The following is a 144,179-nucleotide window of genomic DNA, read 5'->3' on the forward strand; positions in this document are numbered from 1 at the left end:
AAACATGTAAAGCCATTACAGGAATTGTTTTTGGTAGTTATAATTCAGTAACCCTCCATATCCTGTGTAAAAGTCAGAGACCACTCTTTATTTACTGAATTTCCAATCAAAAAGGCCATTAAGGACAAGTTATTCATTATCAGAAGATGCTCAGAGCAGATTAGACATAGGATAATCAACTTGCATAGAGAAGGGGAAAGTCAAAGGGACATAAGTGAAAAAAAAACACAGGAGATTTCAAAATTGTTTAAAGCTACAGAGAAAATGGGGCTCCTAACAGCCACCTGGAAGAGCTGGTAGACACCAAAACACTCCCCCTCAGATAAACAGCACTTAAAGCTTTGATCTCTGAGAGAGAGGAGAAAATCAAGCTGTTTCAGATCTGAAAACATCCACAGGTGTTTCTGTCCATCCTTCCACTGTGAGAAGACCGCTCAGCTCTGTGGGTCTGAAAGGACGTGTAGCTGATCAAGAAGAACCTTTTTCCTTCATGCTGTAAAAATGAATGAATAAACATGTACCTAATGACTTTTTACTGAAAATGAAATATATTAGGGGTGGTCTCTGTCTTTTGCACAGTACTGTGTATGCTTACCATTTTTGCAGAAACAGCAACCTTCTCACCATTTGAACTCCAATATAGTGGAGCCACCTGTGTGTCACTGGCTCTCCTGCTGTGGCAGGAACCTCAACTGTACTCACCACTCGCCCTCCTGAGGAGACTGAAAGCCTCGACTGTTCAGTACCAGACATTAAACACCTGAATCACTCCATATGGAGTTCCTTACCTGTTCATACTAACAGCTCCTCAGGGATTTAACTCTCATTCTCGTACTTTTTAAATAACCTTTCATAGATTTCTAACACTGTTTTTTATTGGTTGATCTAAATCATTATGTCTAATGATTAGGCTCACGTTGTTTTCTTGATTTATATTCAGTATTTATTAGTCATTTGTTCTGTTATTACTCTCATAGCTCTTATTAGTATTGTTTGTTTGCTACCCAGTGACAAATAGAGTAGGATAGGCTACCCTCTTGAGTGTTGGTTCCTCTCTGTGGTTCCTCCTCATTCTATAAGGGGGTTCCTTTTTGGGTCGTGGTTCCTATCAGAGACTGTTCCTCATGCTCTTAGATGGTTTTCCTTTTGGGCCTGGTTTCCTCTCAGTGGTTCTTCCTCATGCTCTTAGAGAGTTTTCCATTTGAGTCTTGGTTCTTGTCAGTGGTGCTTCTTCATTCACTAAGTGGGTTTCCTTTTCTGCTTAGTGCTTTTTCCTCATGCTTATAGGAAGGCCCTCTTTTTATTGTTGGTTCCTCTCACTGGTTCCTCTTCATGCTCTTGAAGTGGTTTCCTTTTGAGTCGTGATTCCTTTCAGTTGTTCCTCCCCATTCAGAAGAATTCCTTTCTTCCTCTCTGTGGTTCTTATTCATGTTCTTAAATGGGTTTTTCTTTTGAGTCCATGTTCGTTCTTCATGCTTTCGGAGAGTTTTTCCAAAATTAATTGTATTTAATTACATTGGAACTGAAACCTAACTTATGGTTCCTACTTTGAACTGTACATTTACAGACTGTAGCACATCTGTTCTTGTGCAACTTATCAGGCCTCCCCCTCAGGACTGCTGTTGTCCAGACGTTATGTGGGTGGTGGCCCACTGGTGCTCTTAGTTTTCAATGGATAGAAACTTCAATAAGTGATCATATGTTGTATGTCTGATCATGTGTTACTGTCTTGTCTAAACAGTAAAATCCAAGTAGAGAAGGACCGAAAGCATCGCAGTGGTGCACCACGCGCTGCTGTTCAACATGTACTGCAATGACAACTCCTCTCTGCTTCATTTGGACTGTTTGAAGTGCGTTCGTTCCCCAGCCAAGCCTCACACCCCTTAAAGTGAGTCGGGAGCACAAAATCTCATTACCGGCCCTGTCAGTTTCCTCAGGTGTGGTGAGTAATAGAGAATCTGCAGCCTGACATTGCAGAACGTGTACACACAGATTAATAAACCGAATTAGAAAGTGATTCGCCAGTCGGAACCTCGCCTCCTTTAATCGAGTTACAGGACGAGGTGTCACTCAACAGCGAGCTGCTTACCTCCAACACAAGCTTCAGAACTAGACGCTGTTAGGACTCCTGGGTAGAATCTGGCCGACGTACAGCGGAGCGTGACGCTGGCCAGAAACCTCATTATGCTTCACTACACCAGCAAAAAAGGTCAAAGATACAAAGAGAAAATTAATTAGTACAGATGAAAATAATAACTAGTACCAGAAACAGCTGTGCTCGGGGTACGCACCACAGGACAAACGTTCTGAAGCTTCAGTAAATTAGATTCCTCTCAAGAGAAAACGGACAGTAATTTGCTTATTGATACAGAACAAGAGTTTGATGTCTGAAAGTCAAGGCTGTAGATGAGGTAGAAGAGACCTTGCAAGCACTGGAATGCAAAGGCCTTAGTAAGCTATACTGATATGTAGGGGGGGGGTGAATTGTCACCCCTCAATAATCAATAATTCACTCTCAACACATCTGCTTTTTAACAGTGTGTTGCGATAGCTTGTGGTTGTTAAATTTGACCAAAACCTATGTTCTTAATTCATATTGCTTTTAAACAGAGGGAATCTGTGATTTAAATGAACCCCTTAAAATCCCAGACTTACCACATACTTATTATTATTCAGTAACTACAGGGACTTCATTGCAAACTGGCTGAGCTATTCATAGGTTATAGAAGTGTGTAATAAAACCCAAGAATGGCTCTGGGTTTTGATTCCCAGGCCGGGCCACCAGAGTCCTTTCTGTGTGGATTTTGCATGTTCTCCCAGAATCTGCGCGGGTTACCTCCCATAGTCCAATATCTATCCATCCATCCTTCCACCTATCCATCCATCCATCCATCCTAAACCTGCTGTCAAGCCAATTGGAGAAACTTAATTGTGATTCTGTCTGCCTTGTGATGGACTGGAGACCTGTGCAGGGTGTTTTCTGCCTTCTGCCCAGTGAGTGCAGGGAGAGGCTTCAGTGACCCAGTAGAATAAATGGTTTTGATGATAATGCTGGTGACATTTTCCATCACATCTGCCCTCATGGGAAATGTAGTCCACATACAGTCCGTATCTTTCTTGTTTCTTTTACAGTAGCAGATCGAGCAGCTCTACTTGTCTAATTGTCTGCTCTAGCATAGTTTGTTAGCAGTAGTTAGCCAGCTAGTTTAAATGGTTCTTTCCTTGGTCAAGTGGTTCTTCAGATTGATGGAGAATGTGTTAGATAGATAGATAGATAGATAGATAGATAGATAGATAGATAGATAGATAGATAGATAGATAGATAGATAGATAGATAGATAGATAGATAGATAGATAGATACTTCATTGATCCCAAAGGAAATTTAGCAGTATATACTATATACATGTATATGGTTCTACATAGCACCACAATGGGGCTCTACTACTGATATGATGTCAAGCTTATCACAATAGACGAACCTTTTTTAGTGATATGTAGAACAATTTTCCGAAAGGCTCTGGATAGATAACTGAATAAATTTGCTCCCACTCAAATAAGTCTGCGCTCCCACCAAAATGTAGCCCAAACTTTCTCATGCCTGCCCCTAGATGTTCTTATTTTGAGATTTTGCTCATGAGACTTCCATTGTGCTGGAATAATAGAATGTTCTGGAAGTCTTTGGTTAATCAATACGCTAAACATGTCTTGACATTTGGCAAAAGAGCTGACTTTTGAAATCTTAAAACCACTTCTTGCTTCCATACATTTGCCATTAGCCTATTCTATCATTTTGGCCTGTAGTCTATGCAGTTTTGGGTATTGGTAAACGAGTGCTTAAAGCAGTCAATGCAGTATTGATTTTGCCATGGGATTTAATGCCCTTAAGGTCAATATGATGCATTTATCAGCTCTCATTACAGATCACTGCACATACTTACTCCTGTGCGCATCATCTAAATGGTAGTTTTAGAAATAAAGCGCTGATTTTCTGGTGATGATGCTTGATCTAGACTACAAAATGACTTGATTTCCCAAGCATTTTGCCAATAGGATTTAATGCACCATTACAGCACTTGAAATTAGTCAGTGAATGTCCAGATAATTAAGACTTTATATGTTTCCTATAAAAGTACACTATAAAACTAAAAGAGGGTGCTCTAGCACTCTAGCACTTTAAAAGACCTCTTGCTCGATGCAGTTCGGTTTTACCTCCTCTGAAGCCAGTAATTTGTTGTGATGGAGATGCATCAGAGCTGGATTAAGAGCTGCAGTAAATGGGTCTAATGGCATTCTCAGCAGTAGCCTCTGAGCTCTGCTACACAAAACAGACTTCAATTAAACAGGCCTTAGATCTGCCGCAGTCCTGCCACACTCTCAATCGCGGCCAATATCATGACCAAGAAAGCAATAAACAAGGAAACCAGAGCTTTCGTGCACTACAAGGCAAAATGTGGATCGGACATCAGCATTCCTCAATTAGACAGATGAATGTCTTGTCTGATTATTGGAAAACGCTTGATGAGAAAGTCAATTTACACAGTTTTCCATCTGTCTCCGAATGCCGTCGATCATCCTCGACACGTCTGGCACTCGCAGCCTACTTCTTTTTTTTTTCACTGTTGCTGTGTGCACTGAAAAAAAGGGGCTTCATCGAGTGTTGAAAAAGTTCAAACCAGTTCAACTGTTGCTGCAGCGGATTCTGAAGTGGAGGCATGTCAACTAATAGAAATGTGTGGATGAAAATCCAAGCTGGAGGACAGTAGCGACACTGTAGTCTTTCCCAGTTTGATATGACTTTTTGCCTTCGTGGCTGTTGTCTGCTTGGCTCTGTACACACACACACACACACACACACATTTTCTAAGCTGCTTCTCCCTCAGGGTCGTGGGCTCTGTAATTTTCTGTAAAATTTTTCTTTCGATGACCCATTTTTCTTTGTTTCTGGTCCAAATGTTTCGTTTCCCACTGATTTCAAACTGTACAAACTCCGCCCCGCTCCAGCCATGTACACACCCTCTAGACGGACAAGATCTGCCTGCGTCTACCACTCGGCCCTTGTGTTGTCTAGTGTGAAGGCACCCTTACTGTTCTTTCAGTAATACTTTAGTTGAAGAGTGTCTACAGAACGCATTCATAACATCTCACATAAACACTTCATACTGTGTCCACTGAATGTTTAAAATCAACATTTATAAAGTATACATGTTTTACATGATATTCATTAGGACCACTATGTCATTGTACTGAGACACATTTTTCAAAATAAAAGCCCCTGTTTTTTTTTTTTATTGTAGAAAAAGTGTACTAATTTTACTAATTTGTACTTTTTAAAATGCCTCATTTCTAGACAGCCAAAATATAAATGACCTCACTTTATCTGTTTGGTCATTAACTGCTTTGACACTGAGGCATATTTCATATATACTTTATATACACATATTTTTAAAATTATCTGTTGTTTAAGCATTTATTGCTTTACATCTCATTTTACTGTATGGACAGTAAATTACATTCAACTAACTCTTAGTGTGGTGGTGGGACTCAATGCATTAAGGAATCTTAGCCCCCCTTTACCCTGTTCTTCAGTGGTCAGGACACCCAGGGTTCCCATAGAGCAGGTAGAATTTGGGTGGTGGATCATTCTCAGCAGTACAGTAACACTGATGTGGTGGTGGCGTGTTAGTATGTGTTGTGCTTTGTGCTGGTGTGAGTGGATCAGACACAGCAGTGCTACTGGAGTTCACTCTGTCCACTCACTGTCCACTCTGTTAGACACTCCTACCTTGTCAGTCCTCCCTGTAGATGTAAAGTCAGAGACGACAGCTCATCTGCTGCTGCACAGTTTGTGTTGGTCATCCTCTAGTCCTTCATCAGTGGTCACAGGACGCTGCCCACAGGACGCTGCGCAGAAACATTCCTTCCTCTTTGTAAACTTTCATGTTGTCCTCCATCACAATTTATTCTTCTGCAAAGGCTCCAGACACCAAACACATCTTGGCTGCTAGAATGTATTTGGATCACTTACTTCATCAGTCTACGCCTAAAAGCCGGAGAACTTTAGGCTGACTTACTGATATTAAATGATAAAGTGTCTCTGCTCCCAAAGGGAGTGTAAGTTCTCAGATGAGACTCTGGGGATTGCGAGGGTTTGAGGTTTTGCTCATTGACTCGGTCAGAGTCAAAGAATCAATAGTGTTGTGTTCAAAAGCGTGTTACTGTTTACAGCTAATACGGCATGCTGGGACTGCATGTTCCAGAGCACAACCAACATAGAATTCTTTGGCCTTCCATCAACAAAATAACAGGCCGTGGAGCCACGGGTGAGGCTGTGGACCAAGGGCTACATCAGGAATGCAATGGGTTGGGTTTCAAATAAAAAAAAAAAGCAATTTAAAAAAAAAAATTCCACTTCACAAGGTGGGGTTTGTTCCCGCTCCTTTCTGCTGGCACAGTTACCCCACTTTGCCTTTTCAGCCCAGGCCATGACCTTTCTGGACTCTCCTTTGAGGCTCGAAGGTCAGGCGCACTGAAGGAAATGTCAGATTTACAAAGGAAATCAGGGCCGATGTTTTCAGGCAGTTCACAGCTAAAAAAGTCTTTTGCTTCATATAAGAGGTTTTGTGTCTTGCAGAAGTTCTGCACTTGCATACACTGCACCTCAAAAGTTTGAGGACACATCATTTAAAATGCTTATTAAAATAAGGATGTTTTCTTTGTTGGTTTGCAGTAGTGTCATATTAAACAGATAGTTGTGTCACCTTTATTTGAAATGTATAACAATAAAAGTTACATCAGTTATTAGTGAAACATCAATGTAAAAAAAACTGTAATGTATGGATGATGTTCTAGCACAGAGGTCACTAATAGGCGGACCGTAGGCCGAATCTGGACTCAGACGCTGTCCCGTGTGGACCTATAACTGATAAACTATGGAGAATTATTTAATTTCGCTGGGGTGGTCCTGTTTTTATCGGCTTAACTTTTCTAGCCTTTGCGGTAGCTTTAGCAGCCTGGCAAACTCAAAGACCAATCACATGGGTTGTAAATATCACATGACGCTACTCAGCTAATCAGATCTGTGCATTATGATGAGCACTGAGTGACTCACACACAGGGGATGGATGAGGCGAGAAACAGCAGTCAGAGAAGAAAGTGAGTCAGAGGGAAGTTATTTCATATCTGCTCTAAAAAGAGAAAACTGACAGTAAATATTGCTGAAATGTTGTTGAGCGTTGTGGTGCGGTGGCGTGGTGGGTAGCGCTGTCGCCTCACAGCGAGGAGGGCCTGGGTTAGATTCCCCGGCCGGGGTCCTCTCTGTGTGGAGTTTGCATGTTCTCCCCGTGTCTGCGTGGGTTTCCTCCGGGTTCTCCGGTTTCCTCCCACAGTCCAAAGACATGCAGTCACACCCCTGGGTGTGAGTGACTGTCTGTGTCTGTCTTTCTGCCCTGTGATGGACTGGCGACCTGTCCAGGGTGTATCCTGCCTTCCGCCCGATGACTGCTGGGATAGGCTCCTGTGACCCTGACAGAGAAGCGGTTTAGAGGATGGATGGATGGACTTTATTTGATTTGTCATTCAGTTGTTGACTATAAGCTGTTTCTATAACTTCAGTTTACAGTGAATCATGAAAATTTTCTCTAACTGGACATTACTGTCACGATTGGCCCCTCCCAGTCTTCCATGTGTGTCTCTTTATCTTCCAGTCCTACATGTGCTTGTGTTTACCTCCTGGTCCTGTTTGTTTTCTGACTCCGCCCCTGATTGCTGCCACCTCTATCCTGTCATTATCCCTGTTTGTATTTAATCCCTGTGTTTGTCTTTGGATGTATTGTTTGTGCTGTTGGAAGTGTTTTGTATGCTAGTGTTTTGTTATTCCAGCCTCCGTTGTGTGTTTCAGTCCATATTTATTTCGTTATGCCTGTCCCTCCATTTCTCTGTGTTGGCTCATTGAACCTGGACTGACCACGACCCTGGAATTGCCCGCGAATAAATCTTGCTTTTCTCTGCGCATGCATCCCCCTCCTCATCGCTCCCCACCGTTACACTTGCTACACCTAAACGTAAGTTCCTGTTATGTGTAGTTTCCAAACACTGCAGTGAAGCAGTATTCCTGGAAGACTTAAGCAGGACCATCTTCCTGCTGAGGTGGGAAACTGACAGAAATAGGAAAATCTGCATGGAGAGAGGGAACTATGCCTCTGGCTCTCTACAAGGATAAAAATTTCATCTGAATTAGCCGTGGATGTGGTCTGTCTAATGCAGTTAGATTGGCTATTCACCCAGTGCCAAAAATCATTTTCTTCTGCCTATACTGCTGGGGTTCATTAGATAGGCGGCTTAGTCAGTCTAAAAATGCATTAGCCCTTCCTCCGTCCCTCCACCCCAGCTTAGAACAGTAGACGAGCCTTGAGAGGGGGATAAAAATGGAACTAATCTGTTTCTGTGACTATTATCAGGGAATTTAGATGTGATTCTTCTTCTTTTCCCAGCTAATGTCAATGAATGAGAGTGGACACTAATACGGACTACTGCGTTCTTCAGCCTAATCTCTATCTGCTGCATGTGTAGCGTATGGCAGCTGGACGCCTCTCCCTGGATTGTATCAGCACTTGCCTTTCAGCTTCCTTCATAAGGCGGATCAGTTCTTCAGCAGCTCTTTCTTCTAAGTGCAAGCAACTTATACGCTCTTAAAAACGATGGTTCTTCAAAGGTTCTTTAGTAAAGAAATGAGTGGTGTATGGTGCATGAACACTCAAACCCTTTGCATGATTATAGGGTTCTATGCATTGTTATAGGGTTCTTCAGAATGACGCAGAACGTGCTGTAGATGCCTCTATATAGAACCATTTTAAAAAGCGTTCTATATAGGACCAATAAGAGTTCTTCTATTGTTGTGATGTCAAGCCTGTAACAATTAAAGACCCTTTTTGGTGCTATACAGAACCTATTTTAAAAAGATTCTTTATGGAACCATGCACAGCACATTCGCCATCAATCTGAAGAACAGTTTCACATGCAAAGAACCATTTTCTTTACTAAAGAACCCATCTTTTTAAGTTTATAGTCTAGTGTAATTGGCTGCACACTACACACGTTTTCAAAGGTTCTTTACCAAAGAAAATGGTTCTATAAAGAACCATGAAAACACTAACAATCCTTTCATGATTAAGGGGTTCCTGGCATCATTGAAGAGTTTTTCACATTGATGGAGAATCTACTGTTCATGGTTCTTTTTGAAAATGGTTCTATACAGGGCCAAAATGTGTTCTTCTGTTATTATGATGTCAGGCCTGTAACAATAGAAGAACCCTTTGTAGTGCTATGTAGAACCCCCTTTTTAAAAAAAGAACACATTCGCCATCAGTCTGAAAAACCCTTTAATGATGCAAAGAACCATTTTCTTTACTAAAGAACCATCTTTTTAAATGTGTAGTCTATTGTAATTGGCTGTACCGCTACACAATCCTTCAAGGGTTCTTCAGCAAATGAAATGGTTCTGTATAAAACCATGAGCAAACAAAGGATCCTTTGCACGATTAAAGGGCACTTTGCATTGTTAAATGGTTCTATGGTACCACAAAGGGCTTCTGTTGTCACAAGTTTGACATAACATATGGCAGAACCCTTTTCGGTGCTAAATAGAACCCTTTTCAAAAAGGTTCCATATGGAGCCAGTCTTCAACACATTCTCTGTTAATCTGAAGAACCGTTTAACGATGCAAAGAACCCTTTAACAATGCAAAGGGTGCTTTGGGTGTTGATGGTTCTTCACTAAAGAACCCTTGAAAAGTCTTCTTTATTAAGAGTTTTCACATAACACAGATTAGATTACTCGCTTAACATTTTCCAGCATATCTGGGTTTTTCTCATCTCTGAACTCCCTATTGGCCATTAAACCAGCAGAACAGAAGTCAACACAACTATTTTTAATTAATACGATCAAATAAAATAGGCATCTCATGTATTTACATTTGGCAGATGCTCTTATCCAGAGCGACTTACAGTTTGATCATTTTACACAGGTAGGCGAAGGTGGTGTTAGGAGTCTTGCCCAAGGACTCTTATTGGTATAGTGTAGGGTGTTTACCCTGGTAGGGGATTGAACCCAAGTCTACAGCGTAGAAGGCAGAGGTGTTACCCACTACACTAACCAACTGTAACTGTGTTATCAGATTAACCTGGCCAACCTGGCTGCGTAGAATGTTGTCAGTTGAGCAGCGAGTGAGCAATGAGGGGCTGTCATCCATCCATCCATCCATCCATCCATCCATCCATCCATCCATCCATCCATCCATTTTCTAAGCCGCTTCTCCGTCAGGGTCGCGGGGGGATGCTGGAGCCTATCCCAGCAGTCTTCGGCCGGAAGGCAGGATACACCCTGGACAGGTCGCCAGTCCATCACAGGGCAGACAGACAGACAGACAGACAGACAGAGACACACACTCACACCCAGGGGTAATTTAGCATGTCCAATTGGCCTGACTGCATGTCTTTGGACTGTGGGAGGAAACCGGAGAACCCAGAGGAAACCCACACAGACACGGGGAGAACATGCAAACTCCACACAGAGAGGACCCTGGTCGCCCGGCCGGGGAATCGAACCCAGGCCCTCCTCACTGTGAGGCGACAGTGCTACCCACCACGCCACCGTGCCGCCAGGGGCTGTCATGCATTCTGCAAAGGAGCTGGACTTCATCTCCCAGAGTGCTAGGGGAGACCACATGATCGATCACGTGCTAGGGGGCTCGGTCTTTGAAAACTCCAACCCCCAGGATTCTCAGACAGGTCACGTGGTTTCCCCATGCACCTATCAGCGCTCTCAGTCGCCTGATTATTGAACTCCTTTCACCTGATGCTCGTCCTCTACTATATTTAAGCAGGGACTCAGGTTGAGAACGTTGCGAAGTATTTAGACGATCACTGAGCGTTCCCTGATTCTGTTATTCTGTGTATTTCGTGTATCGAACCTTGGACGAGTTTTCCCGTGTATGATTTGTGTTTTCGCCCCCTGGATACTGTTGCCCTTTTTTCGGATGGTTTCATGTTTTCGATTACTGGACTGGATCTTACACTGTGAGTTGTGTTTGGTTCTTTGGACTGAGTGGATAATTAAAGTCACCGTATCTTATCTGCGAGCATCTGCAAATCTGTCTGACCGTCACAGGGGCGAAAGGGAAATGGGAAAGCCCCCCTGCAGTGACACAATGGCCAGTGCAACTGCAGCTTTCTTGTTATCAACTGATAGAATGAAAAAATAGTGTTTAAACACAAAAACATACCTATAAATGTTGATTTGCTTGCTCACCTGCATGGATGAAAATCTTTTGTAAATTATATACAGTCCATTTAAAACATGCTCAGAACAAACACAGCAGCCATAACATTCTGACCACCTCCTTGTTTCTACACTCATTGTCCACTTTATCAGCTCCACTTACTGTATAGCTGCTCTTTGTAGTTCTACAGTTACAGACTGTAGTCCATCTGTTTCTCTGATACTCTGTTACACTGTTCTTCAGTGGTCAGGACCCCCATTTACCCTCACAGAGCAGGTACTATTTGGGTGGTGGGTCATTCTCAGCACTGCAGTGACACTGATGTGGTGGTGGTGTGTTAATTTGTGTTGCGCTGGAGTGAGTGGATCAGACACAGCAGTGCTGCTGGAGTTTTTAAACACTGTGTCCACTCACTGTCCACTCTATTAGACACTCCTTCCTTGTCGGTCCACCTTGTAGATGTAAAGTCAGAGACGTGAGCTCATCTGCTGCTGCACAGTTTGTGCTGGTCATCCTCTAGTGCTTCATCAGCGGTCACAGGACGCTGTCGGCTGGATATTTTTGATTGGTGGACTATTTTCAGTCCAGCAGTGACACTGAGGTGTTTAAAGAGAAACATTGATTTTAAGTATATTTATAATAGAAGTCAATGAGCCGGTGACTCAGCATTGCCCTCCAGCCTCTATCATATGTGGGTTTGAATCAACAGTTTTTCTGTGCCTTCATAAGTCCAAGTGATTGTCTGTGGTTACTGTCTGTATGCTACACAGCAGATAGACATAATGTTAGAGAGAAAACAGTATAAAACATTAAACATGTTTTTATGATACAAAAATGTACAATTTTTAATACAAAACACTGAGTGTTAGAAATATAATGAAATATAACAAACAAAATACAACAAAACATGGAATAAAAAATGCAGATAAAACCTACCCTGTGATCCAGGAGGATAAGCGGCTTAGTGTGTGTGTGTGTGTGAGATCGGACCTATCTGAGAACATGAGGGCATGGTTCTAATACACTATATAGACAAAATATTGGGACACACCTGTTAATCATTGAATTCAGGCGTTTCATTCAGTCTCATGGCCACAGGCGAATAAAATCAAGCACCTAGCCGTGCAGCCTGCCTTTACACACATTACTGAAAGAATGGGTCATTCTAAAGAGCTCGCTGAATTCAAGCGTGGTGCTGTAATGCCACTGCTATAACAAGTTAGTTAAATTTCTTCCCTCCTAGATATTACCCCATCAAATGTGATATTATTGAAAAGTGGAAGCATTTAGGAACCACAGTAACTCGGCCACACAGTGTCAGACCAAGTTACAGAGCAGGTCACGGAGTGCTGAGGAGCATAGAAGTTACCAGCGCTCTGCTGATTCAATAACTGCAGTTCCAAACCTCCTCTGGCATCAGCATCAACAGGGGATTCATAGCATGGGTCTCCATGGCCGAGCAGCTGCACACAAGCCTTACATCACTAAGCACAATGCCAAGTATCAGATGGAGCGGTGTAAAGCAGCCGCCACTGGACTCTGGAGCTGTGAGAACATATTCTGCAGAATGATAAATCACACTTCTCTATCTGTCAGTCTGGTCGACGAGTCTGGGTTTTGTGAATGGACGAACGTTACCTGCCTGACTGCACTGTGCCAACTGTAGAGTTTGGTAGAGGAGGGATAATGATATAGGGTTGTTTTTCAGGGATTCACCTATAACTCTTAGTTCCAGTGAAGGGAAATCTTAATGCCTCAGCAGTCCAAGACATTTAGGACTATTCTATGCTTCCATCTTTGTGGAACAGTTTGGGGGAGAACCTTTTCTGTTCCAGCATGACTGAGCCCCAGTGCACAAAGCAGCTCCATAAAGGCCTGGCTGGGGGACCTTGGTGTGGAAGAACTTGACTGGCCCTCACAGAGCCCTGACATTAACACCATCGAACACTTTTGGGACAAACTAGAACAGAGATCGTCAGTCGGGTACTCTTGTACCAACATCAGTGTCTGACCTCACAAATGCTCTTCTGGATGAATGGGCAAAAATTGCCTATGGGTTTAGAATGGGATGTCATGAAAGCTCCTGTAGGTGTAATGTGTAGGTAGGGGTGGGAATCTCTAGGCACCTCACGATTTAATTACGATTCAGAGGCCACGATGTGATTATAAAACAATTATCAATGCATCTTGATGCATCCTTTTCTATACAGTCTGAGGACTTGGTAGATTTAAAGCAAAGTATTTGTAATGATCCATAATGGATTTACTTCCAATATCTTCTATTAATAAATCAAATGGAAGTGATGTGGTTAGTGAACCGGAAGACTCTCATTCACTGCTCTTGTTTGGGGGACATGAGACACCGCTGCCGCACAGTAACGGTGGAATAAGATCCAGTGGATGTCCATGCAGCACATTACAGCCGTCCTGCCTGTTTTCTTTAGTGATTTTATAACTCTGGATTTGGTCTCATTGTATAGGGGGTGGGGGGTTGGGGGGAGGGGGGGTAGTTTGTTGTGTCAGTAAAACATTTTAGAGACTGGATGCTGAATCTCCAAAGTGTGCAGTTGGTTTTCTGGTATGTTAAATCTGCAATTAGAGACTGTCTCTCTCTAATAAGTTGTGGAGATGAAGTCGCTTCTCTTTTGAACTTTCTCGTTCCAGCAGTTACATTCAGTGCCTCATGCAGAATTTAAGGTGGAACGGGAAAATTCGAACGAGAAGCTGGGGAATGAGAAGCGACTTCAGCTTCGTAAATCAGTCGAATGCTGAGAGACATTTTACAAGAAACTGCTCTAGATATGAGGAAACGTTTCCTGATGGAGATGGAAGGAAAGAGGCTATAGCTGAGCTAAAGCTTAAAGCAAGTCTACATTTTCATTTATATTTTTTTAGTGTATACAAGAACATCAGCACATACTGAAGCATACTGGGCATTAAATGTTGTGGCTCCCAAGGTGGTTTGACTTTGTTGAAAGGACAAAATGTCTCTTCTAAACACTTGGGTAGTGACTCCTGATCTAACCCAGCTTTTAATCGGATTTCTCGATCATCCAGTTGTGTTTTCGTTATGTGCTGCCACAGACTGTCCGGGCACTGCACTTACCCACTTCTAACTTTTACGTTCTGTCAACATTGTTACAAATTAAATATTCACATAATCAAATTGACTTTTATTAATCGATTCAGAATCGCTCACGTCCGCATTGTGATGCTCGAGTTTTTCCCGCACTGCTATGTGTGTAACGCCGGAGAGCGAGGAGGCAGATGCATATGCGGAGATAAGCGACTTTTATTCAGGGCAAATCCAGGGTAATAGTCTAGACAGTCCAGGTTTGTTAAGCCAACACGGATTGAACGTGGGGCAGACATGACAGACAAACCAGAATCACACAATAAACAATCAACATGACCAAACATCCAGACAGTTCAGACAAAGACCAGTAACCAGACAGGCAAAAAACACAGGGCTTAAATACATAAGGGTAAACAAGGGACAGGTGGAAACACGGGTGAGGACAATCAGGGGCAGAGTACCCAAAACAAGGGGCCGGACTAGGAAACCAAAACAAACGCACATGGGCTAAACCACACGCAACACGAACACATGGACAGGACTGGGGGGGGCAATCATGACAAAGTGTAGGTGTCCCAACACTTAAATCAATTGAGGAGAGTTTTGGTGAAATACATCAGTCATTTAGTGGGTATTGGAGACTTTTTCACAGGACATACTTTACAACAAGAGCAAGATTAACCTACTTTGTTAGAAAGGAAACACAGATTTAGGTTCCCTGAGGCTTTAAAGAATGCTGGACTACTCCTTTAATAACTTTTGGCACATCTGGGTTTTCCCCTCTCTTTCAAAAATGAAGCCAGCATAGATTACTGGCTTTATTAGTCACCTTCCTGGGAGGCTGTCTGTTACAGGTACTGAATGAGAGAGAGCAAAACCCCCCTGCTGACTGATCAACTCATATTACGAGAAGCCATTTCACAACTAATCTGTATGGCGATAAAATTAATCAGACGGATTCATTAGAGCAGTCTGAACAAAGTAAGTGGAAAACAGACCGTACTATTGGGTTAAATAAAAGCGCTGAGATGTGCAAAGTGCTATTTTGTGCTAAAAGCATGGGAGAGTGGTTTTGAACCCACATACACAGAGTCAGAGCATTAGCGATAGAGCCTGGACGCGCTGCAGCTCAGCTTCAGAGCGGCCGGGTCTCAGAGAGACGTCGGGGCTATGTGTGTGCGTTTGAGGATGAATTACTCGGCCTGTGTTTTCTGACAGGGTCAGAGGAGGAGTGTGGCAACAACGTCGAGCAACACTTCATCATTTATCTTCTACAGTCATGCAGAATATGAATGCATTAGTGGTGTGTGGGGGTGTGTGTGTGTGTGTGGGGGGGGGTGATTGGGGTGGTATATTTCAGAATTATGCAATTCAGCATGAAATCTGCCAAACATTGTGCGTTTTTGTTCCGAACTGTTGTCATTTCCTGAGATAATTACAGTGCATACTAATCCCATTCTGTTGTATTTGTTTTGTGTCTGTGTTTAATGGTGATTTTGAAACTGATTGACATGTTTTGTGATACTTCTGTACTGGAAATAAAGAATTTGGAGTTGGTTAGGTTGCAAAAATCAATCATTTGTCATGCGTGGAGAGTAATGAAGCTGTATGTCAGTGTGAGCAAGCTTTAAGAAACAAAAACAAACCAGAACAAACACTGAGACGGAAGCAAATCACACACACACACACACACACACACACACACACACACACACACACACACACACACATAACCACTACATGTAACAATGTAAATTAAACAAAGGATTGAAACAAAGGGTGAAATATAGTTAGAAACAATAGGGAACACCCGGGAGAGGGAGGAGACAGGAACTACAAACAGGTGGGAATTCCAATAGGGAAGGTGGGGAAAAGTTTGAATCCAAAACAAAAACAAAAGCACATGGCTACAACACAGAGGAAGACACACTCAGAGGGGTAGTGGGGAAAGTGTGAGGTCATTCATCAATAATAAACATCTTATTCAAGCTCATTCATGCAGACTTTCTTTTCCTTTTTTCCTGGTTCCGGATCATGTTTTCTGTGTGTTTAGCAAGGTGGAGATTTAGCAGATGTGGCCGATTTCCACAGTGCTGCCTTGGGCTGGGACAAAAAGGTCTGTTTGCAGTGAACCCCGACGCTCCCATCGTCCTGCACCTTCCAATGTAATTTTTAAAATACATGCAATAATTTTGCTTAACTGCAATTCATGTGTGGTCTCCCAGTGTATACGTCTGTGTGGCTGCCCTGTAATGGACTGGTTTCCTGCTTTCAGGCCAATTGACTGCTGGGATAATAGTAATAATAATAATAATAATAATAATAATAATAATAATTTATATAGCACTTTTCACGCTGGTGGATAGTAACACAAAAAATTCTAAGTTTTAATTTAGCATCATAAGAAAATGACACAAATCAAATTAAACGATAAAAACCAAGAGACGTAGAGATTTAATTAAATGCGAGTTAAAGAGACGCATTTTTCTCTTAAAAGTGAGCTTGACTGAGCTTGACTGCCTAATACGAACTGAACTGAGCTCCGTAGTTTAGAACCCAAATAACTGAACGAGTCTCTCCATGTTTTCCGTAGTTTACTGAAGGTGATTACTGGATCATAAACAGACAGACACTCTGTGATGTAAGCAGAGCTTTAAGGTCATTTAGAGCTTTAAAAACTAGTAGCAGAGCTTTAAATCTATCCTGAGTGATACAGGCAGCCTGTGCAGCTCTTTTAAAGCCAATCTCTCTGTGTTGTTTTTGTCAGGATCTGTGCTGCTGCATTTTGTACGAGCTGTAAAGGATGTATAGTTTTCTTAGGACCTCCAGTAAGGAGACCATTACAGTGATCAACCCTGCTGTAACAAATGCATGAGCAAGTTTCTCCACATCGCTCTTAGATAGAAAATGCTGAATTTTTAGCATTTCTCAAATGATAAAAAGCTACTTTAGTGACTGTGTTTACATGTGGAATAAAACAGAGCTAGAGCACCCAGGAGGATAAGCGGAATAGATCATGTGTATGTGTGTGTGGTCTCCCGCCCCACAAGCCAGGCGAGCGTAACACCTTCCAAATCATCAGTGAAAACACTCTTAATTATTTCACTTCTACTTTATAGAAGTCAGTGTAACTGCATTTCATTTACTTTGTGCAGGAGTCTGAAATCAGTGTAACTGTATGAGATGGAAGCCGATGGAGACGAGAGGGCAGGATGCAAGTGCATGATGAACAGTTTTAGTGTTGTCCATGGAGAGAGTAGCGAAGAAAAAACAGAAACAAAAGAAAAGCAAAATGAAGAAAGTACTAAGGAAATGAAAAGAATCACCAAAAGCAAAGAATCAGCAAAAACACACTACAAACAACGCCAAGCACTGAACAGACCAAACCAAGGGGAATAAATAGTCATAGAACACATGAGAACTTCTGGCACTAATGATTGTGTGAGGCTACAGACAACACACAGGTGGGACAGATGACTGTTAAGGAGATTAAAACAACAGAAGCACATGGCAGACACACAAGTGAAGATAAGTAAAGACAGACAGACATGGGTGAAATGTGAGACTAATGTCATGGGTCAAGCCATGTCAGTCAACTATATAGCAAGTATAAAATCTATGCAAGTGCAAGAGAGCACCCACTGGGTACCGCATCAAACGCACTGATATTTTTTTCCAAGTCCATGGCCTGAAGAATGGCCTGTTCAGCATTCAGCACTGCAATGTCCGACTGTCTCTTCTGACTCCTAGTGTTTCTAATATAAGTTTTCAACAAACACAAGCAAGAAATGTTCTTTTCGCATGATAGTTCCAGCGTTGTTTGCTTTCGATAGAACTTTGCATTGCATGAAAACTCGTCACATCAGAATGAAGGCCGCCTCCTAGTGTCGTGATGATGAGTCTCTGTAGACATGTTTGTTAATATTCCATAATAAAAATGAGTTGAAAAACTCATGCACACTGCCCCAAATGTCCCCCATGCACCCTGCCCCAAATGTCCCCCACGCACCCTGCCCCAAATGTCCCCCATGCACCCTGCCCCAAATGTCCCCGACGCACCCTGCCCCAAATGTCCCCCATGCACACTGCCCCAAATGTCCCCCACTCACCCTGCCCCAAATGTCCCCCACGCACCCTGCCCCAGATGTCCCCGACGCACCCTGCCCCAAATGTCCCCGACGCACCCTGCCCCAAATGTCCCTCACGCACCCTGCCCCAAATGTCCCTCACGCACCCTGCCCCAAATGTCCCTCACGCACCCTGCCCCAAATGTCCCCCACGCACCCTGCCCCAAATGTCCCTCACGCACCCTGCCCCAAATGTCCCCCACGCACCCTGCCCCAAATGTCCCTCACGCACCCTGCCCCAAATGTCCCCCACGCACCCTGCCCCAAATGTCCCCGACGCACCCTGCCCCAAATGTCCCCCACGCACCCTGCCCCAAATGTCCCCCACGCACCCTGCCCCAAATGTCCCTCACGCACCCTGCCCCAAATGTCCCCCATGCACCCTGCCCCAAATGTCCCCCACGCACAAGGAAAGCCAAAGCAGGACAAGACAGGATGTTACAGTAAAAAAACAAGGCCACTTTAACAAGGCAACATTACCAAAACATGCGGGAAAGTATACGATGTTCCCGTCACTTTGTTTGGTTTATCTTCTTTGTCAAAGCGAAACTGCAACATGGTTTCAGAGCAATTTTATTTAAAAGGGGAAATTCTGTTTTTCAAGACGTCTGCAAAATCCATTCGCTGAGATCTAAACAAGGTCATTCAGAGTGGTTTGATGTGAAATGGTGCGTTGTAGAGAAACAAACAGACTCAGATTTCTTTACAGTGGTGCTGATGTCTGCAATGTCTACAAATATTTAGCTTTTTATTTACAGCACAAAACAACCAGAGAGTTATTCTGAGTTTTACAAATACACAATACCACAAATACTTATTTTCACTGGGGACTGTTTTCCCTTGGAACGCTCTGCATGTACCTCTTTGATGTGAATGTATTTAAAACATGTTTCAGGCCAAAACTGTATTTCAAAACTATCATAAAACAGCATCTCAGGCATCAAGCAGCTTAACTCAAGACACTTACCTGTAATAACTTCCTGTGATGGAGCTTTTAGAGGCATTAAAGTCTTCAGACGTCTGGTTCCTATCACCAACACTGTGAACAGTTCTGAGTTTCTCTAGAACGGAGCGTTTCACACCAAACCACTCTGAATGACTTTCTTAACATCTTAACTATTAACTATGCAGAAAGTTTGAAAAACTCTTTAACAAGGCCCACCTGACATCTAAGACAACAGATAACCCCCACCTCAGAAAAGGTGGGGTGGCCTTGATGTTACCACTCTCTGATTTCAGGCAGAAAAAGTATAAATGTAAATATAATTTACATTTTTAATGTACATTATCCTACACATTTATAAAAAGGGCTTCTTTAAGAGTTCTTTAGTGAAGGTAATGGTTTTATAGAGAACTGTGACAACTGAGAGTGATTTGAATGCTTAGATGGTTCTTTGCACAGTTAAATGGTTCTTTAAATGTTTATTTATGTAGCACTTTTTACATCAGATGTTGTCACAAAGCAGCTTCACAGAAACATCCGGGTCCGAGCTTCCATGCAGCGGCGAAAGTGGCAAGGAAAACTCTCTGAGAGCAAGAGGAAGAAACCTTGAGATGAACCAAGACTCAAAAGGGTCCTATCCTCCTCCTTGCTATCCTACCGGATAGCAAACACCAATCCGAGCAAAATGAGCAGAGAAATAAGGTTTTAACATTAGAGTAAAATATTAAAATGCAGAAAAGTGGAAAAGCAAGAGAAGCAATGGCTGACTAAAGAGTTTGACTGTGCAGCAGCAACATCACCAGGAAGGTCAGTTCATGTAGGTGAGGTTTGTACAGCAGGAAGCTCCATGGTGGTCCAACTGGTCCAGAAGGCTGGCAGGCAGTGGGCACCCGATCAAGGCAGATGAAGCAACAGCATCAGACCATTAGTTCTGTTAAGAGAGGCTGATCACAGTATACAGTGTTAACATATTGCAGCAGAAACTCCAGCAGGCCAAGCTATTACAGCCTTACGAACAGGGAGACACAGAAGGTGACAGAGACATGAGGGCTCCCTGAGATGTAAGCACTCCTCCACTCCACTGTCAACAAACCTGAGTGAGTGCGTGAGAGCAGCGGGACAGCAGCACCAGCACTCCCAGTTTACCATAACACACTATGACCATGAACCCCCACATCTGCACCTATTATCTAACAGGGAATATAAATTAGCAAAAGCTTGACTTCTTTTAAAAATTACATTGTAACTATACAATTGTGACTGTAGTTACAATCCATGAAATCTTATCTCCGAGAAGGAATGTCTTGAGCTCATATACTCACTGAATACTGTACATTTCAATGTGCATCTCAAAATAAACACACTAAGGCCCAGCTTCAAAATGTACGAGCTCTTGGAGAAATCTCACGCAGGCCTCATTCAACAGCCCTGACGAGGACTGCACGCAGACTGCTTGAAGTATTTTATTCAGAGGAGTGGACTGAAGAGTCCTGAAAAATACTGTGAAAGAGCAGACAGAGAATTTGTAATGAAGCCATATAAAAAAATCTAAAAGGAACTCCACTCATCTGTTCAAATCGACCCTTTTCTCCTCTCCCGGGTCAAAAAGAGGACATTATAAGAAAGTGCTGACATATTTTAGCCCCTAATGATAAAGTTGGAAAAGGTTTTTTGAGGAAACCACCACTTTTTATTCGTTGACCAGATGAGAAATGGTCAGCTGAAGTGTGAGTCTGCAGCAAGGATTTCTTTGAAGTCTCCAAGTTCATCATGCAGTTGCTGGAGGAAAATCTGTAGGAATACAACGCCTTGCAGACAGAGGCCGCCCTTTATTTACTCCATTTGCAGTCTATAACTTCAAGTTGTTAGCACAGTACAGGTTATTTTCATTGTTTTGCTACTCGACAATTGTTTTATCAGGACAAAAAATAAAGGTTAAGCTTATAGAAAGTAAAAATACCCCAGATACCCAACTTTAGTAGTAATCATTGTCACAATTGGCCCCTCCCAGTCTTCCATGTGCTTGTGTTTACCTTTTGGTCTTGTCCATGTGTTTCTTTGTTTTGATTCTTCCCTGTTCTGCCCCCTTGTTTCTAGACTCCGCCCATGATTCTCACCTGTGTCTTGTAAACCCTCTTGTTAACCACCTGTGTCTTGTTACCTGTTCCTGTATTAAAGCCCTGTGTTTTCCCCAGTTAGGTTGCTGGTCTTTGTATTGTGTTGTTTGGTGTTGTATCTTCTTGCCTCCGTTATATTTCCTAGTCTCTGTTATTGTGTTTGGTCTCTGTTCCTTTTCGTTATGTCTGTCCCTCCATCCTCTGTGTTGGCTCTTTGACCCTGGACTGTCTAGACCCTGATTATGGATTTGTCCCTAATAAATCTCGCTTCTCTCGGCACATGCATCCACCTCATCATCCCTCCCCAGCATTACAGAAATCATTCTTACATTAATCAGAATATGTGAAAGCTAGTCCTGTTTTACAGGAGGAGGATAAAGGGGAAAAGGCCTTTTCACTTCAGCAAAACCTCTTCAAATCACTGATCGCTGCAGCCTAATGAGACGTGATCAATGTAAATCTCATCAAGGCTAATTTTGGAGGTTCATGTCACTGACTGCATTGTTTTATTTCCAAAATCCACTTTTGTCTTCCAGCCTTCTCCAAGGAACATACACTGTCCATTAAAAGGACTGGCCAGTGTCCTAAATGTTTTCAGTACAACTGAGCATGTTTTCTTTGTCAGTTTGCAATCACTTCATATAGTCAATCAAAAGGACTGGTGTAACGCGGAGTGAGGAGGCGGACGCATACGCTGAGATACGCAAGATTTATTAGGGGCAAATCCAGGGTCGTGGTCAAAACAGTCCAGGGTCAATGAGCCAATACATAGAGATCAGGGGTAAGACATGATAAACAAACAAGATTCACACAGGGCAAGGACAACGACCGATACATCAAACAAAGACCGGCAAACACTAAGAGCAAACACAGGGCTTAAATAACAAAGGGTAATGAGGGACAGGTGAACACAATCAGGAGCGGAGTTACCAAACAGGGGGCAGGACTTAAACCAAAACAAACACACATGGACAAACCAAAACAAAAAGGCACATGGAGTGGGAGGAGCCAATCGTGACAACTGGCCAGTGTCCTAAATGTTTTCAGTACAACTGAGCATGGTTTCTTTGTCAGTTTGCAATCACTTAATATAGTCAATCAAAAACTGTTTAGATTCTGACATTTTTCTTGGCAAAAGGAACTACTGCCATGCCTTACAGAGGGAATAATGCCACGTACTTCCAATGTATCTCCTGTCTATTTCACTGTAATATGTAATGACAGCACTCATCAGCACTCACACCTTTCAGGTGTTTAAACCATCGTTGGGCCAAAAGAGTCCCTACATCACTGTTAACAACAGTTTTGAAAAGAAAAGTGTCACTTAATTGTTTCAGCCAGGAACATGCTTGATGGATATGAAGACGGTTCCATCCCCACACTGAAGCTGGTGGCCGACTGGTCATTGGTCAACATCAGTCCGTAGGGTTGGGTATTATCCTCTGCTGCTTTTTAGGAATCAGGGGTCAGATCCTCAAAGCATTTCTCAAAGAGGACGGTCATAACCTGCTATAACCATGGTATCTTTAGAGCCTTGGTCTCGGTCTCAAAACATTTTGGGCACTGTTTTGTCACATCACTGGTCTTAGCTGTGGGTGTGATTGCAGTGACATTTGGAGATACGGGATACAATTAGGACATATTTCTCATCTTTCAAGAGCGTCATGAAGAGCACACTAACAAATCAACTGAAAAGCCATGAAAACGTATATATGGGTCAGCAGCAAATAAGCTTTTCAAGATTACTACTTTTAAAAAGCATATTAAAAAACATGATTCACATTTTTATATTTGCATTTTGATCTAAGTGCATTTACATATTATATATCATTGCTGTCGGAAGAAAACCTAGCATCTCCATTTTTAGAATTTTACAGATTTTGAGATAATTTGAAAGTATCTGTTACTCTTTACATTGTTTGTAAATTTTATGATGCATGGCCTAAAAGAAATTACCCAAATTGACATGGGAAAGATTCTGGTTCCGTTGACTTACAATGAAAGTGAAGTAGGTTTTTTCCTTCTCCTGTAAAGTTACTATTTTGGAGATATAAGGTTTTCTTCTGACAGCAGCGATATACTTAGTGTTATCAAATCTTATATCAAATGATTGAATGAATATCAAATGAATTGCCTATTTCAGTTATTAAACTGTGCTGGTCTGGTTGCATCAAATGACAGACTGCTTGAGCCGCCTGACATTTCAGACTAATTTCAAAGAAAACAGGCGTCTACTTAGACACAAATAAAAGCATTTTGCCTTGAACTTGAGTTTATACTTACATTTTTTTCAAATAACAGTGGTGTGGTGGGTAGCACTGTCGCCTCACAGCGAGGAAGGCCTGGGGTTCGATTCCCCGGCCGGGCGACTGGGGTCCTCTCTGTGTGGAGTTTGCATGTTCTCCCTGTGTCTGCATGGGTTTTCTCCGGGTTCTCTGGTTTCCTCCCACAGTCCAAAGACATGCAGTCAGGCCAATTGGATGTGCTAAATTGCCCCTGGGTGTGAGTGACTGTCTGTGTCTGTCTGTCTGCCCTGCGATGGACTGGCGACCTGTCCAGGGTGTATCCTGCCTTCCGCCCGATGACCGCTGGGATAGGCTCCAGCGACCCTGACGGAGAAGCGGCTTAGAAAATGGATGGATGGATAATAATTACACATTTTCATGGTTCTCGTAAGGCCACACTACCCTATGAGAAACTGAACCATTGAGACCCTGACTCAAAAATCACATTTTATTTTCCATAATTTGTGAAAGGACTTCTGACCTTAGACCTCTGCTCTATGAGGGTCCATGGGGGTCCTGACCACTGAAGAACAGGGGGTAACATTTATAACACACAGACTATATCTAATGTTTTACTTAACAAGGTGATTCAGCAAGAAGAAAATGAAAATTTTTAAATGTTATAACATTTGGATTTAAGAGAAAGGTTATTTATAATTGTTTATGATTTTGTTCATTCAGTAATATTTTAATAGTCCTTTTAAATGTTTAATAGTAATTTAAAAACCCCACCCTAACTCTGTGGCCTGGGGCACTCTTCTATAAACGGCCCCAGCATGCCACTGATTAGTACATGGTTGGGAAACTGAGTTGAGTAAGAGTGTTTGAACATGCAAATCACCAAACAGTGCAGGAATCAGGCTCTTCAGGGCCTGAGTTTCCCACCTCGGGATTAGCATGTAGCTACTGTCTGCTAACAGTCTTTGTGAATACAAAACGGTTAGAAAACCCAAACAGATCAGAAAGCATGAAGAGAAGGCAAGGTGTTGCCAATCGTTTGACAGTCAGTGTACACTGTGTTTGATTAAATGGTCCTGAGACCTCAGGGCATCATAAAGAACTTGCTTAAAGCTTCATAGGGAGGCTTCTTAATTGCCCTCGATGAGCTCTTCAAAACAGAGTAGATCCCAGTAATGGCCTGTCTTACTATGTGTGCCAGGCTTATGTTGGGGCTCGTCTCATACCCAAATCAGTCAGATAAGCCTCTGCATACTTATCAGGAGCTGGAGAGTGTTTCAGACGGATCAAAGCATCTCCAGCAAGAAGACCACAACCTTTCATTTTTGGCCCAATCCCTTAGCCCTCTGTTCATGTCTAGGGTTAGGGTGTCCCAATATTTGTTGTGAAAGAGGGGTAGGGCGAAGTGTTAGGGCTACATGGCCCTCCAAACAGAGGTTTTTCAGAGGCTCCAAACAGAGTGTTATCAGAAAAAAAGAAAAACTGTTAAGATGGCTCAGCAAGAGACCAAAGAAACCCACAAATGTGGGAATTTTATTCTGTTAAAAAATTACAATAACTGTCTTAGTTTAATGTCATTTCAATGTATTTTGGTCATTTTCTTCATAACAAACATGAAAACATAGCTAATAGCATGCTAATGTCTTGGTAGCTAGCTAAATTCCTGTTCCACCTTAAATAGTCCAGCAGTTCTGACGCCTGAAGCACCAGAATGTGACTCCTGCACCTTTTAAGGTGGAAGGGGAATAATTGCCCCCCTCTTTAAAGTCATATGATGCCCTAAATGTATCTAAAGCCCAGCAATGAGGAGCTGAGCTTTCCCCTCCTCTGCTGTCCCTGCAGACGGGCAGGGTCGCCTACAGAGCGGCGCTAGTAGCTGTTAATGAAGTGATGCTCTTTATTTGAGGGTCACATTTCATAGAGGAAGATTTCAACCACTACCCACTGTAACTCACTCAAAAAAGGGTGACACTCAAAAACAAGGGGTAGGGGTAAAAACTGGATTGGGCTTTTATTGATCAGCTGCGGCCTCAATTACTCAGCTCCCAAACCGAAAGCCTGACCCGCTCTGTCTGTCATTCCCAGCGTGTTTTTCCTGATTTTGTGACTTTTGGGGAAATATTTCCAGGTAGTGTGGCTCACGGGTTCTTTCACTCTTGCTCAAAGTGTGAAAGTAAGTTAGAGTGGAGGAGTAACCCACACACGCCTGACTTCACAGCTGTCTGTCTCTCTCTCTCTCTCTCTCTCTCTCTCTCTCTCTCTCACTCACTCTTTTATGGGAAAATGGGAACATTCCTCAAAAAGCAACACCAGCCTGCAGTGAAAGCAAAAGTTCTCACGGCTTCTGGTCATTGAACCGTGAAGATGAAGTCACCCTCCCCGACGCTCATCCTCGCATTCAAGACCATTCTGTCCAAGTCCAGACTGGAATTTTCCACATCAGGGAAAAGGGCAACTGTCAGTGTTGCTTGTACAATGAAGGAAATGTGACGACAGATTCACTGACACTTTCTGAGATGCTGCAATGACAATAGTGGGAAAACCCAGAAGGATAAAGGAGAATCGAAAGCTTCCTGATAAATAGTGACTAATAAATCCTATAAATGAGTATCGGATGACTGGATGACTGTCCTTCCCTGAGAAGAACTAAAGAAAGAACAGGAAATACTTTCACTGGTGATATCACTATGGCTTTCTGTGAAAGTCATTACTTTATGTCTTTCAGCATGTCATGTTAAATGTCAGCTTCCTTTGTGTGGAAAAGCACTTCTTCACGGTTTCAGGACATGCAGTGAAAGCAAACGAGTAGTCAGACACTTTTGGTCTGGTTAGAGAAAATGCCTCCAGTGCATACATGCCCTTTAAATTCACGCGCATGATGACTTTTGACTTTAAACTTATATAATAAAAAAATATGTATGTATTCATAAGCATAAACAAAGATATGTTTGTTTTCAGAAGGTAAGCCACAAGCCATCATCACTTGAAAAGTGAGTTCAGTTGTAGGACTATCTGAAAGCACCAGGAACATCAATTACACAGAGAAGAATAAGCAATGTGCAGCAATTACCTCCCTTCCTAAACCCAAGCAAAACTGCTCTGCTAAAAAAGGATCACATTATACTTTATGCACTCTACAAACAATGGACTCCACTCAGATCAAACAAAAAGAGCTATAATTCAACTAATATTTGGAAAAAGAAGAGTTGCACACATGATCCCAAGAATACCTTGCCTACAGTGAAGCATGGAGGTGGTAGCATCATGACATGGAGCTGCTTCTCTGCAAACTGGACTGGGACATTACACATCTTCAAAGGAAACTATTTTCTTGAGGAAAATTTTATCGGCCAAGAAAGGGAAGAAGATGGATGTTTCAACAAGTCAATGACCCCAAACGTACAGCCAGGATAGCACAAAACTGGCTTTAAAAAAGCAGAAGGTGCTCACCTGGCCTAGCCAATCTTACTCCACTGAAAATGAATGGCATATTTTGAAATCGCAAGTCCAACAGTTGAACCCTTGTAACCCTCAAATTGATGATGAATGGGCCGCAGTTTAACTGCAATGCTGCAAACATCTCAAAGCTATCATTTCTAACCATGACTTTGCAACAAAGTCTTAATCTTATTAGTTTGTGGCGTCCGAAACTTTTATCCCTATCATTTTTCAGTCTTTCTTTGTGCTTATAAAAACATAGATTTTACTCAAAAGTCAATGTGTGTGAATGTAATGTGGATGTACGCAGTGGAAGTTTCTTAAGCCCTTAACATCCCAGGCTTGTTACTCTTATTAAGGCTTATTATTCAGTAACTACAGGGACTTCACTGCAAACTGGCCGGGCTGTTCTTCGGTTAAAGAAGCGTGTAGTGTTGTAGTTGTTTTCACTCACTTGCCAGCATACCATCACTGTTATGTCACTGGATGTATTTAATGCCAATTATAAAAATGCCAGATGGTATTTTAATATCAAGAAAGCTGCAGTTGTCTGTTTTATCTCAGCACTCGGCTGTGTGACAGCAGGGGGTCCTTGCCCCTCACTTTTCACCCCCCATTACTCGCTAGCAGCTCAACAAAAATCATACCTTTTCACACAGAGAGCCACCAATGAGTTGACACGCACTGAATCATCCGAGGACTGCAGAAAATCTGATTTTGTAAGTAATCTGATCAATGCGTTTACATGCACTCGAGTAATCAGATAAAGGGAACCTCTGGGTCCACATGAGTCAGACAGTAATCTGATTTCTGCTTTGCAACCAGCCAATAAACTCACAGAAGAGGACGTGACGTAAACAGAATGTAAAACTCAAACTTCATGTCGTTGTTTTTTAAACACCACACCACTTTACCAGAAAACATCTTATAGGTGATGAAGAAGATTTAAAGGCTTCATTTCATCAAGCATGTATTTGGTGTATTTGGGAACACTGCTCACTTATTTTCTGCTACCGCCTTACTCTGATGCTCCAATCTAAGAAATCAAAGTGTGCTGTTTGCATGACCACTTGAACAAGAACAGAGAACAGCAGAACTCTGACTATGATCGGATTATTGAGTGCATGTAAACACTAATTTTTCTTGTTCATCTGATAAAAAAGTTACAGGGACAGATGCTTCACTTCATTATATTCATTTAAAGCTCCACCAGCACGAGGGCCACTCGGGGACCTGCAGAAGGAGATTACATAATTAATAGAAGCTCTAAATGAGTCTAGTGAATATGAGGTTTTTCAGCATCAGGATGACCCAACATTCATTTGCATCATCTCTCCTTCACTTATAGGAACTGGCCATTCTATGCAGCACTCTTAGCATTGCAAGGATTCCGAAGCATCGTAAGGGACACAAAAGCATTCGATAGTCTCTTTGTGCATTGTGCGAGCACAGACAGCACATTCCCCCAAAACACATGCCATCTCCTAAATGGTGTTTTTGTTTCTCCCCTCCTCAGAGAGCAGTCTCGTTAGCCCGGTCTGCAGGGAGGGCTACATATTGATCGTACTTGAGCAAGGTTTATGCAAATGTATTTTCTTAGGGTCTCCATGGAGAGGCAGCCTGCAGATAATTAACTTTATGAGGGGATAGAAAGGACAAAAAGAAGCTGACTGAAGGCCTAGCATCCCCGTTCTGTTGCAGTGGAAGAAAAGGCCGATGTAACCCAAGGCTTGTTTTGCTCCCATCGCATACAATTTGTTGCTGGTGCAAGAAAATCATGCGTCCAAAATGCAGGAATAAATATTTCTAAATGATTCCTGGCTCAGAGAGTTAAAATCTTTCTCTTTTTAAAGATCCGTCTACTAAACTTTTGTTAACGTACACTCCTGAACCACAGAGAAGGTAAAACATTGACTCTGTATATATGATATTTCGCACTTTGTAGTTCTACAGTTACAGACTGTAGTCCATCTGTTTCTCTGATACTCTGTTACCCCCTTTTATCCTGTTCTTCAGTGCTCAGGACCCCCATGGACCCCCACAGAGCAGGTGGTGGATCATTCTCAGCACTGCAGTAACACTGATGTGGTGGTGGTGTGTTAGTGTGTGTTGTGCTGGTGAGAGTGGATCAGACACAGCAGTGCTGCTGGAGTTTTTAAACACTGTGTCCACTCACTGTCCGCTCTATTAGACACTCCTACCTCGTCAGTCCACCTTGTAGATGTAAAGTCAGAGACGACAGCTCATCTGCTGCTGCACAGTTTGTGTTGGTCGTCCTCTAGTCCTTCATCAGTGGTCACAGGACGCTGCCCACAGGACGCTGCTGGCTGGACACGTTTGGTTGGTGGACTATTCTCAGTCCAGCAGTGACTCTGAGCTGTTTAAAAACTCCAGCAGCACTGCTGTGTCTGATGTCCTTGCCCCTTATAATCTAAAGCTTGCTTGTACATTGTGTTTTGTCAGTAAATAATGGTGATACTTTATTTGGGTGGTCCACTGTAGGTGTTTCATAAACGCTCAGTCTGTCTTTATGTAACATTGAACTAAATATCAAATGAATCTGAACTTCAAGTTCAGTAGGACAGATTTTATTCAATCTATTCCTAACCTTAAACCTAACCCTAACCATAATGTTGTTGATAATTAACTAAGGATCACCAGAAGGTTAGTTAGTGATTTAGGTATCTGTAGAGCATCTATACACTGTTGGAAATAAAAGGTACTTTGCAGGTACATTTTTCATTAATCAAGGTACAAACAATGTAAATGTACCCTTAAAGGCACAACAATGGCTTTAAGGTCCAATTGTGTACCTTATGTAAGTTTCTCCCACTGGAAAAGTACATTTACGCACCTTTTCATAATCAAATGTTTTAAAACAGAACAATAACATAAAAGCCTGGAGGCGAGGCGGGGTGTGTGGAGTCAGTACAGCTTAGAAAATATCATTTCAGCGGATTAAAGTTCAGTTATGATCCCTGACTAAAGATACAGAGATGTACCATTGAGGGAACCACCCCAGAGACAAAAGGGGTCCTGCCCCAGTGACAGTTTCATGCCTTTATTTCTGAGAGTGTAGGGGACCATCCATATAAAGTGTGACCTAAATAATATGTACATTGTCTGCATATTGCTTATATGCCTTGTGTCTTGTGTATTGTCTGCAAATTATAGTAGACTGTCTGTATATTGTATTAAATACTGGAGAGACACAAACAGCTGGAACAAAATTCCTTGTGTGTTGTGTCAACCTACTTGGCCAATAATTCTGATTCTGACTCTAAATAAAATAACAGCAGTAATTATTTTGACATGTGGCTTTTGGATGTTAGTGTAGCTTAAAATAACCTTTTCAAAATGGGTGTTTCCATGAAAAGTTCACGGGATGTAAAGGGACGCTGGCTTCTTCAAATCACACAAAGAAAACTTTTCTCATTATAGTGACGAAATGTTTGCTGGTTTACGATGCTGCGCACAGGACATCTCATTTCTCTTCACCATGAATTTTAGGGGGGCTCACCCAAAAAATAGCTTCTAGCCATTACAGGTGTACTGCAGGCCAGAATGCAAACATAATTTGAATTTACTGCACCCTGCCCATGTCATAAATCACACTGTGCTTCAGAAACGGTGACCTCATGTCTGTATTATGTAACAAGTCTGTAGAGTTTCGCAATATACGATACCGTCTCCCACAACTCTGTACCTTCCTTTGTTTTCTAAAATGCTCAAGGCTCTTACCCAGAAGGCATTACAGGGTTGAAATAAGATCATATTCATCCTCTTTTCATGGTAACTACAGGCACAAAAAGCTGATCCTGGATCAGATCTGATGCCTTAAGAATACTCTTCCCAGGCATTGTGGTCCCACAGGGCTTTCAACGTGTGGGCACCAGTCACATGCTGGTAGTTTTTCCCTTGGAGCACATTCCTTCAAACCATAACCTCAGAATTCATCAATGATTCAGAGTCGTGTTGCAGTCATTAATTATGACTTCAAGCCTTTGTAGTCTGTTTTATGCAAGAGGGATATTCTAAGAGGCCTTCAGGCGTTTTGCTCAAACTCAAACATGGAACCCAAATACATATTAATCAGATGATGTTCACTTCTGGGCTTTACACCACTGCACCTCAGGAGACATTTGTCCAGGGTCTTTGAGACAAAATCATCCCAGATTAGTCAAAAGGAAAAAAGCGCAGTGCCTAATATACAATGTCCCATTTGTCCTATACAAGGCTACTTTTTTCATAGAGGCACTTCACAACTTTAGTTAGACCAATTAATGCTGGGAAATCCAGTGGAAAATCTGCCCACACGAGTAAGAGAACAAAAAAGAGTTGCTGCTTTTAGACTAATGTATTTTGCAAGGTGTTCGGCCCGAGGCTGATGGCTTTGCAGAGGACGAATGAGTGAAAACCCTGATGTGATGCTTCGCTGTCTCGCTCAGTGGAGCTGACTGTCGCTTCAGATGCAATTGCCATTTTCCACAAAGCAGACTGGAGTATTAGGACAGACAGCGCCTAGACGTATTTGAGTTTCACACGGCCCAGACTACTAAATTTGGCCAGGCTCACTCTGTGGGAAATGGTAATCATCCACAGAGTGGCTTTTGACTTAAAGCAATACCTTGGCAAACAGTTTAACTTGTGCAATTTTCCGCTTTCCTCAAATGTAGACCAAGATTTGCAATTTTAGTTTTTCCCTCAAGCTGCGAGGCTAATGTAGAAAACAAGTAATGGTTATGTACACTAATTAGTACTGTGGACAAATGGACAGACAAATTTCTAGTCTTGCCAGGCCAGACGTGATCTTGTAACAAGAATATCTGGAGACTAGAGGAGATTTTGGGCTAAATGTGGGTTAGAATGAAGGCTTTTCAGTTCATACGTGGCCACAACATCTGTGGTAAACTATTTTCTGCAATGTTAATGCATTGATACTTTAATTTTGGAGCAAAAGTTTGGACACTTACTTTTTCAGAAATTGACTTTTTAAGGCTTATTTGATTTATTAATTGACTCTTGCCCTGACTCGTAAGGCAGACTGTAAGGTAATTGTCATTAGAAACTGCTGATAATTCTAGACTGTAATAAATTCTCTGACTCTTCAAACCTTGTGCTGACACACAACAACCATGAGCTCCTCTAAGCAGCTGCCTGAGTGCCTGAAAATGAAGTGGTATTCAAAAGTATGTTTGGAGAAAAGAGGAACAGCATTTGATGATAAAACACCGTGCCAACTGTTAAGCTTGGATGGATCTTTGATGCTTTGAGGTTGTGTGGCAGCCTCTGGCACAGGAGACTTCGCATGAGTAGATGGATGAACGCTTGCACGAAATAGCGAAATATCTAGAAGCAACTCAAGCTGAAGGTTGAAAGGCCCTCACAGTCTCGTGACTTGAACATCGTTGAAAATATGCGGGTAGATCTTAAAGAAGCTATGCATTCAAGAAAACTCAGGAATATCACAGAACTAGAAGCAAGTGAAAGTGAAAAAAGGTGTTAATGAGTACTTATTTATAAATGCCACAATTACTATGTATGTGTTTCTATTGTTTAAGTGAATCTGTCATGATTGGCCCCTCCCAGTCCTGCCCCTTGTTTGGTGACTCCTCTCCTGATTGTTTTCACCTGACCCTCGTTATCCCTGTGTATTTAAGCCCTGTGTTTGCCGGTCTTTGTTTGATGTCTCGGTCTCTGTTTGTTGTTTGATTCTGGTTTATGTCATGTCTGTCCCCCGATCTGTCTGTATTGGCTCTTTGACCCTGGACCGTTTTGACCACGACCCTGGATTTGCCCTTAATAAAAGTCGCTTACCTCCACACATGCGTCCACCTCATCGCGTCGCGTTACAGAATCAAATATATAGTAACTGGGCGTTTTTTTCTGGGTGTTTTTATTTTGAACTGACTGCAGAGATTATGTTCACTCAGCAACACTGTCTGACAGACAACAAGCCTATTATTGGCCCATGAATGTAACTTAAGTTTGCATGGTTCAAATGTTCCCCCAAAAATCTCCCATTAAGCACGTAGATGTGAGTTGCCTGTGCAGCAAACACACTACATGAAGGAAATAATCACCTATTGCCAGAGAAACAGTTTAATTTGCTTGAGTTATCAGTTGTGTTAAAAGTGCCCAGACTAGATTAGGGAACAGGTTTTAGAGGGACGTACCCTTGTATGTAATAGATTTTGTCCAGCATCAAATGTTTTTTTGTACTTTACGTACAACTGACTAAACTGACTAGACATGTATTCTTGCTGCAAGGTCACATTTTGTCCCGGGACATTAATAAAATTAAGCTTTAAGGTGGCTGATTGTAGCCTCGAGGATGAAGTCAGATGTGTGCGGAAAGTAGAACAAGGGAACCTTTAATAAACCAGATGTAATCCTAGCTCAGAGTCGAAACAGACTTGGGTCAAAACCAAAACAATCCAAAGGAGGAGACACAAAATCAAAGTCCAGAAAACAGTCCAAAAGGTCAGGACACAGAGATCTCTCACAGGCAGAAGATCCACAGGGAAATAGCAAAAGAGTAAACGGTAAACAGGCAAACAGGTCATAAACGATAAGGCGTAGAGACATGGGAAACGCTCAGTATGTCACTGAATGAAACAATAAATCGCAATGAACCTGTGTTACTCCCGGGCTTATAAGCTAAAGCTAATAGCTAAACACAGGTGAACCACGTTAGTATTCCAGAGAGTGAGATCTGTGATTGGAGCGTGCAGGCAGGTCAGAGTAGGCAGGAGACTTGTGACTTCCTGGAGGAGTCTGGGTGATGGAGTCCAAGGAATACGTGACACTGATACTGTTTTTAGCTATGTGACGCATGTATTTTTATAGGCAGCGCATCATGCAGTGTCAAAAACCACATTACTTTACAACCTGACATGGCTTGCGACAAGTCTGAGATGAATAATAGTACCACAAATTTCCAAAATTTCACTCCCATTTGTTTTAAATAGGGAGTAGCATGAGTCGTTTTGGGAGAGCAAGTGGCGTGGTGGAAACTGTTCAGCTTGTCCAGACTAGCAGCAGCTGTGTAACAATGACCAGTTGGAAAAAAGGCAACTTTCTATTCTCCATACACATTATAAATGAACCTACTTGATTCCATCTGGATGAAACCTCTTGTATAAAACTATGGAACCCCCCCCCCCCCCCCATGTGGCTTACAGCTGCCACAAGCCTCACCTTTTCATGGATGGACGGTGTGGATAAGGGGTGCCCAATCCTTGAGATCTAGTCTCCTGCTGGTTTTAACTCAAACCGTATTCTAACATGCCTGATCCAGGTAATGAAGACCTTCAGGAGCTTATGAATATTAGAGTCAAGCAGGGTGGCAGATCTCCAGGATCAGCATTGGGCACCCCCACAGCTTATTCAGAGCTTCAAGTCTCCAAATGTATGTATATATGTATACATAATGTAATATATATATATTTTTTTTTTCAATATTTCCATGAAGCATGTTAGACTTCCATAGTTAAAGTACATTTTTAAAGTACATACAAGATTTTTTTTCTTGTAGTTTATATATATATATATATATATATATATATATATAAACTACAAGAAAAAAAATCAAAAACCACAACAAGTGTTGCCTACTTGAATAAGAAGAGAAGAGAATTTATTTCATGATTTTGTAGCTTCTTTCAAGTACTGCATTATGGACAGGCATGGTCTCAGATGGCAAAGCACCGCCAAATGAAGTGGAGGGATTTGCATGCAGTGGTCACGTACTACTAGCAAGCAGTTTGCACAATGGGAATTGCTAATATGCTTATATTACTTGTTATCTACTTTAGCTTCATAGTTAGTGTCTTTGCTGTTGTGTAAATTTGATTTTCACTGAGCTGTTGCTGTCATTATGTCTCAGTGAAAGGATCTCGCTCACAACTATCAAGTATACTTGCAATGATGGGAATAATGACATGGATCTTTTGAGGTTTACGTCTTTTAATCAGAGTAGAAGGCCACTGAACACTTGCTTTCCAGGTCTTGATTAAGCCTACACTTAGTCTTGAAATTATGTATCACCACTAACATTGCAAGTTAGTTCCAGGTTACTCATATCCAGGTAACTGCCTCTGCTTGTTATAACACATAAGTATGTCCTAAACCCTATTCAAGCTGGATTAATTTTGCTTGGGGAGGTGCTCTAATTTGCTTGAGATTCATGATTTCACTCCAGTATTAACGTGTAGTGTTCATAGTTTTACAAGTCTGCTAAGAATTTCAGAGCAAATGACATTTTATAGCCCTATTCATGCTGCATTAGTTTAACAGAGGAGGTCCAGTGATGTAAATTGTGCATAATTTGACTAACAGATACAAATGGGATAAAAGATCTGTGTAATTTAGTAGTCTAGTCATAAACCTGAGGATTAAGGAATTGAGTAGTTTCCCCACTGTGATTGTAACGTGGGGGAGTGATGATGATGCGGACACGTGTTGACAGAAGCAAGATTTATTAGGGGAAAATCCATTCTCAGGGTCTAGACGGTCCAGGGTCAGAGAGCCAACACGGATAGAATGAGGAATGGACATTACAAAAAAGGAAAACAGGCTAAACAAACAACGGAGGCTAGCAGAACAAACACCAAGCGATAGAATACAATACAAAGACCAGCAAACTAACAGGGGAAAACACAGGGCTTAAGTAAAGAAACAACGACGGTAACAAGAAACAGGTGAAAACAATCAAGGGCAGAGTCTAGAAACAAGGGGGCAGAACAGGGAAGAAAAAAAAAATCAAAGAGGCACATGTACAAAACCAGAAGTAAACAGAATCACGTTTACAGTCCCAATTCCATGAAGTTGGGACGTTGTGTAAAACATAAATAAAAACAGAATACGATGATTTGCAAATCCTTTTCAACCTATATTCAATTGAATTCACTACAAAGACAAGATATTTAATGTTCAAACGGATAAACTTTATTGTTTTTTGCAAATATTCACTCATTTTGAATTTAATGCCTGCAACACGTTCCAAAGAAGTTGGGACAGGGGCGTGTTTACCACTGTGTTACATCACCTTTCCTTTTAACATCACTCAATAAGCGTTTGGGAACTGAGGACACTGATTGTTGAAGCTTTGTAGGTGGAATTCTTTCCCATTCTTGCTTGATGTACAGCTTCATTTGCTCAACAGTCCGGGGTCTCCGCTGTTGTATTTTGCGCTTCATAACGCTCCACACATTTTCAATGGGAGACGGTCTGGACTGCAGGCAGGCCAGTCTAGTACCCGCACTCTTTTACTACGAAGCCACGCTGTTGTAACATGTGCAGAATGTGGCTTGGCATCGTCTTGCTGAAATAAGCAGGACGTCCCTGAAAAAGACGCTGCTTGGATGGCAGCAGATGTTGCTCCAAAACCTGTATGTACCTTTCAGCATTAATGGCACCTTCACAGATGTGCAGGTTACCCCTGCCATGTGCACTAACACCCCCCCACACCATCAGAGATGCTGGCTTTTGGACTTTGTGCTGATAACAATCCGGACAGTCCTTTTCCTCTTTGGCCCAGAGGACATGACGTCCATGATTTCCGAAAACAATTTGAAATGTGGACTCGACAGACCACAGGACACTTTTCCACTTTGTGTCAGTCCATCTCAGATGAGCTCGGGCCCAGAGAAGCCGGCGGCGTTTCTGGATGTTGTTGATATCTGGCTTTTGAGTTTTAACTTGCACTTGTAGATGGAGCGACGAACTGAGTTCACTGACAGTGGTTTTCTGAAGTGTTCCTGAGCCCATGTGGGAATATCCGTTACAGAATGATGTCGGTTTTTAATGCAGTGCCGTCTGAGGGATCGAAGGTCACGGGCATTCAATGTTGGTTTTCTGCCTTGCTGCTTACTTGCAGAGATTTCTCCAGATTCTCTGAATCTTTTGATGATATTATGGACTGTAGATGATGAAATCCCTAATTTCCTTGTAGTTGCACGTTGATAAACATTTTTCTTAACTATATGCTCACGCAGTTGTTTACAAAGTGGTGACCCTCGCCCCGTCCTTGCTTGTGAACGACTGAGCCTTTCAGAGATGCTCCCTTTATACCCAATCATGACACTCACCTGTTTCCAATTAACCTGTTCACCTGTGGAATGTTCCAAACAGATGTTTTTTGAGCATTCCTCAACTTTCCTCAACTAGTCTTTTCTTGCCCCTTTCCCAACTTCTTTGGAACGTGTTGCAGGCATCAAATTCAAAATGAGTGAATATTTACAAAAAACAATGAAGTTTATCCGTTTGAACATTAAATATCTTGTCTTTGTAGTGTATTCAATTGAATATAGGTTGAAAAGGATTTGCAAATCATCATATTCAAGTTTTTATTCATGTTTTACACAACATCCCAACTCCATTGGAATTGGGGTTGTAGGACTGGGAGGGGCCAATCGTGACAGTTATGTTGATTCGAGTAGGACTGCTATTACGCAAGGAGCTCCAGGTTTGGTAAGTTATAGAAGGTGAATTATCAGGAATTAATACTTCTACACATGTTGGAAAATTAAGTAGAACAGTTCTTAATTGGTTCAGGTCTTATTTAGAAGGCTGGAGTAACTTTTTCACTATTGGTAGGTATGAATCTGATTCATGGTTTTAACACGCAGAGTCCCACAGGGCTCAGTCCTCGGGACCCTTGTGTTCAGTCTTTACATGCTCCCTTTTAACAGAAGAATTTTGATTTCCATAGATATGCAATTAATACACAGATATATTGGGCTCTCACAAGATGTTTACAGACCAACATACTCACTGTGCCAAAGAATGGAGCAGCTAAATAACTGGATGAGTTTGGTAATAGAGAGAAGAGACTTAATAAGAGTGCAGGCATTGATTCCAGGGCTCTAAAACTCAACGTCTGAAATCTTGGCGTTGTAATAGGCTCAGATCTCACCTTCACAAGCCATATCAAATTAATCACCAAAACTACAACACATTAAGATAAATGATGTCTTAACTGGAATTCCCAAAAAGACCAGCTACAGCTCATTCGGAATGCACCCGCTAGAGCAGTCGCAACGTTTAAAATCCAGGTTGAAAGTATTTCTCTTGTACCACTAATTGAAGTCAAAGACTCACACTTTATTCTCAGCTTTATTTTTAGCAATCTATTTGAATTTATTGGGTCAGTCTTTATGCCTCTCAGGGGAAACCTGCATTTCATTTTTGACCCATTACAATAAGCTAATTTTAATAACACTTACCCCCCCCAACCCCATTTTTATTTATTTAATGCTGAAGTCAATATTTCTATTCGGACTATCTGGTCTATCTGGACTAATTATTTGGGGAAAGTACACAAATATTTTATCCCATATGTATCAGCCAGTCAAATCCTTTTAAAATCACATAACAGTAAATCTACTCCAGCTCAAACACGGCTCTAGATTATTAAATAATCTGTGTATGTGAACAGTTCTATGGCAGCAGTTTTCACTGTTCTTTATTCCCCTTTTTTGTGAGGCAGTCAGTCACCCAGTTATCCAGCCTTCCTAGTGGCCACTCCACTCGAGTGTTTTTCTTCTCTCTCTTTAGAACTAAGTGCTGTTCTTGCTCCTTGCTCTGACACACATTTGTTTAAATGTCAGTGATTTTGCATAATGAGGTGTAACCTGAGTCCCCCCAGGTATACTGTGGCATTAAATGAGTGGAGCGAGCTGATTAGCCTCCCCAAATACACCACGACCTTCAAACTTTCTTTGAGCTGGCTGCTTAAAGCTACAGTGAGGAATATTTTCATACATCTGCTTAAATAGTGATCTTGCTGAGCACTCATCCCATTCTGGTCCCATAATGTGGGAAAAGTTTCCTAGCTTTAAGGTATCTAAAGCAAAGCTTAAAGTGTTTTTCCCATACCTTTCCCATTTTCATCTTCAGAATACTATATTGTAGTTAATGGGAAACTTAACTTAAAGTACCAGATCAATGTTTCTCAAGTACAAGACACAGTATTCCAACACTGGTTTAGTAAGTGAAGCATAATAAAAGGACAGAAGGAAATAACCTACACGTTAAGTCTATAGAGAGGTTTCATTATTTTTCCATAAGTGGTTGCATCAATGAAGTGTGAGCATCGAAAATATACATCCCTCAAGCTCTATGTCATCTACTCCAGACATTATTTATAATTTTTTTTATTAATTTGTTTCACATAAGTGAAGGGTTTTCTGATGTATCTGTTGCAAAATAAGTCATTTCTGCCTGACTTTGTGATACTACAAGATATTTTCAAAGCCAATCAATCAGTCAGTCAGTTAGTTAGTCAGTCTGTTTATGTTTATGTAATGCTTCCTGTCAAAATTTGAGGACACTTAGCTTTTCAAAATATTTTTGCATAACACCGGCCAAGCAAAATCTAAAAAAAACACCTGAAATACCATAGCAACAACCTAGCAGCACCTTTACAAGTGCACGAGATTTCATAGCAGTGGCCCAGCAATCACTTTAGCAACAACCTGGAATACCTTAGCAACACCTTAGCATTCAACTGGGATTCCAAAGCAATGGTCTGGCATCAATCTAGCAACCAGTTGGGACACCATAGCAATGGCATAGCAACAATTTAGCAACCACCTGGGATACCATATCAATGGCTTAGCAACCACCTGGGTTACAATTGCAATGGCCTAGCAACACCTTAGCAACCACTTGAGATTTTTCTTATAGAAATATGCCTAGAATACCATATGCCTGGGATACCATAGCAATAGCATAGCAAAACCTTAGCAATCACCAGGGATTCCAAAGCAATGGTCTGGCATCAACTTAGCAACCAGCTGGGACACCATAGCAATGGTATAGCAACACCTTAGTAACCACTTGGGATACTATAGCAATGGCCTAGCAACACCTTGGCAACCACTTGGGATTTGTTCATTGCAATATCCTAGAAACAACTTAGCAACCAACATGGATACCCTAGCAATGGCCTAGCAACACCTTAGCAACCACCTGTAATTTTTCAGAACAACGGCTTAGTCAAGCCAACTTAAGGTTTGTTTACAAAGCTTCAAACTAAAATTTTCTTGATGTAGGTTTCTAAATGTTGGCAATAAATAGGCTAAAATCCATTATGTTTAACAATCATGTTTGAAAACGCTTGGCAGACATTGGTGTTGGATAACATATATTAGACAAATGAATGGACTATTATAATATAATGGACTATTATTAATTATTAATGGTTCATTATTATATTATAATGGACTATAAGTTATTGAAGGTAAAATCAATTAATGATAACAAATTCTTTGCCCATTCGAATATATTGTGTGGAGTATTTTGTCGGTTCTCACAGCCACAAATGAACGTGAGAGAACGTGGTTGCCCATCTGTTTCCAGGCAACGTCAGCTGCCAGTGGTACAGCAGGGTGAAAGAACGTCTGGCCTCGTCATATTTCCCATCCTGTCTTCAGATAAACACCAATCTGAGCAGCCTGCCTCAGACACGTGGGCCAGCAGCTGCCCAAGAAAATAAATGATCCTGACCCGGCACTCAGCTCAAAGTGATTCACTTTTCCACAAGTAATAACTGTACCCCGCAGAGGCCAGAAAGGCCACGCAGCTGAATGTCAGAGTTCAATCCTCTGGTCCCATTAAGTAATAGCAGCCGTAATTACACAATGATTGGATATTTTGTACTGGCAAATGTTATAGCATGAATGATTTAAACCTAAAATGCTGCTGAATTAAATCCACTCATTAACACTTCAGGCAGAAACTTGCTCAAATGAAATCCCTTCAAAAAAGCACGAGGCAAGACTTTGAGAAAAACCCAAATGAGTTAGCAAAACCACTTCTTAGTGCTGGAGCATTATTGGCTCATATACTCTCGGCTGTGAGGGTTTCGCCATCCTCTCCTCCAGCACTGATGGAGCCCACTGCAGTAAGGAGAGAGTGGGTGCCAAAAAAACAAAACAAAACTAGTTTACTGATGTCTGTACTCAGTAGACCTCAATGAGACATGGCCAGTCTGTGGTCTGAGTGGTCAGCAGTCACCCTCATGGGCAAAAAAGGAAAAAAGCAACAATGATGAGCTTGCTTTCTTTGCAAGGTAACGTTACACAGACTGGCCCTTATTCATTACAGTGCAGATTTGATTACCTTTACTGATGTACAAGCTACTTTGCATCTGAATCATGAAACGTTCATGCAAGGAAACAAGTTGAGATTTGAGCACAAATGATGAATCAGCTCCAGTGCGTGAAATCAAGCGCCATGTAATTACGCCACGCTTTATGTAAATGATATGAAAATGATAATTTAAATGGCATAAAATGGCAGCGGCTCATGAGGAAATAGCTGTGCTTGTAGGAGGAGTTTGAGGCTGAGCTGGGAGTGCACTGCGCCCCCTATTGACTAACCTGATAATATTAAAATAACACTATAAACAAGTAGGAATAAAAAATTGTGAATTAAACAAGACATTTTAGTTTTTCAAGATGGTACATTTTTTTAAGATGGTAAAAAGTGATTGAAATGCTGTATGATTGCAGTTTATGAGATGCTTCTACACTAGAAGTGTTATGTATTGTTTAATTTTTGGGTGGAGTCAGTGTTATAAAACAAAAGCACTGGATCATATGTTTAATATGGAATAGTTGCAGCATTTGTTTATACCAATGTGGATGTAAAATAAGTTTTTCCACTTCTGTACTAGATTGGCATGCACACACATTATTTTTTATTTTTAGTCTTATTATTATGGGCGTTATGGATGATATTGATAATAGTTCTGCTTAGTTAACCGCAAACCAAGTATTTTCTTCAGGTTATTAAACTATTATGTCCAAAATTATACACTTTTACCAGACGTGAGTTTAATTGTTCAGATACGGCAGAGATTAAACTGATGAATAACAAAACTGGCAGTGAAATTTTTGCGCTCATTTCACTATCAGATTTGATATTTAAAGAAGCAATAAGCCTGATGGTCTCCTACAAGCCAGAAATCTTAATGGTGCAGTGTATGAAATTTTGGAGGATATTTTAGCGGAAATGAAATATAGTAAAGAAAACCTTGTTTTCATTAGTGTATAATCACCTGCAACCATGACTACTTGTGTTTTCTTTAGCTTAGAATGAGCTCTTCCTGTCTACATAGACAGCAGGTCCTAGTTCAACACGACTGCAATGTTGTGCCGCCAAGTTTCTACAGGAGCCCCGAATGGACAAACCTAACACTGGCTCTAGAGAACGCCTTTTGTGTTTTTACACTGAAGCGGCAGCTTGACTTTGGTGACTATTTTGTGTTGAGAAGTTTGAGAGCCCAAGTTTTGACAAATGGAGGATCAAAATTAATGTTTAGCACAAGAAAAAGCAAACAAGGGTGAATTTTCATCATCAAAGAAGCAAAAAACATTAAGAAGTTAAATGAAATCAGGACAGACAATGGCAGAAAACATGACAACCACCGCAGGTTCTACTGCATGCTTGGAAAGGGAGGGGTGAGGGAGGGGGATTCACTCAGTTGCAGTCTTCAATCTCACCACTAGGTGCCACTAAATCTTACACACTGCACTTTTAAAGGATAACCCTAATGTGCTGTCAAAAAAATTATATACTAGTAAAGGGATTTTGCCCTTTGCTCATATTTTCTACATTAAACAAAACAATTCCATTTACTTTAAACATCATATTTCAGTATCATTTGACTATTTTAACGTATACAAGTGAGAACAGTCAGGATTCCTTTCAGGGATCAGATTTATTGGACAAGATGGCCATTTGTCTTCCAAAATAAGTGCATTTGCATTTCACTCTACTACCACTGGATTAATTATGGTGCTTATTGGTGCTTTATTTTTTAAATGCACATGTAGTAGGATTTATTTACTCCACTGGAAAGCAATATTTTTGAAGACACCACAAAGAAATCAAAACAAAATGAAGAAGGCTGTCTCTGATTAGTTAGAAGCTCGGCCTTGATTGGTCCAAAAGTTGTTTATAACTCATAACCCTGAAACGAACCTGTCTCAGAGTTAGGTGTGCAGCATAAATCACAATGCTGATGTAGTCGGGTAGCAACTAATCCACCGTTAAACTAAGTTTGAAGGGAAATTTAAATTCTGATTTTTCAAACTTTCTGTAGAATTGAAAAGCTGTAAGCATGCAAATGTAAAAGTAAGCAAAGTCACCCAGAGTGGTTCAGCGTAAAATGCACTTCTATTGAAACATACAGAGTCAGAATTGCTCACAGTAGCAGTGACAGAACTCAGGCTTCCGAAGTGTTTAACTCCTCTAGAAGCTAAGTCACAAAGCGTCATAGCCTGAAATAGCTACAAATATGCTGCCTGATGTCTGAGCCAGGGTTTTCAGATTAGATTTTGGGTACATTTTGGAGACATCCTGAGGCAAAATAGGAAAGCTAATATTCCAGATTATCCCGTTTTTCCATCAACATTACATATAAAAACTTGTGTAGGTTCACTGGTGGTTTGGTCAGTAAATAAAATAGCTGTTTGTGCTGTAGACATTGTGGCTTCCTATCACCACCAATGGGAAGAACTCGGAGTCAGTCAGCTTCACTAGAAATGAACCACTTCACCTCAAACTGCCCCGAATGACTTTGTTTAGAAGGATTGACTTTGACGTGGTTGGTTAATGTAGTGGGTAACACCTCTGCCTTCTATGCTGTAGACTGGGGTTCAAGCACCCTACACTATATCAATAAGAGTCCTTGGGCAAGACTCCTAACACCACCTTCGCCTACCTGTACAAACTGATCAAATTGTAAGTCGCTCTGGATAAGAGCGTCAGCCAAATGCCATAAATGTAAATGACATACGTTTTTGTTGCTTGAGTTCCCCAGTTAAGTTAGCCGGTTAGCTAATCTCAGAGGCTACATTTTTTGACCAGCTTTCTAACATGAACATATTTTATTGGGTTGATTAAAGTACGTCATAAAAATAAAATTAGGGGTGAGCTAAGAAAGACCGTAATTCTTATTGTAGTCACTTTTTTTCAGATGAAGGCAAGTCCTATCTTGCTCACTACTCCATTTTCCAAAGCTGGTCTCAGGCTAATCCACCTCCCCTGCTGTGGTTGTACATATGCCTTCATTCTTGGACTCCAGCCATTCTGAATGGATTGCTGCGGGTACTTTTGAGTTTACTAAAGTGTAGGCAACACGGAGAGGATATCAAGATCTAGACAAAAAAACGTGATTCCAGCAAACCCAACAGCAAGTCTGAACATTACACAACGCAGAGTGTCATAATGTAAGACGGTTTTGACCTGAAACTGTGTGCATTCTCAGGAAGGGAGCTCTATGATAGGCTCAACCCCAACCCCCCCAGGTTTTGGAGTGAGACCAGGGCATGGAGAGAAAGTGAAAAACAGGCCCTGTGGAAATACTCATTTTCCAGCTCTGCATCCAAGAGCTCGACTGCCTCAGTGAAGGCTTTACTCTTAAGAAAAAAGCACTGCTGGACTGAAAGGAGCTGTTTGGAATGGTAACATTTTCCTTCCAACCAATTTGCACGATTAATTGAGAGGGCAGACGAGCGAGGAGATGGACAGAGTAGGAGAGAGAGAGAGATTTACATTTGTCTTGCAGACTAAATTAAAATGCAAAGCAATCTTGTTGACTGCTGACCTCAAAGGACTATCCATTGTGGAAAGAGTACTTACTCTCCCTTTTCAGAGAAATCTATTCAGAACGCTTAAGCAGATTGCCTTAAAGCCTTATTGTTACGTTCTTACAGCTACCGTAAATTAGGTCAGCAGGAGTAGCTTGAGGCTTGAACTTTTAGCCATTGTATTTGAAAGGATTAATCACGAGTGTGTTGCAGTCACTCCTACACTGAAGGCATATACTGAAAGTAGCTTTTAACAAGAGTGATTCACCATAGATTCAGGAGGAATCCAGGCAGATGTGGTGAATTGTGGGCCAGCTAAAGCAGTGAGTCAAATCATCTCAGACAAAAGACTCTTCACACTTCAAATATAGTTGCTCTCCAACTGGAGAGCTTCCACAAGCTTAAGAAGTATGTCTATGATGAAGAGATGATTCAATTTATGTGAAAACCTGCTTTTACTAGAGTTTATAGGGAGACAGTGGTGGGGAAGAGGAGTCCAGTAGTCGCAAGTCAAAGTGAGTTGTACTCTACTAGATGTCTCCAGTCTTTTGCCAATCAACCAAGTGGCTTTCCTCAGCTGGTAAGCCTGTTAACAGAGTCTAGATTTTCAGAAGAAATGGAATGAAAATTGATTTCATGTTGGCTGATGACATTACTTGAGATAAGATGTACAAAAAGAAAAGCAAAGGCCCTAAAACTGAACCTTGTGGGACACCACAATGTGTTTTTCCGCTCAACCAAGTGGTTTTATCCGTTCTGATAACATACTGTATATAATGGTCACGATTATATGTATAAGAGTTAAATCTGCCTCTCAAATCAGTAGCAAAATGCTAAATGTTTTCAACATTATGCCACAAATACTGTCCAGTCATCTAAGCACGTCTGATAGTGACACCGCACTGCTAAGCAGCAAATGGTTTTGGAACAAAGCTGTTAGTAGAAAACTCAATAACAACTTAATTCTGTTTTCTACTTTAGTCATGGCTAATTCTGAGATGACGTAGAGAAGCAATCACAATTGAATTCTGTTCACTGACAACAAATGACATTCATTATTGTTGTATTGTTAATGTCAGTTAATGTGGCAAAGTTTCTCTCTAAGTCATTTTGTACTTTTTCTATTCATCTAATTATCCGGAAGAACAAACTGACATTTTTAAATTATGTAAAACAAATGAAAAATTACAGAAATGGAGATGTAAAACATCAACAGTGATAATATATTTTTCTCTGGGAGTATTTTTTGTATGTGTGCAAATTGTCTCAAGCTTTTTTTGTTATCTTCAACATCAACTGTCTGTAATGCACATTGAACTACGGCCTGTATATCATTAATACATGTTTGACCTAACTATTCAATATTGTAAAAGCTACAATAGTTTATATATATATATATATATATATATATATATATATATATATATATATATATATATATATATAAGAAATTTATATAATAGATTCTTTCATTCATTTATCCCTCCGTCCATCTCTCTATCTTAAAGCTATCTAGCCATTGCTGCTGCGTTATTCTATGACTTGAATGACTGGATCTTTCCACAGAAATATGAGGAAGAAGACGTTATATGTAATAAATCAGCTGAATTACTTTTATTTGTATAGTGTTCACTAGAAATGCTGTAATAAAGCAGTTCAGTGGAGATCTTCTATGACAAACCATTCAGCAGAATCCAGCGTAGTCAAATAACAAGCATGGGTCAAAACACGGAGGCGGAAGAAGATTGCAATAGTGATAACAACGAGCAGACAAAACAAAAGGGCTAGGCAGAAGGCGTGGTCAAAAGACAGGCACAGGTTCCAAAACAAAGATCAAAAAGTCCAAGGTGACAGTAAAAAAGGGGCAAGCAAGAACGAAGAGAGACAAACAAAGTACAGCAATAACAATCAGAAATAATTGCTCAGCAAGTTCACGAAGAAACAATACCTCACAAAGTAACCCGTCTAAAGCCTGGGCTTATATACTATCTAGTAAAAGACCATGATCTCCCAAAGGATTCTGGGAAATGTAGTCTGTTTCCATTCTGGAATCCGTCCGAGGCGTGACAACAAGAAAACCCCAAGAGGAGTCAAAATGGTTCAGTTGTCCAGGAGTGTCAGTAATGGATCAGTGTTTGTATCGCTGTTGTTGGAAGAAAACCTCGTATCTCCAAAATGGTAACTTCACAGGAGAAGGAAAAAACATACTTTACTTTTAATGTTTAATGTAAGTCAATTAAAAGTCAATTAAAACCAGATTTTTTTACAAGCCATTTTGGGTCGTTTCTTTTAGTCTTGGAGCAGTAACGACTCATCATGAAACGTACAGACAACGTAAAGGGCAACGGGTGTTTTCCGATGAAAAACTTCAGAACCAGAGATGTTCCCCCACAGAGATCTTCCCCACATACAAACAAAAAGAAATAAATGACAGTATTCAACCCTACCTCCCTTACTAACCATACACACAGACAAAACCAGCCACTGCCTAGAGCCGGTTCACAAAAATATACAAGATATATACAGTTATAGGATCAGGCTAAATCATAGTCGAAACAAGCAGGGTCAGTAACAAGCAAAACAGGCCAGTGGTTGCAAAATATACACAGAATCACAGTGATACAATGAGGAAGTCTCCTCTTGACTCAGCCATCTTCATTCCTCTTCTTTTCCCTTGGATTCAATTCTGCCCATTTTGATGAAAGCACTGTAGCACAGAGATCACTGTAAGATGGCAGAGCCAGTGTCAGTTGTGCCACCTCTCTCTGATAGTTCAGATGCTCTCAACACTCTCCTGCCTCCAGGAAACTGCAGTCTGACTGAAAAATAACGTCATTATAGACTCACCTTTGTTTGCTCTCTCTCCACACCTTTTAACTGCTCTCGATGATTCTACATTTAAGAAACTGTTATCGCTGCTGTCAGAGAGATGGACGCCGCTGATGTGGATTCAGGGTTGGTTTGAGGATACTGGGGACACAGATAAGTGCAGTGATTTTAGCAAAAGAAAAAAACTCTAGACATGAGGAGATGAAAGCAGACAGGCATCTCACCAAAAGCAGATTGAAACTTCCATTCTGCTCCGAGTTCAAACCCCCAAAAGCCTCAGATCAGAATAAATACGTCAAAATGAAGCATCTGTCAAAAGATGAACCTCTGGTATTCATGTGAATATTTCATTTCGGGCTTATGAATAGTGACATTACGGCGGGAAAGAAGGTGGACTGGTACATTATTCAAGCAATGGGGTCCAGAGCCATGTTGTCTGTGGGCTTGTTTACTGAACAGGGACTAAAACTGGTCTTGGACTACATTTTTCTTTCCACTGAAAATCAGTGTTTAGAATGTTGTTTAGGCTTAATAAATGCTCAGGAAACCAACACGAACTCCGAGCAGCTGGACTTGGGGTATAATCTCATTACAGTCAATTAAAATATGGTGGGAAAGAGTATCAGGTAGTGATATGTTAAGACAACTGGACTTGTGGTATACTGTAGAAGACGTAGCCAGTGGTGTAAATTCAACATTTATATATCGCTGCTGTCGGACCAAAACCTTGTATCTCCAAAACGATAACTTTACAGGAGAAGCAGAAAACATCCTTTACTGTTAGTGTGAGTCAACGGAACCAGAGACATTTAGAGCCATTTCTCTGCATCCATATATCATTAAATTCACACACATTATAAAGGACAGCAGGCGTTTTCAGACTACGTCAAAAACCGGAAAATGACAAAAATGGAGATATGAGGTTTTGTTTCCGACAGCAGCGATATGTTTGACCTTGCTATTCGATATTGTAAAATTACAAGGTGCAACGTTTTTTATATATATATATATATATAAACGTCTTAAAGAAGACATCACCTTTATTATATTAGATATTTTAGTTTTTCATTCTTCAAACAAGAAAAAAAGTCAACAAAAAGGGAAATTTGACTAGATGTTGTAACGGGGAGTGAGGAGGCGGATGCACGTGCTGAGGTAAGCGAGATTCATTTTGGGCAAATCCAAAATCAGGGTCGAGACAGTCCAGGGTCACAGAGCCAACACGGATAGATCAGGGGGCAGACATGACATAAACCAGAAACAAACATACAAACAACACCCGTGCAGCCAACACAAAGACCAGCAAACACAGGGGGCAAACACAGGGAGGGCTTAAATACAACAGGGCTGATGAGGGACAGGTGGAAACAATCAGGGGCGGAGTCATGAAATGAGGGGGCTGGACCAAAACAAAACACATGGACTGGACTGGGAGGGGCCAATCGTGATAGATGTGTTCACACTTTCATATATATATTACAACTTATAACTTTCCCAGTCTTTTGTTGTCCCTGTCCCAGCTTCTTTGGAACGTGTTCTAGGCATCAATTTCAAAATGAGTGAATATTTGCAAAAATCAATAAAGTTTATATATATATATATATATATATAATTGAAAATAGATACATTTAAAACATAGATTTTGTTAAAATTAAACATAACTTACAACCCCAATTTCAGTGAAGTTGGGACGTTGTATAAAACATAAATTAAAACAGAATGATTTGCAAATCCTTTTCAACCTATATTCAGTTGAATACACTACAAAGACGAGATATTTAATGTTCAAATGGATAAACTTTATTGATTTTTGCAAATATTCACTCATTTTGAATTTGATGCCTGCAACACGTTCCAAAGAAGTTGGGACAGGGGCAACAAAAGACTGGGAAAGTTGAGGAATGCTCAAAAAACACCTGTATGGAACATTCCACAAGTTACAGGTTAATTGAAAACAGGTGAGTGTCATGATTGGGTATAAAGGGAGCATCCCTGAAAGGCTCAGTCGTTCACAAGCAAGGACGGGCGAGGTTCACCACTTTGTGAACAACTGCGTGAGCAAATAGTCCCAACAGTTTAAGAACAACGTTTCTCAACGTGCAGTCGCAAGGAATTTAGGGATTTCATCATCTACAGTCCATAATATCATCAAAAGATTCAGAGAATCTGGAGAAATCTCTGCAGGTAAGCGGCAAGGCAGAAAACCAACATTGAATGCCCGTGACCTTCGACCCCTCAGGCGGCACTGCATTAAAAACCGGCATCATTCTGTAACGGATATTCCCACATGGGCTCAGGAACACTTCAGAAAACCACTGTCAGTGAACTCAGTTCGTCGCTCCATCTACAAGTGCAGGTTAAAACTCTGCCTTGCAAAGCGAAGCCAGATATCAACACCACCCAGAAACTCCGCTGGCTTCTCTGGGCCGAGCTCATCTGAGATGGACTGACGCAGAGTGGAAAAGTGTCCTGTGGTCTGACGCGTCCACATTTCAAATTGTTTTCGGAAATCATGGATGTCGTGTCCTACGGGCCACAGAGGAAAAGGACTGTCCGGATTGTTATCAGCGCAAAGTTCAAAAGCCAGCATCTCTGATGGTGTGGGGGTGTGTTAGTACCCATGGCAGGGGTAACCTGCACATCTGTGAAGGCCCCATTAATGCTGAAAGGTACATACAGGTTTTGGAGCAACATCTGCTGCCATCAAAGCAACGTCTTTTTCAGGGACATCCTGCTTATTTCAGCAAGACGATGCCAAGCCACATTCTGCAAGTGTTACAACAGCGTGGCTTCGTAGTAAAAGAGTGCGGCTACTAGACTGGCCTGCCTGCAGTCCAGACCGTCTCCCATTGAAAATGTGTGGCGCATTATGAAGCACAAAGTACGACAGCGGAGACCCCAGACTGTTGAGACCCCGGACTGTTGAGCAGCTGAAGCTCTACATCAAGCAAGAATGGGAAAGAATTCCACCTACAAAGCTTCAACAGTTAGTGTCCTCAGTTCCCAAACGCTTACTGAGTGTTGTTAAAAGGAAAGGTGATGTAACACAGTGGTAAACACGCCCCTGTCCCAACTTCTTTGGAACGTGTTGCAGGCATCAAATTCAAAATGAGTGAATATTTGCAAAAAACAATAAATTATCGTCTGAACATTAAATATCTCGTCTTTGTAGTGTATTCAATTGAATATAGGTTGAAAAGGATTTGCAAATCATCGTGTTCTGTTTTACACAACATCCCAACTTCATTGGAATTGGGGTTGTGTATATATATATATATATATATATATATATATATATATATATATATATATATATATATATATAAAACAGACCACAGTTTACACTAAAATTATGTACCACAATTTTGAAAACGGTTGCCCACCCCCACCCACCATGAGTACAATGACTCATTCATCCTCTCCTAGTCCACTAATAAAGGGAATAATGAAGTGATGAAATGTCTCAGTAGTGGTTAATATGTAATAAACTCATAACAGGCTGAGAAAACAACGTTATAAATCAAGGCAAGAATACAATAGAAATGAGTGCACCGCCACGCTGTTCTGTGCGCAGCCTTTGCGCATTTGTCTTATCGCCAAACGTCCAGCCGTTTGCGCAAGAGCTGTTGCACACACGAGGCTTTCCAGGGGCGGTGGGTTCGGCAAGTTTCCCAGTGGCAGAGTTTGGCCCTTATCGGGAGGAAGTGTGTGTGTTTGTGCGTGTGTGTGTGCGTGTGCGTGCGTGCGTGTGCGCGCAGACGAGAGCGCATAAAGAGTTTCAGCGCAGTGTGAACTTAAAGCGTCTCGTGCTCCTCAGGAATGGCTCCGCTCCTCTTTCTCTTCCTCCTCGCGCATCTTGGATCTTGCCTCGCGCGCCATCCCAGAGGTAAGTGTGAGCTCTTTAACCAACAGCCGTAAGAGATTCAGCGCTTTTCCAATCACTTCTACCAACATTCGAGCTCAATGTCCCGCAGATGAGACGAGCTACAGGTCCTGAGCGCTTTACTGTGGAGGACACATGCTGAGAGTTCAGCTGAACTTCTCTAACACTGCACTGCAGCAGGTTTAGAGCACTTTTCATATCAGCTGAAGTCACTGGATCACTTATAACACAATTAACACTTGCACTAAACCCTAAGTTACTACTGTTGGCAGTGGTGGACAGTAAATCAGTAAATGTAATTAGTTTCTGTACTTTAGTATTTTTGGTGTATCTGTACTGAAGTTTCTCCATTTCTGGGCGACTTTTTCCTTTCACTCCACTTCATTTCAGAGTCTAATATCCGACTTTTTCCTCCTACATTTTGAGAAATCTGTCGTTCCTTTTGGTTTCTGTGTGTATAAAAACGTCACATGTCAAAACAAAAGAAGCGCAAAGCCAGAGCACCAATCAGGGCCCAGCGGTCACTTTGTTTAGAGCTGGTTTTGACCTGTTGGTCATACCGACCCAGTGCAGCACGCGGTTCAACGTCAGCGCAGCAGCGTAAAACTTTGGGAGAGTCTGTTCAACATAAATGATGAACTAACCTAACTTTGTGTAAATAGAGCTCAATATAGAAATATGTCCACATATGCAGTCGAGACTGACGCGGCTTTTTTCTGAATTTCTACAAACACCATTTCATTTTATAGTAAATGAGTTTGGGCTGGTTTATGTTTATGAACAGACGCCTACAGATCAACATAGTAAAGGAGCTCATCTGTGATCCTGAGTTTAAAGCCAGTTTTTATTCAACTTAAACTTGGAACTAAGTTGTAAATAAATCTGAAACTGAAACTTTGCTTGTGTGTAAAAAGTGATTTCAGAGCCACTCGGTTCTCCCTGATGGAAACTGTTTACCTTCAGTGTTTTGTGCTTCTGATCATTTTAATAGACGTCAGCGTCACTAATTAATGACGTTCTATTAAAAGACTGGTTTACCAAGAGAGACGCTGGAGGACTTTCACCTGAAATGAGTTCATGAAGCCAGTCTGGTTATAAAAATGATAACAGGACATCAGAGCCAGAATTACTCTTTTAGTACTTTTACTTTATACTTAAGTACATTTGAAGGTAAATACTTTAGTACTTTTACTCAAGTGGAGGTCTAAAGGGAGGAACTTCTACTTTTACTGGAGTGATATTTACCTTGGGGGTCTCTACTTTAACTCAGGTAGATGATTTGTGTACTTCGTCCCCCTCTGACCTGCACATAGATGGACTGACAATAAAAGCCTCTTCACTTGACTAGATCTATTCATAGCCTGTGTCTGGTCACCAATACTAACTCCATGTATGTGCAGCCTGCTTGGTGACAGAGAGTGACTCTAACTCTGACCTGGTCAGTGTAAGCAGATTATCTACTGGATCCAGGCTGTTTTACAGTACATTATTGGGTCATGCAGACCAGCAAGACTCTCTTGGACCAGGGCTCATTGGTTCTGGTCCTGTATTTAAACACTTACTTTGGTGATGTTCTTTCTCTAGTCTAAGATACGTGATCCAGTTCATCAGTCAAAGGGTCCATATCATGGATTTTTAATTTGTTTTCCAATTAAAAGTACATGTAGTATGTAAACACTGTGAAACTTTCACATCCCAGCCCATGCATTCAGCCAGAACGAGCCCATTTTTTATTTATTGTTTTTGTGATGTCACAAAAAAGTTTTAGGCCCCAGAGAAAATGAAATGTAAATAAATAAATGGTTATTAACCATTTATAAATATAAAAATATATGCTGTAAATGAATCAGAATTTCTGTCAATGTGTTCGTTTAACCATTTCCAAACCTCCCCTCGAAGAAGCCGTGTGTTATACAATACCTGGTTTGGCTAATTCAGCTTTCAGGTGGAGCCTGAAACCAAACTTTGATCTTCAAACTAAAGCGAAGAAAGGGGCAGATTTGTATTACTTTTACTGTATTGAGGCTTATTTCTGCATCTATTCTAATTATAAATGGAGGTTTTGCACTCAGAAACACTCTTTTTGCCCAAATAAATGGTCTTAAATGGTTTGCTCAAGTTCCTAGCCTGGGCTACTTTTTGAACAAGACATATTACAAGGCAGCCAATCAGAACAGAGGTAATGTACTTATATATCAGTCTTAAAGGCACAGTAACAAAAACAGCCTGTAGAATTATCCTCTTACCAAGTCATGGGCCCAAAGTTTTATTACACACTGCTATAGCGTAAGAAGAGTTTCCATTAGTTTGCATTGAAGTCCCTGTAGTTACTGAATAACAACCTTTAGTATGTAATAAGCTCAGAATGTTAATTGGGGGTTAAAAGAGGTTAGAAAATGAATTAAGACTATGGTCCATGACACCACACAGACTCTCTATCTATCTATCTATCTATCTATCTATCTATCTATCTATCTATCTATCTATCTATAGGCTCCAGCATCCTTGCCACCCAGAAGGAGAAGTGGCTTACAAGAATATACACACACACACACCTTCTAAGCCACTTCTCCTTCTGGGTCGCAGGGGTGCTGGAGCCTATACAGACAATATAAGTGGACTAAAAAATGAATAAAAAATAAATATAAGAAATATGTATGATATGGGCCCTTTAATTGCCAGGTTTAGTTGCTTATAAACGCTCAGTGGGCAGAATTTGTGTCCCCTTGATCTGAAGTTCACTTATAAACAACCCCTTGGCTTCAGATGAAGCTGAAAAGCAGCGCAGGTATGTGGTTCATCTGGGTTTAGTCAAGGCCACGTTCGTTTAAACCCCCCTGCTGAGAGCTTGTCATATCTGAAACCTTCACTTTCTGCTGTACTTTGCTGTCTGGGAATAAGTCCAAACTCACGTCATCTCTACCTTCTGTGAGTGTGTTCCTTATTGCCCCAGTTTGAGAAATTCTTCTTGGTGGGGGTGTGTTGGGTGGGGGGGTTACCAAATTGATGTGGTCTCAAATGAGGCACTCCTGTGACCGTCACGCTCTGGGACATCCATCGCACTGAGTGCTGTCTGCAAAATAACAAGGACATGTAAACGCACAGAGGCTTTTCAAAGACGAAGAGACAAGAGAAGAACGAGGAAAGAACAGAGAGTCCAAAAGAAAGGCCGAAACTAGAGCTCCACCAAAAAAGTACTGGACGAGGACGTGATACGGAGTCAGGCTGGGAGCATGTGCAGTAGCCTACACAGTGGTCAATGAATCTAATGCATGTTATTGATTGGACAGTGGTAGATGGATCAGATATTTCCCTGTTAAATAATGTAATAATACATAATATATATCACATTATTCCGTTACCTCCAGTATGTGAATGCAGTTTCGAGGAACCAGAGCAAAAATTCTTTTAGTTTTAGGCTTTTATGCCTCCGTCCAACCATATTTGAGATTATTCTATTAAAAAATTAAATGAATTAAAAAATAATTGAAATAGTCTGGCATGATTTTGTGTTTATAACCTTCAAAATCATGATGTGCTGCACAGTAGGGCAACTTTAAAAGTATTCAGTTCATAAATTCTGATTTCCTCAATGTGATGTGGCACAACCAACAAAAAAGGACTTTTATTCTGGCATGCTTTTATAAAAGCGTGGGCAGTGTGTTGCATCATGACAGACGGCTCAAGTGACCTTCATGGTGCAATGTCAAGATGTCGGGTGGTGTGACCCAGGCAAAACGTAAAAATGTGTTGTTATTTTTATAATAATGTGTAAACGAAGACCAGTCCATACTACGTTTACAGCAGCGGTAAATAGGGCTGGGCAATGTTATGAGGTTTTATCATTATTGGGTGATGAATTATGTATTAAACACTATGCTTTTGTGAGCATATCATGGATATTGTGGGTGCCTAAATAACATTGACCTACTGCGTATTTCATTACAAAGAGAACATTTAATAGTCTTGTTAAATTAGTTTCGGTGCATCCGGGTGACCGGGGTCCTCTCTGTGTGGGGTTTGCATGTTCTCCCCGTGTCTGCGTGGGTTTCCTCCGGGTTCTCCGGTTTCCTCCCACTGTCCAAAGACATGCAGTCAGACCAATTGGACATGTTAAACTGCCCCTGGGTGTGAGTGACTGTCTGTGTCTGTCTGTCTGCCCTGCAATGGACCATTGGGTGTCCAGGGTGTATCCTGCCTTCCGCCCGATGAGCGCTGGGATAGGCTCCAGCAGCCCCCCGCGACCCTGACGGAGAAGCATCTTAGAAAATGGATGGATGGATGCAGCTTGGTATATGAGACGCTAAACAAAAATGATTGTACTGATAGTTTAAAATAAAGCAATAAGCCACGAGAGGTCATGCGTTACAGTGATTTTATCACAGGAAAGACATGCACGACACGAAGGGCTCCCTGCTCCCTACATAGTGCACTACGTAGGAGTTTAAATACTGGATCCTGCAGCCCAACAGAGTAAAATACTAAGATACAGCCATTTGGGACTCAGACACACCCACACTCAATAAATGACGCACTGTTTGGCTGTAGAGGCTAGAAGTTCTTAAGTTTTAACAGCTAGAACACTGTTTACGCAGTACAGAGCCGTTTGGGATTCAGCCTGGGTTTGACGCGACTTCTGACTGAAACACGGAATTGTGATTTGAGTCATTCAAGTGACATTTTTTAAACTTTTATACTGCAGTTTTACAGTAAATAATAAATTGTAATAGAGCATTTCTGCCATATCGCCCTCCCCTCATGGTCAATAACTTTTCTGGAAGAGCGTAATTGACACCTGGTCGCACCACCTGGTATTTTTTGCTTGGTAAAATTGACGATCCTGTTTAAAGGTGAATTTATATTGTTCTCAAAGCTAAACAGATTGGATTGATTCGTGTAGATGCACCATCACATGTTACCTATTTTAATACCAATTTTTGCCATTAGACTGTTTGGAAAGCATTATTTGTCATTGGCGTGGACACAATAATTGGTGCAATATATGCAGAAGTGGGCTGGTACTCTGTTTAGCACCTCCTGCAACTCATATTGTGTCATTAACAGTAAAATATGATGCATCTTCAGGCTTATGCTATAAATGAGACATCAGAATAAAGAGCGAAATGAATCACTGCTATCAAAACCGCTAATCACTGAAAGCGTCACAGAGTTTGAGTCTCGTTAATTTGTGGGGAAATTTAATTAGTCACTCCGTGTTTGCCGCAGTCCTTCAGACTAAAACCTCAAGCTATACAAAAGGCATTTTTAGGATTTTAATTGAAGGATTTTAATGGGCTTCTTAAGTGGATCTGTCAAAAGAGAGAGAGAGAGAGAGAGTCTGCCTGTGCCTGTCATCCTGAGAGACCATTGTGCGGGTTATGCCTGTAATTACATGTAATTATTACCTTATTGTGAAAATGTCCGGCACAGAGGGAAAACTGTTCTGCTGTAATGGTGCAGCATCTGGTCAGTAAGGGGCATAGAAACAATGAAAGCTGCAGTAAGATTCTTTAGTCTGTTGGCCACAAGTCACATAGTCATTCAGTCATTCATTAAAGATTTCAATATGAAGAGCTTTAAAGATACATTAGTATTCATGCGACCACATTCAAGTGTAAATGCAGTGGGGACTTGGCGCTGCATGCTGTAGTCTTTCCCTTTTACGTCGCTCTTAAAAGAGTCTTATTTTCTCTGAAAAGCAGAAGAGGGTTAATTGCCTTCGTGCAGCACTGAAGCACATTACGAATCGAGCTTGTGTTTTTCTACAAACCAACATTTTTTTTGTCTGTTCTTATTCCGTTCCAAAGCTTTATCTCATCAGGGAGTGCCATTACGCTGACGCCCACTCTGTTTCTAATGAATTAAAACAGTGGGCCGGAACTTTCCGTGGACTGACAGGGAGGAAAATGATAAATAATGGTCCAAAAAATGAAGGAAAAACAAAGAGCAGTCTTCTCATGCTTGTTCCCTCTTTTCTGATGTGGACTCAAAGTTGGACTTCACGTTGGAGAGCCGCCGTATGCAAAAGTTTTAACAATCCTCACTGCAAAAAATATCTTGCCAAGTAAAATGATCTTAAATATCTCAAGAAATCGAATAGTTTCTCATGTTGAGATTATTATAAGCTTAATTCAAGATGGTTTAACTCATTGCTGGACATTTTTCACTTGTCTTAAGTATTTTTATTAAGTAAAATGATCTCACTCTATTGGCAGATCATTGTGCTTGTTGTAAGAAATGTGCTTGACAACGGCTAAATGGTCGGCCATTATAATGAGATTATTATTATTAGTAAAATGACCTAAAACAAGTAAAAATCTTTCTGGTAATAAGTTAGATAATCTAATAATAAGTGCACGACCGTCTCAGAATGGGAAATGTGAGATATATGGACTAGATTTAAGATCATTTCACTCGACAAGATACAATTTTTTGCAGTGCTGGTAAAAGTTATCACATCCTCCACAGAGAACACACCTAACGTGACATTTTCTGCATATATAAACACACAATTTCTGTTTATCTGTGTAATATACCTCACAGCAAGAAGGGCCTGGGTTCGATTCCCCGGCCGGGTGACCAGGGTCCTTTCTGTGTGGAGTCATGTTCTCCCCGTGTCTGTGTGGGTTTCCTTCGGGTTCTCCGGTTTCCTCCCACAGTCCAAAGACATGCAGTCAGGCCAATTGGACATAGTAAACTGCACCTAGGTGTGTGTGTGTGTGTGTGTGTGTGTGAGAATGTGTATGTCTGTCTGTCTGCCCTGCAATGGACTGGCGACGTGTCCAGGGTGAGCTCCAGAGGAGCTCATTGAATGTTGTTTGGTTCAAATTACTTCACCCTAGAGAGATATTACAGAATATTCAGGGCCTCTTTCAAGTGAATCTCCCTGTATAATATATGTAATAAAAATAATGCAGCTGTAACTTAATTATAGTCATGGCGAACTTTGGTTTCTGTCACCACCACTGTAAAGAAACCTGAGTCAGTAAGTTTCTTTACAATGAACAATTTCAGATCAAACCACTCTGAATGACTCCGTTTACATCTCAGTGTCTGTCTTCACATGCAAAGATTTTTGCCAATCCATTCCAATTACAGGTTAAGACTGAGGTGTTTATCTGCTCGCTCTACTCAACTATCCAATGGAATATCTTTGTTAACATGCTCACTACAAATAGTCCGATAGAAAAATTGCACACGTGTGGAGAACCACTTAGTGTAGACACTACCATGACAGCGAACATCATACGAGGTCCAGTCAGAGTGAGATGAGCAGCAGTGAGCAGTGCTTGTGTTTCAAATTACTTTAAAATGATGTCAGACTCAGGAAAATGTCCTACACGTGTTCTTATGAATTAGAATTAAGATTTTACAACCATTTATCACTTTGAAATTAGACCTCTGCATTTAACCCATCCGTGGAGTAAAACACCCACATACATGCACGCTAGTGAACACAAACACTAGGGGGCAGTGAGCAGCCCTATCCACAGACCCCAGGGAGCAGTTGGGGGTTAGATGCCTTGCTCAAGGGCACTTCAGACTGTCAGCCAAGGGGATCGAACTGGCGACCTTCCGGTCACAGGGCTGGTTCCCTAACCTCCAGCCCTCTGCCCATTAAAGAAGGCCGAGAGGAAGATGTCATGTTCTGAGACCCATATGCTGGACATCTGTCCCTCCATCGTCTTTTGAAGATCAGAGCATAAACTTCGTCTCCTCTGCAGACCAGTTTCTGCTCTGCCATGTTGAATGGAATGAACTTTTGCCAGAACAGTTTATGAGTTCTCTGCTTTTGCTATGATGCAAATTCACATGCGCAGAACATACATGTTTTGATTGGAGTGTAATCAGACACAGGCGTTTACATGGCTGTTCTTCTTCTATTTAATGGATTATATACAAGACTACCCACCTCGTTCACTTGGATAGAAATTGTATTCCAAATTCCATGATTGTTTACATGGACATATTCTACTCCAATTGAGTTATTAGTCGGATTATTAATGGATTATTAGGCTGCATGTAAATGTGGCTAGTTATTGCATTTTTTTAGATTTTGCAAAAGTGGTGGAATTCCCCTGTAAGTGTGGCTGTGCATGGTTCGTGTGACTCATTAGAGGAAGCCATGTGTGCACTGATAGTAGTCTGTCTTTCCCGGGTTCCAGCGGCCTTTTCCACTGCTTGCTCAGAGAATTAGTCAGCATGAATGAGCTATTGAAAGCGCTGTGTGGTGTCTGAGGTTTCGATGAAAGAGCAAGGTCAAAGAGAACCCACACTCCTGTAATTAGTCTGCATTAGGGAGGCAGAGCTGCTGCCATATTGCTCAGTGACTACATTACGTTGTCATGGGCCAGAGATCACAGTGACCAGAGTCGCCAATATGATGTGCATGGACTGCCATGAGCTGCTGTCTATGCTTTTTACAGCCTTGTAGTCACTGGGATAGCACCACATGGGCACAGCTTATCTCCAAACGAATGCAGATGATGTGCCCTTCCTGGGAGTGACTCTGGTGTCATTACACTGACGTCCACTCTGTTGGTCATGGTTCAGAACTGTGGTCATGAGTTTCCCAGGATCTGTCCAGAAATAGAACGATACGTCAAATGAAAGGAAAAGTAAAATCCTACTGTACATCCTGTACATGTTTTCTTATCTTTGGAAAAAGAGGCTAAATGAGAGCTAAAGGAGCATTTCCAAGTAACACGTTGTGAAATTTCCTCACTACTAAATATTCCACAGTCAACTGTCAGTGGGATTATAACAAAGTGGAAGTGATTGGGAACGACAGCGGCTCAGCCACGAAGTGGTCAGCCACGTAAAATGACAGAGCGGGGTCAGCGGATGCTGAGGGGCATAGTGCGCAGAGAATACAGTGGTGTAAAACGCCACCACTGGGCTCTAGAGCAGTGGAGACCTGGAGTGACCAATCACGCTTCTCCGTCTGGCAATCTGATGGATGAGTCTGTGTTTGGCGGTTGCCAGGAGACGGTGCTTGTCTGACTGCATTGTGCCGAGTGTAAAGTTTGGTGGAGGGGGGATCATGGTATGGGGCTGTTTTTCAGGAATTGGGCTCGGCCCCTTAGTTCCAGTGAAAGGAGCTCTGAATGCTTCAGCACCAAGAGATTTTGGACAATTTCACGCTCCCAACTTTGTGGGAACAGTTTGGGGAGTTTGGCCCCTTCCTGTTCCAACATGACTGCACACCAGTGCACAAAGCAGGTCCATAAAGACATGGATGAGCCAGTTTGGAGTGGAAGAACTTGACTGGCCTGCAACCAGAGTCCTGACCTCAACCCGACACAACTCCTTTGGGATTTCACATGTGTGTGAAGGCGGACGAGTGAATACTTTTGGCAGTATATGGTCTATTAGTCACAGTAACAAAAATGTATGTAAAGCACACAAACATCGTGAGTGGGGAAAAATATAAGGGAACTGTAGGATATGTGTGTAAAGGCCCAGCCTGTGCCGCTGGCAGCCAGCAGAGGGTGACGGGGGCAAAGCGCAAGCACAGGGAACTCCAGTTCCCAGAAGCCCTTGGGCTGATGAGGCCCAACCTGTCACACTTTGTAGAGGAGTGACCAGTACGGTACTCAGCCCAGGTGGGTATTTAAACAAACAGAAATGGAAAGAGAAAAGAAAAGCAAAGAAAACAGTGCGAAAAACAAAAGAGACAAATGACCCCAAAACTACTTAAAAGCCCAAAAAGGAGGCTTGAGCAAGAAACGGCTCAAAGCCATACAAAAGGTGTCTGCTCCTCAAAGGGCAAACAGTCGAAACAGAAAGCTGACCTTCCTCTCATTATCACAGAGGAAGTGTTTTTTGTTTCCCGATTATTTTTTATTTCACTTTTTCTGTCTATCTAGTTTTCACCTGGTCAAACTTATTTAAGGTACACAATTGGAACATTTACATTGGTTGTACCTTGATGAACGAAACATGTACCAGCACAGAACCTTTATATCTCACAGTGTGTGAAATACCAAATGACTACTTCCGATTGGTGATCCTGTAGGTACTTAAGCAGTGGCACTTATCAGAGTTTGGGGCAGATTTACTAACATTTTGTGCCCTCGCAAACTTCATTTTGGTCTCAAAAAGTGTCTGTCAGACGTTACTAAGTAGGCGCAACAGCCCATTAGTGCCCATAATAAGATCGAGGGGGTGGCCGTTTCTCTCTTGCTCCTTTGTCTCATTGGATATACAGTGCAGACAAATATATACCATGATGTGTCAAAAGTCATGGGATAGCTGTATGTACATTCATTATGACGTGCCGTTAACTCAGGGATCAGCTTGGGAATGCTCACACCTGTATAAGGCTACGTTCACATTACCAGATTGATGTGGCACCAATCAGATTTTTTGCCCTAATGTGACTCTCGTCTGATGTTTTCAGGGCTGTGTGGACACAAATCTGATCTTTTCAAATCCGATCTGAGCCAAAAATATGATTTGAGCAACGAGGCCTGTAATGTGAACATAGCTTAAGCTGTGGGGTGTTATCATGTCGGTGAAGTAGAACATAAGTTATCATGCTTACGGCAAGGCTATGTGAGTCATCAGACTTCAAACGAGGCATGATAGTAGGTGCCGGAGAGATGGAACATTCCATTTCCGAAGTTGTGCGGACACTTAACATATCCACAGTGTCACATATGTTTGGGAATACATCATAGAAGGCATTACCACCCACAGTGGACAGAGCAGTGGCTGCTCACAGGTGCCTTATGATTGTGACTGGCGGCTAGAATCGACTGTGCGAACAGACAAACGACTCTGGCATTAATCACCTCACGCACATGTCCCACAGGTCCGTGCAGTGTTCTGTAGCTTCCTGGGATATGTATTCTCAATGGGAATATAACACTTGCTCTGCCTGCTGTGCATGCCACATTATTCTGAATATGCTTAAGAACATGAATCTGATGTTCACGTTCTCTGAGGACCTTTCTCAGGAACAAATTTAAGAAAATATTTAATAAGAGATGAACGGTGAACGAGGCCCAATGATTCAAAAAGAGTAGATTTAGCTTAAATAATGATCTGACCATTTCTTTTACAAATGATTATTAAAAGCATTTTTTTTGCTATGCAATCTCTGCTTTACTAAAGCTACTTCATTATTCCTGCACTGCAGCTTCTGTGCGCTGAGGTTTGTGTGTGCAAAGTGGCAGAAATGTCACAGCCATTGTTTGATGTGCTGCACGTAGCTAAGAGCTTACCAAATCATAAAATTCCCAAATGACCTGGACGCACTCAGTGGAATTAAACAGGGATTTTACAATGTCACACAGCTTCCAAATGCCCTTCAGCTCATCCCTCCAGCTAAAAACGAACATGTTTCAAAACAATAAACACTTACTTTAGAAAGTTTCTGATATATTTTGTCCATATAGTAGTTTATTTTCTCAAATGTCGCAAATGTCACATGCTTTCTTGTCAAGTAATATGTTTGGCCAACTTTCTCATTATTCTGAATTAGTAAATATTGAGAAAATAAGTCATTATTTCAACCTAATGAGTGAAAGTTTAAACCTAGAGCAGATGGATGAAAGCCCTTTTCCTACTATCTTACAGAACGGCTTTCATACCAAAAGCTTTTGAGCTAAACATGTGGTTATATTGCACTGGTCACGTTGTTTGTGAAGTAAATAACCCACTGAACTGGCCCAACCGTACCAGCACAAAGTGACTGTTGTAACCGTCGCCTCTCTTAGTAAATCTGCTGCTTTGCTTTGTATGGGCGCCAACAGGTGAAGATCAGGTTGAATGCCAGTGATGCTGTACAAGCTTCATTATAGTAGAGACCGCTGAGATCTGGACACCCTGGTCAAAAAATATACTTTCCTTTTGTGTCACACTGATGGAAGAATGAGAATATGCTACACGTAGCAGGATTCCATGGATACGTTCTGGTTAATCTCAGCAGCACACAGCGTGATGATGTGGGCAGTGTTTTCCTGACACACACTGGGACCTTGAAACCCACTGAAGGATGTCTGAATGGCACAGTGTATCTGAACATGGTAACAAGCCAGGTTCAGGGTCCTTCCAGCGTGATGACCATGTAACAAGGCACCGAATGCTTCCAGGAACTCCACAATGTTTTTATTACTCCAGTGGCCGGCACAGGCCCCAAATCTCAACCCTAATTTGCAGGAACTGCACAATGCAATCATTTACGCATGGCACAACATTCCTGCACAGTTTATCTGGTATCTTGCAGAATCCTTGCCTGGGTGAGTTCCTGGTGTTCTTAAGGCCAGAGGAGGATCAACAAGACATTAGATGGGTGTTTATAAGGGTGTAATAAACCTCATAAACTGGATGTTCCTGGTTATACTACGGTGTTATCCAGTCCATTTCTTGTGGACCACATTTTTCTCTTCCCGCTCCCAACACCTGGAACCTAGCAATCAAGAGGAATACATATATAATATGCAGGCATTCAAAAAACTGGTGGAATTCCTTTAAGGAATTCTATACCTCTAAGGATTTAACACTAACTCTCTACGTTAAAGGGTCAATATTGTACATTATTTCTTGTCTTTTAATTTCCCCTTTGAGGTCCACATCTGACATCAATGTGGTACCAAAGGTACCAAAAACATGTTTCATATTCACGTGACTGAGTATCAGAGAAACAGATGGACTACAGTCTGTAACTGTAGAACTACAAAGTGCAGCTATACAGTAAGTGGAGCTGATAAGATGGACAGTGAGTGTAGAAACAAGGAGGGGGTAATAATGCCTGATCGGTGTACATGGAGCGGAGAGTGAATCATATGTTTTGAAACTCTAACTGTGCTTACTAAAAAAGTTAATAAAGGAGAAAAATTCAGTTTATCATGATAGGGGCCCTTTTAATCAAGCAATGTTAATTTGTTAAGCTCAGTTTAACTGACACTGTTGCTCTTGCTGTGGGCATGTTTGCATTATTGATCCTGCACTGCAGATCTGTAGCCAAGACAAATTGCAGCCTGTAATCACGCTTAACCTTAAGTCATGCTGAGCCTCACAATAGAGTGTAAGTCTCTAAAGGAGAGTAGCTTTTCTAACATAGTAAATATTTTCATATTTGAAGTCAGATTAATAAAGCTGACTGACCTTGTTAGCTTCCATGCATCATTAGGGGCGTAATGGGGTTTAGTATGTGTCTGAGCAGGTCGGAGGGAATGTGTAGACGAGTGCAGAAGAGGTTGACTTCATGTTTGTAGTGCAGGTCTGTTACATGGTGCTGAAGTCTGGAACTTAGCAAGACCCATCTTGCAGCCTGTGTTGTAAAGAGAAGACTTGCATCAGTAATTTCTTTTCAGCCAAGTCTGTGCTGTGAGGAACGAGGTCAAGTTGAGGCAGGCGTTGACACCGTTTCTTTGTTTGTTCATGGGCTTGGCAAGATCATGGTTAAGATCAGATTTCTGTAATGTACTGATCATAAAGCCGGCCTCGGCCAGGCCTGTGACTCACTCTACTACTGTGCATTGTGTTCTGAAAGGCACTATCACGCGAGATACTTGAGAGTAAAGGTTAAATGCCAACTCCACATATATGGGTGGCAAGCTTGGAGAGTTCTGTCAACACCTTGGTCATCATCTCCATCATCACCAGTCAAGGTGTCTTTTTGATTCCCAGAAAAGTTGGCTGACCCTTAGAAGTTGCAGTTGTAGTATATCGTCGCTGAAGCTGAATATTGATATGAAATTATTTTTGTCCAAGTAATTTTGCACCATGGATAAGTTATGAAATTTTCAGACAATGTAAAGGTCAGTTGGCAATTTCAAATTAACTAAAAAAGTAAGAAACACCAAAAATGGAGACACAAAGGTTTGTTCCAAGGCCTGTGGCTGGAGGTTAGGGAACCAGCCTTGCGACCAGAAGGTCACTATTTCGGTCTCCTGGGTGCCTTTGAGCAAGGTGCCTAGCTCCAAGCAGAAGCCGCACAGAACTCCAGCCAGGTTCTTTCCACTCCCTCTTTCACAGCCTTCCTTCATGCTACCACCTTAATTTGAAGACAAAATCCAAACTCACAGAATGGTTTTAAAGCAATACGTTCAGCACCTTCAGCAGACTACACTGGATAGAGCTCTTAGGAAAACTATGGATAAATCAATGAGCAGCAAACTAACAAAAGCAACAGCAAAATGGAGCTCCAGTGCCCTTGAGAGCCTCTGCTGAATTATTGCTAAATTTAACATATTGGAAATAAAGTAAAACATAAAACGGGGCCTGTGCACATTTTATACTGTGTGTTTTATTTTTTCCCAATACGTTGAACCCAGCAACTAAAGAAAAATGCCATATTTAAGCATAGAGGATGTGTTAACTTATTCTCACATAGAACATGTGGTTCTTCAAAGTAATTTGACCAGGGTACTAATTCAATGGTATTATGTGATTTATTTTGTTGCGAAATGAAGCCGAGAGTTCGTAACTACCCTCAGCTCTGCTCTAAGCCTGTACACTTTTTTCTGAAGTGCACTGGTCTTAGTGGTACTGTTCCATACCTCTTAACAGTGTTGATGAGTCTTCAGAATCTACTGCCCATGGCCTAATAAATCATATTCATTCTCAGACAGCCTCAGAGGAGCTCTGAGTGATGATTTACCTGTTCATTTACATGTTTGTTTCTGGCTTCGCTTTAGCTTGTAGGATTACAGGTGCTAGCTCACCCCTGATAATACTAGACTTGCCAGACATCTGTCTCTGGCAGGCCAAGTTATCAAAAGAGAATTCCACCAATTTTCCAGATGTCTAAATCAGTCCTTGAAATGTGCACAGTCATTCAGAGTGGTTTGGCATGAAAGGGGTCACTGCAGAGAAACCTGCTGACTCAGATTTCATTACAGTGGTGGCAACAGGAACCAGAGGTCACCCTGTCATAACATGACATAAATATAGACATTTTATTTACTTCTTCTGAGTTTTTATATGTAATGTTGATGGTAAAATAGTCCTAAATCTGAAAATCAGTTTTCTTCACGGACTATTTTGCCTCATAACACATTGCATGTACCTCTCCACTATGAATGGTGTAACGCCGGGGAGCGAGGTGGTGGACGCATATGCTGAGATAAGCGACTTTTATTATCGGCAAATCCAGGGTCGTGGTCGATCCAGTCCAGGTTCCAATAATCTATACCGAGCTTATGGTGGACAGACATAACTAAGAAACACAGGATAAACACAGCAGAGAAACATGGCAAATCAAACACAATCAAACATATCAAACAGTACAAAGACCGGCGATAACAAAGGGCAAACACGGGGCTTATTAAACACAGGGATAATAAGGGATAGGTGGAAAACAGGTGGTGACAATCAGGGGCAGAGTCACAAAACAAGGGGCCGGCCTAGGAAACCAAAACAAAGAGCATGTGGACTAGACCCAAACAAACGCACATGGACCGGACTGGGAGGGGCCAATCGTGACAAATGGATTCAAATAAGTAGATTAAAATACATTTTAAGCTAAAACCTCTGTCTCAGACATCAGGCAGTGCATTTATGATTATTTCATGTAATAACTGTTTATGAGGGAGCTTTTAGAGGTGGATGTCTGGTTACTATTACAACCACTGTGAACAATTCTGACTGGAAGAATGGAGCATTTCACACCAAACAGATCTGAATGACTGTGTTTACATCTTAACCATTTAACTACGCAGAATGTTTGAAAGCTCAGTGGCGTTCCCCTTCAGAAGAGTGAACTGTCGCGGATCTCAAACAGGATGCCACTGGGGCTTGATAGGACATTCACTTATAATTATGAGGCAAGAAGTTCAGCAGATATCAGTTACTGACTGGAAATTTCTGAAATGGCAGTTTTTACAAAGTCTCTATTCTTATTTTAGGTAGTTTGAGCAACAACACTTTCCAGGAAGGAATTAAGGCAGTCAGAGTGGGGCGAGGGGTGCACTTATATGGCCTGTACAATAACCCCTAAATAGCATGTTGTTGTGGTCAATACTGATTTAGGGAACATTGAGAACAGTAGAGCAACCTAACCAGCACATGATGTATGTTGAAGAAGACTTGCTATTTCACTGAAGGCTGTTTCTCCTCCGTTAACAGGAAACGCCTCAGACTGAAAAATAATCTGTCCCTGTGTGAATTTTTTTCTTTTTACAAAAAACATGTTGTTATTATTATAACAGCACATTTTTAGTTGGATCAAATATGGAAGACTGGCCTTTTTGTTTAACCTCTTATAGAAAAGACACTTTGACTGTCTTGAAATCATAAAATCCATCACATCACATTCATAAAGTCACTACTTATTATAAATATATATATATATATATATATACATTGCAGTGCCTCATGCACTGAGCTGCTGCTCAGTAACTTCACCGAACAGCTCTGCTGCTAGTAGGTCATGTATCAGACGACCTGTAGATTTTGTTCGCTCTGTTTTTCCTTATTTTCATAGGTTTATCGTTCTTTGATATGCAGTTTCTATATCTTTTATAGTGAGGAGCTTTAAGTCTTAGTGTGCTAATACGACCTTCTTGTACTGTGATGTTTTACAGCACACCCATTCGCTCCAGCCTCCCGCAGTTTGGCAGTACAGTCCTGTAAAAGTCAAGCAGCGTAATTTGAAGCAAATGTGTGCAGATTTTGGCATTTCTAAAAAAGCTGAGCCTTCACTGTTTGTTAGCACTGTTAGCCCAGCAGCTCCTGGTCAAAATTAAAGCAAAATTTGGACACCAAACGTGTCTTGGCTGATTGACTGATTGGGATAGCGGGAAAATCCTGTATACATGATTTTTCACTGAACTATTCCTTTCAAATTTCGGGAGTATTTTTCTCATATGGTGCTTTAAATGTTCAGTCCACTTTCCTTTTACTTATCGCTGCTATTGGAACAAAACCTCTCCGTTTTTGTCGTTTTTCAGTTTTTGATGTCATTTGAAAATGCCTGGAGCCCTTTACCTTGTCTGTAAATTTCATGATGAATGGACCAAATGAAACAGCCTAAGTTAAGTTAAGTTAAGTTAAGTTAAGTTAAGTTAAGTTAAGTTAAGTTAAGTTAAGTTAAGTTAAGCTAAATTGGATTTGGGGAAAAAAGTCTGGTTCCATTGACTTACTTTGAAAGTAAAGCAGGTTTTTTCATTCTCCTGTAAACCTGCCGTTTTTGAGATACAAGGTTTTGTTCTGACAGCAGTGTCAGCATGTTAGGTGCTTTATGCCGCTGCATTGTGAACTGGTGGCTGTGAGAGGAATGCGGAGCAGGTTTGGACTTTGCTTTTACTCTGAATTCTGCTAACCGCTTCTGCAGGTTCTAAAGCTCCTGCAATTAAACCCGACATGGAGGAACAATACAGGGCAGCTCAGAGGCCCTTGTTTCATTTACTCGGCGCTGTTGCTGCTTGTTTAATGCTTGTTTTTGCATGAGAGCACACATCTTGCATATGAGGCCATCCTTCACTCTCCTCGCTCAAATGAATAAATCTGTGGCGTGACCGACAAACCAGATTGGCTGTATAATACGTCTTACTCCATTCTGATAAAAAAGGAAAAGCGCAACATCTGTGCTGCAATTAAACGCCAGAAAAGCTGTACAAAAGCCTCCTTTTTTCCTGGCAGAGGGTTCAGCTGGCAAGACCAGCCTTCTTTTCATGCCACGCGCATTGTGTGAATTATTTCAGGGAAAAAAAGCACATATTGATCTTTTAATTTCATCAAGAACATCACTGGGTCTGTATTATAGCATGAACTCATCAGCGAGGGACAAGCTCTCGAGCTCTGGGACCGTCTCTATTCATAACATTGATTCCACAATCACATGCCCTGCACTGACATTTCCAGCAGCAGGGTGGGGGAGGGAGCTACATTCAGGCATGCATGGGCAAATATTGAGCTTCTTCTTTTCCATATCCTTCCAGCCTCCTCGCTGGAGTGATTAATGTTGTGCTACTTTGTGTTCTTTTCTCTCTGCCAGTCTGCGTCAGTCAAGAGAAATGGCAAAAGGCAAGAGGAAATCTTTGTTTTCCGTTTTTTTTTGGTGCAGCCAATTCGTCAGTAGCTGTTTTCCTCATTTCTAAAACCACGTGTTTGGTCCAGTATCTGTGGAGATGAATGAAGTTTGCTTACGCACTGTTTAGTCAATGCTGAAATAAAACTAAAGTAAAAATCACTCAATTATACGCAATCAAACAACCATGCAGTCGAATAAATACATTGATACGTTTGCATGCAAAACATATGAACAGACCATAGAAATGAGGTGCCCAACATTTTTGCCATGGGAGGCCAAGTGCAATGTCTGTGTTGGGATAAAAAGACACAATAATATACAAATAAAAGGAATGACTTTTAAACTGATTCATTAAATATGTAGTTGATAACTTTACAGTATATTTTGCTGTTAAAAATGTAGCAAAAGTTTACACCCCCCTGATTAAATTACACGTTGTGTGGATTTTATAAGTAAAAACAAACTTCTGCTCGTTTTAATGCACAAATACTGTTTATTTCCTGAATTCAACATAAAATATGACCTGTGCAAAAGTTATGACACATTTTGTATGTAAACTCGGCACATAAATAGAAACTGTGCTTAAAATGAACAACACTTAATATTGTTCCCTGTAAAACGTGTAAACTTAGTTTCACTTAAAAGTCAATAAAACATCATTTCACCATGGTTTTCAAATGTGTATGACTAGAAAACGGGAAATATGATGAAATTGTAGCGTTGTCGTCATTTTGTTATCATGCTAAATATGTGCTTTCCTGAGTGTCCACATGGAGATGGTCAGTACTCTAGGAGAGAGTTAATAGTCCTGTTTGAGTGGCTTTAGTGCAGTGCAGTATGTGAAAAATTGTATTCATAGTTTGTGATGGCTGTTTTTAAATGGGGCATTACTAGAGCACCGTGCCTGTGTTTTGAAGTATCATGATGATGGTGATATATGATATTTTTACAATATCACCCACCCCTACATACAAGATTCAAGATTTCAGACTGGTTTATTGTCTGTAGTCACAAAACAGGGCATTCAAATATACAGTGAAATATTACAACAGCAGGCCCTACATATAAAAAATGAATAAAACTATGCAGGACGTATTGCACATACTAGACAAGTACACCAGACAACAGAAATGTACCAATAAATAAAGAAATGGCACCAAAAAACTATACGAATAATATGAACTATACAAATGTATAGTATAAAACTACGTGTGTTGGGTGACACTTTGACCCACAGGTCTTATAAAAATAAAGTCTTATAAAAATCTGGGCAATTTTTCAGTCACACAAGACCAGGATGCTGTCTGTTTGAATGGGGAGGGACCTATAAACCCCAAACAGAATGCGTTAATTTTTCAAAGACCTGTTTGAAGTCTCTGCTGAAATATGACAAAATTGCATAAATGGTTTGGAGCATTTGCCTCAAATAACCCAACTTATTTTTCCAGCTTGTTCTGGTTGCTGCTTGTTCTGGTTGCTGCTCCACAACAACATCTTTTTATTAAAGGCCAGTACCTTCCCTGTAAACAAAGGCTTTGTTGAGCATTACTAGGTTTCATATTCACATTCCAAGCAGTGATCCGTCCCCGTCTTTGTAACGTCTCATGTTCAGAAAAGCTCGACATGCGTCAGAGGAGAAAAAAGGAAGAGAACTTAAGTATGTATGTGTTGAGGACTGAACACTCCCAGGCTGTGCTCCAAGAGAGTAGCGGGGTATAATGAAATTATCTGCGATCTCAGCGGTGCAGTATTTGATAACTGGAAAACGCGTAATCGAATAAACGTCTCTGCATCATTTCATCAGTTTCGTCTGCCTGCACATCTTTCATTATTTTCCACTGTATCCTCAGGGACGCTGTGGTACATAATTGATTTGAAACACAGCTGCTTCATATAAAGCCACAATCAGGATCCTCTGATAGTGTCAGAGCAGAGTTTGGTTCTGAGTTTTCTTGCAGATACAGTGTCTGTGTTTACATGCAAAGATTTTTTCGCCCATCCGATTGCACACATTCCGATTATAGATTAAGAGTGAGGTGTTTATCTGTTCACTCTACTCAACAATCTGATGGAAAAGCTTCGGTTACAGGTAATCTGATGCAAAATGACGTGGAGAACCACTTAGAGTAAACGTTACCATGACAGCAAACATCACGTGAGTCCAGTCAGAGTGAGATGAGCAGCAGTGAGCAGTGATTGTGTTTTTAATGGCTTTAACATGATGTCAGACTCAGGAAAACGTCCTTCACGTCCTTATTAAAGAAGGCCGAGAGGAAGACGTCGTGTTCTGAGACATAGAAGCTGGACATCCGTCCCACCGCCGTCTATTAGGGATCAGAGCATAAACTTCGTCTCTTCTGCAGACCAGTTTCTGCTCCGCTGTGTTGGACGGTATAAACTCTCACTATGCAGAATGGACTTAAACTTTCCGATAGGGAATGTAATCAGATACAGGCGTTTACATGGATATTATTCTTCTATTTAACAGATTTTTTACAGGATTGACCACCTCGTTAATTCAGATAGAAATTGCATTCTGAATGTCCTCAATTGGACTAGTCTTTTCCGATTGAGCTATTAGACAGATTATTAATGGATTATAAGGCTGCAGGTACGTGGCTAGTGATAAATGATTGAAATGTATGTTGAGGCAGTCAGCTCTGTAGCTTTGGGAGTCATAGTAGAACAGGTGTTCATTCCAACCCTGATGCTGTGTGATTCCACTAATGAATCTCTCTCAGCTTATCCTCAGCCTCAGATGCCCGGGCCAAATGTGCAGAAAGCATTTAGTATCGACTGACCACTAAGCTATAAGCTGTCAAGATTTAATGATTTTCTGGTTAGCTTTAATCTGTCCAGTGGGAAACATACCATGTCAAGTACTTCAGCATGAGATATAGTAGACAGATTGTGATGTTTTTCAAGACTTTTCTTTAACCTCTTTCTGGAGGCCCTCTAGTGGCCGTTCTCCCGGCAGAATGGAAATCAAATTGGACATTTTTAATTAATGCTTTCCTCAGACTGTGTGTTGAGCTCCTAGTGAGCAATGAGGATTGGATGGGGTGGTGAGAACCTGCTGCAACAAAACACTGAACTCGCTTACACAAGAAGACAAAATTATTGTATAAAACACACAAAAATGTCCATCTTAATATATTTTATCAGATAAAAATGAGAGACCTCCAAAACCAGTGGAAATGGCATTATATGGCTACTATGTAAAATGACAAAAAATGTACTGGCCAGTAAATAAGACATCCATGTATCTTCCAACTCATACTGGATGTGCTTTTGTTGCAACCTCAATTTAAAAGTTGCTGTACATCACACTGAAACTGGGGTGTCCAAAGTTCAGCCCCAGGGTCAATTGTGGACCCCAATTGTGGCCATCCGGCGTACACGTTGCAAAAGTTCCTTTCACTTGACGGTGGAAGTAGTGCCTTAAACCTTCAATTAATTTACAATTAACCTTCAAATTAATTTACTAAAAGATGTTTAGTCACACACAGGGCAGCTGATTACAGTGCAGTTCTAAGAGTAATGGAATAACTTATTCATCAAGAGCCAAAACAAATGTGAGCCTCATATGTGAACAGACTATAATGAATTTAATATTAAAATACATTATGAAAACTAGTATGGCCATTGCAATAAATATTCAAGGGACAAGAATGCAACAAAATCAGGACAAATTCCACAGTTTGTACAATTAAAGTCACTTGTTTTGTATGTTTGTTTGTTCATATTTTGACCATAGAATATTTAAAGCAATTCATAAATAATATTTTGACACAGAATGACCTGGGGAATGTTAATAGGGTCCATTCTGGCCCCTTTAAAAAAGGTTCGGACATCTCTGCACTAAACAGTTGGTGATGTGTTAACAGCCCATTCCTGTCAAAGCAGGCGGTTCATCACCACATTCGGTGAAAAAATGCACCAGATTCTCTGATGATGGGCAGAAGTTCGGCGTGCAAGGCTAACTTTAAATAAGAAAGGAACCTGATTACTCAGATCTCATTCCCCTGCTGTTATTGATTTGCGATCAGGTGTCAATCAGAGGAGGATGGGTTCCCCTTTTGAGTCTTGGTTCCTCTCAAGGTTAGGGAGATGTTCTATATAAATAAACTTTGACTTGACTTGAACTTCCTACCTACACCGCAGCCTGTGTCTTGCACGTATATCATGTACATTTCACGAAAAGCTGCAGTGCTGTTTCAGATGGTTTTGACTGAAGCAGAAAAGAAGCCGTTCTTCACACCAATGACAACTGGCATGTGTTCTCTCAGCGTGGTACCGTTTATCCTTTTAGCGCCCCCCCTCAGCACTATGGCACCTCGTTCAGAGTGAAAGGTCATGCCTGATTACTGTGTGCTGACTTTGTCGTCTGTGTATTTTGTAAGCTTTCTCATATAACGGCATGTACTGTAATCAGATGTGACCTTTCATTTTGAGTAAGGTGCCAGAGTGCTTGTAGGTAAAAGTGTTTAATTGTAAGAACAAGAATTGCCATGACTTTTTTTTGCCTAACATTTGTTTTATTTGTACAACATACATGGCGTACAGTATCACACTACAGGCAGATGTATATGTACGTTCAGTAGTATGTGTGGATAGATTTTATATATATATATATATATATATATATATATATATATATATATATATATTTATATAAAACTTCTAAAAAAATGATTCCAGTCATAAAACTTTCCCTTTTTTCATTATACAGTTATATATATATATATAACTGTATAATATAAATGATGTGCAGTTAAAGATGAAAAAAGGGAAAGTTTTATGACTGGAATCATTTTTCAGCATTATGGTTTAGCCAAATCCTATCAAACCAAGCTTCTCATCAGCGATCCTTTATGAGAGCTTTGCGAAAGGACGCTTAAACTCTGCCGCCAGAGGAGTGATGGTGTGTGCATGTCCATGGTGGCCACAGTAAAGCATCTCCAAACGTTTAATCAGGGCTACAATGTCTTGTCTCAGTGTATAAAAGATTGATGAGGCTTCCTTTACTGTTGGATGCACTGTTATATTTCCAGAGTGAGTTACAAGCCCATTCTGAGCACAGCTGGGATCAGCAGGGGATTATTACTGATCTATTTCATCTAGTTTTGTTGATTTTCACTTGATAGTGAAAATAATAACACATCCTTTTCAGAGGACACACATAAATATTACCTAAATATATTTTTTCGTATTAGAATAAATGCAACAACAGCATTAAGTCCTCACACTAAAGGGTAGAAATAGCCACGTTTTTGTGTCGGCGCTAAAGAGTTAATCAGTTCTAAAATGCAGATGTACGGTCCGATAGCGGTCAACAAATGTCTCCTTCATGGCTGTTACCAATAATGATAGTAATGAATCACGGAGACTGATATGATTCATTTGAAATCTAATGTAGGTTGTATCAAAAAAAAAAATCAAAAATGTGTAATTAACTAAATAGCTCCATAAAACATGAATCAAGGACACACAGTGTCACTCGCACAAAGCACCACTCTTTTGAAGCATTTAAAAAGCTTTTTGAGTGCTGACAGCTCCCTCTTGTTTAGCCTGCAGCATGCGAGTAAGTGAGTGAGCAAGTGAATGAGACACAGTTCAGGCTCATGAGGTGCTTCATATTTATAAATGACAATTAATTGGACAATAGTGTCTTTTATAAGTGGTTAGGTGTCAGAGGTGTGCATACATCACTAAAGATATTTTTCAATCAGCAGGTTAAAACTACTAGGTGGCTTCACAAAGCATTGCTAGGGAATCCCAGGTGGTTGCTAAAGTGTTGCCAGGCCATGGCTATAGTATCCCAGGTGATTGCTAAAGGTGTTGCTAGGCCTTGGCTGTGGTGTTCCAGGTGGTTGCTAAGGTTTTGCTAGGCCTTTGCTATGTTATCCCAGGTTTTGCTAGGCCATGGCTATGGTATCCCAGGTGGTTGCTAAGGTGTTGCTAGGCCATGGTTGTGGTATCCCAGGTGGTTGGGAACGCATTGCCAGGCTTTTGCAGTGGTTATCCCAGGTGATCGCTATGAGGGTCAGTATGATGTCTTTTGTGACATCATTTGTGGCAGTTTTTCATTTTTAACTTCTCAACATTTTTTTCCTTTGGGGGGGAAAATAGTTGGAATGAACATGTTCATTGGCAAGTGCAAGTCTCAAAAGCACAAGCATGCTATTCCCATGTAGACTCCATGATCCTGAGAAGTTTTGTGGTCCTGGCTTGAAAACTGTGACCTGTGATAAATGGCTGAAAAAAAGCATAGAATAATAATACTAAGAAGAAAAACAGGTTAAGCCGACAAAATGACATTGGATCCCATTATGAACCAGACTGATAATCAGTGGAGCCCCACTGCAAACTTTTGTTTGTGAAGAAAGTCAGTTCAATGCCAGAGCAGCTTGCAGACGCCTTTACCCTTTCCATATAATGCCCCTCATCTCTACATCCTCTGCATAATCACACACCTCATCAATTGTCTGAGTCTGCCGTGTTGACTGTTTGTTGTCTACTGACCCCTAACTGGCAGGAATAGATGAGGATCGATCGGTTAAGTCCTTTGGCTTACTTTGTTCACCGGCTGCTGAAAGCCAGCAGGCCATAAATACCTCATTCCGCCTAGCTGTGAGCGCTTCCGTGGCGGCGTGTGGTGCCGTGGGCTATTTTTTCCCACTCAGCCCTGCCCAACTTATGTTTAACTTATGCCTACATCAGGACCGGCCATATGGCTCACCAGCCCAGTGACCGGCCTGCCTCTCATTTACAGGGACAGCGCTCTCTCGTGCATTCACCTGTGGCCGTGAGGATGATTAATTGGAGTGTACCGGATTATTGGCTTCATTGAGCTCTGGACTGCAGACCTCAGATAATTGTGCTGAGCAGCCACAGAGCACATTCGGAGTCCCTCATTTTTTTCCCTTTTCACAGGCTTTGGCACCAGAAGGATTTACTTATCCTGACGTTATTGTTGTTGTTATCATTGAACTGCAGGAGAAAAACAAGTTTTTGGCCCAACAGGGATTTTCAGGTGTAGCAGATAATCAGTGCATGGCGGTGTATGGTGGGGGGCGGGTTGGGGGGCTCGGGGGGTTGGCAGACAGTCCATGTGAGCTGCTATAAATAAACCAGCACACAAGATTACCAGGCCTAGATCATATCCAGAGCCTCAACAACAAACAAACTAGCTGAAATCTTTAAAACAGTCAGGAATGTGGACATATCATATTTAATGTATATTTTGAGCAGATTAAAGACATTTTAGACCCAAAGGCTAATGCTTAAATGCTTAAATTTTATATCTAAAAAAATGCCAGATTCTGAAATTGATGTCTGTGTATGAATTTATTTTTAAAACACAAACGAAGGGCTAAAGTTTCAGTTTATATAAAGGTCCATATCATAAAAAAGCTGCTTTTAAATAAAAGTGTTGAATTTTATATGCAAACAAAGCTACAAAAAACATACCACTCGCTTCCCAGCCTTTGTAGTCCATACATGGAAACTAAACTGCCAAAAGAACTTGTTTGAATTAATTTGTTTTTGTGATGTCATTAAAAAAAAACAACACATTTACGCATCACTGTACAAAGAAAAAATGAGCATCTCCAAAATGGTAACTTTACAGGAGAGGGCAAAAACGCCCTTAACTTTTAATATAAGTTAATATAAAGAGATCTTATTCTAATTGATTTTGTTCCATTTCTATTGGTCCGATCATCATGAAATTTTCACACATTGTGAAGGAGAACTGCTGTGTGCAAATAATGTAGAAAAATAAAAATCAATAAAAATGGAGGCACCTGTTTTTCTTTGGACAGTGATGATATAGCCCCTCATTCTGTGTGATGACTGGCAATCAGGAACATCAGTCTTGTTTTACTTCATTTACATGCATGTCAGTTCAGAGCTTCAGACGCTGTAACAGCCCATTCTGCTAAAGAAGTTCATCACAGACAGAAGACTTCTACAGTAGCACTGTGATGAAGTTTGATGGGATGCTCTGAGCATTAAAAGGACAACCATATGGTGAGCTCTGATGTCGAACCTGTCCTAGATATACTCAACGTGACAATGAAAAATACATCGATATTTAGATCTATTGAACTTTTAAAATGGCAGCTCTTGTACTGAAGAGTATGGGCATATTTTAAAAATAGATCAGCATAAGACTGTTCCATAGATTTGATCAATATTTCAAATCAATATTTGATGATGTATTGATTCAATGCTTAGACATTCTGGCCACTCAGGCACCATTTAAGGTGGAATGGAAAAATTAGAACAAGAAGCTGGCGAATGTGAAGCGACTTCAGCATCGTAAAAAGTTAAACTCTGGGAGAAATTTTTACAAGAAACTACATTTGCAGAAAAGTTTCCTGCCAGAGATGTGAGAAAAGTGGCTATAGCTGAGCTAAAGCAGAGCAAAGTAAGTCTGCGTTTTCATTTATATTATATTTGTTAGCCTACGTTCATGCATGAGCACATACTGAGATATATTAACAGCCAAAATGAAAGATGGACATAAAATATTGTGGCTCCAAAGGTGGTTTGAATTTTATTGAAAGGACAAAATGGCTCTACTTAACATTTGAGTTGTGACCTCTGGCTTAGACAATGCTGGGCTACTTCACTGAAATGGCAGCATTTTATTTATTTTACTGCATTCTCTGAAATGCAAATCCAGGTACAGTTGTAGAATCTACAACTCATTAATATGTATACCGTTGCTGTCTGAACAAAACCTTGTATTTCCAAAATCATGACTTTACAGGAGAAGGAGAAAACGTAATTTATATGTGGCCAGATTTTATTGATCCATCCCACATGTAATTTTCGCCCAAGGCAAAGGTTTAGTAGACCTTTCAAATTATTGAACAACATAAAAAAATTACAAAAATGAAAAGTACGTTTATTTAAACATAAACTGATCAACAGAAAATATCGGCCCAGATTTCCACTACTAGTGCCTCCCTATTTCCTAATGTTTTTGTCTTGCTAGTTATTCTAAAAACGTGGGAAAATGTGTAGAAACCTTCCGTGAGGAAGTACGTGACTTTAGACTGGTGCTGTATGGATGCGCTATGTTAAAGTGAACGAGGGCCAAATCAGAGCGAGTCGTGACGCGCCTGTTAGTCAGGTCGATTCAGATCCGTATCTGAGAGTGATTTATTGCTTGGATACCTTGACAGGTGGTATAGATTTACCCCCATTACTCGGAACGCTCTGAACACATGAGTTTACACACACTAATGGTCTGTCAAAGGGCAAAACCAAAACACTCCCATGGTTGCAGTGCTGGACTGTCATCCTGCTTGCAACTGTTTATGTATTGTGCAGTGCAGCTACAGGGCATTTATTAGCTGGCTGACCAGACAACAACCTCTAGTTTGACCTTAGTCCAAGTAAACAACCTGCACATTCTGACAAATCAGTTTCGAAAACATGCTGACAGGAAAACATCTCAATTTAAAAGAATGTGCTTCAACTGTCGCACAATGACAGCCTCCTGTTGCTTTGTTAGCTGCTATTTAACCATTTAGACGAAGCTATTACTGTCATTTTGCTATACTATTTAAATGTATTACATAATAACACTATATATTTAGTTAAATACATGTAAATTTATTTTACATTGTCTTATTAACATATTTGAGTCTACATTTCTGACTTTTTCTGTTTATTTCCATGTCAAATATTGACAAAATAAGCATTGACTAAACAGCATTACCTCATCCAATTGAGGTATTGATTGAATGATATCGATTTGAAGGTTCAGGACCTGCACTTTTAACAGAAATTCTTTGCTTCCTTTCTTTGTTTCAATGAGTTGTGAGTTGTAAGATATAATTCTAATAAAATGACATCATGCTTTTTTTATTGCTGCCAATAAAATTTTACTAGTTCTTCAAAACTGCTGCAGTATGTTATCACTTACATGCAAACAAAGTCAGCCAGAGTTGTTTCTTGTGAATGGCTTATTGGTGGTGATAGGAACCAGGAGTTATAAAGTCTACAACACACATACATCCTTTTTTTTACTATCCAAAACCACCAGTGGACCTAACACTCCCTCTATGTACCCCTGAGCCTAGCACGTGTTTTAAAAAATCATATTCGTATTTCTGCAGTTATCTGATTATTCAAACGGTCATGTGAACAGCATACTCTGATAATCAGGCGTCTCAGTGCATGTAGACTCTGACTCTGATTTCTTTCGGATTTCTCAGTCTGCACATGTGCAAAAACAGACGGCAGAACCGGAAATAAGCGAACAGCTACATGTTTGACAAATTGAAGGATTTAAATATTTTTCATCTTCATCTAGATGATGTATGTTTGTATTTTCAGGTAAAGTGGCTCAACGTTTTAAACAAGCAAACAAAAAAAGCCGCAGCATGAAGTTTGAGTGTTACGTTACGTTTACGCCACGTCTCGTTCTGTGAGTTTATTGGCTGATTGGAAAGCAGAAATCTGATTACTGCTTGAGTTTCCCCATTATCTGAATACTCCAGTGCATGTACATGCATTGATTGGGTTGCTGACAATGATTTTCGGCAGTTATCAGTTTATTAAGTGCATGAAAATGCTCTCATTGTTATAAGTAACAGCCAATGTATTCATAGCCATTGTAAATACAGCTTTCTGTGGTAGGTTTTAGAAGCATTAAGTGCTTCAGACATCTGGTTTCTATCACCACCACTAAGCCGGTAACAGTGTAATTCACTTCAAAGCACTTTAAATGACTCTGTTTACATCTTAACTGTTTAATTATTTAGAAATGTTGAAAAATCTGTGGAATTCATATTTAAGGTCCCAAACATAGAAGAAACCTAGGCAGGGAGTAGTAAACTTGTATTGTTTTGGGAGAGTGGTCTTATGACTTTGTTGTCATGGAACTAATTGGCTTTAGTGTGACTCGCAGTGACTGCTGATTAGGAGTTTAAAGCTTCGGATCGCCTCTTTTCTTTCCTTACCTCCATTTGGCTGCCAAGCAGAGAAAGATTTACTGGCACAGGTGAAGTGACCATGCCCTGTACTTTGGACCGAATCTCCTCGCTGATTGATTCAGATAATAAGAAGTGTGAGTCAGGTTTCTGGCCACAAGTCCAAGTCATATCTGCAGTGTCCTCTGGGTCATTCTTTAACTAACGTGGATTGTTCTGCACATGAGCTCCTCGCTCTACTTGAATCAGTCCATCTTTGAATAAAGGTGAAATTTTGTAGTGATGACGAAGGGGTGAGTGTTAAAGTGATTCACTAGTTACAGATTTACAAATGTTAAACATTGCGTCACACTATTGATAACACTAGGTTTCAGCACCACAGCTGGATTCAATGTTTACTGTATTAATAACCCGTTCATTGCTTAGGTGACTAAGATTCTTTGTGTAAGCGCAACACATAATCCTAGAAATCGATTTATTATTTATTTGACTGCCCTTGATTTTATATTTTCCAGTCAACATAACCATGAAGTACTAGTTATTTACTTTTCAGGAGATATTTCTGAGGAGATTAGATGATAACTGAGTTTATAGGGAAGGAGAACGTCAAAGGAAAATAAGTGGAAACATAACAGTTTCCAAAACTGGAGTTGAAGAGCTGGTAGACACCAAAACTGTCCCCATCAGATGAACAGCACTTAAAGCTTTCATCTCTGAGAGGGAGGAGAAAACCAAGCTGCTTCAGATCTGAAAACATCCACAGGTGTTTCTGTCCATCCTTCCACTGTGAGAAGACCACTCAGCGCTGTGGGTCTGAAAGGATGTCTAACTGTTCAAGAAGAACCTCACAGAGAAAAGGAGACGGACATGTCAAACAAAAGCTGATCAATGGAGTGACCACCCCTGAGTCTGAGTCCAGACCTCAACATCACTGAAAGTGTTTAGATGCAAAGATTTTTGCCAATCTGATTGAACACATCCTGGTTATAGATTAAGACTGAGGTGTTTATTCTCACTCAGCTCAACAATCTGATGAAAATCTCTGTTTACATGCTCACTACAAGTATTCCGATCCAAAATTACACACATGCATGGAGAACCACTTAGTGTAGACGTTACCATGACAACGAGCATCACGTGAGTCCAGACAGAGTGAGATGAGCAGCAGTGAGCAGTGCTTGTGTTTTTAATTGCTCTAAAATGATGTCAGACTCAGGAAAACGTCCTTCACATGTCCTTATTAAAGAAGGCCGAGAGGAAGACGTCGTGTTCTGAGACACATAAGCTGGACGTCCGTCCCACCGCCGTCTTTTAAAGATCAGAGGATGAACTTCGTCTCCTCTGCAGTCCAGTTTCTGCTCCACCACGTTGGACAGTATAAACTTTAACTATGACGTGACGCACATGCAGAACATACTTAAACTTTCCGATAGGGAATGTAATCAGATACAGGCGTTTACATGATTATTCTTCTATTTAACGGATTATTTACAGGATTACTCACGTCATTCAATTGGATCGAAACTGTATTCCAAATGGCCTCAGTTGGACGTATTCCACTCCGATCAAGTTGTTAGTCAGATTATTAATGGATTATCAGGCTGCATGTAAACGTGGCTACTAAATGTGCTTAGTGAGAAGCAGAACATGCAACCAACATTTAAGAACTTTGGAGATGTGGAAAATATCCCTGCAGTTTTCTTTGAGAACCTGAAAGTGAGTCTCCTGGAAAGAATGGAAACTGAAATAAAGGCCAAGAGTTGCTACAATAAATACTGAACAATCTGATACATTTCAAAGTTGTTGCATCTTCTGTGTAGTTTTCTTTCGAATATGCATGTTTCCTGCTTTTTTCTTGACACTGAAAAATGAATAGCTTGTGCTTAATGATCATTTTGACCAGACATTAAAATGAATGAAGTGCTGTATAATCAGTCACTGATCAACTGGATTCTAGGTCATTTCCAGCTAGGATAGCCCTGAAGTCTCTCGGATATAAAAGGGTCAAATCAGCGCCTCTTACGGAGCTCAAAATGAAGCAGGGCTGTGTCCCGGCTGTGAGCCACCTCAGCATGAACGATGAACTTGGCCCAAAACCAGGGTTGCATATTTGAGCCCATTATCCAAATTGAGGGTGTGTGTGGGCTGAGTGACCAGGCGGAGCAAAACACTCCTGCTTGGCCAAAAAACAGCTGGCGGTGGAAATTTTAGTGTTTGAAAAACGTGTCTGTGCCTTCCGCTCCAGACTATGACATATTTCTGGGAGCTGTGCAGAAGTGGCTTCTGGCCTGAACAAACCTCATTCAGATGCATTGTGAAGAGATGCACATAAATAGTGGCAATTTATTTGCATGCGGCTCAGGGGAAGTGCTGAGCTGCCTTGTCCTGTGAAAGGAGGGCTCGTCTTGTTCTGGGACACTGCGGGAAAACAGCACACCTACAGCATGAAACATCAGGCCTAATCACAACAGTGGAACCAAAGGAAACAGCATTATTATATCAATAATACATATTATATTATGTATGCAGTTTAATAGGTATATTAAAAAATTCAACTTGCTTGTTTAAGGTGGTTAAGGTGGTAGTAAATTCTGGCCCCTGCAGATGACGTTGCACAAGGATGATCAGGTTATAAATACCTGCAGGGTGTGTAATGGAATTCATAGATTGAGAAAAGGTGGTACAGGGCAGGTACAGTCTTGTTCAATGTGTGGAAAATTGGTCGGAAAGCAGATGTTAAGGAGATGATAATGATTGGCAAAAAGGAGTGATTGTATTTGAGTGTGCCAAAGGCAAAGGTGTGAAGGTGGTAGCTGTATTTGTGGGTGTATCGAAGCATACAGCCATACGGATTGACCAGCAGTGGCAAAAAGCCCAGTCTACAGATAATTCTCTTCAGAAGTGTGGCAGAAAGATGAAACTGATGGGCCATTTAAGGTGGGATAAAAATTGATAAAGGCAGTTCTGGAGAAAATACAGACATTTGGAGCTTCTAAAAAACTATAGCATATATTTTTCTCTTGTTTTATCAGTTTCACGGTGACCCTGTGAATAGTGAGCTCTGGTGTAGAGCTCCTGGTCTTTTTCATGTCAGCCCACTGATTAGGCTGCCACTCATTTTCAGTCATTGACATATCTAGGACTTCCAGAAGGCCCGTAGTAACCTTTTTTCATGATATTGGTCCCAATTATTGGAAATCAAAACATGATTGATTCCTTTGTCACTTTGTAATAATGCTTATAGTCAACCTAATGTGTTACCATTTCTAATAGGAGAGCTCGCTTAGCTATATCTGCCTAGAGACCACACTCTCAGAAAAGAAAGGTACTAAACTGTCACTGGGGCTGGACCCCTCTTGTCACTGGGGTGGGACCTTCAAGGGAACATCTCAGTAGCTTTAGTCAGGGAACATAACTGAACCATAATCCACTGAAATGATGTTCTAAGCTGTACTGACTCCACACGCCCCGCCTCGCCTCCAGGCTTTTATTCTACTGTTCTGTTTTAAAACATTTGGTGTTGAAAAGGTACAAATACCAACCTTTCACTTGGAAAATATATATTTAAGGTTCAACAACTGTACTATAGCACCACTGTTGTAGCTTTGAGGGAACATTTACACTGTTTGTACTTTGATGAACAAAAATGTACCTGCACAGAACCTTCATTTCTAACAGTGTATGGAGAAAATCAATTCCTGATTTGCACTCATCGTTTCAAGAATTTAACCCTTTTGTTTCCTTGCAGAAAGCAAGATAATATTACTTATTAACGAAAAATTACAGGCACGGAAAACTTTTAGTTCCCAGTAATCATTAGGCCTTCTCTGAAAGCTTAGAAGGCCCTGAGGGTTCCCCTTTAATTGAAGGTAATAGAACATGTCTCTTGTAAAAGAAAGCACATTATTGAGCTTCAAATACATGCAATTAATTGAAAAAATCATTCATTCAAAATATACACCAAAAATCTTTTTTACATGTAGGTTAAGATTGAGAGGCCCATTCCGCAAAGCATTCATTTTGAAGACTCAAGCAGGAGCAAACACCTTCCATCAATTTTCACACAAGTGTAAATCACAGAGGTGTAAATGCTGCTCAAGAAAATGAGAACCACATGTGTTTTATCCACTTACAGTGGAGGGTGTTCTGAGAGACTGCGCAGGGAATTGTGAGTTTAAAAAATAGTTATTTGGATGTGGAGCACTCTGGCAAATGGCAAAGTATATTTCCACTGCTCTACCTGAAGCACTATCAGAAAAATCAATCAGTAAGGACATCCTGTTTTGGCCTCCGTCTGAGACAGACTCTTTTTTCACCAAAGCAAGAAATGGGACAGATGTTCCCTCACTTTCTCCATCTGTTTTCATCCTCTCCAGCCAAAGTGTGTCTGGCTTCTCGAGCCAGAGACTAATTCTTTGTCTTATTCTGTCATCAGTGCTCTGAAAGCTTTGGAGAAGAGGTTTGCCCGTTCTACCCTTCAAAAGTTTGGAGACACCTGGCTTGCACTTGAATTCTGAAGTTGGCTTGAAAAGCCGCCTTACTTCTCTTCGTGATCTTCCTCTTCTTGTTCGTATTCTACGCTCAAAAAATACAACTTTTCTTGTTCTGCAGTTTTTGAGCTAGAACCACAAAACTTTGCAGGACTGTAGGACCTACACGTGAATACTGTGCTTGTGCTATTCTAAGCAATCCCATGTAAATGGTAGTTCAAAGACGATTTTTTTTTCCATAGGAAATGAATGGCTCAGTGTTCGGGACATCCGGGTCTAACTGCCACAAGTGATGTCCCAATGCACATCTCTCTCACACAGACACTCATACACAGTACACACAGACTCAAATGCGTACAGCCTACTGCACAACAATAACAGCACAAATAATGGATTTAAAGTAGCAGTGAATTTAAGGTCTCGGGAAATTTAAGACGGCTGTGAATTTAATGTGGCAGTAGATTTATAGTAGCAGTGAATTCAAACTGGCAGTGAATTTAAGGTATCGGTAAATTTACGGTTGCAGTGAATTTATAGTGGCAGTGTATTTAACGTATTAGTAAATTTAAGGTGGCAGTGAATTTAAGTGATGATTACATTTAAGGTGGCAGTGTATTTAAGGTAAAAGTTTAAGGAAGCTCCTGGCAGTGCATTGCCATCCCTCTTTGATACCAAAGCCTAGCAACATTTAAGCAACACTTTAGTAACCATCAATGGTCTTATACCATTTTAACATGTTAAGGTAATTAGCTGGCTTTTTCAAGCCATCAATCAAGTTCATTCACAAACTTTTCCTTTCTGGTTTTCATTGTTGTTTTTCAATTAAGTAAGATAATATACATGGAAAAAATTAGAATACGACAGCAACTAATTTATGGGGTATATTTATCCTCAAACCTCAGTTTCGTGTTTCTTAAAGTATCAAAGTGTCTTCCTTGATTTAAAGAGCAGTTTTGGCCTAAATATCAAAGCATATATCAAAACTCTGCAATACCTGGTAGTGCCCTTGGACAAGGCACCCCCCCACCCCGCCTCAAGTGGTGTTACTCTGCTGATCCCAGACTGGGAATAGTTAAGCAGAAGCATGACAGATCTGTCTTGCATGATCAATAAAATACAAAGTAATGCTGGTTAATCTTTAATGTGTTAAACTGACAACACAAACTCTCGTTTATAGTAGGAGGTAGGTGTTCCCAAACTTCTGATGGCCAGCGTACGCATCTGCACACTTGAGCAGGGCAGCCAACGGACTTTCTTTTAATGTTCCCCTCTGGGGGGCAGGCCTCTGACCGCATTTCAGCTGGTGTAGAGGAACGTAAATACAAATATCTGGGCCTTTGCTCAGAAAACATTCAATCTCCAGCAAAAGCAAACTTTGACAGCATGGGCCACATTGGGTTAATGTGTTTGGTTTCATTCTTCTGCTGAATAGTATCCACGCAGGGCGCCAGGAGATCTTTACACAAAGGAGAGGAAGGAGATGGCATGTCTGAGGGTTCCTGCCTTTCCAGAGCAGATGCTTAAGAAGGGTCAGCAAGGGTTGCTGGAGGATTATTTGTCTGGAGCACAAGAGAGTTTCAGAGCTGGATGCATATGAGGACCCTGAAGGTTAAGTGAATGTTTCAGGCAGCAGGAGGCTGTCAGTCAAACCGCAGACCATCTGTCCATCTGTCGGTTTGTAGTGTGGTCTCTCTTTATAGGCAAATCCTGACTGAGTATGCAGCAGGTAATGCACTGTAACTGGGATTTCACCACTAGGGAGGATCACTCTGATTAATGTGGATATTCAAGCATCTGACAGTTACTGTATGGATTCGAGATTCAAGTGTTTTATTGTCATATGCACAGCAGAAACAGGCAGTTACACTGTACGGTGAAATTCTTACTTACCTGTTCCTCCATTCACCAAATATAAATAAAATAATAAAATAGAAAATATAAGAATAACAGCCCTGCGATGGACTGGCGACCTGTCCAGGGTGTATCCTGCCTTCCGCCCGAAGACTGCTGGGATAGACTCCAGCACGTTGCAAGGAATAGATGTAAACAGTAAACAGTGCTGTGACAGCAGCAGTACAGCGTATGTAAGGTGCAGTTATTGAGTGCAAGGTCGGCCAAAAGTTAAACCAGTTCAGAATGGGAGGGGGGAAGAGGTGGTGAGTGAGGTGTTCAAAAGCCTGATGGCCTGTGAATAGAACCTGTTCATCAGTCTTGTAGTCCTGGACTTCACACTCCTGTAGCGTCTGCCTGAAGGTAGGAGTGTGAAGAGTCTGTGCTGGGGGGTGTGTACCGTCTCTGATGATGTTGTGGGCCCTCCTGATGACCCTGGCATGATAAGTGTCCTGTAGTGAAGGGAAGGCTGCTCCTGAGATGGACTGTGCAGTTTTGATCACACGCTGGAGAGCCTTTCAGTCCTGAGCAGTGCAGTTTCCATTCCAGGGACTCTCGATCATTCTCCTGTAGAAGGTGCTGAGAATTTTGGCTGCCGTGTTAAATTTCCTCAGCCTTCTCAGAAAGTGCAGTCGCTGCTGGGACTTCCTGATGATGAGGTGTGTGTTGTGAGACCAGGTGAGGTCCTTACTGATGTGGATGCCGAGGAATTTGAAGGTTTTTCACCCTCTCCATCTCTGTCTCACCAATGTACACCTGTAATTTCTGCTTTTGAACTATCGTTCTTGAGTGAGCTTCCTGCTCAGATAGACCTCCATCCACAAACACGACAAAATCAACCGTGTTTAATATTATCGTAAAGTTTTAAGTCTTGGCTCATGCAAATAGTGTCGTGTAGGGTTGGGCGTGAGAGCGACCGATTGGAGAAAATGCATGTGTGAGAGCCTGAAATCTTTGTGAAAAAGGCAAATCTGCCCCCCTTTCACGCAGCAATCATATTACCTCAATAATGTAAACTGGCCGTTTTAATATTTCAGGTTCACTGAGTGTAACAGTGATGTGAGGAAATGTGCAGAGGACTTTAAGAATGGCGTTACTGATGAATCGAATTCATTTCTCTGCGCTTGTTACACTGTTTTCTTTTTTCTTATGGTTTAGTTCACAACACCTAACCAACAATGCTGAATCGCTCCATGTTGTGCTGATTTGTAAATCTTTATATTACATTTATAAAGTAACTGCACATTTTACACATTACTAAAAAAAATCTGAAAGTTAGGGAACCAGAAGCTCACCGGTTCGACCCCCTGAGCCGACCGCACGTGACCGAAGTGCCCTTGAGCAAGACACCTGATCCCCAGCTGCTCCCTGGGTGCTGTGGATAGGGCTGCCCACCGCTCCAAGCAAGTGTGCCCACTGCCCCCTAGTGTGTGTGTTCACTGGTGTGTGTGTGGTTTGTCTGCACGAATAGGTTCTACAGTGAACTGGGCTGAGCCCCAGCTATTTACATGTCCAGCCATCATATTCTCCCATCTCTGTCACTATATAGTGGAAGGAAAGGGTTTATCTGCTTGTAAATTTCCACCAGGTGCATGATGGGAAATAAACTCAAAACTCTTGCAAATAGTGACCCGGGAAGAATCCCAGTCTTTGCAAAGTCATAGCCTGTGACTAAAAGCTGTGACATTGTCTTCAGGTGTGAGAAGGTGCCAGACTTCAGTCTTTACAGAGTCTTCTAGTGTGGTGTTAGCATTAGTGTGGATGCTGCTGTTCTGCAGTAAAGCGAGCTGCTGGAGTCAAATTTCACAGCACCGGTCAGGCTTTGTCAGGTCACATTCTGGCTTTAATTTCATGCCTATGCAGACGTATATCTGGGATTTGAACACGCAACCCTTGCATCACTCCACCAACTGTCACACTGACTTTTTGCAAGGCTTTTTGCAGGGCTACACACGTGATGGGAGATTTATGACACCAAAACAAACACGAATGATGTAAGACAAAAAGGGCTCAGACTTTTAAGAGAGAGGACTTCTAATGGGGACATGACATCAGTCGATGTTCACTGACTTCCCATGAAGCACTTTAACGAATACCCACATATCGATTTCATCGCTGGAATTCAGCTACTCTTGTACATCCCTGTCTTCAGCTTTAAAACTGTCCTTTGGCTATGAGCACTAATCTAACACTGTAGAGATTCTGCCTTAGTTGAGGTCCCTCATACTTTGAAGTCAGAGTGAATTAGTCATTACTGTTATTTTTCCGCTCACCCTGGGAACCGCGGACTGTGGGTGGTTTACTCTGATTTCAAGCGGGTTCAGAACACTGAGGGCAAAGTCGCGGCAGGCGGCGTATCTGCAGCCTTCCACTGCAGTTAAAATATATCTAAACAGCGTGAAGTCTTTGTTCTGTTGAAAGCAAATGTTCCTTTGAAATTCCCAGAAATCCAGAATCCCCCTTTATTATTTTCCTACAGAGCCCCAGGTTTGCAGCTAATAACTGACCCATATTATCCACCATTAATGAATTCCAAGCATGGCAGAATCATAATTTTGGCTTCCTTCACTGTCTCAGCAGATGGAGGGCAGCCTCACCTCCACATCTTCCACCACTCGTGTGCCCTGAAGAAGGATGAGGGCCCATGCAAGGCGTTAAAGGACAGATTCTACTTTGACATCGACACAGGTCGCTGTGAGCCGTTCGAGTTTGGAGGCTGCCAAGGCAATGCAAACAACTTTGAGACCTTGGAGGAGTGCGAAGAAATGTGCACGGTGAAAGGTAAGCGATTCCACCTCATTTGTGTTCAAGGGTGAATGTGCAGAAACAAGTGCAAGTCACCCCTTGTTAAGAGGAAACCTTGAGATTCAGAGAAATAGCCTTCAGTTGCATTCATTCCTTGAGGAGCTTCTTTTTCATTTAACAGTTGAATCAGTAAGGTAGCAGATGGGCTCACCTGCAGTTTGCCACAGCAACAGCTTTTCAGTCTGGCTGAGAGAAGAATATCTTGAGGGTGGTAAAATGTGACTTACACGCCATCGTAGGCGCAGCTGTGTACATAACACATTTTTATGGGTTTGTAGAGAGTTCACCGGCAGGGTGTTCCCTTCATTGTAATAAGCTCATAAAGAGTAATGACAAACATGACAAATATTGCACAACTCAGACCTGGTTACAGTGTAAACTGTGGTTGAGTGGAGGAAAACAAACCTTAAGTGATACTGATCAGGGAGGCTGATTCTGGTCCTGGAGGGCACACACTAAGCTGTCATACTCAGTTATATAAAGCAAAAATTATATTACCACCCTCATTTTTGCTTAAATGCGATCTTTCTGGCTCACTTTAGCGCGGGTAAGTGAACCGTATCTATCGTTACAGCCAATTTACACTGGACGCATTCCTGAAGCATTTTTTGATCATCAGAAACACTTCCATGGTGATCAGGGCTCACAAACTAGGTGCGGTTGCTCTGTTAGAGCAGTTCGTAAGAGCAAGTGAGAATGTTGCCGTCTGAACTGTGTGCACCATACGAACAGTGGTATTGATTAGTTTCAAATAGAGCTTTGTCTAAATGGACCAAAGGCAGAATGGACTGGCATCTCCTGTGTGCAATACTTATTTGGTTTCTGATGGTGTTTTGACACGTACATGTTTCATCATCTCTTCATAAGCTCTGAATTGATAACTTCAGAATATTTTACTTTCAGTTTTAAAACTGAATTTGAGATACAGCATATTTCCAAGAGAGGTTCAAGCACCACCGCGACCCTGAGGGAGAAGTGGCTCAGAAAATGTGTGTCTATATATTCAAAAGTATTCGCTCGTCTGGCTTCACACGTATATGAACTTGAGTGAGAGCCCATTCCTAATCCATAGGGCTTAATATGATGTCAGCCCACCCTTTGCAGCTATAACAGCTTCACCTCTTCTGGGAAGGCTTTCCACAAGGGTTAGGAGTCTGTTTATTTTTGACCGTTCTTCCAGAAGTGTATTTGTGAGGTCAGACACTGATGTTGGATGAGAAGGCCTGGCTCACAGTCTCTGATCTAATTCATCCCAAAGGGGTTCTGTCGGGTTGAGTTCAGGACTCTGTGCAGGCCAGTCAAGTTCTTCCACACCAAACTCGCTCATCCGTGTCTTTATGGACCTGCTTTGTGCACTGGTGTGCAGTCATGATGGAACAGGAAGGGGCCGTTCCCAAACTGTTCCCACAAAGTTGGGAGCATGAAATTGTCCAAAATCTCTTGGTGCTGAAGCTTTAAGAGTTCCTTTCACTGGAACTAAGGGGCCGAGCTCAACTCCTGAGAAACAACCCCACACCATAATCCCCCCTCCACCAAACTTTACACTTGGTACAATGTAGTGAGAAAAGTACCGTTCTCCTGGCAACCGCCAAACCCAGACTTGTCCATCAGATTGCCAGACGGAGAAGCGTGATTGGTCACTCCAGAGAACACGTCTCCACTGCTCTAGAGTCCAGTGGCGGCGCTTTACTCCACTGCATTCCACGCTTTGCATTGCGCTTGGTGATGTAAGGCTTGGATGCAGCTGCTCGGCCATGGAAACCCATTCCATGAAGCTCTCTACGCTGTTCTTGAGCTGATCTGAAGGCCACATGAAGTTTGGAGGTCTGTAGTGATTGACTCTGCAGAAAGTTGGTGACCTCTGCGCTCTATGCCCCTCAGCATCCGCTGACCCCTCTCTGTCATTTTACTTGGCCGACCACTTCGTGGCTGAGATGCTGTCGTTCCCAATCGCTTCCACTTTGTTATAATCCCACTGACAGTTGACTGTGGAATATTTAGTAGTGAGGAAATTTCACGACTGGACCTGTTGCACAGGTGGCATCCGATCACGGTACCACGCTGGAATTCCATTCTTTCACTAATGTCTGTAGAAGCAGTCTGCAGGCCTAGGGGCTCGGCTTTATACACCTGTGGCCATGGAAGTGACTGGAACACCTGAATTCAATGATTTGGGTGGGTGGGTGTATACATTTGGAAATATAGTGTATGTTTGAAGTCATTCTAAAATACAGGATATACACATTTGACTGCACACATAAATAATATTATGCATTGAGCTACTAAGGCTTCTCCATTTTGTAAAAGCAGTAAGCCACTTGAGGGTATTGCAGGGATTTCACGCGGCTTTGTGTTGTGCAAAACCGCAGTAATTCTCTCTAATGGAGTCTCGTGTTATTGCTGTAATAGCACAAGACTTACAAAATAAGACGTAAATAATACCAAGTCCAGACAGAACGGAAAACAGCGTGATTAAGAAAGTTGGGTTGACATAATCACAGTTACTGGACCTAAGCAGTCGTGGGCTGGAGGTTAGGGAGCCAGCCCTCTGACCGCAAGGTTGCCGGTTCGATCCCCTTGGCTGATAATCTGTGACTGAAGTGCCCTTGAGCAAGACATCTGACCCCCAGTTGCTCCCCAAGCACTGTGGATAGGGCTGCCCACCGCTCTGGGCAAGTGTGCTCACTGCCCCTCAGTGTGTGTGTTCACTAGAGTGCATGTACGTGGGTGTTTCACTGCACTGATGGGTTAAATGCCGAGGTCTAATTTCAGTGTGCAAACACAGAGACAAATGGTTGTAAATTCTATTCTAAACATAATGAAATCTGCCCAATCAGTTGTGACCTTCTACTCGTATGAGCTTTGTAAGGGGAAAATAAAATAATCCTCCTTTGCAGTAAAATAAAGCTCTGCTGATCATTCGGCACAGTTTTAATAATAAATGGGCTTAAGTGCTAGCTAGTAGCTAACGTAAAGACAATGATTTAAGACAAACATTAAAAATTCAGAGATGAAATGGACTTCTCTGCATTTATTATCACTCCAGCTGGTTTCCTGATACAAGTTGTTTCTCATTCACCAGCTTCTTGTTCAAATTTTCCCATTCCACCTTAGGAATGGAGGAAGGAATGGGAGAACGGGAATATGGTGGAATGGGAAAATTTAAACAAGCCTTCATCTAAACTTCAGCCTCATAAAAAGTCTAATGTTGAGAGACATTTTACAACAAGCTGTTCTACTTTTGTAGAAGTTTTTCACCAGAGATGCAAGAAAAGCAGCTGTAGCTGAGCTAAAACTCAAAGCAGAGCAAAGTCTGAGTTTTTCGCTTAGATTTTTTACTCTATACCAGGACATTATAGCATACTGAGACATAATTACAGCAAAGATGGTAAAACATTACGTCAGTGATTTTTTTTGAAACAGGACAAAATGGTTCTTCTTATCATTTGGGTTGCCACCATGTGGTCTGGACCAAAGGAACCAAACTAGTATATCTAGTATAAACACTAGATGCAGCTTATGTCCAACAAAACATGAACCTGATGTGTCTTTTACCCTTGGAGCCTATTGTGTCCATGTGCGTGAGCAAGTAAAGCCTAAATGAGAGACGTCCAGTAAAATCGCACATGCCCACTTTCTATATTGCTTATATTTACACACAATGCAGAGTTCACAAACACCGGGGCATAGGAGAGTGGGACAGATACCACTGTCAATACCAGCAACGAGGGGAACCACACAACAGGATATAAAGATGCACAATGCAAGACGAAGGGACTGAGAAAGCACAGGGGTATAAATACTAACAGAAAACGAGAAACACCTGAGACTAATGAGAGGGCGGGGCTGGGAGACAAAGAACAGATGAAGACAGGGCAGGGGATGGGAGGAGCCAACAAGACAACAAAAGCACATGGCAAAAGAAAACAAAAGCACATGGCAGATAAACAAAGAACACAGCACTACGAAACCAAGAAAAAGGCAAACAGAAAGACCAGGACAAAGAGTGAGCGGATGTTACAGTTTGAAACCATGATTTACTAAAAGGTGGTGAGGTTGATGGCCTAGAAGTTGCTGTGCAGCTCCTGCACTGTACTAACTAACTAATGTTATGATGAGGCTTTTATTTGACGAGAACAGTGGTAACCACGTATAATTGTGATTTCACTGAAACGCTGTTTGTGCTGTCAAGTTCTAGAGTTGCTGTTAACTCATTTTAATTAGAAAAAGAAGGAGAAAAAGAGCCGATATTCCCAGCTGAAGTGTTTAGACGCATGGAGGCTTGCACGTCATATACACTGTGTTGCATCTGGTGTGGATTTGGAGTAAGTGTGAACACAACTGCACACTAAACCAACCCACACACTCACATCAGAATCATTAATGTCACAGGAATTAACCGTGAACAGCATCAAATGAGCTAACTAGCAGCACACGCCTTCCCTGTGAGGCTAGCTTGCTCTGAACAGCTGTCAGCTGCTCATTATTAGAGCAAGACATCGGCACTAAAAGGTCAGACGCATTGCTTTCGCCGAGTTTACTGGCACTCACTTTAAGCTGGGCACTGCTTTCATGTTAACTCTAAATGATGGTGCATGCACAATAGAAAAATTAATTCTCCTCTTGTCTGAGGATTCATTAAGGCTGCAAGGACCTTTTAAAAACAGACTTCACTGAATAACAAACCATAACATACATCATTTCAAAGATTCCAAAAGACTTAATTCTAAAAAAGATAAGCAAGGAAGCCCTTAAAAAGACTTTGTATGGGAAAAATGACTACAAATGCAGGTGTCCGTTTGAATGAGACCATTGGGGACCATTAGAGAAATGTAGAATATGCATTATTATCATGTACATTTTCAACCAATCACTGCCCAAAGGTATACTGTAATCAGTAATGGTTTTAATGAAGTAATAGAGCTTGACGGATAAGTCATGACCGCCCTACTGCTGAATTTAATCAAGTGTGTTTCAGCAGCAGGGATGAGTACGGAATATGAAGAACCTCAGGAACCCCCCCTGTATATAATATAAAATAATAATTTTAAAAATAAGATGTAAAAAGTGAGATTAAACAGTATCTTAATTTTTATTATGAAAAAAATAAATAAAATTGGTCGTATTTATGTGCAATATCTTATTGTGTCTACACTGTAAGAGTTTGTTTAGAGAGGTTTTTGTGTAATATTTGAATGTCTTTCAAGCCAAACCGAGTCATAATACGAAACAGAAGACGTGTACAAATGGAAGGGTAAACACTAATATCCCAGTTTGAAGAGCAACATCAGTCAATAATAATTGGAAACAGAAAACTTTAGCCTGAGATTTATTTACTTAGTTGTTTGTATATATTCAAGGAGAGTATTTTCATCACGTTTACATCTGCAGTGGATTATCCCAAGTTTTTGAGCCATCTTGAGCGGTCTCAGTCTTGAGGCTCCTGGACCCCCACTCCAGAGGCCTGGTCACTAATCCATCCCTGTTGAGCAGGGAAGTGACAAACTATACTGCACCCAAGGCCCTCTTAGACCAAAGCTGACCATGCCTGGCCTAGAAGGTTTAAAATGGGTGAGTCAGAGATGGAAAATTGCTGATGTATCATGCAGAGGGACTCCAGGACCACACTGGACCACACACATCAGAGCTGTTGCTCAAAATGCTGCTCAGATGATGAGACGTCGAGACATTAATGCCTTTCCAAAGGCGTAATTTTACTTGGCTTCCTGTCAAACTGAAAAAACACATGCTTTTGTGGTTCTTGTGGGAGAACATTTGTTTGGAATGGAATAACCTACTTTAGCGCATCCCATTTTCTCAACACTGTAAATAATTCAGATGCTGAATCACACAGAGGTGCATCTCGTAGCCAGGACTGTCTCAGAGTCACTGGCTGAGAATCGTAATTTTCATTTCACAGTGTCACCAAAAAAGTGGATGCTCGAGAGTCATAGACGCCTTTTAGACCTGGCTGTTTCATGTGACTTCTATGTGGACTGCAATCGTGGGCTGGAGGTTAGAGAACCGGCCCTGTGACTGGAAGGTCACTGGTTCGATCCCCTGAGCCAACAGTACGTGACTGAAGGGCCCTTGAGCAAGACACCTAACCCCCAGCTGCTCCCCGGGCGCTGTGGAGAGGGCTGCCCACCGCTCTGGGCAAGTGTGCTCACTGCCCCCTAGTGTGTGTGTTCACTAGTGTGTGTTTCACTGCACTGATGGGTTAAATGCGGAGGTGAAATTTCCCCGCTGTGGGACTAATAAGGGTCACTTAATCTTATAAGAAAAGCAGCCACATGCAGGTACGCTTGGTAGTCGAATGCATATCTAGTTAAGGCAGGTAAACACTGCAAAACAAATAATTAGCCTCCTGCAGTCATTGCAGTCATTAAACGTGTAATGTATCGTAGTGAGACTGTGAATAAACATGAGGCAAAGTGAAGGTTGACTCACTAGTGCTTTATTTTAGCTATAGCTCAGGCCACTTGAGGCTCTTGAATTAAACTCAGAGAAGACTCATGTTGAGAGCTCAACAGAACGAGCAGTCATGTCTCTGTTTAGTAGCGACAGTCCAGCAGACCTTTTTTTACTGTATACTACAGTATTTAGGATTTTTTCAGCAGAACAGAGGCCTTGGTCCAAGAGCGAAACCCCCCAGAGTGGGGGAGTTACTACATTTACAGTACAAAGATGTATTTTTACAAGGCTACATATTAACAGCAGCACATTACTGTAATCAACAACATCCTTATATATGCTAATATATATTAGGAAAACGGAAGATTCAAACAGGAGTTTTAAGGCTGTCATTGGATCTTAAGCACATTTTACAGTCAAAAATCCTAAGAAAAGAATCGTTATGTATTATTTCATATTCAAAAGTACAAACAGCTGTTCTTTCAAAAGCTAACAGGCTCCTCTAATAATATTCCCTGTTAGGCTTTAAGTTTAAGTATTTACTGGAAAAAAACAAGTAAAAATATGTGACTTGCTCCAGAAGTCAGTGTTTAAGCTTGAGCCTAAGTGAATGTACCCCGCTGTTAGCTTGACACTGTTATTAATCTCATAGCTAGCTGAAATTAGCCTGATCGTAGCAGTGGTATTCAGACACTTACAAACAAAAAGGAAGTGAACGTTTCTAAAATTCTGCTATTGGGTGACATAGATGACAGGAAAATGAACGCACTTGGATGTCCTGTGCTTTACTTTACGTTGGTACAGATAGGAGAGGCTAGCATGCTTTGTGGTAGGCTAGGCTAACGTTAGGCTAATGCTAACTAAGTTTACCACTAGTCAGGAATAATCTTGTCGCATTTACTCTAGTTCATAGATAATAGAGCATCTCAGCTGTAAGTAATGAAAAAACTGAACTGGTGGCTCTTTGCTGTAACGTATCGTCCAAAGTATCTCCAAAAAAATTTCCTTTACAGGAGAGGGCAAAAACACTCTTACCTTTCAATGTAAGTCAATGTAAAGAGGCTTCACTCCATGTGATTGTGAAGCCTTTCTATTTGTCCAATCATCATGAAATTTACACTAATCATGAAGGACCGCTAGTGTGTTGAAATGATGCAGAAAAATAAAAATGGACAAACATGGAGATACATGGTTTTTATTGGACAGCAACGATTTAAATCTATTACTACAACATTGTTACAGTAATATGACAGTAGGATGTTTTATATGGAATAAACCGCTTGTACTGTAAAAGTTTTCCCAGTATGACACTCAGGATGCTGCATAAAACGGTAAAACACAGCGTCACACTGACTTGAACACAGTAAACTACTGTAGAAATTATGGGTTTTATTCAGCGCATAGGTACAAATGTAAAGCATCAAACTGCTTTTGATATGATTATGATTGAATATGATTCAGTCACTATGCGGTTTGATCTTGCCTCAGCTGAAACAGCAAACGTTTCATGGTTGGAAACATTTTTGGGGCAAGAATTGAGCAATTTAATGTTCTGCTCTCTTTCCTGGACACAAAAACGGACAAATATGCAATGTGCAACAAAGCCTGGGCCACACTGGGTTATTTACTGCCCTGTGGTTTGGTGAGTCATATCTTATTACAGCTTCTGGAGAGGCTGGTTGCGAATTGGACAGACTCCCGCTAGGCTGCTGTTCCGGAACCCCGACTAGAGGTCACTACAATAATCGCTGTGAAACAGACCGTGTCATGTGATGAGGAAATAAGCCACAGTCTCATCTTGGCTTAAGGCTTCATCGGCAATGGGAGGAATAGAAAGTGCCGTGCGCAGCAGATTTGGGACGCACAATGCGTCACTTCACAGGGTGAGAGTGTGGCTCCAAAATGCTTCGGACAGATTGTCTAGCGGGGCCGCAGCGGAGCCAGAAGGGGCCGGCAACTGCAACGCTCTAATTCAAATCTCCTGCTCGTTTACCATAGCTAGCTTCAAAGCTGAAGGCAATCAGTTCAAAGTGTATAACATAATTCGCATGTCAAAAATGAATGGATTTTATTGGAGAATATTAAAGCTACTTGTAGCCAAATCATCAGGAAGGTCAGTCATTCATAAGTTAGTATTAATACACCATAAAAATGGTCATTTAAAGCTGCACTACATAAGATTTTGGGGATTTGGAGACTTGGTGAAGGGCGTGTCTTAAGAGGATGTGAGTGATCTACTGTTGTCATCATATCCTCATCGGTATAATGTTGATTTTGCATTTTAGACCTGAACGTAGAGCTGGACGTCCTTTTTTAGGCTGCGCGTGTGATATTAATACATAAAGATGTGTGACGTGACCTGAAAAACTCCCGACGACATGCCTCTGATTTTTAACTGAATATTTCAGGCTTTACAGAGCGACTCACAGCTCACCATATTTTAGTGGCGTTTTTTTCAGACTTCTTTTAGTTTTAACAAGAAAATCTCACATAGTGCAGCTTTTAAAAATGGTAAGAATTAAGGCTCTGTTCACATTACCAGGTTGAAGTGGCGCAAAAAGTTTTTTTGCCCTCGGATCCGATGTTTTCAGAGCTGTGTGGACATGCAATCCTGATCTTTTCACATCCGACCTGAGTCACTTTCATATGTGATCCTATATCTGATACGTGTCTGATTCATAACCATGTGACTTTAATGTGACGCTCAGATCGGAATTCATGTGCTTTTTTCCACTGCGCCATCGTTCAGCGTTACCACGGTAACCGCACCGAACAGACGTTAAAGCCTGTAAACGGTGGAAAAGCTGCTCATCTGACCTTTTTCTCCTCCGTCTGGCTCTAATAATGAAGCCGAGAGCTGATCAGAGTTAATGATCTTCTCAGCGAAGCTCGTTCTGCTCGTTAGTTTGTGCTGTGATTCAGACACGTGACGTTACTGAGTAGGAGGAGCTCATGAGGCTCATTTCAGGACGCCAGTTCGTTCACATTAATGACCGATTTGAATCACTTATCTAAACCAGTGTGAACCGTCGAGTCAGAGAGATCGGATTGGAGCAAGAAATCGGATTCGAGCAATGAGGCTTGTAATGTGCACGTAGCCTAAAACACATCATTCCAGAATATCATGTTATCTACTTACCAAAAATATAAATCATTTTACTGTAGCAATAATTACCAAACTAGCATATCTTACTCAAATCCTCTGTATTATCCATGACAGCACAGATATCATATCACGTCTGCGCCAGTCAGTTCTCAACATAACTCAGACTAGAGGCAAAAATAAGGAACCTTCCTATAAATTGCAAAATTATAAGAGATGACAAAGTGAATATTTACTCAGTATTTGTTCTATTTTTAATCAAAAATCTTCAAAATCCTAAAAATAATCTTTTAAAACAGTTAAAAGTTTGTCTTCATGACTGTACTGGTGCTGGTGCTCTAATAACATCTTCAAAACAGTAATAAGAAATACAATAGACCTCATAATAACTATCATAACCTCGCAGAGGCAGCTGTAGCCTAATTAGAATGGCACGATAGAAACCTATTTTCTGAACTGCTGAACTGCAAAGCAGCATTCGGGTGAGTTGTCACGGCTATAAACGTTGTGTGCAAAAGTTTTGGCGCCCCCGGCCAAATGCCTTGATTTTCTACACGTAGAGAAGTTAAGACATCCTCCACAGAGAACGCGGCCAGATGGAGGTGTCTCAGCAGGCGCCAGTTTATGCAAGCGTTCAATTCGGACGTGACTGGCTGCCTTCCTGCCTTCGAATACAGCCTCTGTTAGCATTTTCCTGTGATTCACATGCTGCCCAGAGCCTCTGCTCTTTTCCAGCTCTGCAACTTTGAAACCTCACAGTCAGCCAACTTTTCAGCAGCTTCAGAAGGACTTTTCTGAAAATACAGAGAGCATCTCAATGTCACTGCCCTTACGGCTTAAACCGCTGCCCCCAGTTTGCATTCGAGCACTTATTAGACACTCTGTTGAATGGACTCTGTTGAATGCAGCTGAGTGTTGTGATTAAGAATTATAATTTCCTCCTCTCTGCACTGGAAGAGATTCATTTGCTTTTGGATGCTGGAGCGAGCTTATCAGCTTTAATGCTCAGAAGCCCATGAAGCAGTTACGAAACGCGATTGGAGGATTTGTGTCTCCATCTAGTGGGCAATGTGGTCAGTACACGTAAGGCGTATGATGCATGGGGGAGGAGGAAATTATTTTCAAGGTTTTCCGGGGGGGATTGGCCCATTTTATGAGTGATATCCTCAAAATTCATTTCCTCTGGAATATTGAAAGTGTAATAGTGAGTGTGAAAACAGTCGTGTCCTTGAAAAATGGTCAGGAACACACGCAGCCAGACTGAAAGCTCCATCAATGGGAGCAAAACGGAATGCAACCCTAACGCATAACCTCGTCTATCTGCTCCCAAGATGCTTTTCCCGAGAACTGCTATTCTGCATTATTCATGTGTGCGAATGTCCGTTTAGGCATCGCTCCACTGCCCGCTGTGGCCTGCGAGTTTACACAAGGCCAGTACTGACAGCTTTGAATAACTTCATCTGTTACACTGGTTAAATCCATTTCGGTCTAATTAAGGCTATTAAATTTCGATATTCCAGTCGTCCCTCGTTAGGAATGAATGGAAATTGACTAGTCATAGTGTTAGGTGTGTTATTAAAGGAGAATTACGCAGATTTTTCAAAATGTCACCATCGTGTAGTTGTTGAGATGTAAACAGAGTCATTCAGAGAGGCTTGGTGTGAAGCGGTTAACAGTAGAGAAGCTTACTGACTCAGATGGTGACAGGAACCAGGGGTCGCCATGACTACAACACAAATATAGACATTTTATCTACTATCCAGGACCACCAGAGAACCCACAGTGTCAGCATTAAGAGAATAAGGTGGAGTTGTTGCTGTAATCATGATCTTGATGGCAGTTCTAATGAGATTAGAACAAACTGCAGCTCATTTTGGACCATTAGACGTGGCAGGTAGGATGGAGCGGAGTGTTAGTGCTACCTGACGTGATGAATATCTGTTTTAATTGTTGCCTTCCATCAATCAATTCTGCATCATAATGATAAAAAGGTGTTGAGGTTTTGTCTGGGGGCCTGGGGGTCCGAGCCAGCCGTTTATCAGCAGGATGTGTGCTATAGATGAAGCTGGAGGACATCAATCACCCTGACCCAGCCTGGCACATAGCCAGGGGGATCTCTCAGCCGAGTGAGAGCTGCCTGCTGATGTAGATCTCCGTGATAAACAACCATGGAGAAGAAATATGTTTGTGGGGTGTATGATTATGCTATGTTACCTACTTTGACATTCAGGTTTCTGTGAGGTTTATATGCTGGACTTTCAGAACCCTTAAAAAACATGGGCCAGTATGTTTATTATATGTTACCATCATCATTTTAAATCTTGATAACATAATACCTGCGCAAATACCATTTAACCCTTAGAAATCTAGCATTACTTTATTTAAGAAACGGCTTTATTATTGTTACAGTGTCGAGCTTGTAACAATAAAAGAGCCATTTTTTGGTGCTATAGAGAAGCACATACAACACATTCTACATCGTCATGCAAAGAGCCATTTAAGCATGAAATGGTTCTATGCAGAACTCATGGTGCCAAATGGAACCATTCCCTTTACCCTTGAACCCTTGAAGTGTCTCTACCTCGACAAGAATCATTAGATAAGATTTCATAGGATAATTAGTTGATAAACATCTATAACGTTTAATTCATGTTCAAAGAAAGTCCTTTCGACTAAACATTAAACCATTTAAAACGTTAAGAAGGAAACATGGGGTTTCTGATGGCTCACTGCTGCATGTATAAACCAGAAAGTAAAACCAGAACGGGAGTTTCAGATCACGGCTCACACACTCACGCTTTGATTTATGGATCATTGTTTGTAAATCAATAAGTGGCTGCAGCCGTAATATTTCATGGACTTCAAATTTTTATGAAATAGCGCCTCTTCTATACAAATGTGGTCTGCGCTGAAAGTTCAGGATCCAAACATTTTCCGATTATTTCAGGTGACGGAGACGCAGTCATGTGCAAATGTTTGTGCACCCCTGGTCGAATGGCATGTTTTGTTGATTTTTGAGAGAATACACTTATTAATACACAAACACTGTTTTTTTTAAACTAAATTTAACATATTTGCAAACAAAAAAAAATGATGGCACATTTTATGTTTTATTGTTTTATTTTTCCAGTATTTAACATGAATATTAAATTGGTAACACTTTCTATGAATGTCATGTTTGTAAGCATCTATAAACACATTCATAACATGTTATAATGCATTTATAAGGCATCATAAACATGGCTGTAAATATTTATAAGAATGCATTACATGTTATAGCCAGGCTTATTATGCATTATGAATTGTTAACATAATGTATTATAAGCACTGTTCATAACAAATTATAACAGCTCATTAAGTCGTGTTTGTCCGCTCTAAGTAAAGTGAGGCGTGCTGGACTAAAGCCTCCTTCAGTGTTTAGACTGAGGCTTCAGGCTGAAGTATTTACTGAAGAATTTACTGAAACACTAAAACACAGTAAAGCTCATTACAGGCTTCAGATGTCAGAGTTTAAATTAGTGGGAAACCAACATGGGAAAGTTAATGTACACCACCGTTAGCCTGGCACTCACTTAACACTGCATATCCAATGTTATACGGTTTGGAGCATCTGAATATTCAGGACTGAAGCCCTGAGGATGCAGCCCTAACAGCACCAGCTCTGAGAAGTAAAATACGGGAAATCTGTCTTAACTCTCTCCAAACTGGGACTGACTTCTTTGGCACTGACAGTGTACCATGTTATTAACACTACTTCATTTTTATAACTATTTATAACCATGTTCATAATGCCTTATGATGTTATGAATGTGTTTATAGATGCTTGCAAATGTAACATTCAAATTCAGTAAATAAACAGTATTTTTGCATTAAAATGCACGGAAGTGTGTCTCTGTAGAGGACGTGTTCACTTGTTTTCACTTAGAAAATCAACAAAACGTGTCATTTGACCAGATTTGTCCAAACTTATGAGTGTATTATTATAAAATGAGACCGAGCTTCTTCTTTTTATCACTGATAACTGCCACTTCTAAAGGCTAATGTACAGTTTGAGTGGCCTGTATGTGCTGCTCCCAAGAGTGTGAGAATTCTCCCACTAGGCTTCACTTTGAGACTGCAGAGGCTATAAAAAGCAGATGATTTATGGCCTTTGGCAATTTATTTTTCTCCCTTTTCCCCGGCTGACTCTTCTCCTTTCTCCCTCCCCTGTAGCCAATAAGAGTCCCTGTCACCTGGAGGACGAGCCGGGTCCGTGCCGGGGGCTGGTGCCCCGTTATTTCTTCGACAGCAAGAAACAGGAGTGCACACGCTTCTTCTACGGCGGCTGCTTCGGAAACGCAAACAACTTCAAGACCCTTAAAGAGTGCCAAGACAGATGCCAGCGTATGTGCTGAATATTAAAGCTATTTCCAGGATTCAGCTTTAACCTGGTCCTGTTGATTAAAGGGGAATTCCACCAGTGTTTCGGAATTTCTCTATAATTAAATTGTTAAGATGCAAAGTCAGAGAGGTTTGATGTGAAACTATAGAAGACTAGAGGGCCTGGATTGTTCACAGTCGTGCTGATAGAAACCAGACGTCTACAGAGTTTAATGAAATCATGAGTTTGCCGCCTGACGTCTGAAACATCAGGTTTTATGATAGTTTTGAGAAAGTTCTTCTTTAAAATGTACATGCATGCGTGGCAGAGAGGTACATGCAGGGCCTTGTAATGCAAATTAGTCCCCAAAGAATTGTTTTCCACGTTTTAAAAAAGCTCAGAAGACACTGATTTATAAGATAATATAAAGATGATATAAATGCAAATAAAGATAATAAGAAATTTAAGATAATATAATGCAAATTTAAGATAATATAATGCAAATTTAAGATAATATAAATGCAAATAAAAATGCTGTGTTCATTATAAAGAAATCTGAGTCAGTAAGTTTCCATGGAATTCCCCTTTAAGAGTCTTACGAACAATCAAAGTTGTCATTCAAACCCATCAGTATGATAAAGTCTCCTGGCCTTTTTGTCTGTTCTGCTCTAAACAGCCTTCACCCTGTGGCACTTTGGCTATTGTGACTATTTTAATTCAGTCACATATTCAACCTTGTCTTTAATTAACTGTGTTCATTTCCACTGTTGGCACCAAAGAAAAGGCTTCTCAGCAAGTGGAGCGAAGCCAACGTTACTCAAGTGCTGCTTTTGCCAGGGAGACAATTGTGTCTTATTCAGGCTGGCTTTGCTGGCTCAGATGCCCCTCCAGCACATAAATAATCCTTAAAGCCGCTGGATTGTGTCTAGCAGAAAAGGGCTGATGAGTAATTATGCAATAAACCAGCGATATCCTACTAACGTAAAGCACTCAGTGATGACAGAATATGTTTTAAAGAGAAATTAAAGTGCAGAGGGTAAGAGAAATGTGTTCTCTTCTCAGCAGGTAATGACACTGAGGAGCCCGGACATGACCTGAAACCTGAGGAGGGGGCCAAGCCTTCTAGAGTGCCTGTCATTAAACATGGTAAGAAAGCTACACCAGAACTGCTCTTCAGCTAATCATGCATAAACTGTGTTTTCAGTGTAGTATCAGTAAAATTGCACTGAGATTTTTTGTTTAAATGCTGTTAAAATGGGAAGAAGAAGCATTATGGAGTGAGGAGAATAAAGACAGGCTAAAATATGGTGAGCGTGCACTGCTGCAAGTCACTCTGTAAAGCCTGAAATAATAATTTAGAAGTCAGAAGCGCTTAGTCGAGAGCTTTTTGGACCACGTCATACATCGTTATGTACTAACGGCACACGCACAGGCCAACAGAAGTTCCAGCTCAATGTTCAGGTCTCAAATGCCAAAATCAACGTTATACTGATGAAGATATGAAGACAGTATATAATTCACTCACATCCTCTGAAGATACGTCCTTCACCAAGTTTAGATTGTGTTCTCTTTGAATTCTCTTTCAATATTTGCAATCATTAGATTCATCTCCTTGGGGAAGGGGTCTGAAGCACAAGCCATGTTGGGTGCAATTACACCTTTCCACCACAGAGGTCTCCAAATCCCCAAATATTACAGTGTGGCTTTCATAAGCATATTACAGTAGTTACCCTGATCAACGAAGGAGAGTCACTCTTAATGTCAGTGAGGGCTGTCACTGTTGATGATATTAGTGATCAAGCGATCTAGCAATTCTTTTCATGACTTAGCAAACAGTCAGACCAAACAAATAAACAAATAAGTAAATAGATCAATAGACTTAATTCACCAATAATAAGCTATAACTTTTCAAAGGTTACATGATTTTCTCTTAAAACAGACAAGAAACATTATGGAAGGATACAAGAATAGCAGATACAGTCGAATGCAAAATTTTGGGCACCCCTGGCCAAATGACATCGTGCTTTGTTAAGTTTTTTAATGAAATGTTAACGCATTCTCTTCTGAGAACACACTCATGCACACTGTAGTGCACAATTAGCGTTTAATCGTTGAGTTTAACACGTTGGCAAAGTGATAAAAAAAGTGTGGTCTGTGCAAAATTTATGGCACATTTTCTATTTTCTGTTTTCCAATTTGTTAATCTCAGCAAATGAGCAGCCTTGCAGACAAATGTCACATTTAACTGAGGATGTGTTCATTTATTTTCACTTAGAAACTCAAAAGGTTTTCATACGACTGTGTGTGTATATATATATATATATGAGTTTTATTTTCTCTCCAAATCAAACATTAATTGAACTAGTTTAATGACAACTAAAGTCATTCAAATTAGGTTTAGCTCTGTCTAAATGTATTAAAAAAGACCTTAAGCTTAACTAGAGGTAGAGGGGGGTGTTCAGATTTTGCATATGACTATGTTTCTCTCCGGCGCCGTTTCTTACTGTAAAACCAGAAAAGTAGGTGAATTTAAAATGCATATAATAATGTAAAGTGCCATGGAATTAGTTTGCAAGGAAGAACATTTAAATCCCTGAATTGTGTAATTGCTGCCACAGTCAATCATAGCAGACCTACTATGTTTATTAATACTATTTTAAAAGGATTGAACCTTAATGATGTTTTGAAGCTGTTATATTGAATGTGAATACTAAATAATCACCTGAGTAAGAAATAGGACTGGACTTGACTGAACTTCTGCTCCTTTCAGTGAGGCTCACAGAGACTGGCTTACAGTCACAGCCCCACAGACTGCCAGAGGTGGAGAAAGACACAAGTAAGAGCTTTCGGTTAAGATTATTAATTGTTGTCATTTTATATTTAATAATAACTTGTGTAATGTAGATTTAAATGTCTAGACTAAAAATCAAAGGGTATTCTTAGATTTTGATTAGTTTTTCTTTAGTATAATTATTATGCTGGAGGGCGGCATGGTGGCGTGGTGGGTAGCGCTGTCGCCTCGCAGCAAGGAAGGCCTGGATTCGAGGGCCGGGCAACCAGGGTCCTTTCTGTGTGGAGAATTTGGATGTTCTGTGTGGGTTTTCGTCCAAAGACGTGCAGTCAGGCCGTTTGGACATGCTTGGTGTGAGTGGGTGTGTATGTCTGTCTGCCCTGAGATGCACTGGCAACCTGTCCAGGGTTGCCAGTGTCCAGCCTTTTGCCCAATGACAGCTGGGATAGACTCCAGAAAGAGAAGCGGCTTAGAGGATCCATGTGTGTGTGTGTGTGTGTGTGTGTATGTGTGTGTGTGTGTTATGCTGGAAACAAAAATAAGTCAAATTGACCACTAAATATGTTTGATTCCTATCCCTTGTGGAAAGCCTTCCCAGAAGAGCTGAAGCTGTTATAGCTGCAAAGGGTGGATCAAAATCATATTAAACCCTGTGGATTAAGAACGGGATTAAGAACGGGATCTCACTGAAGTTCACATGCGTGTGAAGGCAGACGAGCGAATACTTTTGGCAATACAGTGTATGTAACTGTACGCAATAGTTTGAACATCCTTGGTCAAATTGCAACTTTTGTTGATTTTCTAAGTGAAAATAATTTGACAGCAGTGCAGCTGTATGCGGCTCAGCTCACACGTAAATCTAACATTAACCCCTGGTCTGACCCTGATCAGCCAAGCCCAACTCCTTACCAGCTATACTTACCGTAGATAGATATAGCTATACTACATGCTATGTCATACTGTGTTTATATATCATGTTGCAATAGCAGTAAGCCTTATTGTACGATATTATAAACACACTGATGAATAAACAATGGGTCGTTTACATGCACTTAATAATCTGATAACTGCGGAAAATCGGGATTTTTCAGTAATCCGATCAGCGCATTTAAATGCACTTAAGTAATCAGATCTTGTGAAAATCCAGGTCTGCGTGAGTCAGACAGTAATCAGATTTCTGCTTTACAACCAGCCGATAAACTCACAGAAGGAGACGAGGCGTAAAGGTAATGTAAACTCAAACTTCATGTGGCTGCTTTAAAAAAAATGAAATCATTGCACCAAAATCATTTACCACACTGAGCATGTAGTCGGCAGCATCACTCCAGATGTGTTTCGGTGCGTCTTGCGGCGATGGTGCTTGTTTATTTCCGGTACCACTGTCTGTTTTCACGCATGCACAGACAGAAATCCGAAGGAAATCAGTTTACATGCTCTGAGAAATCCGATTACTAAGCTAACATCCAGCCTCTTTATCTGAATTTTGAATTGGATTGAATGATTGACTACATGTAAACACATTCAGTGTGATAGATAAAGACTGATCTGATCTTTAGTTTGACCAGAATAATCATTTTAAATGACTTTTTTCATCAAAATGCATCTGTGATTGGTCAGGATTCGCACACAACACACAAAAACATATTTAGTAGCAGGCTCGCTTGTCTAGTACAGCCTTCTTTAATATCAGTGTTGTGCAGCCCTGAAAGACAGACGGATCATTTGGATTAAATATCCGGTATTGTTTAAAATAAATGTTCACGTGTCATGATAGTCCGAATAGGCCTAACAATCGATTTGTTTACATTATTTGTGAGGAGATTTGGTCGACACACTGTAAGAAATGTGAGAACACACACACACACACACACTCACTCATGTACGCACTGTAAGAAGATGAGGGAGGGCAGGCGGCGGAGTGTGTGCGTGCCAAATGTCCTGTGTGTCGAGGCCCAGAGGGCAGCAGAGCGGACATTACTCTTCCCTCCTTCTGCCCAGCTGACAGTGAACTAATGCTCTCTGCGTTAGAGAAGATATCACCGCCTGGTGCTCAGACACTGCCTGTTATATACAGCAGGAAATGTTTGGCTTTCAGAAATAGTGTGCAGAAGTGATGAAGCCAAATCTGGACAATACCTGCATGATTTGTTTAATGAAACTAAACACAGCCAGTTCAAGTTCTCCAGCCCCTCAATCAGTCTCTACTTGTACTACGACCCTGATGAAGGCATGGGCTGAAACCTTAAACATATATATATATATATATATATATATATATATATATATATATATATATATATATATATATATATATATATAGTTGTTGTTGGAACAAAACCTCGTATCTCCATTTTTGTTGATTTTCAGTTTTTGACATAATTTGAAAATGCATGTTGGCCTTTATATTGTCTGTAAATTTCATGAAGTATGGACCAAAATAAATGACGAAAATTGTCTTGGTAAAAAGTCTGGTTCCATTGACTTACATTGAAAGTGATGTAGGTTTTTTCCTTCTCCTGTAAAGTTCCCATTTTGGAGAGAAAAGGTATTGTTCTGACAGCAGCGATACACACACACACACACACACACACACACACACAGAGACACACACACATTTATATATATATATATATATATATATATATATAATGTGTGTGTGTGTGTGTGTGTGTGTGTGTTCCATTAAAAATGAAGAATGTCCTGTAAAGTTATCTTTTCAGAGATACGAGTTAAAGGTAAATTTACAGGACATTCTTAACTTTTAATGGAAGTAAATGGAGAAATATTTATTTCAAGTAAATGTGGACCATTTCTGTTGGTCAGTTCATCTTGAAATGTTCAGTGCATCGTGATTTTGTACAGTGCTGAGAATAATAACTGCAACCCATTGCACTCGTGTCAGGCAGGTTCTTAGTGAAGTTCTTAAAGGACTGCTCATATTTGGTACTAGTGCATTCACTAGTGCTGCAAAATCAAAACCACTTGTTGTAGCTTGTAGTCCCTTGTACAGGGACTTCAATGCTAAAAGACTAGTGGAACGGTTCTTGTAACAGAAGTACGTAATAAAGCTTTGGGCCCACCGGCAGGCCCAGGGCTTGTTAAGGGGTTTACCAAACAATGGAAGTATGACAGTGAAGGAAACCTTCAGCCAGCTTATACAGTCTCACTAGCTACAGGCTTCCGATCTTTGTTCTTCATGAAGACTGATGTGAGAACCACAGACTACCAGTTTTACCATTAGTGACTTCAAATGCCTCTCGGTCTGTGATTTCAGATTTCACTCTTCCAAACGTCTGCCTGAGTCCGGTGGCTCGGGGCGACTGCGGCGGCTCGGAGAGGAGATTTGTGTACAACCCGAAGGTTAAACGCTGCCAGGTGTTCCGCTACAGTGGCTGTGGGGGCAACAAGAACAACTTCACCTACAAGAAGCAGTGCATCAAAATGTGCATGCCAGGTAACGTATCACTAAAGCTCAACCATTCACATTATTTCTACACTGATGAAGCTCATTAATGCTGTTGTGTTCACTGACTAGACGTCATGCTAAACTCTATCACGCTATTATTGTAAATACTTTGAACGAAAACTGCAATAATAATAATGTTTAGCTCAGTCATCACAAGGTGGAGCCCAAACTCTGAATATATGACTGTAGATTAGACAGAGAATATTTTCATAACTGAGTTATAAAGTGTTGTACACTTTTTGTGTCATTTATCAACAATAAATCTGACACATTGTCATTTATCCTTGTTAAAGTGGTTGGCAAGGCCATCTAAACTGAGTCTGGAGACCAAATCTGACCATCACCCAGTGTGACCCAAAAATGGCAGGTGGGGAAACACAGGGATGCCACCGTGAATGGGCTGTAAAAATCATATTTAACACTCCAGTGAATGTTAAACGGATAATTGTGGATTATCACACGGTGGTTTGCACACTGTGGAATTAGACCTCCGCATTTAGCCCATCCGTGCAGTGAAACACACACGTACATGCACACTAGTGACCATTCACACTAGGGGGCAGTGAGCACACTTGCCCAGAGTGGTGGGCAGCCCTATCCACAGTGCCCTGGGAGCAGTTGGTGGTCAGGTGCCTTGCTCAAGGGCACTTCAGTCATGGACTGTCAGCTGAGGGATGGAACCGGTGACCTTCCGGTCACAGGGCTGGGTCCCCAACCTCTAGAAAACAGAAAAAACCCATCCATAAACCCATTACGAACACTCAGATAGTTCTTCAGGGGTTCTTTATTACAGGCAAAGGTTCTATTTAGAACCGTGAATTCTGTATGTAACGTTTTCATGCTTAAATTTCATCTTTAAACTGTTTTCTTTTACAGATCACAAGAGCCGACTGCCAATCCGAATAAAGAAAAAGAACTCCAATATCCTATTCCGATCTATATAAGACGCCTCCATGGAATCACATATACAACACTACCTTTTTCCACTATGGAATATTTAAGTCAGTTATAAATGTTTGCTAATAGCTATGAAACCTTTTCAGTTTTTTTTTTTATATTACAAGATGTGTATTGATAAAGTTTTACTTACTAATCTTGTGCTTTGTTTAACCTTCATAGTTGCATGCAGTAGTTCGAACACCCCGGTCAGATGATGTTTTGCTGATTTCCGAAATGGAAATAACACATCATCCGCAGAGAACACACTTAAACATAGCATTTTTACTGCAAATTAGTGAGCAGTGTCTATTTATTTTCTGGATTCAGCATCCCGGAAAAAATACAATGCGCCGTAACTTTTACACAGGCCATGTTTCGTGTTTTATTATTTGTCCAGTATGTTTTACTCAGTAAATAGGCAGTAACTGTGTGTTAAAATGTGCAGGAGTGTGTTCTCCGTGGAGGATGTGTTGACTTATTTACACTCAGAGAAACAGGAAAACATATCGTTTGACCAGGAGTGTTCAAACTTTTGCATTTGACTGTACTTGACTTGTTCTCTGGCTCCATGCTTTGTACATTTTGCCGTTTTCCATGCTGTAACAGATTTACTGTAACGGATTCGACTCACCAGTCAGTTCTCGAGCCCCTTCATTAATGGAAACAAATGTGAACATCATTTCCACATAAATAAAAGCATTACGTCAGCACAAGTTTGCCTTTCAGATGACTTTAGGCAACAGGTTGTGTTGATATATTCCACATGAATATAGATCATTCATGTGGAAATGATGTAAATGTACAGTGCATGTACTTCAGTACATTATTTTTAACGTAGCAGGGAAATGATAGAAATGTGCAGTGTTTGGGGTCCTAGAGAGCCCACGCTTCACCCTCATTAACCTGATCCTGCTCATTCAAACTGTGTATATATTTGCATTACTGTATGTATCATAGGTCTGTACCTCAATCCCTTTGTTTGTTGATGTCCTTGTATCTTTGAATAATGATGAAGAACAGTGATAAAGAGTCTGTTTCCTTTTCATTCGTGTTGCAAAATGTCAGAAAAAGAGAAAAAAAGGATTTAAATTACAGCTGAACTAAAGACAGCCTGGCAGAATAGGACACGACAGCAAAGTGATAGCAACTGTATTGCAAGAATAAGTCAGTAACGTTGCAATGTGAACAGTATTAGCACATAAACTATATGGCAAAAAGTATTGGGACACACCTCTTTCTTTGTGAATCCAGGTGTTACATTCAGTCTCATTGCAACAGGTGTATACAATCAGGCACCTAGCCACGCAGCCTGCCTTTACTCACATTACTGAAAGAATGGGCCGTTCTAAAGAGCTTGCTGAATTCGAGCGTGGTGCTGTGATAGGAGACAAGTCAGTTTGCAAAACTTCTGCCCTCCTAGATATTCTACGATCAACTGTGAGTTGTATTATTGAAAAGTGGAAGCATTTGGGAGCCGCAGTAACTCAGCCATGAAGTGTCAGACCATATGAAGTTACTGAGTGCTGTGGCAGTGAGGTGGATAGAAGTCTGCTGACTAAATAACTGCAGAGCTCCAAACCTCCTCTGGCATCAACATCAGAGCAAAAACTCGGCGTCTTGGCAGGGTTTCCATGGCCGAGCAGCTGCTTGCAAGCCTTACATCACCAAACGCAATGCCAATTGTCGGATAGAGTGGTGGACCACCACTGGACTCTGGATCAATGGAAACGCATTCTGTAAAGTGATGAATCACACTTCTCTCTCTGTCAGTCTGATGGACGAGTCTGGGTTTGGTGAATGCCAGGAGAACGTTACTTGCCTGACTGCATTGTGCCAAGTGTAAAGTTTGGTGGAGGGGGGATTATGGTGTGGCGTTGTTTTCCAGGAGTTGGGCTCGGCCCCTTAGTTCCAGTGAAAGGAACTCTTAAAGCTTCAGCACCAAGAGATTTGGACAATTTCACGCTCCCAACTTTGTGGGAACAGTTTGGGGACGGCCCCTTCCTGTTCCAACATGACCAGTGCACAAAGCAGGTCCATAAAGACACGGATGAGTGAGTTTGATGTAAAAGAACTTGACTGGCCTGCACAGAGTCCTGTCCTCAACCCAACAGAACCCCTTTGGGATGAATTAGAGCGGAGACTGTGAGCCAGGCCTTCTCATCCAACATCAGTGTCTGACCTCACAAATGCTCTTTTGGATGAATTGCCCACAGACACTCGCCAAAATCTTTCAGAAGGCTTCCCAGAAGAGTGGAAGCTGTTAGAGCTGCAAAGGCAGACCAACTCCATATTAATGCCTATGGACTTAGAATAGGATGTCATAGAAGCTCCTGTGGGTGTAATATGTAGGCGTCCCAATACTTTTGTCAGTATAGTGTATGCACATGTCTGACCTAGTAATCACAATTTTCTTCAGAAAATGACAAATTAGGTACTTTCATCCAGAGGGTATCATCACCTAGACGTTGCCTTTTTGGCATTAGTGGACTCATTCTAGATTTCTCCTGCTTTAAAAATGTTCACCTGACATTTGTGTGATTTCTATGAACCAAACAGTCCTAATTCATTTTTAGATGATGTTAACATTTTGAATCCCTGTTTGTACTTTACAATTAAACATACTGTTTTTGTTATCGCGCCCATATGTGTCGGTGTATGCAAATGAGCTCTGTTCTGATTAGCTGGTCTCATTCAAAAAGCAGTCCAGAATAAAACCCTCCTTATAACTTATATGTAAACTAGGCTGTGTAGGCCTGTATGTGTAAATATGCTGGTTTCCGTGACATCACAAAAGCAATGAATTCAAAATGGGCAGTTTTTGCAGCTTAATCTCCACGTATGAACTTGGAAGTTTAGGTATGTGTTATAAAACTGTATCACTGTTTTCATGCTACCGTAAAACATGTTCATTAAAAAAAAGTAATAAGGAAAAGTCAGCTTTCCATGAGATTGGCCCTTTAAGCAAAATGTACTAGTTCTTTTTTCTTTTCTAGCCACTAGATGGCGCTGCCACCACACTTATTGGTTGGGTTTAGGCCCATTTCTAACATTATGATGTGAGTTTCTCTGTATCTCTGCGCAAGATGGAGCACAATTACAATTCACTTTACTGCTGTTGGGGTCTGGAGTGAAAACAGGGGTCTTTTTACTTATAAAAGTACTTATGTGGAAATATGTCCTGGTGTCCTGGTCCAAAGCACCACTCTAGGGGTAGAAATAAGCTTCTGCTTTTATTCCCAGCCTGTATTGTGACAAACCACAGCCCCTGGGCCAGTACTGGCTGGTAGATCACGCTCACAATCCTAATCAGTCTACTTAAGTGAAGTGTTGTGTTCACATGTAGTTAGAAACATAAAGTAAAACCAAACTGAGGTCTAAAACTTTTCAAGTACTGAGTAAGTTCTAGAACTGCAGTGGAACTTTGTAGCACATCTTAATCGATGTTTACATACTACCTATTATACTATTCATTTATTTATATATAAGAAAAAGTAAGGTAAAGTCGATTTCCCATGATATTGGCCCTTTAAGCAAAAGGTATTAGCATCATTACTTCTTTCTTCTTTTCTAACCACTAACATCAGGGCGGAAATGAGTGAGGAGCTATTCTTCTCTTTTTGGAAAGTGTATGGTCTAAAATAAAATCTCTAAAATGAGAGCAGAGCAGCAGCTGAGCCAACAGAACACAATGAAACTGAACTCAAGGCATGAATTAGGAACTAAATCTGAGGGGCTAAAGTGGAAGAGAGAAAAAAACAGATTACAAATCTGTTTCAAACTGATAAATACAGTCGTAAACAAATGTTTGACCACCCCCTTGGTCGAAATGACGTGTTTTGCAGATCTTCTAGGCACAAAAGTAGAGCACAAATTCTATGTTTGCTACATTAAACATAGTGTGGAAAAAAAAGAAAACAAAAAATGTGCCATAACTTCTGCACAGGCCACATTTTACGTTATATTTTTTCCTAATATGTTAAATTCAGGCGATGAACAGCAGTCGCGTGTTAAACTGTGCGAGGGTGTGTTCACTGCAGGGAACGTGTTCACTTATTGTCACTTAGAGAATCAGGGGGCAGTCGTGGGCTGGAGGTTAGGGAGCCTCATGATCAGGAGGTCGCCGGCTCGATCCCCAGAGCTGACAGCACATGACTGAGGTGAGCAAGACACCTAACCCCCCCAACCGCTCCCCGGATGCTGCGGATAGGGCTGCCCATGGATCCGGACCCCTAGTGTGTGTGTGCTCACTAGTGTGTGTACGTGGTGTTTCACTTCACGGATGGGTTAAATGCAGAGGTGGAATTTCCCTGTTGTGGGACCAATAAGGGTCTCTTAATCAACAAAACATGTAATTTGACAAACTTTTGCATATGACTGTATAATTTAGCATCAAAGTACTAATGTTCAAGTTTGCCTGCATTCGATTTTACTGTCTTCCTCCATGTAACTCCACTTACTGCCAAACAAGCACACTATGACCAGCTGGTCATCATAGAACATACAACACAGTAACGTCTGCAATATGTGAACTGAGCTACTTTAAGGTGCCCCCTTTGCTAGTAATACAGGTATTCAGTTGTGCACACACAACCTGTCTATAGAAAAGCATCAGCCAATAGGATGGGAGCAGCTTCACATGAGGCTAAGGTGAAGCCTTGCTGGGTATCAACTATAGGGGTCTAAAGCCCCCAAAGATTGGGTTGTGGATCAGTAGAACCGTGTTCTCTGGAGTGATGGAACTCCATTCACTACCTTTGGGATCCAGAGCTGATCATCCAACATCAGTACCTGGCCTCACTAATGCTCAATCAATTCCTCACAGCAGTGTTCCAACATCTAGTGTGAAGAGTAGAGGCTGTTACTGCAGTGAACACTATTGTTCTCCCTATTAAACTCAATTCCACCTTTTTTTAAATGGCATGATTCAGTGGTTGAGCTGTGAAGTCATTCAGGGTGGCTTGGTGTCAAATGATTCATTGTAGAGAAATTTAAAGACTCAGACGTCTTTACAGTGGTGGTCATAGGAACCAGAGGTCACCATGACATATAGACATTTTATTCACTATACAAACCAGCAGTGAATCTGCATTTGGTGTTTTTATACATTATATTGCCAAAAGTCTTCACTCACCCATCCAAATAATTCAATTCAGGTGTTCCAATCACTTCCATGGCCACAGTCGTATAAGCCGAGCCCCTAGGCCTGCAGACTGCTTCTACAGACATTAGTGAAAGAATGGGTCGCTCTCAAGAGCTCAGTGGATTCCAGTGTGGTACCGTGATTGGACGCCACCTGTGGAACAAGTCCAGTCATGAAATTTCCTCACTACTAAATATTCCACAGTCAACTGTCAGTGGGATTATAACATGAGAGCTTCATGGAATGGGTTTCCATGGCCGAGCAGCTGCATTCAAGCCTTCCATCACCAAGCCCAATGCAAAGCGTGGAATGCAGTGGAGTAAAGCCCCACCACTGGACTCTAGAGCAGTGGAGACGTGTTCTCTGGAGTGACCAATCACGCGTCTCCGTCTGGCAATCTGATGGACGACTCTGGGTTTGGTGGTTGCCAGGAGACGGTACTTGTCTGACTGCATTGAGCCAAGTGTAAAGTTTGGTGGAGGGGGGATCATGGTGTGGGGTTGTTTTTCAGGAGTTGGGCTCGGCCCCTTAGTTCCAGTGAAAGAAACTCTTAAAGCTTCAGCACCAAGAGATTTGGGACAATTTCATGCTCCCAACTTTGTGGGAACAGTTTGGGGACGGCCCCTTCCTGTTCCAACATGACTGCACACCAGTGCACAAAGCAGGTCCATAAAGACACGGATGAGCCAGTTTGGTGTGGAAGAACTTGACTGGCCTGCACAGAGTCCTGACCTCAACCCGACAGAACACCTTTGGGATGAATTAGAGTGGAGACTGTGAGCCAGGCCTTCTTGTCTGACCTCACAAATGAGCTTCTGGAAGAACGGTCAAAAATTCCCATAAACACTCCTGACCCTTGTGGAAAGCCTTCCCAGAAGAGGTGAAGCTGTTATAGCTGCAAAGGGTGGGCCAATGTCATCTTAAATCCTATGGATTAAGAACGGCATCTCACTCAAGTTCATATGCGTCTGAAGGCAGACGAGTGAATAATTTTGGCAATATAGTGTAGGTAATAGTTTTGGGTGTGATATTAATGATGGGAGATTAGTGGTAAATCTGAGAAAACTCATTTTTCTTCGGGGGCTGCGTTGCTTTACAGCACCCTGCATGCAAACCTCTGCCATGAATAGGTGGATTCTAGACACACATTTTATCTCAAAACAATCAAAAAACTTTGTCTCCAGCATCAGGTACTGTGTTTATAACCATTATTTGTAATAACTTTCTGTGACGGGAGCTTTCAGAGTGATTTTTAGAGCATCTGGTTCCAGTGTAAATGGTTCGAACTCCATTTCCTCATATCAAACTACAAAAACCATTTATATCTTAACGATTTGATTGTGTATTTATTTGGAAAAATCTTTTAATGCCCTTGATTTCAGAAGAAATGGGTAAGCAGGGCTGATTTGGTCAGACTCTGAAGATCAGACACATCTGGCGATTGGTGTTGGGTTCATTTCTGGCTGATTCCAAGTTCTTCAGCTGTTCTTCTGTCACAGCTGCCAACTGAAGAGCTGCTCAGTGGTGACGACAGTTTGGGAATCTACTGTAGTCTCATCTTCAGAGTCTGTGATCTTAACAGTGTCCTTTTTCTGTTTATGGCAAAGCAAGAAGTAAAAATGTTCAAATGGCTTGAGCGTCTCCTACAGCTGTTGAAGTCGTTGCTTAGCAACGGCGTCTCAGCGGAGTGATACAGTAATTGTGAAAAACCTGTGATGTTACGGTGAAATAACATCGCAGTTAGAAAACCTCTCGAACAATCAGCTTGCGTGGCCGTAACTAACTGATGTATAAAAGAGGATGTATATCATTGCTGTAAATTTTAATGTACATTTTATTACTGTCACGATTGGCTCCTCCCACTCCATGTGCCTTTTTGTTTTGGTTTAAGTCCTGCCCCCTGTTTTGTGACTCCGCCCCTGATTGTGTTCACCTGTCCCTCGTTACCCTTTGTTACTTAAGCCCTGTGTTTGCACTTTGTCTTTGCTGGTCTTTGTATCGGTCTTTGTCTTTGCCTTGTGTGCTGTATTGGTCTATGTTTGTGTGCTTGAGTCTGTTTATAGTTTGTTTGTCATGTCTGAACCCCGATCTGTCCCTATCGGCTCTTTGACCCTGGACCGTTATGACCCTGATTTTGGATTTGCCCTCAATAAAATTCGCTTACCTCCACACATGCGTCCGGTACCTCGCTCCCCGTTACAATTCCAAGCAATTTTGGAGCATTTCTCAATTTTTTCATTCATTATGAAATTTTCACACAGTGTAAATGGCGGCTGCATGTAGTAAAATAAAAAAGCTCAAAAAGGAGCGACGTGGCTTTTTTGGACAGCGATGACGTGAAAACAGATTACTTACGCAAAATAATTACCCAAATTAGAGCACGTTCTCACAGCTTTCTGATTACAGGACCTAGATCGTCTTTGATAAAGTGTTAAAACAGGCGCCTTTTCTTTCGCACCGTATTTACTTACAGTGTATCGCTGCTGTCGGAAGAAAACCTCGTATCTCCAAAATGGAAAGTTCACAGGAGAAGGAAAAAACACACCTAAAGGACCATTAGCAAACTTAAATGGTTCAGTGAATGGTGAAATGGTTCTTCAGACTGATATAGAATATGTTGTATATGGTTCTGTATAGAACCTTTTTGAAAAGGGTTCTATAAAGCGCCAAAAAGGGCTTTGCTAGTGAGGCAAGCTTGACACTATTACAATATCAGAACCCTTTGGTGCTACAATGAACAATTCTCCATCAATCCGAAGACCCACTTCACCATGCAGAGAACCATTCAAGTTCACAGTTAATGGTTCTCGATCTCGTCAGCTCCTCTCACACCAACACTTTTTCTTTCTTCTACACCCAAGATTTGGGGGCAGTCATGGGCTGGAGGTTAGGGAACTGGCCCTATGAACCAGAAGGTCGCCGGTTTGATCCCCAGTGCCGACAGTCCATGACCAAGGTGTCCTTGAGCAAGACACCTAACCCCCAACTGCTCCCCGGGTGCCGCGGATTGGGCTGCCCACCGCTCCGGGCAAGTGTGCTCACTGCCCCCTAGTGTGTGTGTGTGTGTGTGTGTGTGTGTGTGTGTGTGTGTGTGTATGTGGTGTTTCACTTCACGGATGGGTTAAATGAGGAGCTGGAATTTCCCTGGTTATGGGATTAGAAAAGTATCACTTAAGATGGTTCTTTAGTAAGGAAAATGGTTCTGTATAGAACCATGAAAAACCTTTGCATGATTAAGGTGCTCTTTGCACCATGAAATGGTTCTTTGGACTGATGGAGAATGTAGATGGTTCTATATAGGACGTTTTTGAAAAGGGTTCTTCTGTTGTTACAAGCTTATACAAGCAAGTGCTCTATAGCACCATTTTCAAAAAATACTCTAGACAGAACCACCTGTAGCACGTTCTGAAGAAAACTTTCCCGACGCAAAGAACTCCTAAATGATCTTTGAGTGTTCATGGTTCTATATGGAACCGACGTCTTTCCTAAAGAACCCTTGAAGATCCATTTGTTATCTGTTATCTTATTCATCATTCTACACACTTAAAAATATGGTTCTTCAAGGGTTCTTTAGTAAAGAAAATGGTTCTATATAGAGCCATGAACACTCAGAGAGCCCTTTGCATGGTTAAATGGTTCCTTGCACCAGGGAAAGGTTCCTCAGAGTGGTGGAGAAATTTGCAGTAGATGGTTCTTGGCGCTGTTACGATGTCAAGCATGAAGGAACAGAAGAACCCTTTTTGATGCTATGTGGCACTCATTCCAAAAAGTGTTCATGGTTCTATATAGAACCATTTCCTTTGCTAAAGAACCCTTGAGGAACCATCGTGTGTTGTCAATGCTGCAGAGAGGTGAGTAAATGAAGCACTTACTACAACTCCATCAGCCAATCCTTGCGCGGGGGGCGGGGACACTGCCAGCCAATCCCGGGGCAGGGGGGCGTGGCGTGTGTGAATACGGGTGGGGAAAAGCGCAGCTCCGGTGGAGGGGAGTGCGGCGGGCATCTCCGTCAGTGCGCTGGATATTTGGCTGCGGCGTTTGAAGGGAAAGCGGCTCTGAGACGCTCCTGCCGGCTTCACCGCGGACTTTACAGCGAGGTAAGCCTCTGTGCTGTGAGCCGTGACGACACACTCGCCTGGGCTTGTTTACCTGCTGATCGAGAGCGGCGTGTTTGGGTGCTGAACGTGGCTGAGCGAGTAGTCTAATGATCCAGCACTGGAATGATGTTTGACGCCGGCTTGATTTGAGTTAAGCTCACGTTTTAGTGCTTGTCCAGTGGATTTAAGCACAGATATGGGATCAGTGTCCACACAAGTTTAGGACTAATGAGATTGCATGGGAAGAAACACCTCATGTCCTGTCATCCTAGGAGCGTGTAGGCTTGTTTAATTAGGACATTGTACTATGAACGTAGAGCACTTCTGTGGGAAGGTGTCTTAAAGGGGAACTCCACCATTCTTTTCAATATTGGTGCTTGATTAAGAGGTTAAGATGTAAATATGGTCATTCAGAGCGGTTTGGTTTGAAATGCTCAGTTCTTGAGAAACTTACAGAGCCAGAATTGTTTCTAGTGGTGGTGATAGGAACCAGAGGTCCACCTCGAAAAGCGCCCTCACAAGAATGTTATTGCATGGGATAATTTATGAATGTGCTGCCTGATGCCTGGGACATTGATAAAAGCCAGTTTTGTGACGGTTTTGGCCGTTTTTTTTAAGCTAATTCGTGGCGGAGGAGTACGTTGTGTGGCAAAAATAGTCCCAAAGGAAACCTATTTTTGCAGATTTTCCACTATTTTATCTTAATCATTATTATATGTAATAATACAATGTCTGGAGATGACTGCTGGGCTTTAATAGTAAATATTTTGTTATTAGAAATATAAATATTTACACATTTATAGCTGTAATATCTGACTTCTGGTTCCTATCACCACCACTGTAAAGATATCAGAGCCTATACGTTTTTCTGTAGTGAACCATTTCACACCAAACCACTGAAGTCTGAATGACTTTGTTTACATCTGAGTCAGCATGAAATTTTGGAAAAATCAATCAAATTCCTCTTCATTTGTATTGATGTTCCGGTGTTATGGAACTACGAGGCCCTTTGTGGGAGCTGGATTGATAGGCCGTCCATCTGCCGTCCAGTTTTAACAACAAACAAACATCAATAGAACTCCGACTTTATTGCACCTGATGATATTTCCGCACTGCATAACAACAGCAACACAAAGCGTCCTGTAAATAATAATCTCACTCAGGATTACAGTTCAAAGAAAACGTCCCCGACATCCGCATAAACAGAGCAGACAGGATGGCAGCACAACGAGGTCAGGAAAACAGCAGTGGCCGCTGACACCCCAAAGAGCAGGAGGGCCCTGACTGACCCCCTGATTAAGAAGTGGGACCACATAGCCGTGGGATGAGCACGATTTTAGCAGCGTGGTTACATAAGCAGGAGATTGCCCATGAAATGTTTCAGGGCGGCAGGAGGGGATTCTGTCGATTCTGTCCACATTTGGCTGGGCACATTCTCTCTGCTGGACGATCGGCAGTGATGGCACTATTGCAAGTGTAGGTCATTTCGCATCCGTGCTCAGACGTAACAGTAATAAACAGCAAACGAAGCCCTTTTTCCATGCAAAATTGATACATATCTGCTGCATTCGTATTCAGTTGTGAGCCTTTCGCATCCAATGCACAATACAGCACTGGGGCTCAGTAAAATGCAGTAGTGCAGTAAGTCGCTTGAATCAGTCCTTGTATCTTTTCTACTTCGAGAGGAGGAGATAATGTTATTAACACTGATTCAAATCTAGAAAGCATGCATGTTATAAAGCTGTCATTATTATAAAGGGGAATGCCACTGAATTTGTAAAAACTCTGCGGAATTAACTCTGCACGGTGTTGCCATATGGCAACAATGACTTTATCTCAATTTTCCTAAAAAGCAGTAATATAAAATCTGTGCTTTCCAATTTAATCGTGAAAAAGGCTCTTTTATCTTGATAGGACAAATACTTAATGACATCACATGACCAGGAATTCTTATTAGGATGATGTGTTTACATTACCATACATTTAACATGCCAATCAAAATTTGGCGGTTGTGGGCTGGAGCTTAGGGAATGGGCCCTGTGACCGGAAGGTTGCTGGTTTGATCCCCAGAGTCGACAGTCCATGACTGAGGCGTCCTTGTGCAAGACACCTAACCCCCAACTGCTCCCCGGGCGGGGTGGATAGGGCTGCCCACCACTCTAGGCAAGTGTGCTCACTGCCCCCTAGTGTGTGTGTGTGTGTTCACTAGTGTGTATGTGGTGTTACCCTTCACGGATGGGTTAAATGTGGAGGTGGAATTTGTGGGATTAAAAAAGCATCACTTAAATTGATTTCCAGTATTTGTAAATATCGGGTTGTACATTTCACTACGTTGGATTTGTTTGGTCTTGTTTTCAATAAAAGGAAAACATTTTTGATGGTGCTTTTTTTCTAGATTTAATGGTGCTGTGGTATTTTTGTGCACGGTTGCCATATGGCAACAATTTACCAAATACCCCACTTTCAAATATTTCCATTATGTACGCAAATTTAAATTACAAAAACCCATTAAAACACTTTTTATCATGTGCATGTAACAATTCATGCAATAGTGGGTTAAATGGTTAATATAAACAAAGTCATTCAGAGTGGTGTGATGTGAAATGAGCCTTTTAGAGAAACTTACTGAGACGGGAATTGTTCACGGTGGTGGTGGTGGAACCACCATCAGGAACCAGATGTCTGAAGAGTTCAATCACTGTAAGAGCTCCTCGCGGTCACTTATTGCCTAAAAAGAAACGGTCATGAATGCGCTACCTGATGCCTGGGGCCTTGTTTTATGGTCATTTTGAAGATCTAAAATCCATGAATATACAGCCGAGAGGTACATGCACGGTGTTATATGGCAAAATAGTAGACAAAGGACTGTAGTTTTCTCAGATTTATTGCCATTTTACCATCATTAACACGTACATTAACACGTTTAGGTTGACTGGTGGTTTTGGATAGTAAATAAAATGGTTAAAATGGTTGTGGTCATGATGACCCCTGGTTCCTGTCACCGCCACTGTGAAGAAAGAGTCTCTGCAGAGGATCTCACACCAAACCACTCTGCATGTTTACATCTTAGCTGTTGCATTATGTAGAAATTTTGTGAATCTGGTGGACTTCCCCTGTGACATTATGCAGGAGCTGGATTTTGAACCAGTAAAGTATCTATTCGGACAGTGATCAGACGGTTCATTCAGCGAAACAGCACATTTAACTGATAGAAGTTAAACATTCTTTGAATGCCCTCCTGTTAGTTTAGTGCCCCGGTGTTTATGCCTGCGCTGCGAGCGCTGAAGGAAACATCGGATGGGTTTTTTGGACTTTTTTCCGTGATGCGGTTTACTGAGGATGCTGTCAGTGGTTGGCTTTATAGCTGAAGATGTCAAAGAGGAAAAACAGCTTCTTCTCTCTGCTCTTCGGCTTGTTTGTGGCAAAGCCAGCTGGCAGAGGGCACTAATGAGAGAGGGATTTGTTATGAAATCTTGAGGAGCCAAGTAAATCACTGCAAACCAGTTTCAGGGCACAGGTGATGTTTAAATGGAGCTGTTCATTAGGCCTCAGTGTTTGGAGGAGCTCCAGGATTTGTGTATGTACCCAGGGGGGAGATGGGGACCCCCCCTGCCTGGGTGGCATTGCAACCAGTGACTGTACCGTCACCATAGTAAATGCCCCACTTCACCCACAGTGTCTCAGTAGAAAGAAGAGTTTTACAAAAACAATAGTAGTAGTAATAATAAGTAATTTTATTAATAATAGTAACAATGATTATATGAAATAATATGGACAAAATAATATGAATTGTTATTATTATGAATAATATTATTTTATAACAACAACAGCAATAATAATAATTATTATAATAATGATTATTAATAATACTTGTAATTTTTTATTATTATATAACAACAACAATATTATTATTATTATTATTATTACGATAATTAAAACATTTATTATGATTATTATATTAACAATAATAACCATTTAAAAATATTATATAATAAAAATAACAATAGATTAATAATAATAATAGTTATTATTATTAATAATAACAACAAAAACAACAGTAACATTTTTTGTTATATAATAACAATAAAAAACAGCAACTACAACAATATTATTGTTATTATTATTATTATTATTATTATTATTATTATATTTGCTTTATACTGAGTCTTTCCTTTACTCAGGTCACTTTTACAGAAGCAATGTGAAACAAACAATAACTATAGCTACATAACTGACCTGCAGCAAAAACATTAAACAACAATGAAATGAATACATAAATAAATAATGAATTAATAATAATGGAAGTCAACAGAATTCCACAGGGCAGTGAAGGTGTTGAGAAAAGAGGACGTTTTTAAGCCCTGAAACTCCACCGTCCGTCCATCCCGTACCTTTAGGATGAGTTGGAGTGATTCAGAAATGACCTTCAAACATCAGTACCTGACCTCACTAATGCTCAATCAAATCCTCACAGAGATGTTCCAACATCTAGTAAAGCCACCCCAGAAGAGTAGAGGCTGTTACTGCAGCAAAGGATATGAATGGCCTTCATTTCAGAAGAAACGTTGGAGGAGCAGGTGTCTGCAAACAAAGTGTACAAGGTCACTCATCAAGGTTACTCAGACACATTCGAACATACTGTGAGCTTTAACAGTGAACAGGCCTTCACAGAGTAACTCAACACAGAGTAACTCAGCACAGAGTAACTCAACACAGAGGAACCCAACACAGAGGAACCCAACACAGAGTAACTCAGCACAGAGTAAATCAACACAGAGTAAATCAGCACAGAGTAACTCAACACAGAGTAAATCAACACAGAGTAAATCAGCACAGAGTAACTCAACACAGAGTAAATCAGCACAGAGTAAATCAGCACAGAGTAACTCAGCAGAGAGTAACTCAACACAGAGGAACTCAACACAGTAAATCAACACAGAGTAACTCAGCACAGAGTAACTCAACACAGAGTAAATCAACACAGAGTAACTCAACACAGAGTAAATCAACACAGAGGAACTCAGCACAGAGGAACTCAACACAGAGGAACTCAGCATAGAGTAACTCAGCACAGAGTAACTCAACACAGAGTAAATCAACACAGAGTAGCTCAACACAGAGTAACTCAGCACAGAGTAAATCAACACAGAGTAAATCAGCACAGAGTAACTCAACACAGAGTAAATCAACACAGAGTAAATCAACACAGAGTAACTCAGCAGAGAGTAACTCAACACAGAGGAACTCAACACAGTAAATCAACACAGAGTAACTCAGCACAGAGGAACTCAACACAGAGTAAATCAACACAGAGGAACTCAACACAGAGTAACTCAACACAGAGTAAATCAACACAGAGTAACTCAACACAGAGTAAATCAACACAGAGGAACTCAACACAGAGTAACTCAACACAAAGTAAATCAACACAGAGTAAATCAACACAGAGGAACTCAACACAGAGGAACTCAACACAGAGTAACTCAACACAGAGGAACAACACAGAGTAACTCAACACAAAGTAAATCAACACAGAGTAAATCAACACAGAGGAACTCAACACAGAGTAACTCAACACAGAGTAAATCAACACAGAGTAACTCAACACAGAGTAACTCAACACAGAGTAAATCAACACAGAGGAACTCAACACAGAGTAAGTCAACACAGAGTAACTCAACACAGAGGAACTCAACACAGAGTAACTCAACACAGAGTAAATCAACACAGAGGAACTCAACACAGAGTAACTCAACACAGAGGAACTCAACACAGAGTAACTCAACACAAAGTAAATCAACACAGAGTAAATCAACACAGAGGAACTCAACACAGAGTAACTCAACACAGAGTAACTCAACAAGAGTAACTGAGCACAGAGGAACTCAACACAGCGCTTTCAGATGTGCTGGGCCAAATTCTGCCTCCCTGCAGAACCTGACTCTCCTTCACATCACCCAGGCCTACGGACGCTATATTACATGCGCAGTTTTTCTAGTGTGAATGGAAAGTTGTGTAAATATGATTTCTCACCAAACTACTTAACTAGTTTTAGATAACGAGCGAACAACACTGTGGAGTTCGAATGGTGAAGTTTGGTTAACTGTATTTGGGGTAAGAGGACTAAATTAGAGTTTCTGACAAACAGCCCCTTTAAACAAACAGGGAAACCTGTTTAGTGAGATGTGCAGTGCTGAAAAGACAAGTTGAAGCTGCAGAGTTACTCTCACCCTCTCTCCCTCATCCTCTCTCTCTCTCTCTCTCTCTCTCTCTCTTTCCCTGTCTTTCTGTCTATCTTTCTATCTCTCTGTTTATTTCTCTCTGTCTCTCTATCTCTTTCTCTATCTATCTCACCCCTCTATCCCCCTCTCTCCCTCTCTGTCTTTGTATCTCTCTCGCTCTCTGCCTTTCTCTCTGTCTCTTTCACTCTCTCCCTCTCTCTATCTATCTCTGTCTTGCTCTCCCTGTCTATCTCTCTCTCTGTGTCTCTCTGTCTCTCTGCCTCTCTCTCTTTCTCTCTCTCTCTATCTCTGTATCTCACCCCTCTATCCCTCCCTTCTCTCTCTCCCTCTCTCCCCTTCTCTCTCTCTCTCGCTCTCTCCCTCTCTCTATCTATCTCTCTCTTGCTCTATCTATCTCTCTCACCCTCCCCTCTATCTCTCTCTCACCCTCCCCTCTATGTTTGACTCTCTCTGTCTGTCTCTATCTATCTATGTCACCTCTCTATTCCTCCCTTCTCTTTCTCTCTCTGTCTCTATCTATCTCTCTCTCCCTCTCTCTGTCTATCTCTCTCCCACCCTCCCCTCTATCTTTGACTCTATCTATCTCTTGCTCTATCTATCTCTCTGTCTCTGTCTACCTCTGTCTCTCTTACCCTCACCTCTATCTTTGACTCTCTCTCTCTGTCTCTCTCTCTCTCGCTCTCTCCCTCTCTCTATCTCTCTCTTGCTCTATCTATCTCTCTCACCCTCCCCTCTATCTCTCTCTCGCTCTCTCTCTCTCATCCCTCTATCCCTCCCTTCTCTTTCTCTCTCTCTCTCTCTCTCTCATCCCTCTATCCATCTCTTCTCTTTCTCTCTCTCTCTATCTATCTATCTCATCCCTCTATCCCTCACTTCTGTTTCTCTCTCTCTGTCTCTCTCTATCTATCTCACCCCTCTATCCCTCCTTTCTATCTATCTATCTATCTATCTATCTATCTATCTATCTATCTATCTATCTATCTATCTATCTATCCCTTCTCTCTCACTCTCTCTCTATCTATCTCTCTCTCCCTCTCTCTGTCTATCTCTCTCTCTCTCACCCTCCCCTCTATCTTTGACTCTGTCTCTCTCTTTCTCTCTCTCTCGCTCTCTCTCTCATCCCTCTATCCCTCCCTTCTCTTTCTTTCTCTCTCTCTCTCTCTCTCTCTCTCTCTCTCTCCCTCTCTCTGTGTATCTCTCTCCCCCCTCTCTTTCTCTCTCTCTCTCACCCTCCCCTCTATCTTTGACTCTCTCTCTCTCTCTCTATCTCATCCCTCTATCCCTCCCTTCTCTCTCTCTATCTCATCCCTCTATCCCTCCCTTCTCTCTCTCTCTTTCTCTCTCTATCTCATCCCTCTATCCCTCCCTTCTCTTTCTCTCTCTCTGTCTCTCTCTCTCTCTCTCTCTCTATCTATCTATCTATCTATCTATCTATCTATCTATCTATCTATCTATCCCTTCTGTTTCTCTCTCTCTCTCTCTCTCTCTCTCTCTATCTATCTATCTATCTATCTATCTATCTATCTATCTATCTATCTATCTATCTATCTATCTATCTATCTATCCCTTCTGTTTCTCTCTCTATCTATCTCTCTCTGTCTATCTCTCTCTCCCCCTTCTCTCTCTTTCTCTCTCTCTCTCTCTCTCTCACCCTCCCCTCTATCTTTGACTCTCTCTCTATCTATCTCATCCCTCTATCCCTCCCTTCTCTCTCTCTCTCTCTCTCTCTATCTCATCCCTCTATCCTTCCCTTCTCTTTCTCTCTCTTTCTCTTTCTCTGTCTCTCTCTACATATCTATCTATCTCACCCCTCTATCCCTCCCTTCCCTCTATCTTTGTCTCTCTCTCTCTCTCTCTCTCTCTCTCTCTCTCTCTCTATCTCATCCCTCTATCCCTCCCTTCTCTCTCTCTATCTCATCCCTCTATCCCTCCCTTCTCTCTCTCTCTCTTTCTCTCTCTATCTCATCCCTCTATCCCTCCCTTCTCTTTCTCTCTCTGTCTCTCTCTCTCTCTCTCTATCTCATCCCTCTATCCTTCCCTTCTCTTTCTCTCTCTTTCTCTTTCTCTGTCTCTCTCTATATATCTATCTATCTCACCCCTCTATCCCTCCCTTCCCTCTATCTTTGACTCTCTTTCTCTCTCTCTCTCTATCTCATCCCTCTATCCCTCCCTTCTCTCTCTATCTCATCTCTCTATCCCTCCCTTCTCTCTCTCTCTTTCTCTCTCTATCTCATCCCTCTATCCCTCCCTTCTCTTTCTCTCTCTCTGTCTCTCTCTCTCTCTCTCTCTATCATCCCTCTATCCTTCCCTTCTCTTTCTCTCTCTTTCTCTTTCTCTGTCTCTCTCTATATATCTATCTATCTCACCCCTCTATCCCTCCCTTCCCTCTATCTTTGACTCTCTTTCTCTCTCTCTCTCTATCTCATCCCTCTATCCCTCCCTTCTCTCTCTATCTCATCTCTCTATCCCTCCCTTCTCTCTCTCTCTTTCTCTCTCTATCTCATCCCTCTATCCCTCCCTTCTTTTTCTCTCTCTCTGTCTCTCTCTCTCTCTATCTCATCCCTCTATCCTTCCCTTCTCTTTCTCTCTCTTTCTCTGTCTATCTATCTATCTATCTATCTATCTATCTATCTATCTATCCCTTCTCTTTCTCTCTCTCTCTATCAATCTCTCTCTCCCTCTCTCTGTCTATCTCTCTCTCCCCCTTCTCTCTCTTTCTCTCTCTCTCTCACCCTCCCCTCTATCTTTGACTCTCTCTCTATCTATCTCATCCCTCTATCCCTCCCTTCTCTCTCTATCTACCTCATCCCTCTATCCTTCCCTTCTCTTTCTCTCTCTTTCTCTTTCTCTGTCTCTCTCTATATATCTATCTATCTCACCCCTCTATCCCTCCCTTGTCTTTCTCTCTCTTTCTATCTATCTCTCTCCCTCCCTTTGTCTATCTCTCTCCCTGTCTCTCTCACCCTCCCTCTCTCTCTCTCTCATCCCTCTATCCTTCCCTTCTCTTTCTCTCTCTTTCTCCTTCTCTGTCTCTCTCTATATTCTATCTCACCCCTCTATCCCTCCCTTGTCTTTCTCTCTCTTTCTATCTATCTCTCTCTCCCTCTCTTTGTCTATCCCTCTCTCTCCCCTCTCTCTCCCTCTCTCTCTCACCCTCCCCTCTCTCTCTCTCTCTCTCTCTCTTGTGCTTGTTCTGATAGAATTTGTGTGCAGTAATTAAGCAATCAGAGGAGTGTGTGGTGGGAGTTGTGTGTGCCGCTCAGACGCTCGCAGTTGTTTACAAAGAAAATGTTTGTTGTGGTCCCCAGTGGTGGAGGTTTTGTGCCTTGGCGAAAAAACTGACGTTCTGGGATCACGGCGAGCGTCCAGAGAGGCTCTGTGCAGTCTGCAGCGTGCGTGTCCATGAGAAAACTCATCACTCCACATTAACTAAACACCGGTCTATAAACACTCGGGCTGCACTCAGCTGTGACTGTGTTACAGGGCTCTTCCCTCACCCTCTCAGTGAGGCTGAGCGAAACAGGAAATAAATAACATTACAATATTTGAACATACTATTTATTTAAATACCACTCAAAATGGCCATTAAGAACAAGCCTCTCATTTTCAGTGTCGGGGAAAAAAACAAACAGGAAACTCCACAGAAGCTTCAACAACTAAATATAGTATCATGTGTTTCCGTATTTATTGAGTCTTTTATTCCAACTTCCATTCTTTTTAGGATACTCACTTTCAGTTCCTCAGAGAACCTGCAGACACACCTCCAAAGTTCAGTCTTAGAAGCTGGTTGATTTTCTGAAATAATCAAACCCATTCAGTGGTGTTGAGGTCTGGACTCTGGGCTGGTCAGTCCATCGTTCAGCTTCTTTGTTTGATGTGTCCGTCTCCTTTTCTCAGTGAGGTTCTTATTGTTCAGCTACACATCATTTCAGACCCACAGTGCTGAGTGGTCTTCTGACAGTGGAAGGATGGACAGAAAACACCTGTGGATGTTTTCAGATCTGAAGCAGCTTGATTTTCTCCTCTCTCTCAGAGATGAAAGCTTTAAATGCTGTTTATCTGAGGGGGACTGTTTTGGTATCTACCAGCTCTTCCAGGTGGTTGTTAGGAGCCCCTTTATCTCTGTAGAATCTCAGTTTTGGAAACAGGAATAACTCCTAAAAATGAATAACTGACTTAGGTAATGACCATTTTGACTGGTCACTGGTAACCATGTTTCAGCCTTTACAGTTTAGGGGCTTAAGAAAGTCTGTGGAAGGGGTTTAAGGGGCTTAAAAGGCTCTTAAACAAATTCTTATTTTTAAGATTCTTAATTTGCAAAAATAAACTATTTTAAAGGGAAGGGGAGAAAAAAAATGAGTAAAAATGTACCGACATCAGCAACTTGTTGCAGTTTTGGGACGTGCTGTATGCTGGTTGTTATTTACAGACTCTCTGGACTTTCTGTCTTACGATGGTGGACCACTTTTTAGCAGGCTGCATCGTCATGGCAACTCATGCTGCATGCCTAATCTGCTCCAGGGCAGGCTAGGTTTGGGATTTAGCATAAACAGCTTTTGGAGCTTTTGACCAATCAGGGAAAGCCTTCTGTAAGTGGTCCTTATCGGGTCACTTTTGTTTCGCCTTCATCATATTTGTGGCATGAATTACGTGAAATAAATTGCGTTTCAGCAGACGAGACAATCATACCATCACACGGTCATACGGGCATTATTCCAGTAAGCATTAACATGGTGGCGGTGGAGACAGCATTGCCTCACCTTTATTTACACAGTGTGATGTCTGTTTATTCTTTGAAAAGCAAGCTCTTCCTCACGCTTCACACAATTGGCTGATTCATCATAATTGTCACTCTTTTGTGTGCAATCGTATTGTGTCACTGTGTCAGAGAAAGTTGTTAACTGCCATTGACTGGCTGAGCCGTGTTCGTAGCCACTGTATATGCAGTACACATGCACCTCTGACCACTTCAGAACAACTGAACTGTGAATCACTGCATTAACATTAACACAGCATGAAAAAGTCCTGTGCTGTGGATGATCTTTGACTCTCATGCTGCTCCCGTGGACCTTTGAGTGTACTGATGAAGTAAGAACCCATTTTTGTTTCAACTGAGGGGCTGACAACTTATGTTCTTAACTAGAGCCAGGCTGGTCAGCCAGCTAACAGGCTAAAAGAACAACTCCATCTTTAATATTACAGGCTTGGATTAAAGTACGTACATTCTGTTTAACCGTAAAACAGCAGTATAAAAGTCTAAAAATGTCACTTGAATGGATTACACACTTCAGGTCAGAAGTCGCGAGAAACCAAGGCTGAATCCCAAACGGCTCCGTACTCCCTAAACAGCGTTCTAGCTATGAAAGTTTAGAAATTCTAGCCTCTACCGCCAAATAGTGCATCATTAATCGAGTGTGAATGTGTCCCAAACGACTGTTTCTTAGCTGTATTTTGCACCGTTGGGCTGCAGGATCCAGTATTTAAATTCCTATGCACGGCATCTCATGGCTTATTGCGATTAATCAAGAGCCCTGTCTAGTCTTTCTTAATGACACATGCGCTTCCTCAGTGTTCAGAAGTGCTGATGATACCCATGAATTAAGTTTTGTGATGTAACTTTCCCCATTTATCATCATACTGCATGTCTTCCTCCTCGTTCCCTTCACTGAGCCAGAGTCAGTCTAACTGTACTGTATCGCTTTCTCTCTGCAGATTTTATTCCTCGTCGTTCGTTTCTGTGTGCCGGGCCTTTTATTTTGCCCTACCATGCAGAGAACAGCCTCTGCTCTCATCATCTCCGTTTCGCCTGCCGCTGCAGCTATCACATTACATCACCAACAAAGATGCTGAAACTGTATTCATCACCCTTTCAGAAAGCTGTCCTGGCAGGTAACTGCTGAAAAGAGCAGTAGCTCCAGGTTCAGTGCTGATATGATCATTCATTAATTAGTCAGGGTGCCGTCTGGTGAGGTTGTAGCGATGCGCAGTGACACTAATTATAATTGAAGCAAACTAGATCAGAAATAACGGTTATCTTTACGTAAAGCTTGATATTTAGTCTGAATGTGCCTCCAGGCATCAGCACTTATGGCTTTGGACTGTGAAGCCCTTCCTTTGAAACAAAATGCCAGGATCTGGTGTTTCCAGCGGTGCTGCCAGATCTCACAAGCAACCAGGTCTATGGAAAAGAGCCCAAACGAAGCAACTTGGCTCAATAAAATAAGCCCAAAAAAAGCCAACTTCATCACAATCACTTCTCTCTCTCTCTCTCTCTCTATCTCTCTCTATCTCTTTATATATATAAATATATATATATATTGCCAGAAGTATTTGCTCATCTGCCTTCACACGCATATGAACTTGAGTGACATCCTATTCTTAATCCATAGGGTTTAATATGATGTCGGCCTGCCTTTTGCAGCTATCACAGACTCATTGTCCAGGTGGCGTCCGATCACGGTACCACGCTGGAATTCACTGAGCTCCTGAGAGCGACCCATTTTTTCACTAATGTCTGTAGAAGCAGTCTGCAGGCCTAGGGGCTCGGTTTTATACACCTGTGGCCATGGAAGTGATCGGAACACCTGAATTCAATGATTTGGATGGGTGAGTGAAAACTTTTGGAAATATAGTGTATATATACCGATGTTTTAAAAAAAAACACTTCCAAAATAGCTTTACTCTAATTTCAGTGTAATTCAATTTTCTCCAAGTAATTTTGGGCCATTTCTTTTGGTCCAGTCGTTCATGAATTTTACACACAATGCAAATTATTTCCAGAGAGAGAGAGATTGTTAGTGTTACCTTTAAGACTGTTATATGTAAATGACTTCTGATTGGCTGCCCTGTGTTTTGCCTCATTCTGACTTCAGTGTGAGTGGGCAGGGCTAAACTGCTGTAGACTGACTAGGTGGATGTAAACGTAAAAGTGTTGGCATCACAAAAACAACGTATGGCGTGGGTGAATAGTGCGTTTTAAAAATGTAACAGTGTTTCTGTATGACACCAAACTCTTACCTCATGAAAAGCAGGGAGATTTTAGTTTTCCATGATATGGGTCCTTTATGGGCTCCTCTTCACTCCACTCCATTGTACCTCTTTGGCACCTTCATGTTTAGAGTGTGCATTTACGATATCTTTAAACATCAACCTCTTACACTCCAGTCTTATTATTCAGTTCTTAGATGCACGGCTTATTATCCAGGAGCTCCAGGACCACCCCACCTACACAGTTCTATGGCAGTTAAAGGGTCAATCCTTTCACATTCACAGGCAGTGCCTTAAGAGGATCTTCTAGGAACAGGCAGTTTACATCAAGATCACCCAAAATTAGAAACTGCGTTGTTATGAAAGTAAGCATTAGTTGGATAAATTAGATTTATTAGCTCTGTTTTCTGGCCGGCAGTGAGCCTCAAGTTGGTGAAAGTATGCTTAAGACTAGACGTCAGATTTGTTTGCTGGTTGTGTAAGAGTTTATTCCTGTGAGCTCGGTTAGAGCATGTTCCTGTGGTTATTTGTAGCGAGGTTAGCATTAGGACCAGGCGGTGCAACAGATGGCTGTGATGACACAGAGTGAGTAGGAACTGAAGTATTTCTGAAAGGGAGTGCTTGGAGATGAATTGCTTTGTGTGGGATGCTGGGCAGTGGAAAATGAGCACAGCTTTTAGAACCAACGCATCCGTGGTGTTATGAGAAAAGCAAACTAACGCAGGCTAGCAGATTCCCTAGTTTCTTCCATCACTTGGAGAGAAGGGCTTTCGTAATGTGCAGTGCTCTGTGTCGGTTCCAGCCCAGTGAAGTGAGGCCTAAAGCAATAGCTTGGTTAGTTTACACACTTTACTCCAAACGTAGTCGATCAGCTAAGATTTATTTTTGTCTGAAGTTTGGTTCTTTAATTGGAGCTACAAGGTAGCAATTAGTGGAAGCTTATGTACACCAATTAGCATCATGCCTAAATCATGTTAATCCACAATAGTCCAATGGATTCTGACACAATATGACAAAGTACCTGACCTTCCACATTCAATCCAAAACAGGAAAAAAGTGCCACAGGAGTGGTCAGTTGTTGCAGCTCTTTTGAAGCATCTTGAATTCATACTTTTGTCCATTTTTGTAGATGTGCATATTTGAGGTGGATATTTGGTCATTTTGCCAGAGAAATTCTGATCATTTAATCTGTGCCTGATTTGACTGGCTGATTTGTATGGATTAAAATGTCTGTGTAATTTACCCCAGACACCAATTTACCCTGCATCAAAACATCATCGAGTGGATGTTCACATCAGTTTGATTACATGCAAAGATTTTTAAATTATAGATGAAGATTGAGGTGTTTACATTCTCGCTCTACTCAACAATCTGATGAAAAATCTCTGTTTACATGCTCACTACAAGTAAACCTATCCAAAATTACCAAAAAGAACCACTTAGTGTAGACGTTACCATGACAACGAGCATCACGTTAGAGTGAGATGAGCAGCAGTGAGCAGTGCTTGTGATTTTAATTACTTTAAAATGATGTCAGACTCAGGAAAACGTCCTTCACATGTCCTTATTAAAGAAGGCCGAGAGGAAGACGTCGTGTTCTGAGACACATAAGCTGGACGTCCGTCCCACCGCCGTCTTTTATAGATCAGAGCATAAACTTCGTCTCCTCTGCAGACCAGTTTCTGCTCCGCTGTGTTGAACAGTATAAACTCTCACTATGACGTGATGCACATGCAGAACATACTTAAACTTTCCGATAGGGAATGTACACAGGCATTTACATGGATATTATTCTTCTATTTAATTGATAATTCACAGGATTAACCACCTCGATCAATCGAATAGAAACTGTATTCCGAATGGCCACAATCAGACTAGTCTGTTCCGATTGAGGTGTATAGATGGACATATTCTATTCCTACTGGATTATTAATGGATTATTAGGCTGCATTTAAACAGGGCTAGTGCTACGTGACAGCTACCATGCTTCTGACTAGTGACTTGCTAGATGGCAGATTTGGCAACCAAAAAAAAAAAAGAAAAAAAAAACACCAGAATGTTTTTGATGGTACACTGACTTATATTAATGAAAATGGCTTCTCAGTCCTAGCAGAATGTGCAACTGTAGGACTGTAAACCTATCTGTGTCATCCTTTTTTCTGGATGCCAGACACCATCTAGCCTCAGTCATGTTTCAGGCTAGCATGCAAAGAAATAAATGCATCTCACACCAAAAAGTTTGGGCTGTCTTTGTCAAATACACCTTGAAAGTTTGCAACCTCGTGTGATAAAATCCTGAAATATTACTCTTTTCATTTATCAGGGATTTTCTCATTTAGCTCATGATTTTATATTTATCTTTTATTCTGAGGTAATTGTGACAAGGTATTGACAACATGTGGGTTGGTGCTCTGCAGCAGCCGTTTTGTGAAATGACAGATATGATGTTTCGTTCTGACAGCAGCAATACATCAATGTCTCTTAGAAAGCACAGAATGTCTTTTACAAGCCTCAAATGTTCATGTTTAATCTAGAACATCCAAAAAATGTTTGTGTACATTAGCCCTAACATACTACTACAAGGAGATTCACTCGAAAGAGGCCCATAATATTCTGTAATAACTCTCTCTAGGCTGAAGCAACATGAACGAAACAATGTGCAATGTCATCATCATCATCATCATTGTCATTAACCGCTTAATCCAGATAGGGTCGCGGTAGCATTGGGGAGAGCAGAGAATCCCAGATGACCTTGTCCCCCTGTCCTAGGACGACCCCGGGGTCTTATCCCAGTAGGCCGTGCCTGGTACACCCCCACTGGGAGGCGTCCAGGGGCATCCAAATCAGATGCCTGAACCACTTCAGCTGGCTCCTCTCAATGCAGAGGAGTATACTCCTGAAGGACCTCCCACAAGATATTTCAGGGAACCCAGTCGTAAGCCTTCTCCAAATCCACAAAACACATGTAGACTGGGTTGGCAAACTCCCATGCCCCCTCAACAATCCATGAGAGGGTGAAAAGCTGGTCCATTGTTCCATGGCCAGGACGGAATCCGCATGGTTCCTTCCTTAATCTGAGGTTCAACTGTCGGTCTGAGTTTCCGTCCCAGGATCTTGGCATAGACTTTCCCAGGGAGGCTGAGCAGTGTGATACCCTGATAGTTGGCACACACCCTCCGGTCCCCTTTTTTAAAAATGGGAACCACCACCCCGGTCTGCCAGTCCAAGGGTACCGTTCCTGAGGTCCATGCAATATTGCAGAGGCGCATCAGCCACGACAGCCCCACAATATCCAGAGACTTAAGCATCTCTAAGCAGCCTTAAGCAAGGACGAATCTCATCCACCCCCGGTGCCTTGCTACTGAAGAGCTTGCCAACTACCTCAGTGACCTCCACCAGGGAAATGGAGCTTGACCCGCCAGAGCCTGACTCCTGTGAGGGAGGCATGTTTCCCGGATTAAGGAGTTCTTCAAAGTGCTCCTTCCACCAACCACCAATGTCCTCATTTAAGGTCAGATTTTCTCCACCCTTGGCGAATACAGCCACCCCAACCACTCTTGAGTCGCCAGACAGGCACCCACAAGCTTTTGGCCACAGCTGTGCCCCGGCAGCTTCCACAATGGAGGTTTTGAACAGGGTACATTCAGTCTCCATGTCCCCTACCTCCTCTGGGACATGAGAAAAGCTTTCCCGGAGATGGGAGTTGAAATCATTCCAAACAAGGACCTGCAACAGTCGTTCCCAGCACATCCTCACTATTCACTTGGGCCTACTGGGTCTGACCACCAGTTTGCCTTGCCATCTGATCCACCTCACCTCCAGATGGTGATCAGTTGACAGCTCAGCACCTCTCTTTACCCGAGTGTCCAGAATATACGGTCCCAAGTCAGATGAAACGACAATAAAGTTGACAAATCATTGACCTCTGACTCAAGGAGCTCTGGTACGATGTACACTTATGAACATCCTTGTGTTTGAACTTGGTGTTTGTTATGGACAATCCATGCCTGGCACAGAAGTCCAATAACAATTCACCATTCAGGTTTAGATCGGGCAGACCGTTCTTCCCAATCACGCCTCTCCAGGTCTCCCAGTCATTGCCAACATGAGCGTTGAGGTGCCCCAGTAAGACTATGGAGTCTAGGTGGGACCCTTTCCAGAACCCCGCCCACTCACTCTTAAGAGTAGCATAAGCACACACAACAGTCAGAGTTTTCCTCTCTGCGATTTTAATTCGCATTGAGGCAACCCTCTCGTCCACTGGGACAAACTCCACCTGCACGGCCACCAGCCAGGGACTCGTGAGTATCCCTACTCCCGCCCGGCACCTCTCACCCTGTGCAACCCCTGAGTAGGAGAGGGTCCAACCCCTATCAAGGAGTTTGGTTCCAGAGCCAACACTGTGGGTGGAGGTGAGCCCAACTATATCTATATGATGATATAGGCGCCGAACAGCCGTGCCAACATTTAATCTTAAACTTCCCCTGTACCCCTTCTCTCAGTCACTCGACTTATCATCAGGATGGTGGCATACAGTATATAGTAGGCAAGGAGCATGGCAGAAATTGTGTCCTTCTTTGGCAACAGGGCCATTTCAAAGGGGCTTTGGCCACCACGGTTGCCGGATCTGACACCACCAGACTTCTTCCTTTGGGTTATGCTCAAAGGGAAAGTTTATCAGAACAATCCTCACAATGTGGAAGAACAGAGATCACTTCCAGCATCACATGTAATGCAGTCATTTACACATACGTCAAGGTAGTCCTGCGTCATCCTCACGGGAGTTACAGCAGAACTCCCGTGGGCTTCTTTCGAGTGAATCTCTCTGTGTCCAATTACCGTAGAGGTGTTTTTCACTCATTTTTGACTATCAACTGAATTTTTGACAAACTGTCCCCTTAATGTTGTCATATCTCTGCCAAATGTTGCTGTTAGGATGAAAGAAAGTGTGTGATGAAATGCCATCACTGAAAAACAAAAGGAGAAGGTAAAGCGCACACTGTTTCTAAATCTACAGTATCCTCCTGCCCTGTGTTATGAAGGCCCAGCACAGGTCAGCGTCCTTTGTGTGTATCCCACACAGAGAGGTTTAAGAGTGAGGCTAGATTTGCATAAAGCATTGTGCTGTTCCGGCACTGCAGCGGGGCGTCCTGCCCACACAGACAACAGCAGGATTAATGATGTAAACACGGGTAAAGGCGTTTAGGCCTTTCGTCTGCTGCTGAGAGTCTCAGGCTTTCATGTGCTGTGTGGTCATTTCTGAGGTCTAAAAACAGCTTTAAATGTGATCTGACTGCAGGGGTTATTTTCATAGCTACAGGGCAAGTTGGGGGAAAGCAGCAGTTGCATACAGAACAGGGGTTTGTGGGTGACCCTACAGCCCTGGGCACAGACCAGGTGTTGTGCGGTTTGCTTTGGTAATTTTAACCTGAAGCTACAGAGCTGATATGACAAACAATTAATGGAAGTGCCTGACCCACCAGTTTGCATCGTGCATGAAGAATGAATTTTTTGAGTTTTGTTCATTTTTATAGGTAGCGGTATGACATACTGTCTCAGAAGCCACATAAGCAAGTTTGTTACTTAAAGGGGAATTTCACAGATTTTTCAAAATTTTGGCTTCATTTAATGGCTGAGATACGAACAAAGTCATTCAGAGTGGTTTCATGTGAAATGGTCAGTTGTAAAGCAACTTAGTGACTCAGATTACTTTGTAGTGGCAGATATGCTGATAATATACATAGTGGTTATGTCTACATACATACATACCTACATACATATATGTATGCATATATATATATATATATATATATATATATATATATATATATATATATATATAATTATCGCTATTGTGGGAAGAAAACCTCATATTTTTTGAGTTTTCAACATAATTTGAAAAATACCTGTTACACTTTATATGGTGTGTAAGTTGCATAGTAATGTGCTTCATAGTAATGGCATGATAGTCAAGTAATAACTTATATGTGCATCACTGCCATGAATATATTTAAAAGTGTAAAACCCTTTTGACCTAAAGTGTCTCAGAATTACTGTAAAACATTTTCTCAGGCATTATACGATGTATTTGATGTCATTTTGTGTAATAACTTTCTGTGAGGAAGCTTATAGAAGCAGATGTTTGGTTTCTATCACCTCTCTGAACAACTCAGACTCGTTAACTTTCTCTAGAACGGAACGTTTCATATCAACATTCTGAATGACTTGGTTTACATATGAATGATTTAATTGTGCAGAAATTTTGAAAAGTTGGTGGAATTCCCCTTTAAAAGGTCTTTATCTTCTTTCTTGCATTTCATTTTCCCCCTCAGATCTTAAGGACTTATGACATTTGCATGCATTTAAGTGCCAAAAACATCACCATTTATTTATACGTGACCGTTTTCCAACCTCTCTTTACCCCTTACAATTAAACACTCTTTTTGTTGTTTTATCTTTAAGACTGAAATATGTAAATAGTCTCTGTTCTGATTGGCCACCCTGAATTGTGAATCGTTCAGTGCAGTTTTAAAGAAGCAGACTTCGAGCACCATCTGTCTGTCTCACTCTGATTGTGAACACAGTGGCTTTAACAGATACAGGGCTCTCTGTTAGGAAAGCAGTCGTGCACCTCTGGGTATTTTTTACAATCATCCAAGTTTTATTAGAGAGGAATCCATTTGTGAGTTTGTGAGTGGGCCCTGCTGTCAGATGGGCTCCGTGACAAAGTTCAATTTAGGCTCAGACAAGTTCAACTCGGGAAGAAGAATCCCTTTCTGTGGCCATGTAGAAGCACATTTGCTCTCGTCTGTTTGTGTATATAGTGCCAGGGAAAGTCGTGAGAAAGGAATGGGGGACTGTTTTAGAGAAATGACCATTTTACTGACGTGCAGAATACGGCGCACACTGCTGTCCAGATGGTTTGGGTCTCCACAACCAACCTGCAGTGAAACTGGTCAGGCGTCCTTTTAATAGTGCACTGTAGATGATCTACAAGCACTCAGACTCTTAACCACACTATCGAGTGAAACACGATAATCTTCATTAGGGTTGATGACAACTCTAATAATGTTATAACAGGTTGAGGTTTTGGGTTGAGATTAAGGTCAGAGTAAGAGTTAGGTTAGAGTTAGAGTGATTGCTGGATTTAGGTTTAGGTTTTGGAGTTCGAGTGAGTGTTGGGTTTAGGTTTAGGTTTTGGAGTTCGAGTGAGTGTTGGGTTTGGGTTTTGATTGAGTTTAAGGTTAGTGATGGATTTAGTTCTTTTTAAAATTAGGATTAGTGTTAGAGTGATTGTTGGGTTTAGGTTTAGGTTTTGATTAGGCTTAGGGTTAGAGTTCGAGTGAGTGTTGGGTTTGGGTTTTGGTTGAGTTTAAGGTTAGGGTTGCACTGAGTGATGGATTTAGTTTATTTTTAGATTAAGATTAGTGTTAGAGTGAGTGTTGGGTTTAGGTTTAGGTTTTGGTTGAGATTAAGGTGAGAGTGAGCCTTGGGTTTAAGTTTGGGTTGATATTACTGTCAGGATTTTTGGTTTGGTTACGATTAAGGTTAGGGTTAGATTGAGTGGTGTGTTTAGATTTAGGTTTTGTGTTGAGATTAAGGTTAAGGTTAGATTGAGTGTTAGGTTTGGGGTTAAGGTTTGAGGTTGAGATTGCAGTGTGTAGAGTGTGCAAGTTTGAGGTTGACTTTAAGGTTTGGGTCAGAGTGAGTCTTGGGTTTAGGGTTAAGTAGTTTTTGGTTTGAGTTAGAGTTGAGTGTTAGGTTTAGGATTTGGGTTGAGATTAAGGATAAGTTTAAAGATAGCTTGATACCATTTTTTTCATTTCTGATACTAATACCAAAATGGATATTGAAGCCTTGAATATTGGCTGATATTGATTCTGTTTTTTCTTTAAAAAGTACCAAATTAGCTACTTTTAATCGTAGCTCTTCACTTAACTTGAGCATCTAAAAGTAGGCTGTCAAGCTGAAATTACTTAAGCGCTTTGTTGGATCGCTTTTAAATAATGTGTTATCGTCAAACCGTGAAAGGCAGTTTCACTGTATGTCTTCAAAAAATGCCACTTCACTCTTAGTTGACAGAAACCAGAAATACCTGCACCCTTCTCCTTAGTGCTATATACATAAGCACTCAGGTGGGCTGTGCAGTGGGGTATTTGCCAATATGTAGACTAAGATGAAATTTAATGTGTAACTAAGGCAGCAAAGTAAAATTTGGAATAAAATTCCAACCAACCCATCCTGCATTGAGAATGACAGTCAACATCGTGGCTGAAAATGTACAGAGACTCTGGGGCAGTTTTAAGCATCAGGGCTGTAGGACCAGGTTACGATCTGAGTGGCAATGATGTCCAGAATATTCTTTAGCTCCAGCCAAAATACTTTGCTTTTTGCTCACCTGACCATCAGTTCTGGGAGGCTTTGCTATTTGGGAGTGTATGAAGAACAGGCTGGATCATCCAGTTGCTGGGGCAGTTTACATGTTTCCATCGCTGACTCAACCACTTATAATGCAGGGTGAAGAAAGGCCTTGGGCTTACACCTGTGGGCCTGCAAGGGTTAGAAAGCAAATGTACTACAAATCACTGCATTACAAACCGAGCTTTGGCGTTTAGTACGGGAAAGAGTGTTTCCAGTAAAACTAAGCAGGAATTCTGACCTAAAACTAGAGATGAATATGCTGTTTGTTGTGGCATATAGACTTCTGTCGCACGGCTGTATATTCCTCAGCCTCATTGGTTTGACAAAATTTTACGATTTTATAGCGTTTTCATTTATCTGTATCCTCTCACTACAATGTCTAGCCTTAAAATACCTCATACAACCAGTGATAATCCCTGTGGTATCAAATACGGATAGCCTAGCCACTGATCTCTAGATTAATAAATACAACCGAGCTGGCATTAGTGTAACTCTTAACTCAGTAAGGCAGCGAATCTGTCTTTATTTGGTGCTACATGGACACCAGAGACAAGCTTTTACCCTTTCAGCCTCCGAAAAGAGGCCAAACTCAGTTAAGCGTTCTACAGTCAAAAGCCAAAAGTCACAGGACAGATTTTATTTTATTTTATTTTTTATTTTATTATAAACTTTTATCTCTGGGGTCATCTCAAACAAATTGTGAGAATGCTGAGAAAATCCTCAACAAACACCACCTTCAGCACCGCGTTGTGGAGGCTTGTGACAGCATAAAAAATAAAATTAAAATGGTGTCCTGTGACTTTTGACTCACCCTGTAGATATCCAAATAGCTACTTTGCTAACTTTAGCTTTTAGCTTGACGTCTTGCTCATCTGACAAGTTATTTTGGTTATTTAAACTATCCATTCTTTTCTACAGTGCATGATGAAGATATACAGTGCAATAAGATATTTAAGATATCATAAAGGTTACAGTAGGTAAACTATAAAATGAAGACCATTGGTAACCCGTCTGGTATCAAAGAATCATGACTGTTAGCCTAGCCACTGATCTACAGACTAAAAAACACAGCCAAGCTAGCATTAGTGTAGCTCTTCCTCAGTAAGACTGTAATCTGTCTTTATTTGGTGCTAAATGGACACCAGAGATGAGTTTTTACCCTTTCAGCCTCCAGAAAGAGGCCGAACTGAGCTAAGCGTTCTAGATATCCAAGTAGCTACCTTGCTAACTTTAGCTTTTAGCTTGTTGTCTTGCTTGTCTCGCTTATCTTATGCTTACAAGTCATTTCCGTCATTAGACTAATCCTTGCTGTCCATGGTAATGCTGAAGATATACAGCTGCAATAACATATTTAGAAACCCAATTCCAAAGAGGTTACAGTAGGTAAAATATAAATGATAGGTGGTATCAATCATGACTGTTAGCCTAGCCACTCATCTACAGACTAATAAACACAGCCAAGATAGCATTAGTGTAGCTCTTGCCTTAGTAAGACAGCGATTTTATCTTTTTTAGGCACAAAATGGACACCAGAGACCCCTGAAAGGGGTTTTAAACCCCCCTGAAAGGGTTTTTACCCTTTCAGCCCCAGAAAAGGAGCCAAACTTCACTAAGCCTTCTAGACAGCTAAGAAGCTGCCTTGCTAATTTTAGCATTTAGCTTGTTGTCTCGCTTATCTGACAAGTCATTTCCGTCATTAGACTAATCCATGCTGTCCATTGTAATGCTGAAGATATACAGCTGCAATAACATATTTAGAAACCCAATTCCAAGTCGGGACACTAGGAGAAACCAGAATGAAGAGCGGTGATTTATAAATGAGCTTTGTCCTGTATTTGAACGAGAACAGTACAAAGACAAAATGCTTAATGTTTTAGTCAAGTCGTCTTTAATGTCATTCCTCAATATAACTAATTAACATTGGACTGAAATGTTGTTCCTCAGGCCCCATGATGCAACACAAGACAGCAGCATATTACACAAGACTACACAGTGCAGATACACAACAGTGTGAAACAACTGAGTTACCTTATTAACGTTGTTGATTGTAAATATACATTAATTCTGAAATTGATGCCTGCAACATGTTCCAAAAAAGTTGTATCTTTTACAGGTTATATCTTAAACAGGTTATGCAATCATGCTTAAATATAATAGGAGCATCCAGGAAAGGCCTGGCTCCATACCCATCCTCACTCATAGATTCTCGACACTAAGGTATTTCACCTAATGCTCTTTGTGTAAAGGCTGAAAACCATAAATGAATGCCCATCACCTGTCACTACAGCACACAGCATGTGTTACACAAATACTTCATACATGTCTATAGAGTCCAGTCTAATCTACAAAGGGCCGGTGTGGCTGCAGGTTTTCATTGCAAATGCGCAGGAACACACCTGACTACACTTGTGTGATCAATGGCTCAGGCTTCAAACAACTGATCATGTGTGCTCGTCCTTTGTTGGATCGGAAACTGCAGCTATACCAGTCCTTTGTGAATAAGATTGGACACCCCTAACTCTTAAATTAGTGGCCACTAATGTAGAAGCGAGTAAGTACAGAC

The 144,179-nt window shown here is 41.3% G+C and overlaps 2 protein-coding genes across 4 annotated transcripts in view; both read left to right on the plus strand.

The window, feature by feature from the left end:
* Positions 1-51,342: 51,342 nt before the first annotated feature.
* On the plus strand, positions 51,343-111,756 carry tfpia (tissue factor pathway inhibitor a). 3 transcript variants are annotated; one of them, XM_017682792.2, is made up of 7 exons: positions 51,343-51,539; positions 89,429-89,632; positions 103,386-103,556; positions 104,599-104,679; positions 106,304-106,369; positions 109,599-109,778; positions 110,667-111,756. In XM_017682792.2, exons 1-7 carry the CDS (start codon positions 51,473-51,475, stop codon positions 110,732-110,734), a joined length of 837 nt encoding a protein of 278 aa, XP_017538281.1. In that variant the 5' UTR covers positions 51,343-51,472; the 3' UTR covers positions 110,735-111,756. The 3 variants fall into 3 exon arrangements, with proteins under 3 accessions (XP_017538281.1, XP_017538282.1, XP_017538280.1); XM_017682793.2 differs by having other exon boundaries at positions 89,432-89,632; positions 104,596-104,679; XM_017682791.2 differs by having other exon boundaries at positions 51,345-51,539; positions 104,596-104,679.
* Positions 111,757-119,844: 8,088 nt separating this feature from the next.
* calcrla (calcitonin receptor-like a) overlaps positions 119,845-144,179 on the plus strand; it is a 76,649-nt gene continuing 52,314 nt past the window's right edge. The window contains exon 1 of the mRNA XM_017682794.2: positions 119,845-119,966. The gene's annotated coding sequence lies outside the window, so the exon portion shown is untranslated. The remainder of the gene's footprint in view (positions 119,967-144,179) is intronic.

Source organism: Pygocentrus nattereri, chromosome 6, assembly GCF_015220715.1.
Source record: "Pygocentrus nattereri isolate fPygNat1 chromosome 6, fPygNat1.pri, whole genome shotgun sequence".
Taxonomy (NCBI): domain Eukaryota; kingdom Metazoa; phylum Chordata; class Actinopteri; order Characiformes; family Serrasalmidae; genus Pygocentrus; species Pygocentrus nattereri.

What these genes read in the sequence shown, in the direction of transcription:
- tfpia (XM_017682791.2), top strand. Translation starts at nt 51,473, where the DNA reads ATGGCTCCGCTCCTCTTTCTCTTCCTCCTCGCGCATCTTGGATCTTGC. An exon ending in AGAAATGTGCACGGTGAAAG is followed by an intron (nt 89,633 to 103,385) that starts GTAAGCGATTCC and finishes CCTCCCCTGTAG; the next exon opens with CCAATAAGAGTCCCTGTCAC. An exon ending in AGAGGTGGAGAAAGACACAA is followed by an intron (nt 106,370 to 109,598) that starts GTAAGAGCTTTC and finishes CTGTGATTTCAG; the next exon opens with ATTTCACTCTTCCAAACGTC.